At 41.3% G+C, this 144,179-nt stretch overlaps 1 protein-coding gene across 1 annotated transcript; it reads right to left on the bottom strand.

The window, feature by feature from the left end:
• Window positions 1-73,401: 73,401 nt before the first annotated feature.
• Window positions 73,402-128,852, bottom strand: BCAS1 (brain enriched myelin associated protein 1). The gene is given in 14 exon segments (XM_054218872.1): window positions 73,402-74,472; window positions 79,899-80,165; window positions 83,944-84,009; window positions 90,181-90,348; window positions 98,580-98,783; window positions 99,130-99,165; window positions 102,334-102,474; window positions 107,521-107,565; window positions 108,134-108,289; window positions 113,814-114,397; window positions 123,538-123,619; window positions 123,725-123,798; window positions 128,763-128,804; window positions 128,807-128,852. Coding segments are annotated over 14 exon segments (1,986 nt in total). The 3' UTR covers window positions 73,402-74,397.
• Window positions 128,853-144,179: the final 15,327 nt, after the last annotated feature.

The following is a 144,179-nucleotide window of genomic DNA, read 5'->3' as shown; positions in this document are numbered from 1 at the left end:
CACAGGGCTTACTGTATTTATTGGAGTTGTAGTGCTAAAGAGCACAGATGGCACGATAGGAACCCAAGGCAAATGTGAAACCACATTTCCCCTTAACAAATAGGGCAGGATCTGCTGGATAGCCCTGAAGTTTCCATGGGAATTTTATTGGAACTAGATAGGATGATTCATATGAAGAAAAATGTAGTTTTCTCTCTTTCGGTCTATTTCCATGCAGAATAGATCTAGCTTAACACTGGCAAGCAAGAGCATTTGGACCTTGTAATTGCTTATGTTCTGGCTCTATTTTTTCCCCTTATCCACTAGTACAGAAGATAAGAACAATAAACAGAAAATGTACCACAGGGGAGGAATGCTGATTTCATCTTGCCACTTAAGTAATACCAATCTGCTCTAATTTAATGATCAGTGAATAAATGACAACTGGTCGCATCTTTGCAGCACTACAAACCCAAATAAGTTTTGTATTGTATTTTGACTTTGAAATCATGCCCAGTTTCTGTTCAAATTTTTCTAGGAAAATGAACACATTTTTGTATTATTTCCAATCTGCTTAGATTTATTTGTGAAAACATTTTTTAATTCCAAAACGTAAGCACACTGTATTTTACAGTTTTGTGAGTCTGCAAATTGCAAATAATGCAACCCGTTGATAGCATAAAGCCACAAAGGAAAAGACTAAATCCTCTGAAATAAAACTTCAAAATACTATAGTATTCTTTTGCTCTAACAGCAAGCTTCTCCCAGTCTTTCTTCTGACATTGTTCCAGAACCTGCTAAAACTCATAAATCAAAGGCCATAATAGCTCTGAAACTCACTGACACTGGGGTACGTTTTTGTTTGTTTGTTTCTTTTTCTCCTGCTCCTGAGGAAAACATTTCATTGATATTTTTTAACAAATAGGTGAATAACTTATTGGCTGATCTGTTTTGGTTTTTTTCAGTCACAGAATTGGAGCTACTTGTAGCAACACCGTTTCTTCTCATGAGCCAGAATTACAGTTTTGGCCTCTTGGAACACACCTAAAACCTGAGTCTAGTTTATAACAAGCAGATAGCTTAATCAGAAACTTTATGACCTTCTGAATACAATGTGAGATGCATCTACTTGACTAGAAGGATTTTTTTAATTGGTTCTGAATCAGCAAGGATATGCTCAAGTCCATCCAAATTTTCCAACTGTCCCCACTTAGCACAGACCCAAGGATGCTCCAGTTTGTCGTGTGGATGGGCTGCACCTAATCCAGTTTCTAGCACATGGGCCATCCGCCCTTTCCATTCCCTAAAACAGAAACCAACGAAACACAGAGGCAGCCTGAACTTGGGTGGCTGTAGGTGATGTGGACACCCTCGAAGCTGAAAGCATGGAAAGGAAATGATACAGGAGGCGGGGTGGGTGAAGTGGGTGCTCTGACCTCGATCTCTAGGTCAGGCTTCTAGAGAAAGCACTGTCACATCCTTCAGATCCGGAGTTATGAAGGTAAAAATAAGATACAAAATCCCAAGTCATGGCTACATGTCAGATAAAGTTGTATAAAGAGAGGTGATATTGCTCTGATGGCCATATGGTCTATCTATACAAAGCCAAATTTTGCTCTTTAGTATAGCTACTAGTGTCCTACTCCACAAGCAAACCTGCAACAATGAGAGTGTGTTATGGGCTGGCACATATTAGAACTGAGCTCAGAGAGGAGACTGTAGTGGACATATATTTTAGCTAGGCCAAGTAACTAGTAAAGATAAGGTGGCATAAAATTCAGAGAATTTACCAGTCTGCATGTAGGAGCACTATGGACACTTATTTAGGAGGTTTCACATCACACCTCCTAGCTGTAGTGTAGAGAATATTCTTAAGTATAAACATAAATTCATGTTAAACTCTCTGTTTCTTGGCAAAAGATCCATCTGGAGTCAAGTTTTCCTACAATGTTTTGATTTGCTAGTTGAGCGTGATTTACTAAAGTGTTTTGGAAAACTCGCATCAAAAAAATAAGATTTTTGCCAAATGATCATAATCGGCAGCATTTGGTATTTGAAATACAGTTAGCAGTCATTTTGCTAAATCACCAACATTTTATTAAAAATGATGTGGCGGTTAGTGACTTTGGTAAGCCCCGCGCTTCAGGAGCTTTGTGATCACGGGAGACTTTTAGTTTCCCCATATAATATAAAGCAAGTCCTTAGCCCTCATAGCAGGGCAGCTGGAAAATGTGCACCACATAGGCTCAAGGTACGAAAAGACACTAAAAAGATCCCATTTAAAATATCATTTTGCCACATTTCGGCGGGGTCTGACTTATGAATTTTGAATCCTTGCGTTTGCAGTACTGGAACAAAGTCACATAAAACCTTTTCTGTTTGCTGTCTGGGAGCCTCATCCAAAGTCCATTAAAATGCAGAGGAACTGATTTCATTGACTTCTCTAGACTTTGGGGAAGGATTAAAACCCCAAATACACACAAAAGTTTTGGGGCCATGGGAGAAGTCCTGTCCCCATCCTGTCCCCCGCCCTTTGGCTTTGGTGCAGGTTTTTACCTGGTGTGCAATCCTCAACAGGAACGGCTTTTCTGAGCTGGGGTTAAAGTGCACAAATCTCTCTGACACAAATACTAATGTGTGCCAGTTTTAGAAACTTTGAACTTTTTCTCCAAACATTTGTTCCCTAACTCAATCACACACATGTTCTCAGAAAGCAAAAGAGGGGATGCAAGTAGAGCCAGAGGGAATGTGTTCAAAAATTTCAGCAAATATTAACAGAACGTATTTATTTATTTGCAGTTCCTGTCTGTCTCGGGCATTAGCAGCAATAATCAAGAGAAATTTCAAGCACAGCCAGCTCCTGATATCATATCTACTTATCGTAGTGTTTATTTTTTCCCATCCTTTCCACCTTAGATTAATCACTCTAGTATATAGATTTAAGATGGACTTTAAATTCTGCTTTGCCAACAAAGTAACTATTTAAGGGACTTCTGTTACCTGTGCTCCATTTTGTTCTAGTTTGAGTGAAAAGAAACTATGAAAATAAGCAAACTTTTAAAAAACCACCTTGTAGAATAGCAAGAATGGGAAGTTATCTCGGCAGTTCTAGCATGCTGTTTTCATAATTGGATGTTTTGCATACTCCCAGCATTTGAAATATGTTTTTAAGTAGGAAGAGTTTTGCTTTTTTTTTTTAATCTTCCTGCTATGTTTGGTGCATAATCGCCTGCTAAACACAGCTTTATATTGATTGGTCATATTGCTGCTTGCAAACTTATTGTTTAGTCACATCTGTTATTTTTCATATAGGTTGCTAATCCCCCATAATTAACTCATGGGAGATCTGATTTTCTCAGACTTCAGGATTTAACAGAGACTGTTCCCTATCTCGGCAGAGGTGCTCAGCACCGTGCAAGTCTGCGTCCTAAGAAGGGTACGTTGAGTTCAAAGAGGTCTTATTAGTTAAGAAACACTGTAATTGGGTTTATTGGAACTGATCCTAAAATTGTATGTAATCAGATGTGATTAATCTTTTGATATACCCATGTGTGCAATGTCTGAAGACTAATGATAACCTAGTTAATGTTATTACAAATAACAAAGTATCGATCATTTGGAAGAGGCTTCCTTCTCCCCAACCTGTGCAAATTAGCCTTTTTCATATAAAATAGATTAGACTTTTATGGACCCAGAGATGAATAGTGTCACCCAACAGCTGCATCTATGCATAAAAATGGGGGTTTTGTCTAAGGAGGACTTGCTGCGGCTTTGTGAGTAGGATTTGCCACTGCCCTAAAGAATTCCTTCTGGGTTGATCTTCTTGGGAATCATTCTTTCCTCACACTAAAACCCACAAGAGTGTTGGATCTCACAAAGCACAAAACTCAAGAGATGTAAGGGTGCTCAGGAGCCCTTAACTGCCTCCCAGGCCCTTGACGATCACCTTGCAAGGTGCTAAAGTTTTCAAGCAAGACCAAATTGCTGATGATCTCTTTATGGCTAGACCTGATCAGCTACCATGGCATGCCACTATGATGCAAGTCTGTGCTGTGCACAATAAACAATTATAACTAAACAATTATAACTAAAACTTCACACACAATGCAGTAGTAGTCTTTATAGCAATACAGCACCTTACATTGACAGATATTGCCCGTATCTTTGCAAAAGGAATTGGTCAGACTTGCTATATAGAGTCAAGTACTAATATTTAATTGGTATTATTAATGTAGTTAGGTTAAAAATAATGGAGAAGATACTCAGCAGACATAAATATTCATAGCTTCACTGAGTACTAACGAATTATACTTGTTTACACCAGCCCAGGGAATTAAACAGTTCAATGTAATAAAATATTTCCTACAAAACAGCTTGACGTGAGCACCGTACAGCACAGTAGCAACAGGAGGAAAGCGTGTACAGTGAAACCTCCAACAGATTCTAGCGTGACCTCCATCAGGAATAAAGCCAGCCCCTTCCTCCACTGCCAAGAAAGTCTGCTTTTTGGTAAGACTGGTGTTTCAACAAGCTAGCCCAGACATTTTAAGCAGAAAGAAATCTCCTCTCTTTTGGGAATCCTCTTTTCAGCATGGAGGGAGCAAGCGAACTCCCACAGGGCAGTGGACAAGGTCTTGGACAATTACGAGTCAAACAAGAGCCAAAATGATTTTACCCTGAGAATAAGAAGATGATGAAGACAGTAAAGGGAAGAAGAGGAGCCAGGAGGGTCACCTGGGCATACAAGAAATGGCACATACATCTCGTGCCCCAACAATTCCTGTCCCCAGTGCATCTCTGGCATTCGATGCACGCCAGATCTCCAAGACCTACTGTATCTACTATTTTAATCCGCAAACAATCGTCCACGCAAAGGCAGATGAGCAAACGAGCTTTCATCTGGACGCAATACCTGCTTTCATTTTGGAAAATTAGGAAATGATCCAGTATGGTGCAACAGCTGGAGCTGGAACAGGAAGAGAGGACAGTGGCTCGTGTCTCCCAGCGCAATGAGCAAGCAACGCATCGTGGTGACACACACTACTTGCAGATGTAAGACTGCCAGGTATTCAAATGTGGCTTTCTACAGTACTGACTGGTAGATACCAGCCCATTTATTCATGAAAATCTAGATTTTTGCTAAAGACTGTGTTCTTCCTAATGATAGCATGGGTTTACTGTAATGATTAAGGCTCAAGTTTTCTCACATCTGTGAGGAATGCTTAGACATGCAAGTTTAAAAATAAAAATATCTCTCTGGGCAGGATTTTAACATTTTTTGAGGGAGTGTGGGATGATGGGTGGGTGGATTAGATAGTAATCAGTTGAATAAACTCATCTGAGCTTTGAAAGTTAAACTTCAAGCTATACGGGAAGATTTGCATGGTGGGACATAAAAAAGAATTTAATTGTGCCTGGCATGATCTGTTTTTATTAGGGTGTACTAATACAAATGCACTTTTATGCAATCATTTTAAAGAGATATCCAAGTGCTATAAAAACATATAAATAACTTAATAATATGCTTGAAAATTAAACAAGTATAATTGATAGACAGGAAACTAAGGCACAGAAGGCTTCAGTTAAGCAGGACTACACATGAGGAAATGCCACTCTTTTGGGAATTAAGTTAATGAAATTTGTCCTATTGGTTACCGCTGAAGGAGGAGGAAGCATTTCCTTCCCAATATAAATGTCATTACAGAACACAAATACATACTAACAAAACATAATATTTTGATGGGATAAAGCATGTTTCCCTTTGTTACACATTTTGCATATAAGCACGCAGTGCGTTTGTGCATTCAGATGCTTATGCTATATTTAGCAGGCTCTTTTATCATACACTCTTTTCTGCCTCTTTCCACAGAAAGATTCAAAGAAACATCTTTACATAGCATGTAAAGAAGTAACTAATGATATGCTATCGAGGAAGAAGTGTTCTCCTAGAGGAGACAGTTTCCTTTCAGAGACACTAAAACAAAACCTCTATTGAATTCTTGCTCGTAGCTTCACTTCATTGCTTTTTTTTTTTTTTTTACTACGCTTACAATTGCACATGCTGATACGAGATTGTGCAACATGCTTTACTATTTTCACATTAAGCCTGACATTTACGCCTGAAAACTGGGAAGATATAATTTCTAACCCAAGCATTTAGAACACAACTTAGTAGGTCACTTCTTAGGAAGAATTTCTTTGTTTCAAAGAAATTTGGTCTGGCTTTGGAACTCCGCGTCTGCTGCAGTTCATTTCACAACATGCATATGAATTTATTATTGAGGATGCGTCCCTGCCACTGACGCATAATGAGGCTGGGTAAACGTTCTAGCGGAAACAAAATATTCCAGGAATCTTAAACATTCAGTAGAAAGATAGGGTAAAAGAGCTTTTCTAATACCACTGAAAGAGCGTGGTACACTGAGCATTTCCAGTAAAATAAAAAATATGCTTCTGCTAACTGCAAACCATACATTTCCCTCAATAGCACAGCTTTCCTAAGCCCTGTGGAAAACCAGGTAATGTTTTCAGTTTGCCAGATGTGGCAGGTCTTTACTAAATCTTGCATTGCGCTGTTACAAGCCCTTGCTTGTGTTAACTTGTTGTGTTTGAAAGCAAATTTGCAAGCAAGTGGAACGTGTATCCCTATCTGTCAATAATTCCTCATCACACTCAACAAAAAGTCACTGCTTTCCTTTTTCCCCGCCCCCTGAATGTGAAATTGCAGTAAATCAGTCAACAGCACTGTTTAGCATATAAAGCAGAAAACTTCAAAGCAAAGCAGCCTTTTCTCTCCACCTATGAAATTCCAGACCATGCTCCTAAATTCAGGGAAATCTACTCGTCCTTTCTACTTACAATTCAGAAAGCCTTGGTGATGCATATTAAAGGACTGCTGTCAGCTTACATTGTTTAAAAATGGACTGATTAAAAAAACATTTGGGTAAAGCACCCTTTATATACTGTGTGGTGAGAAACACGCTCATCTGGTATCGCTGCTCCCTCACAGCCCACAGAGGACTGAATTGCACCAGCTGACAATCCGTTCTGAATCTTTAATGTATTTTTATTGCTTGACTTTATGAATTCCAATTTTGGTATTTTTTCCTCTTTTGCTAGGACCTTCCTTAAGATTTCCTCAAAGGAAGCATGCCCACATGGGCTCAGTCCCGCTTCTCTTCTTTCCATGTACCTGCCTGTCTATTACCAAATCTTCAACTCTGTAGATTTTGAATAATCCGTAAAATTATTTTTCCTCCAAAGTGCAGGGCAAGGGTTGCCCATGTTCTTACACTATATTATGCTAATCTTTATCTTATATATGATAACATGATATTATGTTAAAGCTCTAAGTCCAAATAAAATTTAAAACCCCCTTACTCAGGTTAAATGATAATTTCCTATCGGTATATTTGATATAGTTACGCTGTATGTTCTCTTCAGCAGTGGCTAGGCAAGACATTCCTACCCCTTTTCCACCCCCTCCCCTCCACCCTTTCCTGCCGTGGCCAGATTTCACCACTCTAATTTATATAGATTAAAATGTCTATAAGATTGTGTTGTAACCCAGATCATACAAATTACCCTTTAAAGTAAATTTCTTCCCTGAAGCAAACATATCATCAAACTATGCCCTGAGAATCCCCCCCAACGTTTCAAACCATCCATCTATATAAGGAGGACCCGGTCCACGCTGAATTAGAAGATGGCTATTTTCTGCAGCCGAAATTAATTTCTTCACATAAAATCAGCATGAGGTCTATGCACTATTCAATAACTGCTGAACCCTGATGATATTAGATTTCTTCACTCTTATTTTAACCAGTTAATTATCAGGAACGATTTCCCTCCTGCTTCGTTGTGTGTTTAAGAGGCGCAGGAAGTAAAAGTATCAAGAATTCCTGCAGTTACACCACAGGCTTCTGCTGGTGAACTGCTTAAATCTGGGCTTTATGTCTACATTACATTAACAAACCTCTCATTTGGATACGTTGCCCTTTCCCAGGATCTCATGTGCAGCTTTCCGTATGCCTGATCCACATTCACCGAAATCAAAAGGAAAACTCCCATTGGCCTCAGCGATTTTGAGGCTGTGCCCTGTGTAGTCTGAGAGATGCTGAAAAAATTGAATAATCATTACACTAGAGACCTAGAAGGAATATACTGCAATACGTCTTCTTTTGACAAAAACATTGTCTTTTATTAAAAATAATAGCCTCAAAATTAGAGGTTTAACAGGGACTGTGCTCTTTTGCTAACATGCCTAATAAACTCAGCATGGTTCAGCCTTCACACGTACTTATTCATAGCAAAGAGTACAATATTAATCACGGTTATCAACGTAAACAATTCCTACCTGCTGCTCACAGGGCTACACACAGAACAGCATCTAAATTGGCCGGACCCTGAAAGCAATAAATAGGAGTTTCAGAAATATTAACAGTCAAGCAACAGAGCTATGTTTGTACCTTTGTTTGTGAAAGTGAGCTTCAGAAAGTGTAAATTATGCTGGGTTTACAAAAGGGGGACATTTAAACCAAATGGTTAAGCTTGCAGTCTGATGTAGCAGTTAGACCAGTCTAACAGACTATTCTTTTTCACGCCAGTTAGCCATTAGGTTGGCTTAAGTGTAACGTTAAATTGCACTTTACTTGCTGCATATTTTAGTCTATGCAACACAATGGGACATCAAGATAGCAGATAACAAGTAGCTGTGGCAGCACCGCTTCAAGCTCAGACCGAACAAGTGCCTGAAGTCCATGTTTCAGAGCTTTACAGTTATCGGTACCTAAATTAGCTAATTTAAGTGAGGGTTAGATATGTCAACACAGCCTGCAATCATGCCTTCAACTGCAATATAGACACAGGCTGTGGGCTGATGTTCAAGGCAGATAGAGCTGTAGCAGTTTCAGAAGTTACTGCCTCCAGCTGTTTGTTACTGCCCCCGGGGGACAAGGCTCCCCCCTCCCAGCAAGGCAGGGGAGAAAGGATGCAGGTACCTCAGCAGCATCAGCGCAAAGTAGGGTGGCTTCCATGAGACATTCTTGCCCCGCAGCCAGAAGGACGTGTGTCCATGCTCAGTCTGTCCAGTTTGAGATAGGGCAGGGCCTTGTTTCAAACTACCCGCTAAGGTGAGCTTAAGCTAAACCACTGAAAAGCTGTGAAAGATTCATATATTTCAGTGGACTAATTTCAGCTGTGGGAGCATATTCTCAAATGACTGCAGCAATATTTGTTAGAAGTTGCCTAGCCACCGCGTTACTACCAATGGAGACCAAGAGAATATCTTGTTTATTGGGATTTGCAGGAATTGTGGAGGCAGCTGTTACACAAAATCCATCAGAGGAGTCCACTTTCAAAATGCACCAGACCAAATAATAAGTCTAAGGGTCCGGAGTCTCATCTCTGATGAAACCAAGCTGTCTAGTGATTCACTTTTTTGTCATTCTGCAAAAGGTTGCTATTGGTACATTGTCTGTGTGGAGGAAGACACAAACTGCTCTGTGACTCATCATGTCTGGAAGGAAAGGTGAGTACAGCTCTTGTGCGTCTGTCTGCGTGTCTGTGACTGCATGTGGAATATAGATTTCAACAATACTTACTGACAAAGACATCTTAACCAAAACGTATTTTAAATCCACTACAGACTGTTGCCTACCAAGTTGTAGCTTTTCATCATAAACCAAAATCTGTTTGTAATCAAGGAGATGCTCTCTATCCATTGATCTTCTTCCTCAGATAATCCTGTATATGCTTTAAAAGAACTCTGAAGTATTTTTTCTTTCACCACGTTAAAAAGGTACATGAAGATTTTATTCTTTATCCCACTGTCTTAAGTTAATGGGGGTTTTATAAGTTATAAATGTTTGCATTGGCAGATGGTGATGTTTTATCCTTCATCATAGGTCCTTAAATAGATTAAGTCAATGTTGTCAAACCCAGGGGAATTAAAGAAAAAGTCAGGCACACAGGAAACCTTATGGCCTGTGACAAATCAATACCTTTCTTAATCTCCATAAACATTGGGATTTCTACTCTAAGAAGCTAATAGTGAGAATTCCTGGTCTCCCTTCTGATTTTGATGCTGAATTACAAAGACAAGGTCTCGATTAAGCCTCATTGTTGTGGTTCCTCATTTTTAGGAGGAAATTGGATATGCAATAGCTCCTGTCCACTAAGCTAACTGGATGCTACCACTCCACGCATATGTCCTAATGCTGACTTGACACATGGGTCCAGCCCCCTGCCTGCTTCTGAGCAATGCCAGCAATCCCAGACAAATCCAAATGGGAGGCGCAAACTTGCCACTCCCCCATCCTGAGAAGGAGCTTTAGCCGCAAAGTCATCAGTTATTCTGCAAGCAGTACCTTCTCCAGTAAATGTTCACCAAACATCATCTGAGTCAGGAATTCTAGCCCGCTCTTCGGTTAGTTCACAAAGTTCCCACGTGCAGTGCAAGTATTTTGTCACCCGTATCTCACCATCTTTTTAGCTGAATTGAGACACATCGACAGTTTGTGCAAGCTTGTGCTTTTTTCTATGTCAATGTCAAACTGAAACATTTACTCTGTGTTGTGGCTAATTGCAGTGGCCAGTATTAACCATTACTATCTGGATTAAATGCAGAAGCCAAATCTGCAGTAATAATTCTTACCACCTGCGATAAACCATTTGCATTACCCAAGCAGGCAGTTTCAGTAGCATCAGTTCCATTTTTCTCGAGCCACAGGGCCACATGCTATTTCTGTTCTTTTAAACGTCAAGAAGGCAGCAGTGCACAAAGCTGTTGCCAAATGAAACGCAGCAAACTTTTCCCCTGAGTGCAAACCAAAGGTAGAAAATGAAAAAAAAAAAAACAGGAGATATATCCAAAATTTATTTTAACTTTTACCAGGTTTGGACTTCTTTCCCCACAAGGTTAGGTGTTCCTGGGATTAAGAAAAGCTGAAAATTGTTGCTCAGTACTTTAAAGAGAGAGTAAACTATGCCTAAGGACTCTAAATCAAAGACAGATTCCTGTTCCCCTCACCTAATCCTTCTCAGGAGCAGGAGAGAAAAATGTGATGGTGGGTGGGCATTAAGGACCAAAACAGAAACATATTTTCCTACTCCGCCACATAAATGCCAAAAACTTTGATTGCGCAGCTCCGTGCTCCCCAAGACCCTCAGTCAAATGCTTCCTCACTCACCACCCAAGAAAGTGCCAACAATTTCAAACTGCTGGAGTCCTATCAGGTTAACCCAGCCCTCTCTAGATACTAAGTACAGGTGAAAAAACAAAACCTTCACTCATCTTAGAAGGAAAGGCTTCTCATCGCAGAAGTCAGTGCTTGCCAGTCATTCAAAACCTTGAACGACAATATCGACTTTGATTTAATAATCAAGAGAAAATAGCTCCAATAAATGGCGCACCCAAAACTGAGATGCAAATTAAAAATAATTCATATTGGTAGGGCTTAAAGACAGTACAGACATCTTTTACAATGTCAAACTCTAACGCAAGTTCTCGTCTAGAGAAACCCGACCCACACGGTTAGCTTCCCACCCACAATCCATCAGGTGTTCAGGCAGCAGCACTGGAACAGGCCCGTGCCCACACTGCAGCCCCTGGTGCGGGGCCACGAGCACCCAAAGGGGAGCTGGATGCCCACAGGTAGGTGCGAGTGCCTCCGCTGTCCTGCTTAAACCCACATGCAGCTACGAATTACAGCCCATAATCTTGGGGAAGCTGGAGCTATAAAATACATGAATTCTCAGTTCAATACATACTCCTGACGCTGGCCATCACCGGTGACACACAAAATCAACCAGCTTATTTCTTAGACTTTTTTCTTTTTTTTCCCCCCTCCTTAAGCGAGGGGACTTTGAAGTAATTTGCTCACGGGCAGTGTGATCTTTAAAGCTTGCTCTGAACTCAGCTCATTCAAGTCCTGTTCCTATGTGAACACTTTAAATACAGCACACGGGTCTTTCTCTCCCCTCCCCAAAGTGACAAACAGTAATGATGGCTTGTGAAATCCAATTTTGCATTTTACTTCAAAGTATTTTATTTCATAAGCTCCTGAAGCTTTTTGTATTGATCCCAGTTAAGGTCATCTATCTGCCAGTTTCTACTAGTCTTTTCCTCGCTGCTGACTGTGGCACGTCTGCCACCGAGGAAAATATGAAACCTGACAAATGGATACAGCCAGAGAACTTCTGAAGCAGTGTATATGTCTTTCTGCATCTTGGCAGAGAAAGACATAAATCCAGGCTTATATAGTTATATATTTTGTGTACATAGAGACAGTTAAAATGTACCTAATATGGACAGGACAAAAATGAATGTACATTTTAATGTGTTTCTCATAAAACAAGTTTATATACATTTTACAGATGACACAGGTTAGACATATGAAAACATAAATAGGTATCAAACAAAAAAAATATCCGTTTGAGTTCAAGCTATCACAATATAAAGTCTTCTTAGATATGCACTCCCCCAAAATCTGCCAGGATATAGAGAAAAAAAAATATCTTTATATAAATTATTACTGTGGTCACAAGAGCTAGTGAAGGACCATACCAAATTGTTCTGACTTCCCAACAAATCAGAATAAAATGCCTTTTGAACTGGATGGCAATCCATTGAATTGGAATTATACATTAGGGCCGCAACTGCCATGTTTGCCAGAGATTCAAACCCTGTAAAGTCACCTTCAGAAACTGGGCATGACCTCCGTTTGCAAGAGCAAAGGGTGCAATAATTTGGGCTGCTTCTTTTGCTTTGTTCTCATCTGTCCCGAGACCTCCAAAGGGAAACGGCAAAGGCAGCAGGACTTCCACCATGCTGATTTGCTGACGTCCTACTGCTGATAGGAAATTAGCTCGTTGTAAAACAGCCGCAGATGGGCCTCCAAGCCAACACTCCGTGCGGCGGGCAGCAGCTCCACCGTGGCTGGTGGGGAGGGGACTGAGTGGCAAAGGTCGATTAAAATCTGATTCTTCCCAAAACCAGGAGCTGAGCTCTGGGGTGCTGGCTCAGATCTCATTCCGGTGACTGTACGGTCACACCATTGCCCATTAGAGCCTTCTCTCTTTCCATTGGGAAGACAGGAAATGAGAAAGACAGGCAGGAAAATTCATGTGCACAAAGGAGCGTATTTCAGCCCTCTCCCATGATGGCTCTTCAGCTTTTTATAACAGTGCTGCCAAGTTGGTTTTACAATGTTTATGCTACCTCAGTTGCCTCATAAATACTGTTGAGCTGGCATAAGCAAGACCAAACCACCACAGTCCAGACCAATGATCTGATTTTCAGTTTGTTTACACACGGTGCATATTACAACCATTGCAACCGCTTGGTGCAAATCACGTTACTGGGTACATTCATGAACCTTCTCTAATGCCGGCAGGAGCTGAGACTATGCAGGGGTTTAGTAGTTGGGGGTCTGAAGGAAGGAAGTTTGTCTTACACCTGAAAGATGAGCCTTGGTCTAATTGCTATATTGTGGCTGAAAAGCCCATAAAGAGGAGATACTGGTAGAAACCTAAGAGAGAAGCCAGGTAATTAGAGAACAAGGTGCAGCAGGTGAAAAAAGCGTTACAGTCTTTGTAAACTGATGATGGGAAGCTCACGTGCAGGAGATAATCGGACAACAGCAAGAAAGATGTTTTAGCTTCTGCCCGAAGATAGACTAAGGCCAAAGAATAATATGAGATTAGATGCTCGCTTTCTATTGGGCAGCATTCTGAGTTCTGCCCTAATACTATAACATCTTCTAGATACCTTGTTTTCAACTCAGCCTCTGTGGGATATGGCAAATGTAAATAAAAGTACCTCAGAAATGAAAGAGTCTCTATTTGTGTAGTATTTGTAGCTGTTTAAAGTACTTTTTATGTCTGTGTTTATTTGATTCCAACTTGACATGCCAATTACTAAGAGTAGCATTTAAATGACTGAAGCATTTGCAAAAGAGACTGCATGCATCTCCATTTCTTTAGGCAAAACAACAGCACAATCATCATAAGTGCTGGAACATCTAAACTTTAATTTCTATCCTAAAATATCCAATTACTTCCTGCTAATTTCTAAGAAGGTTTTCTAAGGAAAAGTCCTTTGCAAAAGGTTCTCAAGTAACAAAAAGCCCCATAGCTCTGTGGAGTATTCTGTTTGCTGCAGCTTGTTACACCAAACACACACTCCCAGACAGGTTATGCAGCTCTAGGGGCTCCCTTATTTAAATAATCTCTGCCCGTAGTTGATATTTCTCTGCTTTTAAAGTGTTGTAATGCTGCATTCTTTCAAGATCACTCAGAGTTGAATCATACACTCTATCGCTTTAGCAAAAGAATAGCCTAATTTAAAAGTGAAAGGTGTTTTTTTGCCATTTCATCCTAGACGAACAACTGAAATGGAAGGATGAGAAGTTCAGAACAGTAAGACAATGTAATGCAAAAAAAAATAATATTTAAGTCCAATTTACTCCCCTTTACAGCATATTTCACAAAGGCAAATAATCTATTGTCTTTCCAAATAAAATGGCCCCGACTGTACATCTCTTGCACAACAGAAAGAATAGCAATCCTGAAATTATTCTATATGTTTCACGTGCCTATCGATTCCTTCAAGTTACAAGAGCTAAACAAAGACAGAGAATCACACTCTGACCCCTTTAAAAACATCAAAGTGCCACACTATCAGCCCTGAATCTTCCTTACAATCCAACCTTTGGCGATTATGTTACAGTGCAACTGATTATTCATAATCTGTCCTGAAACTACAAATTATTTATTGATTTTTCTCTAATATTATCAAGTTCTAAAGAATAATTACTGGTGTAATAGTTAGCCAAGTTGTTATGAGAATTGTAAGCCCTTTTGGTTAATGCATGGCATATGTCTGAGGCATTCAGCTAATTCACATATCTGTCTGCACTATTAATAGAGAAGGTTACATGCCAATTATCCAGGGTTCAATCAGCCTGTTAGGATACAATAGCTGCAGTGTTCACACACTTGATGTGCCACATTCCTCACAGACATTATAAGCAGCTGGTCCAGATAAGACCACTGGGGCTTTAATATTTAGGAATCACTCCTTCGTCCAACCTGGATTGCGATTTTTTTATTGTTACATTAACTGTGGTTCTTTTGTTACCTCTAATCTCTCTTTTTTTTAAAATTATTTTTAGATTCAGCAGTATTGAAGTCAACTGACATTTCCCTCCTGTTAGGACGGAAAACAGACCATTGTAAATGGCTGTAGCAAACCCGTAGACACAATAGATTCGGGAGTTCTCCAAATTCCCCCAAACTAACAGCATTCTTCTGTCGTGAGGAGGCATGTTAATACCTCCCGTAGCACCCAAATCTGGAAAAAGGAGCACGTTGAAAAGACTGTTCCATACTAAATGCTTAATCTCATTTAATTATTTTGCCTGCTTTACTTAAAAACCAAAATAAATTTAAAAAAAAAAAAACACACCCAAAACATTAATTTAGGCTGTTATTTGTCCTGCATTTTTATTTTATTATCATCTTTTGGGGGATAGTAACTTTGGAAGAAGTATTCTTATTTAGTTTAGAGAAAGGTAAGAAACAGCATGCAAACAACCAATTTAGAGTGCCATGTTAGTGAAGCCACTGTGAGCTCGATTGGGGATTTCACCACATGAAAACCAGACATTCATCTGTTCCCATGGAGATATTCCTTCTCCCAGTCAATCAGGAGCTGTTCAGGTCAAACAATAGGCAGTGGTTCCTTTTCTCATCTTACAAATAGATACCCCCTCCCTCCTCCTCTTTCTATTTACGGGTATTCTCGATAACATTTAAACACCTACGAAACAAGCGATTATATTTTCAAATTATTAGGAAAAAGTGTTTGCTGAGATTTTTTTCAAGCTTACCGAAAAATTAATAGGGGCTGGAATGAAATAAAAATTGGGCCATCCTGGACTCTCGCACCCTAACCTTTCGTACACCCTGAACTTTTTTCTGCAATATTTACAATATTTATATAAAGATAAAATGGAGATCATCTTCGCAGGATGTGAGCATCATTTGTTGCCAAGCCACCCTAGAAGAGTGTGAAACAGTCTGAGATAATTGCATGTAACTTTTTAATTGTCAGAACAGAGCTAAAGGAAAGGCAACGCAGAATAACGCTGGGGAAAATGCAAAGTGTGGTTACTTAGAGAGCCATTAGCTATTTCGTAAAAAGAAAGTAGTTGTACAACACAGAACAGAAGATGGAAATGATGTTTTTAACAACGCTGCTCCTACTCAGGTATTTCGGGCAGGCTCAGGGACACCACGTCAGAGCCCGTGGGTGGGATGCTTCATTACAAACTCAGTCAATTTAGAATTACCTTTCTTCCTCGCTGTTGCCCATTCGTTTCCACAAATTCGTGCATTTAAACATATTTTTATATTATTATATGTGTATTCATAAAATTATATACTTTTATATGTTATTACTTAGGAAACTACTGGTGCACTTTTTCTACTCTTAAAAAATTCTTACCTTACGCATGATCAGGTATTAAATTTTCCTCTCTCAAAATGCCTCTGTATCACCAAGCTCTGCAAACGCCCTAACACTTGAGCACGCACAGTCATTCCACCTAAGGGAGAGGGGCTGAAGAAACTGTTCAGCACCCTGCTTCCCCTTACTGACAATTTCAGAACCTGCAGACCATTTTTGGCAGAGCTGCTGAAATTTCTTAATTAATTTCTTGATTAATTCACCACGGTGATGATTAATCCCTTGTTTTTTATGCAAATGGATGACTTGGCAGAGGGGAGAGAGCACCCAAACCAAGGGAAAGGCAAGTAAAATTCCCTAGTTAGTTAACCGTCAGGTAACTAATCAGCACAAACCTGCCAACAGCCCCATCCTGGAGCCCCTGCCCAGCCAGAAGGCAAAACGACAGATCCAAAAAGAGATGTATTGCAATTGGATGGGGAGAAGACTGGGGTTTATAGCACAGAGTGGGAATCAGAATCGTGTCTGATGGTATGGATATGGTATGGCAGGATAGGGGGATGTAAGAGTTGTAACACAAATGCATATGAAACTAAGTTCATTAATTCTCCTCAGGAAAGAAATTCCTTAAAAGAGGGTTTGCACTGAAGCTTGCGCCTGAAAAGCAGTGTCAGAGCTTTGCATGTACACGTGTAAAAGTTAAGTGTCAGATACCGACACCCTGATATCTGGCTCAGTGGCCATGCCTGTGTAATGGCAGTACGAGTACTTAATCACTTAATAAATATTAATGTATGACGGGAACTTCATACATTAAAGATTTTAAAAAAAAAAAAGAAAAAAAGAAACAGCAAAGACACTACACTACTCTCCTCCAAGTTCCTCCTTAAATACCATCTCTACTGGGAGGCACCAGCATCTGTTCAACTGGACTGCAGAAACACGCATCCTAATACTCTCGCTGTCACGTTGCGCTTCCCCTTGTTTTATTCGCTAATTGTCTCCCACACTTCGAGGCTAAACTCCTTAGGAAGGCTGTGTACACAATGCCTGCTTTTATGAGGGATTCATAGTGGGCCTCTTGGTGTTACTGTATTACAAATACTAAACAAAGGTAATCAGCTCCTGCCAAGGGTACGCCGAGACACAATCTAGCCCTTATAAAGTATGGCAGCATTCGCCGACGCAAGCGGGTAGAATTTCAAAGTGGCATTAACCGAACTAGAAACGCATTTACAGCAAAACCATAAAGCATAGTTTTCCAACGTGCTCTCTTAAGAAAATGATAGGAAGGAAATCTCGCAGCACAAGGAGATTTTTGTTCAGATGAAATCTCAAGGAGAAGTTTAAAGAAGAATTCGCGTTCAGCTCACTGAGTAAGAATAGAACAGGAAACTGCAAATGACACCAGTGGTTTGGATTGTACGATTAAGTAACTGCCCTCCTTTTTAATGAAGTCACTCAAGTACAACTAAACAGCACAGCAAAGCAGTAAAGTCAATAGAGTTAAACTCTCTTAGCTTTAAACAAGCCCGGCCAGTTATACAGCTTCTCAGAAAATTGCATTTCCATCCCCACACGGGGAGATTTCATTTCTCTGAACGATCGGGCTAGAACAAAGAAATGTGAGCTCGAAACTCTTCCTCAACCGAGTCTGTAAATAACCGGGGGGGGGACGTGAGGAAGGGGGGGGAATAAATTATAAAGTCAAAGATAGTTAATAAACAAACAAAATTAAATTTCACACTGCAAATGTAACTTGGTATTAAGTACCCTTTGTGGCGTTTAGCAAGAGCCCAGTGAGCACCTATTCTTGCCAGTGGTTTCTCACCTATTGACAATACATTTGCAAGTGACTTACCCCGTGAAACACCCAGCGCTGCTGAAAGGGGGCTGATGGGCTGGCACCTGGCCTTGAAACGCTTTTATCTATTGAATAAGGCTTGACTGAATTAACCGTTTTAAAGAAGAGCTCTCTGTTTTCGCATACTGTAGTTAACCCATTAAAGGAACAATATTATCACTCGCGACCCTGCCTACGGGTTTGGTTTTTTTAATCTCTCCTCCCTGTTTGGAAGAAACGGTCCTGGGCAAACCCGAACTGCTTCCCATAAATGCTGAAGGCTCTGTGTAACATCCTGCATCATCTTATTCAAACCGAATACTTCATACTGAGTAATTCTTGCTCGCATACTCCTCTTGTGCCTTGATGCAAAGCTAAGAAATTAGATCATGACCTTTCGTATCAGCGGCGTGCTAAACAGATACTGCGTCTGGCCTCGCTGTCTGCAACTCTAGGGATGTAAATGAAAACTCAGATAAATATGTGTGTGTAAATATATTCAAAGGTATTTTATTAAATGGTATTTTATGATAAGGCCAACGGTTAAATAACATTATCAAGATGGAAAATGCAGTCGTATTTCCTTTTACGTCTTCCATGGAGTATTTCTAATGCAGTATATTCTCACAGACAGCAGAAACTGTTTAACTTGCTATGGCAAAGCAGGAGGAGCTGACAACCATAAAAAGGAAGTTGCATGTCATATTAAAAATGAGCTAGAACTGTCTGTAGTATTAATAGACAAATAGAAAAAAGGAAAGTAGCAAACAAAGCATTACCTGGAAAAAAAATAAACGTTCTCAAGCCAAAAGCAGAACTTTTGAAGAGCTAGATCCTCAATTTGTGGCCAGACTTAAGAAAAGGCAAAGCAAATCAGTGGCCTAATTGATCCTAGAAGCAAAATGAATGCTCGTTAGGGATTTTATGCTTGCAAAGGAGGGTGGAGGGAAATCAGGCAAGAATAATTAGTAGCAAGAAACCCTTCCCCTCCCAGAAAAACCCTCATCAGGTCCAAGACGGAATTCATAAGAGAAACCCTGCTTCCTCTTAAGTAAATAGGAACATGCCGATTTCTTTCACTAAGATTAAGATCTCAGCCTAGGTGGTGGACTCATTCCTGTAGGTACCAAAGATTTACTGCCCCTAACATAGGGAAAAAACCCTAAAATGACTAGTACGCTCTAAGATGAACTGGTGGAACTCTTAACATTCAACAGAAAAACATATCTTTGATGGAAGGAAACAGGCACTGCCATCAGAGGGACCACGCTGGGGTTTTGCCAGGTGCAGCATCTTAAACTTTTGACCACGTCCCGATCTAAAGTTACAACTGCGCAGGAAATGCCGGCTCCCAGCTTGTCCTGCGCTCAGGGCACCCAGACCCCAAGAGAAATGAGCGACAATGAAGTCAGCAGCCAGCAGAACACACCTACCATTTTAAAATAATATTTGCATTTTTATTTTGCCCCAGCACAGCAGAATAGTAGCACGAGTGTGGGATGCACGCGTTTAGACTGGTGAGGCGGGGGGCTCAACTGCAGAGGTCCAAAACCACAAAGCACCAAGTATTAATTAGTATGAATTAATTCTTGTATGCAAATTTTCAGATTTTTACTGTTCCATTATCTGGAAAATTCTGGGGAAATCCTGAATCCTTTGGCATCAGTAGCAAAACTGTAATTTCCAGAGGACAGAGTGAATATTTATACCAAAGACAGATCCCCACACATACCAGGTTCCGTATTCTAGACTGTATTTCCAGGATGATGAAAATTGGGCTGAATTTAGATATCTTCATCCCTGTGTGATATTCATTCAAACCAGATGCCTCAAATTCCTTACGAATGCTTACAATAACTATTAATCAAGTATTCATATTGTACAGATTGTAATCGAGTGTTCAGATCTGCAGTCTGCTTCAGATATCAAGAAACAGTGATTTTTTTAAACTTCCTTCACCAAAAGGGGATCAAAGAAAAATATGGTAAACAACACGTAGCTCCCATGAGCTATCACACACAATCAGCCTGGAAAATTCCTACAGAAAAGAAAATATTAGTACTAATATCTCATATGACTTGTGCTGCGTAGTACTCAGGAATCCCAGTGATGAATCAGGACCTCATGAGAGTCCTGGCGCAGACTGAAGAGGTCCTGTCCCAGAGGCACCACAGTTTGGAGATTAAAGGGCTCTCAATATCTCAATATTTCTGCTTACTGTGGTGTGTTTTCTATAGGAGCCAGTAAAGAAAATAGTACCTACAAGAGAATTCATACGGCATGTGTTCTTTCCAGTGACACAGTACGCTCCAGACCACAGCTTCTGCAGCGTGGGCTTTTCATTGACCAAGCTGCGATGCTGAGAGTCTTAAGCTGAGTAACGTAAATATACCCAGAATGAACAAACGGGGCTGACACACACCTTATTCACACCCTGATGCATTGTTTGTGCAATCTTTAAACTCGGAAACAATTCAAATAATACTGAGTGTACTGGTGTAAGGAAGATGTAACCATGGACTGCAGACCCTGGGCGAACAACAGACCTGATGACTGTCCTTGGTTTAGATGAATATGTAAACAAAATGGCCATAAAGACCCGAGCTTCTGCGTGCTGCATATTTACCTACGCGTAACTGCTCTGTGGAACAACCAAATCCCAGTGTGTGCAGGAAATAAAGTTGTCTAACAGGATGTTATCAGAAGGAAATAAAATAACTCAGTTTCTTAGCGATACTTACTGCTAGTTGCTATTAATTTTCCTTAATATGCACAACTGAGGCCTCCACGTAAACAGAGTGACCCAACGCAGTCATTGATTTACTTTCAGGGGAAAAGGTAGTAAGTCTATTAGATGGGTAATTAGCAAGTTTAATTGTAAAGCAAGCTGTTTACAGTAAGAATGTGTTCACTCAAAATATAATGAATAATAATAAATTATATCCACCAATTCTTTAAGCTCAGATAATAGCCTAAAGAAACTGAGGATATTACACAGTAACAAAACCCCAACACTGAAAAAGCTCCTCATTTCCTCTCAGGCCTTGGCGCTCTCTTTGGAAATGTGGAAAAACATATTTCTAAGATGAGTATCTTTTGTTACTGCAGCGTGATTTCATGCTTCTAGTGGTACCACAAGCACAAGAGGAGAAAGAAGCAGTGCTAACATGGGCTGGCTTTCATCACTTGCGTGAAAGTAATTCTTGTAATATACTTTTGCATTAAGAAATTAAGATACTTCAGATACGGCATTGATTGGAGTGGTCATATCTGAAGCCCAATTGTAACAAGGGACTTTTTACTCTAATTCTTTTGTTGCCTCATAGTCACTGCTTTTGTACTAAAAACAAAATAAAGATTAGTCTTCTGCTGAATTTTCTCAAGCTGACTCTTCACCCCATGAGTGAGGGTCTGGCAGGTTAACTTCTATTCAGCTGTTTTGGCTTTTTGTTTTCCAATTTGCACAACTGAAACTCAGTCAGTCAATAAGCTGGCACACCGGCCCTGACTCAGCTCTCAAGCACGTCAGTCTGTCTTGGGTGTGACTCCACTCAAGTCAATCCAGTATAAAATTAAAACAAAAGTGAGTGTGAAGGGTACTCTGCGTGCCCACTGCATAACAGCCAGGGTAACATAGCAGTGATCAAGCCCATGCCGGAGGGTCCCCTCCCTGTTTTTCCGGCGGAGTGCAGCGCTCCTCAACCTGCCAGGAGGGTTGCCCGCCTCCCCAGGGTACAGCGCACAGGGGAGAGCCAAGCTCTTAAACCCAGAATATGTCACCCACCGGTAAAACATCATGTGTATGCACCTAAGAGAAACTAGCAGAGAGCAACAAAGCCTGCCGAGTTTAAAAAGAAAATAAATCCACAAAAGGTCAGGGAGAGCGAAAACAGAAATTCGCCAAGTCCTGCCTGCCTGGTGGCAGACACCCTCGTTTTTTTGGTTTCATCTTTAGGCGGCTGTAAAAAACAAGCCCCTTCCCCCCCCCTTCCTGGCGACGCAGGCGTTCGCGGCGTGTTCTGCTGGGACATGAAGACTCTTCCTCATTCACAGGGCCGCAGCGGGACGCCCGGGAGAAGCGGGATCCAATTAAGGTGGGGCCCAGCCTTACCCAGAACATCGGATTCATGGGAGAGGCAATGACACTATCGAGCTCTTGCAAAATAATTAAGGAAACTGGTCTTCATATGAGAGGCCACTCCTGGCTGTTAGAAAAGTGAAAAAAGTGAATTTAACAGCACAAGAAAGTGAAGGTTATTTTAGTCTAGGCATGACAGTGTAAAACTAAGCATTTTAACCTAGACCTGCTTTGGATGGCATAAAAACTAAATAGGATAACAACTTTTCATTAAATTGTTGCCTAAATTGCTGCTGTTTGCTGGTCTGCAGTTGCTCAGGCCCCTGAAAATTTGGCACCAGAAAAACCTCTCAAGAATACAGCTTTCCACTTATAGAAAGGCTATATATGTTCCCCACAGAGAGCTGAACATAAAGCTGAGAGCACAGGCTATATTGTCATTAGATTGTCATCAGTGCTTGCACTGGGAACTGAAACGGGAAGAGTATGCCGATTATTTTTTTTTACTTTTTTATTTAATAAAACCCAGTGAACCATGTGCTTAAACTTAAGCACATGTTTAAAGTGCTTAAGGAAATAGGAATGGCTTAACATATGTCTTTGGAGGGACAGAGTTGATAAGACAGATTACAGTTTTACCACAGAACTGACACAAAAAATAGATTCAAAACCTCTTTTGAACTAAAACCAGCTATAATACAATCTTTGTCTATACCAGAGACTTCTGGCTTCGTAACCAGCGAACTGGATTTTTATTACATAAATTTCCCCCAAAAATGTTAGCTGTGCCTTCATACCATTTTTGTTACCTCTTCTGAAAACAAATCATAAAGTCTTATTTATATGGTTCTGACGTCCTTGGTACAGACCAAGTGGTGACTTTAAACCACTCCAGCTGTATTCATATAACTTCATTGATGACTGTTCATTTTGGAAAACAGGCAGTCAGCTAAGTACAGTTGTGTAATAGTAATTCAGTAAGCCAGAAAAGTCGCCCATGTAGGCAAGCCCACGTGACTTGTAGTCCCGCCATATAATCCTGTAGTGTTGGCAAACAGGGTTTCTGGGGGAAAGGACTTGTCTTTCTCTTTCAGCATTTTACAGCGTCTAGCTCAAAAGCTCCTGATCCATGACTGAACAGATTAATTCATATTAATAATTTCGTTATGAATAACATTATTAATTGGGAAGCTACAGCTAGTCCCAGCACATTCTCTCCATTGCAACCTACCAGTAGCCCTGCAGAGCTCCGTGCTGGCACGCTCCTGAGGGACACAGTACATGTCAATGGGAAAACGCACACAAAAAGGAGGGGACAACAGGGTACCCTAAAAGAAGAATATAAGGAGCACCCACCAATTCAGGCCAAACCTGCCTGTCTCCCCTACTTGTCCTGCCAAAGCAATAGTGGAGCGAGAACTTAAATCAGGTGGGGTTGCCTGGTGCGATGTCCAAGCTCAGCAGGGCATTTTGGGGGTCTTTAAAAGACATCAGGCACAAGCCCAGCTGGACACAGGGCTATTCCCTAGCCCAAATATGCCAAACTGACCCCATGTAAGTAAAGAACGAGATTAAAGCAGTTCGGGAGCAACCACACACGCCATTATCTGGCCAAAGGAGAGCAAGTAACGGCCTCAGGCAAGACGTAAGGAGCCTAGTCCACCAGCTCAGCCGCAGACAGAGCAGCACATCTGTCCATAATCTGAGTTTCTTTCCTTTTCTGCCACCCCTCTCTCTCCCCTACCAACACCCCAAAAGAAGTCAGTATTAAAATTAGAGGTTGTTAGGCAATTTAGCTAAATTTATATCCATACTCAGCACTCTACTGCTTCCTTAAGGGAACGGCTTTCCTATCGGAGGGCTGTTGGTTTACATCTATCATTCTCTTTTCCAGCCTGTACAATGGTAAACACCTGTTCATTTAGCAGCTGATGGAAGACATAATAGCTGTGTAACTGTAAATAGTCAGCAGCTGTAAATGTTGATGCAAATCATACCTAAATGATTGAAAGAGCTGACAGAGCCTATTATGCATCCTGCGAGCAACGCCGCTGCACTCTCATGGCATTTCATTTTTCCTGAGCAGTGACAAGCCTGGTTTTGCTCAAGTTAGGGGATGGAAGTACATTCTTTATTAGATCTAAGAATCTGTAACACCTTACTCCTGTGGTTAAAGTTTTAAAGTGATCTTTTGATAAGAATTACTGCGCTCTGGCTCCCGTCCCAGCTCTGCTGAGGGCTGAGGCTGAAAGATATATTTGAAGTTGCAATGCTAGAAAATTAGTTGCGGGTGGAGGAGAATGGCGAAACTGCCTGTTCTAACTGAAAATGACACTAGTTTCGAAAATATCTATGGTAACACCGTTTAGCAAAATCATTTCAAAAACAGATCAATGCAGGCAGATTACCTCTCCCAGGAGTTTTTTGGCTCAATGCTTACTATGCCGGAACAGGGAACAGCTTTAACTGAGACACAGGCACACGCACACACAGCCCCCCCCCCCCCACCCCCCGCATACTGCTTGTCACAGCTAGTAGGAAGTAGCACGGTTTAACAGATAAATCACTGGAGCAGAGTTCAGGAAGCTTTAGCTGTATCAGTGCTATTAACTCGAGTTGTGTCCCACTCCTCAGGAAAGGGCCCTCGGGTGCTCGTGATGTGGGGACGGAGCAGCACTGCCCGGGCACCCCGTGCTCTCCTGGCTGCTCGACATTTATCCTAGCTATCTGCCTTGTCTCCTGAAGGCAATACTGGCAGGTTTTTGTACAGAGGAATGTTTTCCTGCTGAGGGTCAAACGTGTTTTTCAAGCAGTTCTTCAGCAGTGGCCGCGGCGTTTGTCCGCCCATGCCGGAGCCACTGGAGCTCACCTCGACCAAATCTTCTGCAAAGAGGGGAAGAGCTGATGCAGCATCGCCAAAACACACTGGGGAGTTCACATGGAGATGTGTGCTGTCCTGCTGCTCTTGCTGCTCCCAGTGAAGGGTCTGGTCTGCCACTGGGAATGGTGGTACCACCTTTCCCTGCCCTTCCTTGCTCCTGCTGCAGACCAGGGACCTGATGTGGTTGGGGACAAACACAGACACAGGGAGCGAGGACTTATGCCAGATTAAAGCTCCTGTAAAACCACAGCCTGAAGGCTTATATTTACATTAAAAATGCCACCCAAAAATGTCATAGCCTGATTCAGCATGACTATATTGACAAATATTTCTTCTGAAGACCTGCCCAGGATCTTGTAAACACCTTACAGAAATTAACTAAATTCATTTAAATTCAGAGATACAGATTGAATATGTTTCTGCATCATTCATTGCCCAGATAAAATATTAATGAGCAGGGATTTTATTATTGTATTATATGTTTTTATAAAGTCTAATTTAAAGAAAGAAACCCATAAAATAGGAAATTACATTTTAAAGCACACTTCTTTAGCAATGACTGTTAAAATCTCAAGAATTTTACCTTTTAACCAATGATACAATGTTATCTGTGACAACACAAAGAGCTGTAAAACATAATTACTTGCGAAATATTTCTTGTAAATATTTTTACACTAAATATTGTTTATTTAAATACTGATTAATTAACTTATTGTCATAAAATAATGTCTCATGTTATAAATAACTGTGTTCTCTAACATCTTTAAGCTGCATGTCTTCTTTCTTTCTGGCTCCCTCTTCCTCCTACTCCAGCAGTGTCAAATTGCATTGAAGTCAATTAAGAACTGCTCATTTATTATACACACCTTGTTAAAGCAAGAAGGATAATTGAATGCCAAGACTCCCTTTCCTTCATGTCCATGATTTAAAGTAACACGATAGGTAATAAGGATTTTTGAGATTAGATGGCTTATAAATAGATGTATAGGATTTTTTTTTTTAAAGGCCCCATTGTAAGAAGGCACATTTCTTTGATTTTAACTATTGAAGTGTGCATTAACCTGTGGGGCTGATGTTGCAGGGACAGGGGGATTAAGCCCTTTTTTTGAATTTCTGCAAGTGAAAGGTTTTATTGGAGGAGGAGAACGAGGAGGGTGGCAAAGGCAAAAAGACAGCTGTGGAATGAATGATGAGCAGAGTCCTTTGTGCCACCATTTGGTTTTAACACTAGGATTGCTGTGAAATGGTGGCTGTTGCTAATGCAGTGGCAGCACAAAAATATCCCAGCTGTGATCCCTTCTGGTTAAGCAAGGTGATGTAAAGGGAGAGAGAAAAGGAATCTCGAAAACGCCTTTCTGACAATTATTGCTTTTGACAATTATGAATACAGAATGAAAAATAAACTTCTGTCTCTTATGCATGCACAGCTCCGTCCACCTGTACTGTGTCAACGTTAACAAAAGCACTAAGGGCGAACTATTAAAAAGTGCACTCTGTTGCAACACCCAAACCTGGATTCCATCTAATAACTTTGAGTTATTAAATAACAACATCTAAGAGATTCTGGAGAGGCACCTTGGACCCAGACAGATAGCCAGACTCACGGAAACAAGCGGAGTTGTACTGGCCTGAAAGCAGACGGAAGACCCCAGTAGCCTCATCTATTGCGATGGAGAGCGCTGCAGCGGGGCAGCGGTGGCTTGTCTATGGGTCAAGAAGTCTCCCTTTTATGAAAATCTTCCATTTCTTAAGTGTCTTTTGCCAGAGAAGGAGAAGGGTTTTAAACATCAAATATAGGCACTTCCCCCCAGCCCGCCCCATGTCCCCCGGCCCCCCAGTGCCTGTTTTCATACTGCCTTCTTTTAGACCACTTTTCTGTACAAGCAAAAATCTGAATAGTCACTTTTTTTCCCCCTGAGGAATGTACGTAGAGATGAGATAAAGTAAGGCTCAGACTACTGAAATTTGCACCCATAAATTACAGTTCAGACAAGAAAGCCTTGCCCAAGCCACGCTGAAAAACATCTCCTTAAATGTTCCTTCCTTCGAAGCAAGAGCAGTCTAGTTCATTCAAGGTGACTCATTTAAATACATATTTAAGGCCAAATGTCATTCCACTATTATTTATTAGCTGAACACAAAGTCCCCAAACAGAATTGGAAAGCCACAATCCCAGACTAGAGGAACTTGCAATGCGTTCACTACAGATTTATTTTGCTGTTTCTGAGAGAGAAATTGACTCCGGAGGCTTTAAAATACTCATTCTCAGGTGTAATAATAAATAAATAAATAAATACCGAACCCAAACCAAAACACAACCACCCTCTTGAAGAACAGTTACCGGTTCCACATACCAGCTGCCTGGTAAAGTTAAATATGCTGGATGTTTTCTCAACCAATACGAAGCAATTAGGCTCGATTGTGGTTTAATGATTCTCCAAATGCCTTTTTTTGTTGTGTTCCTTTGTCCTGAGGGTTCTTCCTATCACATCGGACCCAACCGAGGGCGGATGATAAAGTGCACATGTTCGATTGGGAGGTTTGAATAAGAATTCATTCCTAACAGCTTTTTCCCCTCAAGGAAATAATGGTATGAAGTAAATAAATAAACAAGCAAATAATTAAGAAACTGCCTCTGTCCTATTTCCTTGAAGAAACCAGAGCTGCTTATTTTTAATTTTTATTTTTTATTTTGCTGCTTTTCTCCCGGGCCTCTTCCCCCTAGACAGCCCCTCCTGGGCAGAGGGGCAGTTTGGTGTATTAAAGGTTTCAAATGCTGATGTTTAAATGTTTTCAACGAAAATGTTAATTACAATGGACAAGCCTCTAGCACTCTGCTGAAACAGCAGCCTGAACATTGTGTATTTAGCAGATCCTATAAGGTGATGACAGCTCACAAGGAGTTGATAAACGCCATTCCTCAGGAAGATAAATGTAAACCAAACCTCAAACCCCTGGCAATTTATTCACAAATCCAATTATTTCACAATAACATTTTAAATTTTAGGGATTGTGAATTTTAAAAAGCAACAATAGAACTTGGGCTTGGCTTTTATTTATAAGCATTGAGAAAAACATGATATAAAATGCAGAAGTCTAACCAAAAGAAGCTTATCAGGAAGACATTAATATTCTCTACTTATAGGGGTTCTGGCTCCCTGCTGTGATGGCTTCACATGCTCCTTGTAATAACTGGCTCTAAGCAAGTCCAGGACTGCCGAGCGAGTCCCTATCTTTTTCGAAGTAATAATATCTTTAAAAGATTTGAAGGAACAGGTGGATTTTGGAGCTTATCTAGCTAGACGGTTACAGCATGACTACCACGAGCACGCTCACACTAATGTGGGCTCTGAGCTTGGACGGCACCTCCCAACCCAGATGCCCACAGCTGGCTGTAGGATTTGGGCAGCCATGTAGCTTACAGGTGTCAGCCCTTCTTCATCAGATCCTGACAAACACAGGAACCACGAGAGGAGACACTGAGCTTTTTTTAAAGTACAAACTTCATTTAACGATCCCCTGCTACCACAGAACCAGCAGTTGCCCATTCTCTCACTTTCCAGGTTTACAGTCACTGGTGCCAATACGGATCGGACCTTTCTTGCGTGGATCTGCACATCACAGTGTCCCCACGCAAATCTCTGATCCTCAGGAACGTTCAGTGGCGTTGGGGCAATACCTGGAGGATTTAGTTCTAGAAACCATTTTGGCAGCTTGGCACAGGATCATAATTCTGCTGAAAGATGCTTCAGGGGCATTATGCCCTTTTTACAGATAAATTCTAGTATCATGTTATGATATATTTATTTTTTAAAAAATGAGACAACTTATGTTTTAACTAGCAGACTAAAATATGCTTTAGTGGTTTTAACTTTCTGTGGAAACCTCAGACTTTGGTCATGAGAACGCGAGGTGCAATCCTCTGTTAATTTTAGAAAATGACATATGTGGGAGCCATGAAATGGAAGTTGCTGACATGCACACACACACAAAAAAAAAACACAAGAGGAAAAAAAATAAAAAGGACAGTAACCCCTGTTGTTTTCTTTTCGAACATAACTGCATGTAAACACAGCGAGACAAAAGCCCAGTGCCGGCACTGGAAGACGTTTGGTCAGTTGTGCTGTGTAATACTATTGGCACATACAGATCTGCTTGCTTTTTTTTTTTCCTTTCTTTCTTCTCCAGTGGTTCACGCACTAAAGTGCTCATAGTTTTTTGCATACCTGAATTGCGTAAGCTAAATATTTGCTGTGCACATACAATGTGGGTCAGCGCGGGATCAAAAAGTTAAGGGCCTCAATTCAGAGCTCCGCGTTATGAATCCTGAAGTTCAGCTAAGTGGCACTAGTGCTAAACGAGTAATCCTTTGGACTGTATATTTTCAGGAACACCTCCTCTAGCAAAAAAGCCTGCTCCGTAAACAAAATGGCCTGTTTCTTGAGAATGCTGTTCTCAACTATAAGAAGGATAATTGTGTTTTGAGATAAGCAAGGAAACACTTTCGTGCTGGGATATGATAAACTGAAACCGTGAATAAATAAGACATGTAATAGACCCAAGATATACGTAAGTGTGCCTCGAGTCACGACAACATGTTACTCTGTTATAGCTTTCATGAAATCAAAGAAATCGCATCACTAATAAATCTGGCCCACTGGAAGGACACATACTCAACCTGCTTTGTAAACCCTTCCACTGGTACTGAAACGCTGGGATGTTCCACTGGTATATACAATACGCCATCACACAATTGCCTTCTCAAATTTGTCCTGGACTAATTTTTTACAACGGAAAAATCAATGGAGTTACAGCTGTCTGTCAGAGCCCGCTGGGAAAGGACACGCGTGCAGCTGTAAGGGGGTCTGTGCTTTGAACAGGTAGCGCTCGCTGCCATCCCAGACGGGCAGCTCACAGAGCACATAAAAGAAAACCTGCCACAATCCAGGGATGAAGTCCCTGAATACTTTTGCTTCTGCAGTGCCATCCCAACCACCAGCTGTACCTCGGTTAAAATACACTTTTTATTGATTCCCCAAATTGGCAATGATATGTAACGGTGTTTATATGCTTATATAAGTGTAGAAGTCCTCATGCAACCACGACGTGAGGCTCCTACATTGAAAATTTTATCTTAATTGATAAATTTAATTTAATTATTATATCTGATGACCAAGCAGAACCACATCTAAGGCAGAAATTTCTCATTCTGATTTTGAGGAGCGTGTGATGAGAGGATCACTCGCTCTACATAGTTTAAAATTCTTTCATACCAATTGCTGCACTTGTTCAGCTCTAGTGGAGGTTTGAAATAGGTGCCATGCTCATGGATTTGATTCATACAGATTTCAGACATACATTGTGCAAAACCATCTAGAGAGATTTGACACTACTTTTTTCTTTTTTTTTTTTAATCGGCATCTTAATGACTCATTTGGAGTGCTTGCACACAATCTCACACAAAAACCCCTCAAGCGATGACTTACAGTAAAAATGTCTAGGGTATGTGTCAATGACTGTAGAATGGGTAGCATTATAATTTGTTAAAAGCTATTTGGCATCTGGGCAAGATTTCTGACTAAGAAATACTTCCTATTATCTAAAATACTTTGGGTATTTTCACTGGGAAAATTTGAAGCATGTTGTCATCTACTGCATCTGCCTACAGAAGGGAGATTTCGTCATTCCCACTGATGTTACAATTTGTTCAGCTGCTTGCCTGAAAGGTGGGAGTCTTTGTTTAGCAAAAGCTCTACTGAATTTCAGCATTTTTATTCTACGTCAGCTGCTTTGACCACAGGCAGCGGAGGCCAGTTCCTCAAAAGGTGCTGTGCAGAGTTTGTTAACAAAGCAGTTTTATCAAGGAAGTTACTGATGTCCACACGACTGAGGCAGAAACACTGAAGCACAGATTACGTGATTTTCTCAAGATCACAAGTTAATTCGGAGTAGAATAGAGGCTTCCTAACCCCAATTACAAACCCTATGGAGCAGTCCATTTCTAATTAATTTTTAGTTGGTATATGCAGCTTCTATATTATGAACAATGCAGGGTCTCCCAAATTCCAGTTAAATATTTTGTCCCACTCAGGTCACATAACTGCTTTCTAACTATCCACCCTATTTCTTGGTGTAATACAGCACTCAAATTCTCTTCAGTTGTAAGCATCCTATCTTCTGATGGTTGAATTTCTTCCACATATTAGCACTTCAAACTTATGAGACATAGTAAAAATGAACATTTATGTCCTGATTTATATTACATCTACTTTAACTGTAATGTTAGTAAGAATGGCAATAGACAAACAGCAACACGAACATCACAGCTGTAAATAGTATATTACTTTGCACAAAAATATGTTATTTACTATTGTCCAAAACCTCCCACGCATTAAAATATTTAACTGGCCCTACCAAAAACATTTATAGAAAAAGCTTAGTTTCTAACTAAGAATGATATGTTACTTTTGTTTCGTGCAAGTACTGTATCTAATACTGTGGCTGTTTAGATCTTAGGTCATGGAAAGAAGAGAAAAGAAGATATTAACATATCAATGAAACACTCTCCTCGGGAGCCATGGAGTGGGAACAATATTTGCATCTACAGTTTGTTAACAGCACAGGCAAAACTGCTAGTGAAAATTCTTAAATTAGGGTTTAATGTGATGGTCTGTGTTTTCAAAAGAGAAACAAAAAGCCACCACAAAACCCATGTGCTCAGAAGTGGCTTGTTCTGTGTAAATATCACCGTAAATCACCAGTGAAGACCTGAACCCCTTTTGGTTAGGTAGAGAACAAACTCCTGTAACAACAAATGAACTGTCTTGCTGCAGTCTTCTTGGGCTCCCTACTAGGAAAATTACACAGTTAATCAAAAATAGAATTGCTCAAGATGCAGTAGCTTCATTATATTATTTATCTGAAGAAATTACGACTTCATATAGGTACAGGAATCATCATATTGAATAAGATCTCCCTAGATAAGCAACTTCTCCCTAATGTTGGCCAGTCTAATATTTGGGATATTGAAGGATCTTGCAGAAGATGCCATCAATAGCAGATTTGCTTTCTAACCCACATCTGTTAATAGTGTCTTATGCCTTGGAGCTTGAGAAGCTATAATTTCTTTTCTTGCCCTATCTAATGTACCTATGGCTATTTCTGATACGCATCTAACTTTTTTTGGCTTCAATAACATCTTGTGATAATGAGTTCCATGGAATATTTGTGTTGCACTGCAAAAAGTATTTCCTTTAGCCATTTTAAACGTCACTCATCTCTTAGCCACCTTTATTTATGAAGTACTTCTTGCTGAAATAAGATTGAACACAGTATTCCAGATGACATCACACCATTAACATTTTATATTTTATTTTCTATCGCACTCCTTATATGGTCTAATATTTTAAAAAAGAAATTGAAATCCTGACTGAATGCTGAATACAGAGCCCATTAAACTGTCCTCAATAATGCTTAGGTCTTTTTTCACACTTGTAGAGCTCACTGGAAAAAACAGACTTTTTCTTTGGAACCATATGTCAATGGAATTGTTAGTGTATTCACTAACCTTAGTTATATTTAAGGATGTTGTTAGAATGAAATCAAATATCAAGACATATGAGTTTTTCACAAAAGGGAACTCTTTTCTGGAGCACCCCATCGGCTTGCCTCCATTTGCCCAAACATTATCCTCTCCTTGGGACCAAAAAGCAGCAAAAGCTGAAGGGAATTCAGTATTTGTGAAGTTGTGGCCACATATTTAGGAAAATAAGCATGGAATTAGGGGACTGTGCATTGCCAATCATTTTTGAAACCCTTAACTGGGTGATTTTATGTAGTGCCAAGAATTCAGCTAAAATTTTAACTTTTAAACTATGAGTTCAGGGCCCAGTTTTCAAAGTGATGAGCACCCTTAGGTTCTACAAAAGCCACTGTGGACTATAGCACTTCATAAAAATCAGTCCCCATTTTGTTTATTTAATTTATTTTTAAAAGATTTTCTTTGCTTTAGTCCACTAACAACTAATTAAGCTGCCTCCAGATTAAGAGGCTGAGCCAAGAATTACAGGATATACCACATGCTTTCTCAAGGCAAATATTTACAGTTGTTTGTTGGGTTGATGTCTTTGACATCTATCTTCTACACATAGGCCATTAAAAAATGCAACATCACAAAAATCACCACATGACATTATGTGAAAGATTTGCTTTTTGAAAAGCAAGATGTATCCAACGCCAGCTTGCAAATTGTTTTGCAGATGCTATTTCTATAATGCTGGCATGGCTCCTTTTAGCAAGGGGGGGTGGTGGCGGGGGGGAGAGAGAAACATAAAAGACTTAGATCAAAGATTCTTTTTTGGTAGGCAAAGGCTTCTGGCTTCTTTTTCCTAATAGAAAAAGTTTGTGATATCAGAGGAGACCGCACATCAAGCAGGGTTATGCAGCCCAGCTTTAGCATTCTCTTTATTCGTGCTTTGTGCTTGCTGCCGCTCCCTTGTCACTGTGTTGGTGTTTCATGGGGGCCTCTGCGGGATTTAGAGAACACAGGCAGAAAACGCTGTAGAAATAAAGACTTCTAGTAATTTGTTTATCATTCCTGTTAAACTAACCCTATGCCTGACTGTCTTCAATAAGACTAATCCAGTGAAAGGCTCCAATGGCTTCTTGATGCTCTCAGTAATCAGAGTGCCTTTATGCCTAATGGTGGCATGGCAAATGCATCCCTGTGTGGGAGAAAGCAAGCTCCTCAGAGCACTGCCTGTCCTTCCTAAAGTCACAGCCATCTCTGATTTCAACAGAAGTCGATAATGGCTTGCTGCTTTGGAAGAATCAGACAGTTATGCAAACAGGAATTTAAGGTAAACAGACATACGTATGGCATGAGGCTGTGCAAAGCACTCCTCATTGCCTCAGTTCTGCAGCCATTCAGGTTTAGGATAAAGCTCCCGTTTTCTCAGTGGGCAATGCCCAGCGTCCACATGTCTGACTGAGGCGGTGACCAAATGCTTTCCCGGCAGGTTGCAGCCACGCAGCGCGACAGATCAGGCAGTTCCCAGTGTCCCTGCGCTGACTCCCGCCGTGGGGCTGCAGCCTGGCTGAGGGCAGGCGGCTCCACTCACACCGAGCGTGGGTAACACGGCGGTATGTGCCTCCTCCAGCCAGCTCGGCAAATGGAGTTTGTCAAGTTACTAAATATATTAAAGTATAGACTTCAAAAGCCTCTGATCAGAAGATGGTGACAATGAAGAACACCATGCAAACAAATAATCTAACACTGTAGACCTGTTTAAGACCTGGAAGAAGTGTAGAGAAGATTTTTCTCTCCCTCACCCCCATGGTTTTCAGGAAAAGGTCTTTGAAATTCTTTATCTGAGCACTTATATTTTTATTACAGGAAATTAAGAGGCTGAATGATGTGTGATTCAACTGTAGATCCATGGACATGAAATGAAGCCATAATAAAACATTTTAATATGAAATCAAAACCATAAGCTTGACTCTCTCCTACTTCTGACCTCTGCTCTATGCAGGGGCAAGTACATAGCGGGAGCCAACAATTGCTCCTTCGCTGTATTTCACCAATAAGTCTTCAGACAGGTTATGTGCTGCTTTAAATTATAATACTGTCCATGGAGTTTCTGAGAGCAGATCTCCCTTGCATAACAGGAGGCAGCCCAGGGATGCCTGGCCAGTGTATGCCCATGGCAAGGTAGGATACTAGTGTGCTTCTCCACCAGCACATACCGCATTCTCCACCAGCACATTCTGCGTGGCTGCTCATACGCCTGGCTGGGCTTGAAACTCAAGCCTGCGAGTCCCAGTCCATTAATTTACTTCGCTGCCTCCTCCTACCACAGTAAGATGAGACACTGAGAGGGTCTAAGATACAGATTTTGGTCTTTGCTTCAGAAGGATAAAGTCAAGAAATGAGATTAAGCACGAGAAAGTTGCTTCAAAGATTTTTTTTTTGCTTTGAATATTGCTACTTAGGAAGAACAAATACAGACACTTGGTGTCATGCTGCTGCTTAGCTGAGCTGGCAAAGAAAAACACGTGAGAGCTGTAAGCATTAGTCCAAAAAACCCAAGCTAATGCTCTAATCAAGTGCAGCTAAAATCTGTAATGCCCAATAAAAGACAATCAGCGTAACTGGAAGAGTGCCAAACAACCAAACAATACAAATTTAGTTTTCCAGGGAGTGCCTCTCACATTAAACTAAAAAAATCAACAAAGACTTCGGTCTGCCATTACAGCTAAACCAGTCCAATGGCTCACCCCGCTGCAAGCTCCCTTCCCCTCCGCCATGCCAGCTTCTCTGACCGCAGAGATCTGGTTCGGGGAGCTAAACCAGACAAATACTAACAATTTTTTTTCTGACACTCAAGCTCCATGAAATGACAAACAAGTGTCAGTGCCAACACAAGGGAAGTGGCAAGAACACATCTGTGCACAGGTGAGGAAATCCTTATCATTAGACTGGGTACACTTTGACGTTACTGGTAAGGCAAAGAGGACAGCCGACGCATCCTGCCTGAACTCCATCTGGGAACCTGAACTAGGACACAGCATGTGTGCAACAGCACAACAAATTTACACTAACTGCTTTGAATTTATAATTGAACTGCAGTTGTAAATCTGAATAACTCATGGTAGAAACAAAACCTCCTGTCTAGACTTCCAGAACTGTTCTCCCATGGGTCATTTCCTTCCAGCAACCAAATACAGTGTTTCTCTTGGTCTTTGGAAGTCTGAACAAGCCACTCCAAGAGTTCTCTGGCAAATAAATCAGGTGTACATCTGTAAACTGGGTCCCACTTATCCATTAATTAAGACTGTAACAGAAACACAGGAGAACTCACGTGACGGCAGGAGGTTAGACCAGATGGTGTTCTCAGGTCCTTTCCTATCTGAATTATCCTACAGCCCTACGATCCTGTGAGAGTGATTTCCCCCCACCACCACCACCTTTGTTCACAACAGCTACTTTGGATAGAAACTATTCACCCGTGATCCTGGAGAAAACAGCTTTTCCACCCTCCTCAGGCAAGTTAATGAGGTGCACAGTGGTCAGCCTGGGGGAAAAAAAAAAGTGAAGATTTTCTTCAGATACTTTTACCAGGCATGGCTAGCTAAATGGGACACCTTGCTCCTGCTCCTCACTCTTCATAGGGCATCCCTCACTCTGCCTTTCATATCAAATTTCTGCTCAGAGATCTGCTCCATATTCATGTACCAGATCTTTCAGGCAGGCTCTTCGTTATTTCTTCATTAAAATAGAAATAAGAAGGGTAAACAGGGGTACCAGTGGTAAGCCAGTATTATGCCACCTATATCGAAGAGTCAGAAAGTAATAGTTCAGAACACCCAGGATAAAAGCCACTGTCTGGCACTCTAAAATGAAATAGTCACCTGGGCACATTATACCAGAAATGTAAATACAGGTGATGCAATGACACAGAGTGAGACAATGATGCCTTACGCAAAAGCCTGTACTTCAGCTCATGTGGTATCTACAGAAAGTGCACATTACCAACACTCCGCGCCTGGGTTACTCAGAGCAGCAACAGCACTAGACTTGTCAAAGGCAGGCTGGATGCTCACCCTGCGCGGGAGGGATGGCAGGGTGTGAGAAAGCAACGTGACAGATTGGTTAGCACTGAAAAGTGATACCCAAAGAGGGCAGAAACAAGACATGGAGAAGTGAAGTGATACAGAAACAGAGACAAGGAAATAGAGGGGGAAAAAACCAAACCCAAAGGTTGTTTTTCTGTTACTCAAATCTGAAGCGAAGGATTTGTTCTTGTTCTATGTGGTCTTTGCCTTCTTTTACGCTCCTGCCATCACATATGCTGTCCAGAACACTCAAATTTGTGGTCAGAAGCTGAGAGGATGCAAAGGACAGGAGGACAGGGACTGTTGCTTTTGGCGCAGCACCTGGAACAGTGTGTTTCTGGTTTGCGACTGACAATTAAAAAAAAAAAAGATAAGACACATCTAGTGAAACAGCTGGTAATACAACATCTTTGTCACTACTTCTGAATCAATTCATCCACCTGTAGTGTTTGGCTTTCCATTTACATTTAAAAGGATGTGAAATATACGGTAACAAAACAGTATTAGAACAAATAAGCCCAAGGAGACAACTAAAAGAGGAAGTGAAAGGCTTAAAAAATAAAAATAAGAATGCGACACAGCATTTGACTCTGACAATATTTGCTGATATGTTCAAATTGAAATGTCATATGGAAATGGTGCAATTTTTGCCTTCGATAGGAGTGAACGTGTCTGTCAAATGCTTTCCTCTTATCCTCAGTAGTCCACATATGAATGAAACCAAGGACTTCTAAGGTAGGTAACCTGTTGTCAGCCTTCCAGGCATAACGCCATGAAGCCAAGGCTTTTCCATGCTATGGGATCTTCCTCAATTCCCGGACATCCCATGTTCACTAGATCAGATCACCTGTGCATCCAGCTTGCATGGATCAATCACTACAGGACTCTTACTTCATATTGGAGCATCTACAAGCTGTCAAGTGTTTATAGCTTCAACCAGACTTTGTGCAATGTGAGCAGATTGCCAGGTATTAGAGTGAGTTGATTTATTCTGCAGTTCAACTCTTCAAAGTCTGGGGAATGCTTCTCAATTCATCATCAAAACATCTTCTCAATTCATTCTGCGTATTTGAAGCCTCAGCCCAAGTTACTGAGGTTATCAGAAGCCCATCGACCTTGTCTAAGCAACTCTGAATCAATGAGTAAAACTCAAGAACAGAACTATGAGGATTATGACAGTTGAAATATAGAACTTGTCTTTCCTTAATTTTCATGGATACACGCAAGATACATGGCATTATTATTAAAAAGTATATCCTAAGAAGGCAGCTGAAAAGAGTCTTTCTCCTGCTTGCCAATTTTGTTTAGAAATGTGTCCTGCTTTGCGGCTCCTAAAGCTGAAGACTTTCTGATAGGAAGAGGCTTAATGAAGTAACAGTATCACAATAGCCAAGAAGACCAAAGCGCAAGAGTCAAGAAGGGAAGGGATTTTTACCTAAATAGCATACAACAAATGGTGTTTTGTTAAACACTTTTTAAAAGTTATCAACTTATATGTTAGTGAAGGGACATTCTGGCAATGTCCAAACTCTTTTGCTGCTTCAAGTAATGCAAAAAATTACAATAAACATTTTCACACTTCCTCAGAGAGCACAAGAGCTTTGTTGCTGTTAAAAAACCCAAAAGACAACAAAACAAAAAAACCCACAGAAGTTATTTGCAATATTTTTCTATATTATTACCTGTATTATTCTACTTATATATTATTATATATAATATGCTATTCTAGATCATATACTATATAATTATATTTAATATTTTAAAGTGCCTAGTTCTTCTCAAAATAAACAAAAACTAAAGCTCAACAACCCCCCTTTTGCCACCTGCCACTGTGTAGGCCTTTATAATCAGAAAGAATAATTTAAAAAGCCATAAAAATCCTTTGCTGATCTTTTCAGAGTCTCTTCAGTTATACTGTATAATTCTCCTGAACAAATCTCTTATATTACACACCATCTTTATTTAGGAAGCCTTTCTAAGGTTATTTCTATGAGAAAGAAACGAGGAAATGACAATATTTGCTGTTGTTTCAGTACTGGATTGGTTTTTTTCTTCTTCTCATGTGGTCATCCGTAGACGACTGGAATGTACAGGAGCAATCCAATACTCAGAAAAATAAAGTTCAAAAATAATTTTATCACAGACCCCAGAAAAATGCAAGCCTGGTAATTTTTCCTAATTCCTTCTGCCAAGAAATAGAAATGCTTTCTGGTTCATTGAGCAAATTGGTGGGTCTGAATTCCAGAAATTCAGATATCCTCACAAAGGCAGCATTATGACCACACAGGTTACGTGTTCAGAATTCTGGCCGGGTGCCACTTTGTTAATAAATATAAGTGTTGAATTCAGCTGGATTTAAAGATTGTGTTCTTTGCTTGAGCAAGTCTGGAAGTGCCAGAGTTGTAAAATCATCGTTTTAGCTTGTGCTTTGAAACTCGGAGACACCATCGCAGATAAAAACTGTCTCTGATCCTGCAAAGAGAATCAGATGGGCAGGTCTCACACTGAGCCCAGCTGACTTCAGTGACCTATAACGGTGGTTTGCTGCATAGAACTATAAAAAGATTGCACAACCTGTAACAAATTAAACACTCAGATAAACTACAAAACATATTTAATCTGGATTTTAATTTTTTTACTTCTAATTTTAGAAATAGAAGACAAAGCAGCAAAAAACTCGGTTATAGATCAGAGCTAAAATTGTTTCTTTTTGGGTTCTCTGTGCTCTGCTTCATTAAAAAGAATTTAATTTTCATCAATAAAATTAATGATACTCCATCATCAACAACAATCAACTAGAACTTCAATAAAACCCTCCTAACATTTTTTTTAGAATATTTTTTTTAGCTAAAGTACAGTTGATTGATTGCTTTAAAAAAGATCTTCTGTGTCTTAACGACGCAGGATAACATTTATATTTTATATTATACAATGGCAGTTATCAGAGCTGAACAGCTGAACAATTCCAGGCAGATGATCTATTTTCCTGTCTGCTCCAGTTCGTCAAAAAATCCGAATTACTCAAAATACATTTGTTATTCAAAATTAGTCAGTAAGTACTATTTGCAATTAGTGGTTAATAACTAGACAGATTTTTTTTTCCCTGTGTGCAGAATTGCCAGACCCATTTTACAGATTAAAACCTGAGGCACAGAAAGGCGTCTAACCCTGCCCAAAACCAGCGGCAAATACCATCTTCCTGTTGAAGCACTGGACCACACCAGAGAACGCTCAGATTCGCTGCAGGTAACTGCCCGTGCACATCGACTTAAGGAGAGCCATACTTGGATTTTATGCATGCAGGTACACATACAGAATTACATACCTATGCCAACTCTCAAGTTTTATCAATACCAGTTTCTACATATGCAAGGCTGTTAACAGCTCGAGCTTTGTTTTTAATTTGTTGGTTTTAAACAAATGTAAGTGCCAAGGAACTGCCATCCTAGAGGCAATTCCTCCCTCATTGTACATCTTAATTCTTCTAATTGCTTTATACTCCTTTTCATTCTTCCTAAAAATTTGAAACTGCACTGGTATTAGCAAGAAAGAGAAATTTTTGCCCCTCCTCCCCCCGTTTCTGGTACAGCTATAGACTCAGACTCCAGTGAAAGCCATTTCATGAGAAAAACAATTATTTGATTTGAAATGACTCAAATAAGGATTCTGTTCTGAATGGCTTCAGGGAAAACTGTTCATAAAATCCTCTTGTTATTAACAAAGATAGTTTATTATTGGCATACTGTAATAAATACATCTGGCCTGTCGCTGTCTGCAAGAGAGATATGTGGCTCTCCCATCAGCTGCTGAATGCTCCGGCCTCTGGATTAAAACACGTTCAACACAACATAGCTCCCTGCAGGAAGCTGAACCGAATCTTTACAACCTGTAGTAGGACGATGCAGACAGGCACCTAATGAGAAATTTAGAAAATTCTTACTTTTTCTTATCCTTGAAATGCTTAAGTATTAGAAGGGAGAGATACTGAGCGTCTCCTAGAAGAACGTGGGAAAACTCCTGTGCTGAATGGGCCCCGGCAGTAAGGATGCTAGTTTAATTTTTTTTTTTTTTTTTTTTGCTTTAAAAGTGACTGTAAACTTAGCAGTGCCCAGATTCCTAGGACACGGGGACTGGTTTATGCACCGACAGCATCCCAGACGCGGGCAGCGGGTGTCAGAATAAAAAGAAAGGTTTCTTCCTCTGCTGGAACTGAGTTTAGAGCAGGGGCGAAAGAACAGTTCAAATTCTGTGTTACAGGGACAGCTCAAGCCATTATTAACATCTGAGAGGTTCCTCACAGCCACTGAAGGATTTAATTGCAGCAGCCTAATGAAACTCTGCCATGCCCCCTTGCTTCTTCCTCGGGTCGGGACACATGGGGCTGGGGGAGGGGACGAGAGGAAGGGAAAAGGAGGAAAACAAAAAGATCAGAAGTACATTGCTTATCTGAAGGCTTTGCTAGGTGCTTTTCATTACATTGGGGTAGCTAATCTGGTCAAAACAATCCAAAACATCTAGTGAAAGAGATCACTGTTTGCACAATGAAACCTCGCAAGACATTTGCTATTCTTTCAGACACCACCCACATACGCGTTTGAAGATTTCCACACTTTTTCCCCAGTTAAGCACATTTAAAGTCACAGATCCTCCAGCTGTACCTCATCATTTACATCGCTACATGAAATCAACACTTCCTTTGTAAATGAAAGTGCATGTAAATACACATATGCAGGTACTTACACACAAAACGAAATACAACGTTTGCAGAAGTGCATGCATGCATTTACAGAGCTGTGTGTTTTACTTCTGTATTTGTATAGCTCAGAAAAAGGAACAGCGTAGCTTTAACATGGTCATGCTTATGACTTAATTCAAATACTTGGAAGATGTCTATGTTACAACATCTCATTGGAGACATGTTGTACTGTACAGTCTAAGAAGAGTGGGGAAGCGTTTTTAGCCATAAAAATGTCACTCATGAGAGCTGTCTCACTGAAATGTTTTGTGCTCCTCGGGTGAGGATCAGTCACAAATAATAACCGGTTTGATACTTAATCAACGTCAAGATGCTGATGGAAGTTAGTGTTTGTCCACATCTGGGATCTAATGGATCTATTTTGACATCAAAAATACATAGTGAAACTTCTCTCACTCTAAGCTAGAACAAAAAGCTTTTAATTGCTTTACAGATGACTTGAGGGTGTATACCACATCAGTAGGCAGGAAAAAAAAGCACCTGTAATGACAGCTCAGTGTCTATTTTTGTTCCAAGATACACTTGAATCTACAGGACAAAGTTCTCAGATCTTGCTTTTTCCTTCCAAATTCACCTTCTACTGCTCGGTCTTTGCAGAAGGCAGTAGGAGCTGAAAGGGGAATCAGATATTCCACACAGCCTGGATGGAAGAATTTTGCTGTGGTATGCCTTTAGATAGAGCTTTTATGGTTAACCTTCAAAAATCTCTCACTTTCTCCCCACTTCTTATCCTTAATAACATTTTCAGTATGAGCACCTCTGTAGTTAATTGCTGTAGTCAAAACAGAACCACGAGGACCTTAACACAGCCTCAAAAGAATGGTTCCTCCTCCTCTTACCTCATCATCTAAGTAGTAAAATGTTCAAATGTTCAAATAGTCAAAGATCATTTTCAGGGATGTAAAAATGTTCTGAGGTAAAAATAACTTTTGCCTTCTCTTGACTTTAGAAGGATCAGATCAATTGGATTCAATTCCCTGTGAGAAAAAAAAGGTTTTGCAACGATTACACACATTGCAGAGCTAAATGTCTTTCTCCAAAGTACTTCCTTATCATCAGACCAGCCTTCTAGCTGCAGTCTGCTTGCCTGACAATTCGTTATGCCTGAGAATTTGTTATATTTACTTTTTGGTCTTTTCTTCCACTTTTTCGATGAAGTGTAGCCCACTAAACCCAGATAAAAGGAATGAAGTTATTTAACTTTTGAGAGATTTACCAAATACAATGAGAGATTAACCTACCAAATATTCAGCCCCTTAGCCAGCTGAGCACTCTGCTTATGGCTTCAGCTGTGCTGCTATTTTTTATTCAGGAAGTGTAGATTTTTAAAGTTTGGCAGATAGTAATACAGAGACTCAGGTAATTTTTTTTTACCCAATGATACGAAGGATGTGGTTTTGTTACTAACAGGTACCTTGTTTGGGGTATTAAGATAATGGAAGTTCATCACCCCAGACAAATTGTGACTGCACCCCATCCAATCTGACCTCAAGTTTGAGTTACTGAATAAGGAGACATGCATTGATAACAACCCTCCCTAATCCCACAATAAATCAAACTCACCCCCCCAAACTGTTAGAAGAAATTGAACTTCTATATACATCGATTTAGAGGAGGAAACAAAAAAAATGTATGAGAAAGAGAGGTTTCAATGGTGCTATCTGCATGCAAATAAAAGGCCAGTTCAAACTTTAATCACATTTAGCTTTTCTTTCTTCTAGCAATTGTTAGTTACTTTTAACTATCATGTTTCCAAAAAGGATGCACAAGGAGGGATACCAAGAAGTAAATTTACTCGAAGAGATAGGGAACATTACACATTGACTCCCTATTCTGCAAGGCCAGTCTCTCACCAGAAGATTAGCTACTTCTGCAGAAATAGTAGATTTCAAACTATTATAGAGAAATACAAAAACATCGGCACGTGTGTTAATCACAGCAACCGAGTAACTGGGCTGAATAAATACCAATCAAAGCCACTCCTAGATTTTGCAGGCACGCCTATGAAAGATCTTCTATACAGTCAGTACTTTTCTAGTTATTTAAGTGTGTTTAGTGCCTTGCTAGAGCGGGTGTGGTAAACATCGTAATCTCGCAGGATAACCTGGTCACCTTGCTAAAGACACTTTCTCTCCAACCTGCAATGTTCACTTTTCCTGATTAAAATGGGTAAAAAATAATTTATGTTGGTGGTTACAGATTAAATAGTTTGGTATACTTCAAAAGACTGTTTACCTGTGATTTAAAACCAGTATCTTTTGATCAAAGAGATAAGCTGTCTCCATGCTGTCTGGTGATCACTACTTTCCTAAGGCCTTTTCCCCCTTTAGCTAACTTCTTTTAGGTTTACTGGAGTATGAAAGGATGCAAGTTTCAAATTTGTCCATGTAAGTTTACATACAATTTTGCTAGGGTCTATCATACTGCATCGGAGATAATGTTTCAGCAATTCAGGATTTAACAGCTGCTGCCAAGAATTGCAATTGGATAATCTCGCGGCTGCTGTTACTTTGAAGTTGCCAAATCACAATAAAACCCACAGCTTCTTGCGAATGCTGCATTTGGGATTATTACCGGTTAACTGGAAGATCTTTTGAAAATATTGATAAGAAAACACTGAAATGCGTTGGTATTTTTCTGCTAAATTCAGCTGGGAACCTGCAGCGAAACGAATCAAAACTTTATTCTTCTTAATGACAGCGTGGAGTAGAGAGGAAGAGATGAGAATTTGACCTGACTTCCTTTGGTGCTTGTTTATATCATTGGAGCAGAAAGAATCTCAGTGCTTGGCAGCCCACTTCCTGAAGGCAGAAAAAAAATAACCTACATTTACTGCAAATTGTATTGAGATCGTGAATCTCTGATATCACAAGGCGTTGGTCTGGTCAACTGTTAAGAGATAGATGTGAAACTTCCCCTTTTCAGTTACAAATTCCAGCATAGGAGACGAGAAAACAACTATTCTCCTTGCCACCAGAATGTGTTAAGTACTAAGGGAAGGAATCCTGGGATGACATTTTTCCTCCTTGCAAGAAATACCCACGTTATTTTTTCCTGATAGCAACAAACAAATTGTTAAATATAAAAAGCCGTAAGTGAGCTACTCAGAGGGCATCAACACTGATAAATATTTACTTGAAAATATCATGAGTTGAAACTTAATTGAAATGCTAAAGCTTTGTTTGCTTCCTCTGCTTCAGCACAGCTGAAACAACAAAACCAGTCAGACAACTTTTTTTTTTTTTTTTGGTCAGGTATGTGCTGAATTACTGACAAAAAGCTTTGGGGTTCTTAGAAGAGCTGCAACACCCAAGGGATTTCTCCCAGCTCCAGACAGAGTGACTTCATTTCACTATCTTGGGTGCTCTTTTTGTGATTGCCTTTCACCGGATTGGACTGAATGTGTAACTATTTTGTGGGCAGACACAGAATTTAGCGTGAAAATACTACTGAACACCCTTTTCCAAAACATTAAAAGGTTTACAAATGAGAGTTTAAGGTTTCTACATAAGCAGTTTGTGAGTATAAAGGGACTGGGTTTTGTTTTTGCTGCAAACCTCCCCCTTCACATAAATGAGGACTGCAGAGATAAAAACTGTGTTCTTTACACTCCACTCCCTATTTTGTTTGTTTTCTGGATAAAATGAAATTTCTGAAATTCCATGGTGGGTTGTAACGTTTTGTAGAATACTTATGTTTAGTAGCTTCATTTTTTTAAAAAACTCCTTTTTTTTTTTTAAAGCTTTTTAAAGAGATACCTAGAGTAGCTGTAATTACACAAGGGCAGACTTCCATAAAGTACTTTCACACCTCTTCTGCGTAAGTGTGTTAATGTCAAATAAGTGCTACTCCCTCTATTTTACAGATGGAAAACTTGGACACAAATCCTCAAAAATTACCTAGGCATTTATCTCTTCATCTCCTTCCCAGGCTGTGCTGTGAGTGGTTAGACAAGGCTCCGCTGAGCTCCCCCGGGCAGATCCCATGGTTGGGCACTTTGTCCTCCTGGCCTTGCCTGAGGGGTAAGGGGGTTCCGGCTGGAAACAGAGCTTGGTGGGCACAGATGGAAGGCGAGGTTTCAGTGTGCGAAGAAGAAAGGGCAATACCTTAGAGTATCCTGAATACAATCAGAGTACTTTTTCTTCCTGCTGATTCTTCACATTGCCATTGTTTACCTGCGTTACCCGAATTCAAACCAGCAACAGCCAGTATTCGCTATAATACCATTCTTCTTTCACTCTGGGGTAAATGTAGACTTAGTTTCTGCTGCTCCAATGCTTAAGAGACTCAGCTATCTTAGCCTAAAGTACTCCAAACTGGAGAAAGCTTATAGGTCAAGATTCAGGAAAATGAAATCTAAATAAATTAACAATTCCCAGTATTCCCTTGCAATCCGATCTTCCAACTGAGATGAGGGGGAGCAGATGTCTCACCTACTGAGATGCTTGAAAAAACCCAGAGCTGACCCAGCTCCACAGTGTGAGAAAAATACATCACACTCTGAGTGTATTGTATATTCTTATGTTTTTAAGTTTTCCTTTTAGCTCTGCAATACTAGAAACATACATAAACAACACACAGACGCAAAAAACCAAACCAGGAAACAAAAAAGATGTCTCAGGCCCAGCAGTCTTGCTTGAAATTAAATACAAAGACCTTCATTGGTACAAAAGTCGTGAAAACCATGACAGCTTGAAAGATAGCAATCGCAATCGTTTGCGACAGCAATGTGGGGCACAGGGTGGGGAGGAGGACAGCACAACAGAGGTTGTTTTGGCTTCTATAGCACTTACAGTAGGTGAGAAAATTAAGAAATTGGAGAAATAGAACATTTTTTAAAATAAAATTATATCTGAACAGCACACAAACTAAATGGAATGAAGCGCATGCTGTCTTCAATACTTTTTCAGAAAATACTTTTTCAGAAATTTTTTTTGTGTAAGACTTTTCCAGTACAGGTATCTCACCCCCCTTTTCAGAAGGAAAGAGGAAAAAACCACAAATTATTACTCTGTGTGTCTGATAGTACGTAAAGGTTTTCTTCTGTCTCATACAGAAAATGTGGTGATGCATACCAGGATGTGGGTGATTCAAAGGTTAGTGTTAATATTATGCAAAAAAACACATGTAAGAGATGGGGAAATAAAATCTACAGAAAAGACGTATACAAAATTTCTGGAACCCTCATTAGAAATTCTCACCCACACAAAACCAGACAAATATTCATGTCTTCACCTATTTTTCAATAAGCTTTTTTTTTCTGTAAAGAGCTTTTTGAATGGCTGACAGCGTAATAGCCACCATCATCAGAGTGTGTCTCTGACTGCTGTTCCATGAGTTCTCAGGTACGGGTTTTCAATTAAGGACAGTACAGGCATTCAGAGCTTCGCAAGGCCATACTCAGTACAGGACAAGACAGACCAGTAGACTCTCACCCTACAATATGAAATCACAAATCGAGATCATTTAGGGACAAATGCAGCATCTTATTCCACATTTATTGCCACCAACTGCAATAAAGTAACTTAGCAAAATGATAAATGGCAGGGATAAAGGGCTTCTGTTGTGAATCATATCAATGCCTAAGTGTTAGGCGATGTCTAAAGAAAATGACAGCCACAAGAGCTGGGTAGCCAAAGGGCAGCAGAGGTGTGCAGAGGCAGGGAACATGTCATCTGTCTTGTAGACGAAATTTTTGGTATATTAAGAACACCTAATATCCAAAAATTTCTCTTTAATTCTCCATATGAGGCTTCCTCTTAGGGTACGCACACTTCATTCTGGAGATTTATTATCTTCTGTATTTAAAAGTGAAACTACAAGATTATTACTCGTTTTGTGGCAGTTTTTCAAGAACTAAACAGGTTGTGCCAGGGCACACCAGAAACTCAAGAGCAAATTTAGAGAGCTCTGAGTTTCTAAAGTTACATTCATAGGAGACTGTGATACATTTAGAAAGTGGAATAAGTGCCTTGCCATTTTGGGGAATGGCTCTAGAAACCTACTGGCATTTTGATATGCAGAAACTAGTTTGTTCTCTGTCTTGAAGCACTCAGGATTTCTGAAATGGTAGTATAACAGTGGAAATTATAGCTCTGTGATGTACTTTTGGCCAAAGCAAAATTAAAACCCAAACTATTTATTGGTGAGGGTTTTCCCCATCCACCCAATACACTGGGAAGATTGTGGTGATATTATATAGCATGCTGGAAGATTCTCCACCTGCAAGTAAAAAAGCTAAAGGTAATGAGAATCACCAATGTAAACACTAGACTGCAGAGGAAGATAGTCCATCTTGATAAGAAAAAGCAAATCAAAAAGCACAATTTCAAAGAGCTAAACTGTGCAATCTCAAGAAAAACCAGCATGTTGTAACACTCTCGGAACACTGGCCCCAAAACTAGGAATTCTGTACTGTGTACCTATGTCTTTCTCCTAACCATCTTCTCTTTTAAAGAAGTATTTCATTTGCCATTCTTAGCAGAGTAAGAGCCAACCTGTGAAGAGTTCCTGCATATCAGTCCCCAAGCTAAATACCACTAACAGCCTTCCACACCCTGCAGCACAGGGGTGAACGTCACTCCCAGTGCTGGGCTAATCAAACAGTGTGGCGCAACTGGAGGCTGCACAGAAGTGGTGGAGCTCCTTCATGATACATAATTTGTTATCAGGGTCTCATGTGCTTATGAAGACATAGCTAACAGGATGAGGATGGCGGTTAGAGCATCAACGCTTTATTTTTTATAATTTGGGAATGTCAGTTGTACCTTCTTTTCCCATGGTGGGATTCCATTATTAATATTTACAAGCAATTCTCTAGTAAGCAGGTAAGGGCTCCTAATCAGAATCAAATTACTGTACTCTTGATGATACTTCATGAGATGAGCACTTTATTAGGAAACAAAAGCTTCCAGAGAGACTATTTAATTATAAGTACATCGGTTTCTTTAATAGTCTAATGGTAATTGCTACTGAGACAATTATTTTTCTTGCCCAATGATTTTTCCCCCCCTAGTGAGAATTGTTGTACTCAATGCTTAGAGCATAATATAATTATTCAGACTTCATTAATAGACGATATTGCTTTTCCTTTCATTAAACCAGATTTGTGCGTCTGTTTGAATAAGGATATATAAGTCATCAACCATGCAGTGCATTGTTCCTTCCTTAGGAGTTAAAAAAAATTAAAACCTGTGTGAACCTGGCACTTACTTACAGTTAAAAAAGAAATTAAAAACTACGTGAACCTGGCACTTACTGTTCAATGAACTGAAGAAACCTGACTCCTAGTTACAGTTTACTGTTCATGGTAGCATGAGCAAGTCTCTGTCTCTCAGCACATCTGCTCCGCTTCAGTTTCCCACATGTCAGACAAGGACAATTCTTCCCCAGTTTTGTAGGAAGCTTTGGAAATTTAGAGACAAATGATAGTAAATGACTTACACTCTTTTCAAACTTCTGTCAGGCAGTATCGAGGACAACGAGCAGTGATAAGACATAACAATATGGCCAGACTGATGGGACTAGCCCAGTGGTTCTATAGTCCCATCTGCCTTTTGGTACCAGAAGGAGAAGAGCTGTGGCAGTGACCATCATTTTGGAGTGCCTTTTGTCAACAGCATTCCTTTCTACCACAAAATTTCCTTATAAAGTCTTTCCCAGTTGGATAAGCCCCTGTTACAAACACAGCGGTTAGGCTCCTGCGTTGGATTTAGGTGGATGGAAGTAATTAATAGTCAAACTTTTCTCCCTTGGCACACCCACTCCACTGTCAGCCACACTCACATCGGGTGATACTAAGAAGCAAGGACTAGGTAAAGCGGTGTTCAGAAAGGCAATGGGCAAATCAAGAAATCACTCTCATGGATAATATCAGCACAGCGTGCCTCTCACTGGGGCAGAAACAGAAAGAAACACCAGGTATATAGGTAATTTAAGGGACCTGCTTCACCTTGAAATATCAAAACAGCCTTCTCCCCTTGTTTGAGCTCTCCTTATGGCACTGCAGATGAGCATTAACTCCACTATATGATTAAAGACAGCATGCACCAATTTTCCTAAAACCTTGTAATTCCTAAAAGAAATGTATCAATTCTGAAGTCCTTTGATTCAATTTGGCCTGTTTGCCCCATAAAGCCCTAGTCTTACTACAAGTCGAGTTAAGCAATCAGAGCAGTGGGAAAAGCAGTTCTGCTGCCGAGCAAGCAGACTAAGGCAAGTACTTTTACTAAATGTTCAATGTGGTGCCAGTAATTACTGCCAGTAATGAGGGAAAACAAGCTAACACATCCATCTGCAGTTGTATCATAGTACCGCAGCACATAATACTGTTTGAGTTTCCTTTCTGTATGGTTTTGCATGCTAGGTGCTGATAAAGATCTTTTCCTCTAGTTTCATGTTTGCATGGTATTCTTGTGTAATGGCCAAACCTGTTTGGTTACAGATTCCTCTGTCTGTCCTGATTAATGTCCTCCTCTTTGGACCCCATGAAGGAATCTGGGAAGCTTTTGGTGCTTTTTTGGCCATTTGTTGCATTATCTGGGCTGTCATTCTCTATTTCAGCTGTGGATTGCTCAAACCCCAGCGGTCTGCTCTGTGCATTGCTTGAGGTGTTACTTAGCTTCTCTTCTCCAAAGCAACTTTTCTTTGAATCAGTACTGAAACCAACTTTAGGAGTAATCACTGTGACGAAAGTATAATGTAGATATCCTAACGTCTCTTCAGTCAAGGATTTCAAGTCCTGTATCTGCAGGGAACCACGAAAAGCACAGCTGTTACAAACTCCATATGATTCTGGCCTGGTGAATTCCCTATCATCCCGTACTAGTGAACAAGGAATCCTGGATGCTTGTCAGTTTTTTAAATGAAGAGACAACATCTAGTACGCGGTACCGACAGCAATGAAAAGAGCACAATGTGCAGGCATTCCAGTCCCAGTGTGAGGCAAGGCAGTGGTAGCAAAGTCTCTCCCCTGGGGGACAAACTAACTACCAGAGTGGTCAGATATTCATTAATTCCTATCAACCTTAAAAAAATAAGCTCAGTGCAAAATGAGTTACACCTGTCCCGTGGAGTACTATTACTTTAGCCTGAAGAACCTGGCTGGATGGGAACACGAGGCACGAAAAGGTGAATTGAATAAAGTTACTTTGATGTGACATCCCCATAGAGACTGTTGCTACAGCAACAAGACCTTTAGTTTCTCAAGTCACTTAAAACTAAATACTACTAGTAAAAAGAGACTTTGCTTCCCAAGCCAAAAAAGAAAATTTGCCCGAGAAGAACTCCGGATGAGTGTTGTTGTACTAGCTCATAACACATCCAGCAGGTGTACAGCATTGCAGTACTGTAATCACAACTTTTTTCCTGATCTTTATTCTGAGGTATTTCATCATCCTTTGAATTGAGGGCATATATTACCCCACTCCCCCCCCCCCAAAAAAAAAACAAACAAGAGGAAAAGAAAACAACGCATTTGGCTACAATGTACTGTTTTGAATGGCTAATAGAGAAATGGGGGAGGGTACGTGTGTGAAAAATGAAAAGTGTATTTATTACTGATGCTCGCTATTAAATTTGACAGATAGCATTTGCCTCCAACCTTTCAAGCCAGAAGTGGAACAGATGTTCATGAAAAGCCAGTTAATTTCCTGCCATTTGTGAACTGATTAGAAACTGAAACATTAGCACACTGACACTTCTTTATTTTTAATCTTGCTCATGTTTTGAAAGGAAAAGAAAAGAACCACCAGGAGCTAAGGTCTGGTTTTCAGATAGGAATGGCTGCACATTTTTGTTTCCTCTTTTAACCCAAACCCTCTCTGTTAAGGAAACAGAAAAGAGCAAAACTGACGCCACACAGCCAGTAGCAACTTGGTGTGGCAAACCGTCGCCTTCTGCATAGCTGCTGCAGCGCTGCCAGCACGGGGAGTGGATGAGGAAGAGCGTAGCTGCTGCTTTCTCACACACCTACCTATTGTCCCAGCTGCTCGGTAAACGAACAAAGGCTCTAGAGCTGTTGTCAGACACTGCTAGTAAACAGGCAGTTACTTGTACAGGTCATTGTCAAAAACTAAGTGTTCTGCCCTGTAATGAGGAACAAGGAATGAGGAACATTTCCAGTTTTGGTTTTCAGAAGTGTTGTTACTGAGCTGCATTCATAAGAGGCCAAAAAGCCTCTGCTTTAATAGTTCCCAGAACAGAAATTCAGGCGCAAATACAAACGTGGTATAAGCAGGCTCAGTTCCATTCAAAACTGAATGGTGTCTCCAGATCTAATTCAAGGACAACTCACTTTTGTTATAAATATTTATGTACTATTATTAATCCCAGTGGGAGAACTTTGGGCATGCATTATCAGTTATTTATATACTCCCTGCCCCAAGAAAGCTGAGGCTTTTACTCTCTTGGGTCAGATGTAGCAAGTTACTCAAAAGTAATGCCGGTCAGAAACTTTCTGACAAAGCGAGGTTTTGTTGGATAATCACAATTTGCTAAGCCTGAACCATGTTATTTAAAACGTCCTGGGGTTTGATGAACAGCCACCGAGGCTGGGGCATGGTCCAGCCCAGCCAAGCCGGGCCAGGGCAGCTGCTGGCCCAGCCTGGCTTCCCCGGCGCTTTCACCGCTGTTCTTGTCAGTTCCCGGGGTGGGCTGCGGAGTCGGGGGGGCCGGATTGCAGCACATTCGGAAAACTTCATCGCCCCTGTACCCTGAGCAAGTTCAGAAGGAACAAGCAAACAAACAAAAAAAAAAAAGAGGAAAGAAATCCCTGCAAACTGGAAACCCTGCTTTTCAAGCCAGCCGTTCTCAAGAGTGATTAAAAAACCCCAAAAAACAACAAAACAAGATCCCTGTATTTGAAACCAAGATTTAAAGAGAAGAATCAGTCAGGAAAGATTCCCCCCCTGGTCAGCACACCGGTCAATATTATATATCCTTTGTCTGTGTTGTGCATACATCCACAACTGGAAAAGAACATGCTTTCAAGCACATAACGTATACTTTGCTTATCTTGGCTTATCTACAGCCTGAGCAGCGCCACTGTGATCAAACAGAAGAATCAGCGAGCAGTAGGTTGTGTCTGAGTGTGTGCATGCACGTGTGTGCGCGCACATGTGTGTGCGTGAAGTCAGAGTACAAAAATCACAGAAATGCAAAGCTGGCAAACAGCGAGAGCTGCTGGAAATGCTTCACATTGAAAGACAAAAGCTGATGTGTTCCCTACAAAAAACTTTCTTGGCTCTGCAATTATTTCACCCAAGGTGCGCCTTTCTGTGTGCATCTGGAAAGGTATGCAATTGCTTTTCTGACTGAGTTTCATGTTTTAGTAACAGGTGGTTGGACTAATCCTCAGAAAATAGCATGCAACACACGAAGCTGAACTCATTTTGAATACTGCTTTTACCGTACTGAATCAGCACACACCCAGCTTAAAGGTTATGAAACCTCTTGAGTGAAACTATCCAAGTTACTTACCTCTCCCCTAATATATGAACACTGAGGATGTTACACAAATATTCTCAGCTGTGCTTTATCCTAAACCTTTAGGCCACACCTTCAGTTGGAATAAATCAGAGGAACTAAACTGATACCAGCAGGACAGTGCATATGCTTAAAATTAAAGCGAATTGCTTGCAAAATGCAGAGTTTTCATCACCTCACAGAATTTAGCCCGATTTCCAAAGATTTGCCAAAAAGTGTACTGTTCCCCTTTAAATTCCTTTCCTTACTCCACTTTCAAGTTTTCTTTACTTTTTAATTCCTTTCTTCTTCCTACTTCTACTACCACTCCTCTGCTTCCTCCCTCTACTGGGGGAGGGGAAAGGGAAGAATAAGTGCTTTGTTGTTACTCCCCTCCCCCAGCTTGTAAAGTTTTCTTCTCATATCCCACTGGAAAATAGCATTTCCCCAACCATTTGAAAAAAAAATACTGCCATTTTTAATTGACAATTAGATGTTTGAAAAAGAGAAGAAAAAAATATAATAGAAAGGCTTTGTGGGGAGGAAGAATGCATCACTTTTTGTGCGTGTGTGTTGGCCACGTGATGTGTAACTCTGCGGAGTGGGACTCTGCATGACGGTGTCTCTATTCGTGATCGTATCACTCCCACCAGTGAGCGTCCAGCAAACCGAACTAATTGAAAAGTGAGAGAAGCCACTCCCTCCGGCTACTGCAGCTCCATCTTCCTCAATGACTCGCTTTTGAGGCCTTTTTAGGGTTTTACTTCTTTCTTCTCTATTCTGCAGGAATTTCCTATTCCCAGCTATTTCGGTCCCTTCCCTGCCCTTCCACTTTATAAAGTGATCAGCTGTTAAACAATTCCCACTGACAGGAAGTACCATTACTGCACTCGAACGCTTAATGTTCCAGACAGGGAGGAAATGCAGGGCAGCCTGCACCAGCCTCCTGCCTGCTCAAAGACCGTCCTAATATCAGTTTATAATTCCGAGCAGTCTCTTCAGTATTATCTGCTTACTCCTCTTTCAGCCTTAACTACGCTCCAAAAGCCAATTTTTGAAATTGTTTGAAAGGGGCAATTTATTGTCTCACAGAAGGTCAACGGCATAATGAATAATTTCACATAAATCATAAATGTGCTAAATTAAATCAACATAGAAGGCCCTGGGAAAAAATAACATAAGTCACCAACTAATTTTAGAATCATACAAACCTAACCACTGAAAGGAGCTCTGAACTGACAGGGAGGGGATTGTTAAAAAAAAAAAAAGAGCAAACAAGCAAAAAAAAAACCACCAAAAAACCTCATACTTAATTTGCACAATTGTTGTAATCTTTACAGAGAGCCTTCGATCTAAAAAAGCCCTTAATCCTTTCAATTAAAAAAAGTTTATTACATTGCCGAGTATATTTTAATATTTCTGTATAAACTCACTTTGATTTTAAAAAATTCCCCCTTCTTCCCCCCCTCAATGTCCATCTGTTTATAGGATTCTATTGCTAACACAGGGAACAGAAAAATAACTAGGCTTCTGGGTAAATTAATTTATTTAAATAAAAAAAAAAAGGAAAAAGAAAAGAAAAAAGCCAACAACAGCAATGTTGAATGCATGTAATTTGGTAAAATTATGACTAAGGGAGGATATGATAACAGTCTAAAATATCTGACGTGTGTAAACATTAAAGACTGACACGAAATAGTGTGGGCTGAAATGAAATTAGACTGAGTAGCAATGCAGTCTCCTAGACTATGGAATATTTTGCTAACAGGAGTGGTGTTTGAATCACTTAAAACTAGACTGGACAAGGAACCGGAGAACATACTACATGGTTAGAGACACAGCTACATCAAAGAGTGATTTTCAGTCTATGAGTCACCGTGACAGCTGTGCCCCGCTGGGAAAATGCAGATCACAAAGCTCAGGATGGAGCACATGAGAGCCAGAGACAAAGCTTGCTCTGTCGAGGGGAGCTGGCTCCACAGCCGTCTTCAGCCAAGAGATCAGGCAAATCCAGAGTCTGAGCATCTTTAGGACACACTGCAAAACTGTCTCCCTTAAAAAGTCTCTCCACTAGGAGACAAGCACAATATTGATAGTCCCTTCTACTCTGAAAGTGCAACCAACTGACTAAAATGAAGTAAAGAAAAAAGAAAAAAAAAACCCCAAACACACCACCACCCCAACATCTCTACAAAGAAAGATCTTATCCCAGAAGAACTTTGATCCTGAAATGCAGAAATGACCAACGCTCTATGAAGTCCACTACAGACTCTCCTTCTGTGCAGTGGTGCCTACATACTGACCTCTGAATAAAACTCCTTAATCCAAAAAAGGGTTATTCCAGCAAGTTAAATACATATTTTCTAACAGCTTATTTTCTCATATAAATAACCTCACAGGTCCAGAGGACAGAAGAATCCTGAAATGACAGGGAAACAGACCATTTGCCCAAACATCTTTCATTTTTTATTTTGAAATAGCAATTTAAAAAATTGCATGTACAGTCTGCCCAGTAGAAACTGCTGTTTAAAATCAGGGTATTGAATGAAGATAAACTGAGGCATATACTGATTTACACTCAGAGTCTACATATATGTCACAAAATTGAAGTTTGCTAGCATTGTTTTATTATATTTATGTTGTATAAATCCAACCTAGTCATCAAAGCCTCACGTAATCAGTTAAGTTTGCTGTGATGATTTGCGATGTTTATATATTTCAGGTAACTCTCTCTGTTTAAATGACCAAAATGAAAGCAACTGTTCCAAACAAGCTCCACAAACCTAAAAGCTGTAACAACAGAAATTCCCTTTCTTCATCCAAAATAACTGCAGCTGGAAATTACCCGTGACCAATTTCATAATGATGATATTCACTTTCATATGAAAGCAAATGGGAATTTGGAAACAGACAGTGGTCGTTCTGATTGTCTCACTGAGACAGAGCTACGCCCGGTGCCCTTCCAGGAGAGCCCACCCTGCTCCAACAGTATGAACACGGCCACTTAACAGGCATGAATTTGTGCAAACAGTAGTTCTCATGTACCAGCAAATTCACCTAAAAATTAGAAATATTTATTTCATACACTGTAGTTTTAAGTGGCAGTATTCTGTTCTAATTATAACAAAATTAATTTAGCCCCTCCTCCCTGCACAGATATACCTAAAACCAGAAAATAAAACTACAGTTCGGCAGAAAGTTTGACTTGACTTTGGGTTGAGAGATACTGAATACTGAATTTATTCCAAATGTTAAAAAGTCTCACATTTTTAGAATTGAAAATTGTATATTTTCCTTTTTAGAGTAGACAGAACTGTAGTCTAAACCATAATATAAATAGTCAAAACCAAATACCCTGTTTTCTCCTAAAATTAGTTGAAATGTAACTTTGTAAAACCTGAACCAGTTTTAACCTGAACAGAATACACTGATGTGATTTCTTAAAGCATCCTAACTCCAAGAGTCCTGCATATAATCAGCTTTTGATTTCCTGTGGGTGAATTATCCAATTTGCGGATTCAATGAGACTCCGCCACCTCCAGGAACACCCCTTGCTGCACAGTAAGTGACAGAGTACGTGCTGCGCTGCCTGGCGAATTTGGTAACACATAGGTTTTTGAAATGGAAACTTAATATATATTATTCTTATAACTTGACATGCTTTATGTACGTGTCTGCTCCCTACTCATTCAGCCCCCTTAATTTTCAAAGGTAACTGTAAGTGAACTACAATCAGCAAGTACAATTTTGTTAAATGACTGCAAGTTTGCTGACAGACATCGCTTGAACATTTGCTTTTTTTCCCCAACTATCTTCTTACTAAAAGTACCTTTATAAAAAATGTCTTTTATTAGCAGACACAGAATTAGGTTAGTGACCTTCGTTTTTTGTGTGATCTTATCTTGTGGTCTTTCATTTTCATTTAAACCAGCGTTAAACGATTTGGTTGAGATTATTGAAAGAATTGTTATGTAGGCTACAGGAAACAAATGTGGGATTGTTTTAAATCTCTTCCTCGACCATCATTCATTTGTACTACTTTCTTTCTTTTTTGGTTCAATTACTAATAGACAATAATGCCAGGGCCGTAACAGCATGCCCACCGCAACCGAAAGGTACTATTTTGGTATGCTCTGACAGACCTTTGCCTTTGCAAAGACCTGTGGCCTTTGCGCAAACAATTTCATGTCTAGTTTAAATTATATTTGTACATGCAGTTAGTGCCAGTGTGGCAACACATAGTCACTTGGGCATGTAGGTGCACACTCTTCATATGGAATCCTCAAACTGCCTTTCTACAGGGAGATGAAGAAAGTGGCCCATGTTGATATATCAAATGAACAAGTGTCTGGCTTCGCAGTTTTGATGTAGCTTTTAAACCAAAAATGCAGAGCTTTGTGCACCTTTGTTCTCCAGAACCCTGTGGAAAAGCAGCCCCATCGTGAGCACTGATGCAAAACGCATATTGGATTGAACAGTCAGAAGGAAAAGTGTTCTTGGGACAATTCTCAAAAAGCTGGTAGTTTATTTGCATAATAGATCAGATAATTTGCAAGACTTGCCATCTCTTATTTCTGTCATCAAACAGGAAACAGAAATAACAGAATGTGACTTGTGGCCAGTCATGTGACAAAAAACTGAACAACATGAACCTCCTCCTGGACTGTCTACAGCAAAATCACAGGACACGGTTTGTTTGCGCAAACTATTCGATGAATCATTGTGAACACATAGATGATTTAGGTGATTAAATCAGGTGATTTAAACCAAAAAAGGGTTAAATTAGATTATTCGTGATGACTGTGATCAAATCTGTAAGTGGTTTATTTTATCTCCACAAAATACTACTTTTTATCTAAACAGATTACTGAATGCCTAAGTTTAAGGCATTCAAGTATCTCATGATAAAGTGAGCAACACTGAGCGATATTTTGAGTGAAGAAGAAAAAAGTTTTGAGGCTCTTGCAGTTCAGATTTGCCTAGCTTGTTTTATTCAGCCTAGTCTGCTCATTCCAAACCCAAACTTGACTCTCACTGCCATTATAAATGTCGCTTGCCCTACTCCAGTTACTGTGAGCCTTTTTTTTCTTTTTGAAGCACACTAATATTCAAACGTCTTCTGTGTGGAAACAAAATCAGCAGTTTCTCTTTCTATAACTATCTCTGACATAGATAGCACCAACGGCTTCTCACACAAACAGGCAGGAGCTTTCGGATAGGTTATCAGTCACTGCCCACAGGCTGGGTATAGATCCCCCAATCTTCCTGGATGTATCAGGTTCCAGAATTAGGGTTCCTGGCTACCATTGTCACTCGGTAGGTTTTGAAGAAGGAACTGCTGTTTCTGCTTCCAGGAATAAATCATTCTGCAAAATATTGATTGCTTGGTTCCAATAAACCACTTTGTACCTTGCGAACTATATTCTCAGCTGTACCTGGTAGATCATTCTTCTTTCGATACTCTCTTTCTCCCTCTCTCTCTCTCTCTCTCTCCAGAGTTTTATCAACAAGCCTAAAATAAGTGATTTCTCAGAGCACAGACATGCTCTTTCTAAGAACACAGATATCTCTTCAGAAAATCTGCACCAAGATGTTCAAAAAGCATTGCTGCACGTGGGAAGTTGCATTCCACAAGCCTCTCACGACACTGCCTCTGTTATGCATGCCAATAAAACCAGGGCACAGGCCCTCGGAGGTAAGCGCTGCATTTATTTGGCCTTTAAGCTTTGATAGCGTATTAGCTGCTGTGTGATCTTTATTAGAAGCAAGGAAACACGATGTAGTTTGTCAGGCAGTGGCAGATGTGAAGTGGTGTGTGGGGTTTTTTTTATTTTGTTTTTTATGCCTGGCAAATTCTGACAGCCCTGCAAACGTTTGACCCAATACTGTGTATCAGTGTACAATTTGCATTTTTTTGGGTGCTTTTTATTTCAAGCTTTCATTTGCTATAGTGGGATTACGGTCAGAAAAGTATTCTCTGAAAATATGCCCTTTCTCACTATGTTTCTTACTGTCTGATTAACCACAACTTTTGCTGTATCTGCTTGTACTACGCAGGTACATGAACACTGAGAGGGAAACATATAAACCAGATTTATGCTGGTTGCCCAGCTTCACCCTGCTGGCACTCCCCGTTTTATATAATAAATCAATACCTCCCTGTGGAGGAAAAGCTGGAAGTAGCTTATCACTGAATCTTAAACCACAGGCAGGTCTCTGTTCCCACTCGTTGCTGCCATCTTTGAATTTGATGGCAAGCTGCTTTTTATGGCTGCCTTTGGCTCACTTTGCCTGAAATCAATGAACTTGAACACAAAAGCGAGAAGGTTTCTGCAGACCTGTCTCTTTTTGCCCGTGGTGGGCTTAGGACCGATCCCATAAGTAACTTGGCCCCCAGACCTCGCAGGGGGGAGCAACTCTTCAGGCTCAGCGAGGTGAAGGTGTGCATCCGTGGCCCCTGCACATGGGTACACATCATCCTGCAGCAGAAGCCTGCATCCATCCTGGGCACTGCTCTATGCTCCCCAAGCACGTCGAAAGCTCGGAGCTCCAGCCTGTGCCACCTCTGCTCTTCCAAGAGGACGACTGACTTATAGGAATGGCACTACGGATAAAATCTGCTTGACAGAAATGCAACAGGAACACCTAAGCAGGTTATCCCGCCCTTCCTTAGGCAAAACTATAGGGAAATGTAATACTCTTTACTAGGCCAACTGACAAATTATTTTTCTCCTTCTCCTTCCAGACTGTGTTAAAAAATATAAATAAAAATCTTTCTGTGTCTGGTAACTAGACCTTTGTCCATCATAGGATTCAAATGCACGGAGAGGTAGAAATATATACCAAACTTTCCAGGGATGAAAACACAGCAGTTGTAAGCACAAGGACCTCAAATTAAATTTAGGGTTTTTTTCCTGTTTTGTAAGTATCTGCTGACTTCCAATAACCTCTCTGGTAACCTGCGAGTTGTGATTAAAGGGTAAACTGCTAATTGCTTCATCCAACAAACAAAACCATCTTATCACCAAAGATATGACCAAATGATCCATCTTATCACCAAAGAAATCTCAGTGCAGTGATGTGCCTGTCAGAACCAACTAAAGAACCTGAACACTTCCCTCATTTACACAAAAATTTGATCTGGATCCATGACTCATATCTGCCTGAACCAGAATGCTGACACCAAATACCAGGAACTTCAGACAGCATGTTGAGTAGCAACCATCCTTTATCTTTAGAGAGAGAGTTCAGAATACACTTTTTCCATTATTAAACTGAAATATGTATTAGTCAGTTTTAGAAGAGTTTCACCATTTTCAGTCTCAGGAAATACCATAGTTCCTAAGAGCTGCAGCCACAAACTAGAACCCCATTGTGTGAACTATTGTACAAAAAGACCAAGATACTTTACAAAGACAATGCCTTCTCCGATTTATAATGAAAGTAGGAAATTAAAAATGTTCGTTTATGCTGAAAGGACATAACTGATAACGCAAACTCTATACAGGTCCTGCTGAGTGTGCTTTTTAACCCCGATGAATTTGCACTAGAAATAATACCGGAAATGCTGGCAACTGATTCCCAGCTTCAGCTTAGGGCAGGGACCGTGAATACTTTGGACTGGTGCAGACTGCAGGATAAGAATGCTTCCTTTTAAAAGCGACTGATTCTGCGGCGGCTATTCTGCTGAGGTTACACAGATGACAAGTTAAGGATCCCGGTTGTCCCAGTGTACGCAAGGCTTTCTCATTAATAACTCAGCTGTCTGTCCAAGCTCAGCCTATTGTGACAGGTATGACTGCACTCCTGTTTTACTTATGCAGTTACGATTGCATACAGAATTTAATTAATTATATACGTAACTAGGCAATTATGTGTCTCACTAAGCAGTTATACAGTTATCTGACTTATATGTGAACTGAAAGCACACAATGGACTGTACAACTGTATATACACTTATGACAGATGTAAATCACAAATCAGTTGTCTTTGCTTAACTGTGTGCAGTTGCCAGCCATCAACCCTATTTATATTTTGTACCAGCAACCCTATAAATATTTTGTACCAGACACGCTTGAGTTAATTCTATTAGGTAACAGCTTTCCCAATTGGATGGCAGTGCTAGGAGGGAAAGGTTTACGGTAAGAGATTTCATAGGTCTCAAGCAGAAAATTGAAAGTTGCTTTCTGAGAAGGGTATGGTGAGAGTAAACAGTGTAGTTTTTCTTTAAGTCAGTGTGGTAAAGTACACAGGTAAGCATGTTTCCTCCCAAACAGCCATCTGTCCCAGCACAGGCTTTGTCCCTCTCTCGTCATTAGCATTGTTTTTATTTCATTCTTAATATGAACAAGGCAGTAAGAGAAGAACAATAACACATCCACAAAAGCACAAAAAGTGACTTCCGTGTTATGGTGTCGACCAAATCTCTCTTTTTGTTTCTTCTGCATTTGAAAGACAAAGAGAGAATGGAGTGAGGAATATGTCTTTTCATATACATAAGGCACTTACTCCCATTTATCCTCTCTCTTTTTAATTTAAAAGCACTTCTGTGGCGCTTGCTTAACATTCATGTCACACCGCACATAGATACATTTTTAGGCTTTTTTTTTTTCTGTCCTAAGTACATTAGCTTTTGCAAGGCAGCCGATGAAGAAGCCAGAGCTCTCTCATTTCCCTTTTGTCATCACCCCTCTCCCCTTCACTGACGCTCCTTCACTTTTGCCCACCCCACTCCCACATCACCTTTTAATCAGCGGGATCCCAGGAAAGGTACCAAATGAAACCCCATCTGCAGTGATGCCCTGCACAGTGCTGAGCAGGAGCTCTCCTCAGCCAAATACTAGGAATTAAACCATACAGCGGCATTGCTTTATTCTTTGTGAAGGAGGGTATGATTAATAGGAAACCTGAACAGAGAATACTGGGCACAACATCCAGTTTGAGCTGTAAACCCTGGAAAAAAAAAAAATAATAAATCGGCGTAAACAGAGGAAGAAGCAGGGAGGTTTGGAGGTGTGCAGTGTTGTCCTGTGCTCAGCACTAAGCTATAGTTAGGATAAGCCACCATTTCGCTGAGGCTGCAGAAGCGTTATTTACCCAGAGCACCGCTGTGAAGAAATTGCTCTGAAAACATTTTGGAGGACCCTTTCATTAGCCTCCCTCCATGATCACAAAGATCCTCCTAAAGAAAACAGATGACTCGGAGTTCACCAAAATGGTGTCCCCCAGCGCCTTCCCCTGCAGTGACATCCCCACCCCTGGCACACCAGCACCTACAGGCACCTCTCTCCTCTCCCTGATCTCTGTGTAAAATTCGATCGTGTAGGTTTGGGGTTTTGGTTTGTTTGGGTTTTGGTTTTTTTGTCTCCAGGTTTCTATGAATGGGACGACAGGGAAAAAAAAAAAAAAACAAAACACAACACAAAAAAAACACAAACAGGCACCAAACACAAACTTGCAAGTGCAACTGCTTGAATAGTTTTAGCGACCGAAACGTCCGAGAAACTAAGTCCAAGTGCCCTCTACTGGCATCGGAGAGAAAGATGTGGGTGGGGAGAGGAGGGGGTGGCAGAGAGAGGAGGGAAGTGATATTAAGCAATAGCAAAAGGAAACTGTGTCAATAAAGTGGGTACGGCCTGAAAACTATAATCACATAGCAGAGCTATTAAATTGTTGGCAGGCTGGGTCGTTAGTGTAACGTACGGTACATGCCAAGAAGCATATTCCTGCTATGAAAGCAGAAACAAGCCAGGATGTCAAAAAAACTTCTGTTTTGGGGGTGGGGAAGGGGGAGATAACGAAACCCTTTTTAACGTAATGTCTGTACTTCTGATACGGAAGATCACTTTTTTTTAAAAAAAAAAAAAAAGCTTTTAAATTTCACATTGGAAAAAATTAGCGAGGGAGATAAGGAGGAAAACTTTTCATTATTTAGTACTTAAAGTCTTTATTTTAAAGCTGAGAAAAGCAGTTGTGCAACAATGACATTACCACATGAAACTGGTCCTGGAAGAAATTATATCATGTGTGCTTATGGGAACTTAATCCATGAGGTCCCAGGAATGCCAGGATTAGTGTGTGTGCGTGCACGCACACACACTGACAAAACAGTTCATGGAAAAATCTGTTTCAGACAGTCATTTTTGGACAGAGCGACTCATTCTTGCCCTGTTAGAAAAGCAGTGTGTACAATTTTATTGGTACCACTGTACTGACATTTAGTGAATTTGTGAGATCACGAAGTACTGTGTAATACACAATTGTAGGGCATACAGATTTTACTGAGTTCAGTAATCCGCAGGATCTTATCAACTGCCTCAATAAAAGTTAAAACAAACCTAACATTATGATAGACAAACAGATTAACTGCAGCAGCACAGCAGGACTATGGAAGGAAAAAAAAAAAAAAAAAGAGAGTTTAACAGAAATTCAAGCAGCAAACCTTGATAAACTGGTGGTTAAAAATGTATGTAATTCTGGGAAAGTACTTTTCAATTCCTGTAAGAACAGCAGTGAGTTTTTTCAGATTTACTGAAGAGACCATGTCAAGAATCGTCACACAGCATTCACAAGACACAAAGGCACTGGGGAAGTGAAGCCCAGAACAGGAGAGCTGGACGGAGATGGGATTCAGCTGCTGCATGAGGAAGCAACTTGGGGAAGTGACAATTTTGTCTGTTTTTCTGCCAGGAAGGCAGGGGAGGAGACTGCTCTGTACAGTCTGAATAGAACTCGATGGGATTGCGATTACTCACTGGAAGATTAATGTGACGATTGCAAGTCTGTGTACAGTGTCCTTTTCTCCCTGCTATGTCCAGAATCAGTTTCAGGAATGTCATATGCTAAGTAATTCAGTAAGTAGCTGCAATATTTATCATACTGAGAGAGGACGAGCGCCACTCAAGATCTGCAGCATTGCATCTCTTCTGCACTCTGTGATTCTACTTAAGTCAGTTCAGGTAATCCTGATGTATAACCATTTAATTACAGTAAAAACAAGTCAATTTTTGACATTTAAATTATCCTAGCACATGTTGAAACATGCCAGAAATAGTGATAAGACCTTGTGTGAAGCCAGGTTCATGCATTATACTTTTTCTTAAAAGACGTGTATTATACATTTGTTTGACTGGAACTTGAGGTGAGGATCACATTGAGTTCCCAGTAACCACCAGATCAACCACACAGTATCAGCCTAAAAAAAGCTTAAAACCATAGTCATCTTTCTAACATAAAAATAAATAAACACAAAAATTCTCCTGCTAGCCAGTTAGCTTAGGATCTCTTTCTGTATAAAACACATGTTGATATTTGATTACTCCCTTTAATAGCGTCCATCTGTGGAAAGGGCTGCAGTGCTAATACACATGCATGAAAGCAGTAATCTTATTTTCAATACCAAGGATTGTTTTATCTGCTTCATCTTTAATATTTCACTGCTGAGAACAGGTTGTACCTATGGTTCTGCAGCAGCTTGTTTGCAGTCCATTTCATTGGAACACCTCCCTTTTCGCACCTTCCCTTTTCCACCTGAGCTGATTCTTTATACAGTGCAGCAACATTAGCTTTTATATAGTGTTCATCATCTAGCCCAAGCCTAAACCTCCTCGTGGGCCGGATATTAAATCATAAACAGCTCAGGACTAGTTCTGATAATGAAAGTTAAATATCCCACCAAATGCAACAGAGGGGTAGGGAAAAAAAAAAAAAAAGAAAAAGTCTGTCTTGGCTAAGTGTGGACATATCTCAGTTGAACAGCAACCACACGTGAATCAGGGCTATGGTGAGGCTGGAAACATTGTCCCCTGGAGAGTTACCAACCCCATCTTGTGGAGAAATGTCTCAGAGATAACATACACTGGGAAAAGTGAAATTAAACACATATATTTAGCTATCTTTTTACATGTTCCTTGTGTACTATTCTGGGAAGAGCCTGGCTTGTCCCTGCATGGTTCAGGGTCTTCCACTTGGCATGGAAGCCCTAGGTTCTGCAAGCTCCCACAAGCAGCAGAGGATAAACGAGCCCCACAGCCCCATTTTGGCCCCTTTGCAAGAGGTGGTGTATAAGGCCTCCAGCTGTCTCACATTGCACTTCCAAGGAGGCTATGAGGAAAACAGCCATCCACAGGGAAAGGCCCTAAGAGTGACCTATGTGGCTGCCACTGCACCACAAACTCCCCTCCTCTGCATATTTCAGTGCTTTCTCTATTTCTGGCTTTAATGTAAGGAAGCCCAACTACATCTATGAAGTACAAATAAGTGTAGGAATAATAATACATTACCTTACTGGAGGGGTCTATTTTGAAGGTAGACATTGCATTAACTTACAAAACCTGATCTTTCCAGCCAGAGAAGAATTTTTTTTTCCTCTACAGACAGCTAACAGCAAGGTCCAAATTCAGATTAACAACTGGAATAAAGATCTCACTTTAAATATCTGAGATGTTTGTTGGTGATAACTGGATTACTCACACTAGTTTTAATTCTCATCTCGGATTGCAAATTGATGTCTTTCAGAAGTACTTCAGTACTTCATGTTCTTTTGTTGGTAGGGCAGAGATCAACTAAATGTATTAAGAGGAAGTCAGATATAAAAAAGTACTTAGATAAATGCAATCAATGCATAGAGCCTGACTGATTTTTGATCCTGAAAACATAAAAAATACTCCTCAGAAACAGATAGTAAGTTGTTCCCAAACTTAAAAATCCATTCACAAACTAACATCATATTTTTCAGCTTTTATAGGAACTAACACTACAGTCTCATGAAGAATGAAAGTGGGGGACTAAATTCAAAATAAATGAGAAAGTGTAAAGCACGCTAATAATGTCAATTTGGGGTGACCTTTACAATATCTCACTGCCAAAGAATCAGCATTTATAAAAGGTTAAGTTCTTTGAGAAGTTACAAGCTGAATACTCTAAAATTGAAGCATACATAATCATTAGTTGCTTAGAAAATTCTTGGCAAATGTGTGTACATAAGAACAAAGATACGTCTGTGAACAAAAAGCTTAAGGAACACTTTCTGCAAAACCCTAAATACTATTTCCATCCTAGAATATAGGCATTTACAAGTAATTCTGCCAGTAACCAGTAGTAATTTTAGTACAATGTTTGTTTCCAAGTAGTTGAAAGCACCTACTCTTGTGTAATGGACTAGGAATAGTAACTACCATCTTTACCCCGTCTATAGCAGTTACTTTTTTTTTTTTGTCCTTGAAGCTAGAAAAATGAGGCACAGACTTGATGGGAAGAGAGTAAATTTTTCTAAATTCTTCCACTTGCAGCATACGGTTTAGTTTCAGTTTTCTGCAAGCTAGAACAATATGCTTTACAGGAGACAAGATGACAAATGCTTAATTTTGGGTTCAGTTAAAACAAACAACTTTCTCTAAAAGCACATGCTTTGTTTCAAAGTGACGTTTGTTAAAAGCCTCAGTATCCATGTTATATTACATCACTGCAGGTCAGCTATCATGACTGACACAGTGAGCCGGGACAATGAAAGAAGGCAGATTTGCCTTAACCCTCGTCACACCACATCTCTTGTACACTCTGAACACATCACAGACTTCAGGTTCCTTTTGCACTGTTTCCAAACCTCTTTGCAACAATCAAGATAGACTACAAACTTAAGATATGCAGATATTTTTGCTTGTTGAGAAAGGAAAAAATCAAACCAAACAAAACTGCCCAAGGTTAACCCAATAAAAATAGACTAAAGAAGTATTTTCTATAGAGCACACATCAAGAAACAGTATTTCATGCTGTCTGGCACAGGCAGGCTTTCTGATGCTGACCTGCCAAAATCCACCATCCGTCGTTCTCTCACATCAAGACACTCAATACAAGCCCTGCTTGGGTCTCTCAGGGAGGTTTTAAAGTGACATATCCCCTGCTTACAAAACACCAGCACGCTTTACAGGGAAAGGCAACTTTAAAAAGTAAGCTTGTTATTTCTGTGATGAATATTCCTGTGTACTTCTGGGCTTCAGTAAATTTACATTTTAGCATTGCCATTCACCTTTAAATAAATATTGATGGAGGTCAAACTTGTTTACGTTTTCAGGGTTGAAGTTAGGTGGCAAAGTCCACATTTAGGCTTCTAACAAAAAGACGGGAGAGTACATCGCTTTACTAGGTTACAGGTGTGCAATGCTTCTGAAAGGTCCGTTTTTAAGGAGGGCTTGAGCTAAGGCATTGCCACAGCAATTCCAGACAAGTCACAGCACAAACTCCAGAGAATACTAAACCCAGAAAATTTTATCAAGGACTGATGCCTCCTTGGGAGGCCATAAATGGACTCCACATAGTCCAGACTGAAAAGACAACAAAACAATTCCACACTGGCCCACCTGCCTGAGAGATGGTTCAGTAACGCACAGCTCCTACCTGCTTCTGTCCAAACCTGGCCTTCCTTCTAGCAGCTAATGTGCTAGCTTTATCTTCCTTCCCAATCCCTTTCAAAGGAGCTTAAACCTTCTCAGCAACCCATATATGAAAACCAACTGGGCTGACTCACCCCACTGCAGCAATTAACCCTTGCTAGGTCTCTGTGAGACCTGCAGACCCCACCACAACAGCAGATCAATGGAGACAAACACCTTGTTTTTACTTGGCAGTTTTACTGGCGGGATTGTGTGGAGGCGAGAGGGTGGGAGAAGAGAGCCAAAAATGATTTTCAAGTATAGTCACAACATCGATAAAATCCTTAGCATGGATTTAGTCACACTGGAATTAAATTTGTGTAGATCATGTCTCCGGCAGGGGTGCTCTGCTAGCACAGTTGCTAGCACAGTTGCTAGTGCAGTTGCAAGCACTTAGCTGCAATCACCAAAATGCTTCTAGTGTGCACTGTTAGTGGGTCCTCTGGCTACAGGGAATTGTTTCTATAACATCTAAGACCAGGTTCTGCTCCATGATTGGGGATTTCAGTATAGATACAGCCATTTTGTGTCAATAAATAGGTGCTAATAAAGTTATCTAGCCTTGATTGCTGAATTTGGTGAAGGATGCCTGCTAATTTGTGCTGCAGACATTGAAGATGTTAGTCTCCACCTACTTGCTCTCCTACTCTTCTGGCAGCTGAGCCAGAGAACACCTTTCAGTCATCTCAGGTCGCACCCAGGGATTTTAGTTTACAGAGGTAAATACCCAAGGCTGTGAAATACTTTAGCTGAAGAGCTAGCGCAGGTTTACTTCTACAAGTCTCCTATAGTACTTTCAGTGATAATAACCAGGCTTTAGGAACTCACCAGGTACCTATTTATCTAGATGTTTATATGAACCTGATCTCCTCAGTAAGGAAGCATGATGTGCATTCATACATAACATGGTATCACCTCCAGAGTGGTGGCAACAAGCACTTATGTTCATATATTTACTAGAAATAGTGTAAACTATGCAGAGATTGGAATTTATGGTCTCCTATACAGAGGCTGAATGAGAAGGCTTTGAGAAGGAACAGATCCAGGATCAGAAGCAGGCAGCGGGACATCTGCAAGCTAAACTCTTGCTGTTCCTACAAGCCTCCCATTGTAGCAGCAATTACAGTGCTGCCCACTGCCCTGTTAACCCCCGCTCCCTCCCAGCCCACACAGGTGGAGGCTGAAGCCAGCTGCTGGCAAAATCCCATGCTTTCTTCCAAACCCGCTCTTTGTACCCTTGAAGGGAGATGCTCCCTGAACGCAGTACTCTATGACAACCTGCCTGCAGAGGAATCGTGACAGCAGTGTTTTGATTTGGGCCTTCTAAAGTGGATGAGTGATAGGAAGAGTTTCAGTTCTACCAGACAGACATATGTTCTTATTTCTATCAGTCTTTTGCTTATCAGGGGTTATATAATCTATTTGTGTAGGAACAGGGCATTTGATAATTATATGCTTTTCCACTACTGTGAATCAGTGGCTAAAAATAAGAAAACGAAAAAAAATAAAAAAACATTGCTTCAGAGGCAAGGCCAATTTTAAAAGCACATTTTTCGCAAGCAATTCTTTTCCTCAACTTATGACAGCCACTGCCGTGCTCAAAAGCTGCAAAGAGAAAGCTTCCTGTGATGACAGTGTCTTAACATACTGGGTTACTTCAGTTTCATTTACTCAAGTAATACAATTTCAGTTTATACCAGCAAAGAATCTCTTTCTCCAATTGACTGGAAACTGCTTACAGAAAAAAAAAAAAGTGAAAACTGCAATTTAATCCACACTTCCCTTATGTTTTCCCAACAACTCTAGTGAAGTAATCACAAACATCCTTAAAATTTCTGAAGTACTGCAAAAAAGATGAGTCTGCAAAATTCTAATCGTGTTTTAAATGTCCTTAAGATTGTGTCCATGGTCTGGACACATAACATAACCCATGCATTGCGATAATCATAAAGGACCTTACTCCTACTCAGTGTAAAGGTAGGTGAAGGGGTAGTGTCGAATGCCGCATCACCTGCTTACAGTGGGATGTGATAAAGAAGGAATTTGGACTTTGTACCTTTCCGGTTTAAAGTCAAATCACTAATGCTTCCTGTGCAGGAGGCTGTTTTCCTATGCAGTTTAGTAGGTGACAAATTTAATAGGAAATGATAAGTAAAAGCAAAGAGTGTTGATAAGGGTTTTATTCTTCTTCAAGGCTTTTGATAATTTGTTTTGAGAAAATAATATAATCTTTAAGGAATTTATACGCATCTTCAGCCTCCGTCAAGGCTGCTGCAGAATTTCCTGTTTTTGTGTTCTCAGAACTGCTAAACTGCTGAAGTTGCCAGTAAAGACCTGGGTGTGTTATCCAGAAGAGGTGGAGCCTATAGCAAATCCAGATTCTCCACTGATATTCTGAGTATACTGAAGTTAGAGCTATTCCATCTCTAACCTCACAAATAGGGTCAGTTACCACAGCCACAACTCATCTGTGCACTAGCCCTTTCTGTTTATCTTCCGTCGTTCTATCTTTTCTATGTAAAAACCATGGATTTTGTTGCATAAGTCGCCTCAAAGTCAGCTGTAAACATTTACATACAGAAAGGTACTAAGGTAGTCTTAAAACACATTCTAAGCCCTGTGTGCAGAGTGAGCAATGTGAAACACACAAACCCTGGAAGCAGCTTTGTTACTCCCCTAGCTGTCAGAACCAGGTCTCAGTGTGAGCAGACCGACCCCATATCTCCTAAAGCGAAGAATCTAGTACTTACAAGGGGCAAGATCCTAATCAGATTCCCGACTGGAAAGCTGCTCCGGTTTAACACCAGGCTAGGCATAGATACAGGCCTGGCATAGTCAACAGGGAGAAAGTCTGTACTTCTAGGTACTCTCAGAGGTGTTTATCACTCTGCAAACCTCCCTAGGAATGCAAATACAGCGTGATTGATGGATGCGCACAATTCAACAGAACAAATGCTTTCAGTACACAAGTGGCTCAACAAGAACCTCTGAAGATCCTATTATGCAGGAGCAGGACTGTAATTATATTTTCAGGCATATATTCTGCAGACCTGCAGAAACTCCTCGGCAGTCCTCCGGCTTTGATGGAGGAGGCTGAGGGGACCTGAAAGCATGAGGTGTGGAGCCTGCCCACACAAACAGCTGGCACCGCTCTGGCACCAGGCTTTAAAGTACGCTTCAATCCCCACAGGTCACATGCAGTGAAGTCTCTGTCTTTCTATGACCCACCAGGCGATCCATTACAGTTCATAGCCATTTTGTGGCTGCCAACAACCCCTGTCCCAGCACTCCTGCCAGAGAAAAGCCAGGCGGGGTCATGGCAGCCACCACAAACCCACTGACCCCAAGCACAGGCATGGGCCAGGCCCAGCCCTCAGCACTGCCTCAGTTTCCCTCCATTCCCTCAAATGTGGGGGGAAGTGTGACAACTGCCAGTCCCCCTCTCCACTCTGGGGACAGGCGACTTCGGGCCAGGTGGTCAGCTGGATGTGGAAATAGGCCTGGCCATGGAGACGGGCCTGGTCGTGAAGATGGACCTGGCCATGGAGACAGGCCTGGTCACGGAGACGGGCCTGGCTGTGGAGATGGGACTGGTCATGGAGATGGGCCTGGCCAGGCCTCGCTGAGCCACCCTGGCCGTGGCCTCCAATGGAGCCCTGTCAGAGACACCCCCTCAGAGACAGGCACAAAACAACCAGTGGACAGGGCAGGCCAAAAACCCACCAGGCTTTTGGGGTTTTTCTCAGGCAAGGATCTGTAGGCACTGCTTAAACCAAATAAATAATAGCTGCTAAAGTGCAATTACCTGTTTTGTGTGCGCTGGTAATTAGCTGCTGGTTACGCGCAGAATTAATGAGCAGACTGTTTAATGGCGGAAATCACATTGTTCTGCTTGGTCTGTGCGTTGTAAGAGTCGTCGCAGGGCAGTTTTGTCAGGAGCTATCTATAAAAACCTTCTTGAAATGCAGTGGCGTTAAACATCTGGACAGCTTCCAGAGAAGAACAATTGAGCTCAGATATCCTTTCACGGGAGATAATTTGCTTCCAGGTTACAAAAACCTGCGGCACCCACCCTGCTGCGGAGTTGCCCTGTGCTGCGATGGCAAGTGTGGCTTACCCAGGGCTAGTCCCAGGAGACAGTGGGACACATGTGGCAGAGCCCCAAACCCCCCCCGGGAGCGCACGCTTCTACGGGTAAACATCTGTCCGTTGGAGGGAAGAATTTCTTACACAAAAAGTAGCAATTTTAATCCATTCCCTGGGATTTTTATATTTACGAGGTTACATTAGCTTCTTAAAATTCTTTCAAAATGCCTACATGAAAAACACCTTAAGATCCTTGAAGCAGCCTGATCTGGTTCAGTTCCTCTCAAAAGATCCTATGCATAAAACCAAAGCTCGTTTGTTGACAACAGAGTCTAAATGCAATGTATTGCTTTGGCTGCTCTTTTCCTTTGTCTTGGATTGCAGTCTCTTCCAAAGCTTTGATTTCCAAATGACTTGTTAAGCTTTACCGGGCCTGAACATAAAAGCTGTACTTTTATGTTTCTTATATGGCATGTGGAATGCGGAAGCTCAACTTAACTGTGGATGCATCTCCTAAGACCTTTCTTCCTCTTGGGGCTCCATGTGTTGCTGCTTTATGAGAAGCCTGCCTCGCTTCTTCAAAGCTTGTGTTGTTCCTGTTATCAGAGAGGAATCAAACGAAACAGGGAGTTTCTACGTGGGAGGCAGTGCCAACACTAACCGTTATTTCATCTGCAATAATAGCTCAGTGGCATAAGGGGCATCCACAGCCAAACTTACTGTTTTTCTTGTTTTTCTGCCAAGAGGATTTCCTGATTCCTGAAATTAGCCCCATTGCCAAGTGATATGGTCAAATCACGTGGTCAGCAGTCCTAATTGCCCCGGGATTACAGAATTCAATCAATGCAGACTTGCTCCTAAAGTGTGGACTAAGGAAGAGTTGTTCTCTTCCATGGAAGGCCTGATGTACCCATAATATAATATTAATATCTACACTGTCTATAATATAATAATATATATACAGTGTATGATATAATGAATTAGCCAGAGCATATTTTTATTTGAAAATTGTTTAAATAGTATCCTAATGCAGAGGCAAGTACAGTGGTATGAAGTCAGCAAATAGCATGATAGCTTATTCCTCTTTCCTGATAACACTATCATACCAGCATGTAACCATGGTGGTTGTCTCACTGTACGGAGCTTTACATGCATTGATTTAATTAAAGCTGGATAGTCTTGTAGGATAAACAAAGCCTAAGACTTTGTTTCTGGAGCAAAGCTGGATATAACCAGCCCAATTCTTCTCTCATTCTATCATAAATGGGGACGCACAGAAGTCACCGGTCCTACACAGATGCAGAAGTAGGTTGTTACAGATCAGGTTTGAAATCAGTAAGCAGTGACTCTTGGTTGATATGACTTTATATGTCATCAAAGGCCCATTGTGCTAGGGAGCAGAACAGAAAGTACTATCATAACTAAAGGACCTTTTGTCTGCTCTCTGCGCATAGAACCATCGGCAAGTTTTGGCTGCCCACTGCAAGTCCACAGGTTTGCAGAGGCCAGTGCAAAAATACCACCTACCTACAATGGCTTATATGGAGAAAAAAGGCTCTTTTACCTCTGTTGTCTGTGACTAGTTAGAAATGTAATTCTGCAGATTTTACAGAATTCTCACTTAATTTCCGGTTGTAATCTTTACTCAAATGAAGAATGACAGCTATTAACTTCACAGCCAGTGCTTTTATGTGTTGATTTGTGCCTTAATGTCACATCAATCATCAGAAAACAGGTATGTAAATAACAAACTTTGTTTTAAGATTAAAGCAGCAAATGATTTTTTTGAAAGGATAAGTATTCATTTAATCTAATTTTAAGGAGGTCAAAACATACAGTACTGAATCATTCAGACGCTAGTGTGGATTAAAACATCAGGCCCACGCTTCCCTGTCCAGGTTAGCCCAAGGTTGAATAAACCACAGAAATCTTAATTTTCTGGAAAATTTATTAACTACAGTTATTACAGGAGTCTTGTGAAAGAGGGAGGTGCCTGGATTTTGGGTTTTATTAGGATTAATTACAAGTATGGATATAAACAAATATCTGATGAAACAACTAAGTTTCCTATCATCTGAAAAACATTAATAACAGGATTGTAGGTACAGCCTTGGAGTTAGAAGTACGGCAGGGACGCGGGTGCCCCCTTGTGTTCCTATTAGAACCTTAAATAGTTTTTAATTTGTTATCCCACCTCATCAAGACAAGAGAGAAATTGTCTCAATCATGTAAAGAAAGCCTTTGCATTTTAGCGTTTTAATTTACATTAATAACCAATACGAAGCATAACTTTATAACCACTGATTCTATTATACTGCAGACTTTTTGCTAATTTCAGCTCTATTGAAAACCACAAAAGGTGACTTGGTTGTTTTTACATTTAAGTATAACATTTATCAAAGGAGATTTTTTTTTTTTCCTGGCTGCTTTAAAGCTCTCTAAAGCTGAGGATTTGTTGCTCATGCCTTGCTGCACAAACTGCATTCCTTTGTCACATGCATTTTTTTCTGCCATTTATTTAATTCACTGCCACTTTCTTACCTGACATACTCTACCCTCTATAGACTTAAAATCATCCACGTGACCTTTCTTTAAATATACTACACATTGCTCGATGATCCTTACAGTTGCTTTCTGACATCTAATGAACAAACCCTGTAAATGATATACCTTAAATGATACACCAGTGTTTGCTTTAGCCTCAGGCATTTGATGACAGCCATGTAAAGGAAAATAATGAGTCATCCCTACTGCAAGGGAGGTTAGAGAGCTGCTGGTCCTCCAGCAGCCACCTGTGGTCATTACTTGGATTTCCCAGCAGGTAGGATAGACACTGGATCTGTTTGCACTTCCGCATCAGACATCCTTTTGGAGCCCTGTAAAATAAGATACAGAAATTTATAAAAATTTTCAAATATTTCAGAACGGTTAAGGCTAGGATTATGTGCTAGCGTTTTGCTAGCAGATATTCTCCACTCATTTCACCTCTCTGCTTTTCTTAATTTGCCTTTTATTTAATATGCATAAGTATACAAGCACCATCTGCATCATGACAACCCCAGAAAGCTACTGCCTGCAACTTTGCCTGAGTGTGTCGGTTATTTTAATATTATTTTCCCAGTCAGCATGGAAAGCAATTGTTTTTAGAAAGTGGACTAACGTCCCAGAGGCATGTTGCTGTGTACTTGCAGTATTGTAGTTCTGGCATAACTTTCTCTAAAATTTCCCTGGCCTAAACGGTTCACTGAAACCATGCTAAGAGTCCTTCAAGCATGATTAATAGTGTATTATGGCCAGCCTTGGTCTGCTCTAAGTTAAAAGAACATTAAATACTTTCATGCATGACAGGTATTTGACAATGTTAGAGTGATAAAGCTTTTTTACACTACAAATATAATTCTGGTTTTGGAACCATTTCAAGACACTAATCCAGCTTAGATGAAGGAAATGCATAGATCTAGCTATACCAACTAAATTTTTGACCAGTAATTGATAAAAACTTGTCTTTAATTTAGGATGCCTTGACCTAATTTTACTGGCCTTGAAGCCATCGAAACTTCAGAACGCGACAGCAAAATGGATCCACAAACACTGTTTCAGAGGTCACTGTTAACATTGCATAGGATGCCAATGCTGTTTGTAGCCAGATGCTTAAACCATTACATGCTAAACAGAAAAACAGCATGACAAAGCTAAAGGTGACGGCTATGTGCTTTCCCTACAACAGGAACCGTGCAAAATCATATGCGAATTGTCCTTTCACACAGTATGCTTCACACTGGAAACCTGACTCATCACTTCGGGTCACCATAGGGCTATTCTGTGTCAGACCGGGAGAGTGAAAGATCTCAACTTCCTCATCCCTTTCAGGGAAGTAGAAACAGTGGGGTTTTTTTTATACTGATTAGACTCTACCTCATTGATATTCTTTTAACTTGTCACCTTTGAAAATCTAAGTATAAGAAAGAGCAGCCAAAAATCACAATGGACTAAAAGAATCCCCTGTCTTAAACTAACAGTAATCTTGTGCAGCTCAGCTGGCTGCAATGGGTTTGCTTCTCCTGACATTTGAGTTTGGAAGATGTTCTAGAACAGAATAAAATTTTTTGGCCACTTATATGCAGCAGCAAACGGAAGACACATAAAAAAAAAAGTAATAGTTTCTAACATCCATCAAACAATACCAAACGAGCTGGTCATTCCAAATTTATCCAGCAACCCTAAAAACCTACACATCAGTTAAAAGATTTCTCACGTTACAAGAGCAATGGAGTCTGTCACCTGTAGCTGTTCCTGTCTGATGCCTGAAGATATCAAGCCATTTCTAGACTCATCTAGGAAACAAGATGATACTATTCCACTGATACTATTTGTCATTCTTCCTATAAATGTGTGGAGGGAGGAGTAGAGGAGTGGGAGCTCATTGGAGATAATCTCCGTTTTGACTCATTTAGCACATTTGCAGGAGTTATTTGCTTATACTACAGCCTCCCTGCTGCACCCATTTTCAAGGTGGTTCCTGATTAAAGCAGGAAGCTTTGAGGGAGACTGGCAGATGATTCTTGTTAAACTGGAATTTCCAAGCCCAGTGTGAAAGAAATAACTTTGTTCCTGCCCTTTTAACAGAAAAATTCCAGCTCTGCCCTCAGAATCAGAAGCACAGGTACCACCAGCTCATGTCTTGCTCTCGGTTACTTTGCATAACCCCTTTCAGTGCAGTGGAAGTTGCCTGCATTTGTGAAAATTAAGCTGAAGCTATTATTTTGGGCAGAGTGCTTTGAAGTGCACACACAGGAACGTCACAGTATTGGAGTATATTTTTTTTTCCAGCTTGTGCTCAGGAGAAGTTTGTGTCAGTATACCAGATACTCTAATCAGAATAGGTCAGAATAGTTTCCACATGCTCAGCACTTCCAGGTTCTGACAACTTAAGTATGAGTTATTCCAGCTCAGAAAACAATGTAATTAATCTTCCCCCCCCCCTTTTTCTTTCTAATCTAATCTTTCTAAGACTCACTAAATACCTTTGCATTTTATATAGCTTATAAATTAATCTCTTTTACCATAGGAACAACCACCGGACCTTATCGTCTGTGCTAAAACCATGCAGCCAGGCCATAACACTGTTTGCTTGCGTAAGTGGCTCCATTTATATCGAAATTTTCAGCGTTTGTTAGCCCAACTGGGAGCAGATGCTTGAACTGAAGTGTTCTCATCAGCTGCATTCCTGCACTATGACATCCTCTTGCTCCGTGCCCTTTCCCAGCGGAATCGACAGATTCAGGAGAGAGTGATGTTAAAATAGCTGCTATTGAAATAGCTCACCAGAATTTAGGAGGAGCTTGGTGGGCACAGATTATGTGAGCAAGTAAGGCCTGCTGCTTTCCCTGGTAAATATCTCCTGCTTCCATTTTATCGGCATAAAGCTTAGTATTTCTGCGGAGCTGTTACCAGATATTTGAGCTGTTATCTTGAAATGGAAATTCTGGCATTGGTTTATGTGTGATCTAATACTTTAACATTAACGATTAGACCTTCCTGGGATTTAGCATGATCACCTAGGAGATGTGTAGATTATTTTTTAGAAGCACTGCAGAACTAGGTTTCTCAGGTGTGGGTAATCTCAGGGATATTCAAAAAGACGCAGTCATTTTCTGTGAGATATTTTGCATACACAGATCTCATTGTTGTGGTTGGTTTTTATTTTTTTCTCCCAGTTCAAAAGCATAATAAATTGACTAAATCAGCTATACTGTTATCAAAAACAGCTTTTTTTTTTTTTTTTTTTTTTTTTAAGTGGCATCTTCTATTAATGGGAGAGGGAAGCCGTAGGAATGCTATTGGCCTCTGTAACTGCAACAGAAGATAAGGGACTATACAGCCAACCTGTCTGGCATGCTACTCGAGCAAGCAACAATATCTCACAGAATATCTCTACTTCCTCTACATTAATTCTGCATTTTTTTCCACAAATAGTCTCTTTACCTCTTCATAACAAAAAGCTTTTTCTTGCCCTTTGAGTCAGTGACACCTTTCCTGCCTCTCTCTGTGTCTTTCATGAACTCACACTTGAAAGCATGTTTCCTTGCTAGCTTGTACTTCTTCATATCGCCCTTTCTGGAATAATTCTATATTTGTGTCTATTGTTAAAATCTATGAAAGGTTTGGGGATACAGCTTAGATGAATGACACCATACAAAATAAAGTGCAATTGTCAACAGACAAACCCTTTCACACACAGTGGCTACAGTGAGAATTTTGACAAAGGAGGGCTGTCAGTGCTTAATTTCAACAAATCTCCAGACCAGAGAAACAAATCTCAATTATCTCCAGAAATACTAGAGGTAGTTAACGTTTGCCCCATTTCTAGATAACCTACGCCAGAAAAACGTGGCTGTCTTCCTCCCGTCCAGTTGTCATAAGAGATCTGTTACTGTCATTTAAGTGGTTTAAGTAACACAACTCCTGATTTCACTACTAGGGAGAGGTTGCCAATACCCAGAGCAGGATACGACACCTACACACCGTGCTTTTGAGCATGGATCAGATGTCACACACCTGCACCTATGCTGTGTACAATGGAAATTTCATACAGAATTTGGAGGCAAAGGGGGTGCAGAAAGAAGAGTGCACATGAGCATACATGTGTTTGGTAACTTTGATTAGCTAGTATAATTCACAGCTACTTATAAAACAATACCCTGGCATTTTCACATTGCGCTAAGCAGAAAGATTTCTCCTCTTGACTTCCCTGGGAGCCAAGATGAGTGCAAGCCAACGCAAGTTGGTAGTTACTCCAGGTGAGCTCCAGGGCTTCTTTGCCCCATTGAAACTACAGGAAAATCCCACTGATTCACGGCAGACCAGGATTTTACCCCAGAACAATGGGGTGAAACAGAAAGCAGAAGTGGCTTAACTGTTGCTAATCTTTATTGCAGAAAGTTATTTTTCTTTTTTTCTTAATTCCCCTTCTAATATGTAATAATTTTGGTAATGCAAATCGCTCTGTGTAGGATACATAGTAATTCTGTGAAATGCGTGCAAATTAAACACTTCTTATGATGTGGAAAAACATCTGCCTCTGAGTGAGTCATACTGGTCTGCATGGCAGCCTAACTGGATAACACCGTGTCCTAACAGGGCTAATTTTCAAATCTGCATTACCATTTCAATCTATATTGCTTGATTTTTCTTCTTTCAGACCTGGTGATGGCCTAGTTCTTTTTCCTTCCTGACAGCCTTAGAAGTAGGGTAGGGAGGAAGGAAGAAAAGCTGTATGTCTCTCAGGGGAGCCAGATTCACTAGGAATCGCTGCAGGTAACAGTCAGATCTGTTTAGGTTCTTCGCCTCACTTGAAATTTGTGATGAAGCTCAGTTTACATGCAAGGTTTCCAAAAGATGCTTAAAAATGTCCCCATAGCTCTGTGGCTTCATTACTGTTGAGGCACTTGGAGGAAAGAGCAAACTGCATCCTTCCAATTGATTTATAAAAAGCAATGGAAATCTGCCCTCTTTCCGAGGCTTGAGAGGCAGTCCCTGGTCTAACCTGTGCTTTCATTTGCCCCTGAATATGGACAAGGGGGGGAAAAAAGTTTCCATCTATTTAACGCTCTGAGGAACCACTAGTTTCATCATCAGTAACATCAACTCAGAATTTTAGTATGCTGAATTCTTTCATTTCTACATTTCAGGTTTCAGTGAAGGAGGCATAGCAAATTTAGGGTAAGATTTAACAAAAAAAAAAAAGGGGGCAGGAAAAAAAAATCACATGCATTTTTTTGTGTGCTTTAACTAGTCTAGAACTGATTGCTAACACGAGGCACTTATCTTGTGACCCCTATGCTGGTTCCCACCCACCCAGCGGTCTACCTTGATTTTTCCCTTACAGGGATGTCCCGGCTGCTCTGAAGCAGGAGCTGAACCACCGTCATGGCGTTACTCTGGTAAACTGGCACCGCCTCCACTTTTCCTTCGTAAACACACCGTAATTTGTAGGTGGTTCAGTACCTGCTACAGAAACAGTTGAGTCATCCCAGTAGCCAAGGCATGAACCTCTAAAACAGGGGTGTGGGAACAATTATATCTCTCCCACAGTGAATCGTACGCGCCTCTGAATCAGTACCCCGAGGCCCGAGTTTTCTCGCCTTTGCCCAAAAACTTGCTGTCACTTGGCCTTAGTCCTGCAAGCTGCTTGTGAAATTGCACTCCATCGGAGCACAAACCTCGCATGGTTAACAGCTTGCAGGCTGGATGCTTAAATCAGCTGAAAATCGACTAAAAAGATAAGATCAACTTAACGTACAAGGCCCTTAAAAAACCCTCCGAGTGACTGCCTCTTCTCTGTCTTCTTGAAGGAGGGTTCCTTGGAAGCGTCTCCTCCGTTCTGGATGGAGTCGGTCTCGGCCGCTTGCTGCTCCCTGGAGTCTGGCTGCTCCCTGGTTTCCTGTTTGCTGCCTTTCTGCTTGCTCAGCTCCACGGAAGACTTCTTGTCTTTTGAACTCTCTTTGCTCTTTTGGCCCACAGGTTCACTTTCAGCTGGGGCAACTGGCCTCTCTGTGGAGTTTAACGTCTAAAGCAGTTTCAAACAATGGTTATTTTTAGCGTGAAATGTAAACATTTTGGAAGGCGATCCATAAATATATTAAAAAACGAAAGGCCACCTGGCAGGGAGAAATCCTGCCGTCCAACACGTTTTCATTTACAGCGTCCGGGACAAACTCCTGCAGCCCTGACTTAGGGAAGGGCTCCCAGGGAGCTGATAGAATTACTTACATGAGCAAAGACTGCAAAATCAAACCATCCCTGCACAGACTTGCTTTATTTATGTATATGTCTATGCTGAAGCTCTTTTAGGAGGCAGAGATCATACATAGAAAGAGGCAGAGAACCACAACCATGCACTACCAACTGAGACTGCCCCAGCTTTTGCTGTGAAAGCCCCCAAAGAGTGCAAGGGAAAGATTTGGGAGAGAAAAGAAGTAAAAAACACCACAAAGTAAAGCATAAAAACAACTCCACTATAAAACTGCGACATTTCACCAAAAAAAAACCAACATAGGGATTAGCTCCGGAAGGCCACAGCAGCATAGAAAATTTCATGTACAAGTGCAAAAGAAGAGATAGCAAATATTCCACAGACAAACACAATGAGAGAGCACCTATTTGTAGTAAAAGATAGGATTCTGAAACTCAGAGAAGTACAGGGTATCTTTGAAGCTCACAGGAGAAAAATCAGATCTGGCAAAGAAAGGATAAGACAATGAAACTGTCACTGTTTGCTGAGTAGCAAATGACTAGATATGTTTTTGCTACGAAATCTGTTTGCAAAAGGGATTTTCTTTTTTTTAATGCAAAAAATCCTATCGCCTTATCTATTAACATAATTATTAAAATAGCACACAAATTTGCCATGTTGAAAAGCTGGAAATCTTACATCTGCCCCCAGGGCGCAGCCTAGAGCTTAATGCTGTGTAATTTTTCCAACTTTGGGGATTTTAGCATTAGCCTTGAAATTTTTGGTGTTCCTCTAAAGGCCTAGGGTTATACAGTTACATGACAACCTTAGCTTTCATTAAAAACAAATATATTTTCAGACATCGTGATTTCGGAGAAAGACCTGAAAGCAGAAACTCTAGAAAAACAGAATGCAAATACCCCTTTCTCATCTGTTTAAAAAAAAACCCTAAAGCCACTCTAATTTTGGGGAAACCAGAATGAGAGGGAGTAGCAATATTACCACTGGCCTTTTTCACTTGATTCACCTTTCTTCCACACCTTATCTTAAAAAAAAACCATATTTAAATTATAGAACCTGCAACCATTCAATACATTCAGTCTTGACCAGTTAGCTTAAGTCCTCAACAAAATATGTGCTTATATTAACTATTTCCTCTTCCAAAGGAGAGGCATACATAGGTATATATTCGCTTATGCTTGCATTTGCCTGCTTTTAGACTTAAAAAATGGAGTAGTGAAGCTAGTTTTTGCTCTAGTGCTGCAGGAGATAAGACAGCACACGGAACCTGGAGATGGAGGTGATGAGTAGCCCCGTACAGCACAGGCAGGCACCATCTGAGTGGCAATAGTTTATTAAAGCCAATTCAATAACGCCAGAGTACAGAACTGTCGCCTGGGGCTGCTCAGACACCACGCGCTACCTGCACCTCGTTCTCCTGGCCTGGGGAGACAGACCCGCTTGGCTGCGCGCGGAGTGCCCAAGTGACGCAGGAGCTCTCCCGCCCAGCACAAGGACCAACAGAACTTCACGAACCCAAGTTTAATTCTGTCTCTCTTTCTGACTCACTTTAGCCATCAGACGGGAAGCTCTCAGTTGCTGAACCCATCGGTTAGTTTGACAAGATCCTTCTTACTCTTATTTGCCTCAGCTCACTTTTGAAATGATTGCGCGTTCAATCCAAAAATAACCACAGCACCCAAATACAGCTATGAGGCTGGATGCGCCTGAGTTCAAAGGTGCCAGAACGACTTCTAACCTTCATTAACACTCTGTGAAATCTGTGGGTTTATTCTGCGGGTGTAAAATTAGAGTCGAGTCTTCCTCACCACACGTGTTCGATCGTGGAGGTGCCTGATAGTTACAGTATTGCAGCCAAACCCAAACTGGACGCAACAGGACTATTTCTGTGAGCAGGTTTGGGCCTTTGATGTTAGTCAAACAAAACACTTTAAAAAAAAATAATATTCATAATACATTTTCCAGGCAAAATAAGAAAAAAAAAAATTCCAATCAGATAATCTCTTTGAGGTGTTTCATATTAACCTTGAAAGGCAGGAAATTGGCATATTTTATATTGATGGGAGCAGCTCAGGAAATACAAAGTGAAGCCTATGAATAATGAAACATGTTAATGTTTCTTATTCTAAAGGGTGATCTGCACCTGACAGATTGCTTTTACTCTCTCAACATTAACAGTGCCACTGGAAAAAAAAAAAAAAAGAAAAAGATTAACAGGATAGTATTTTCCCCCATCATGTTACAGAGACCTTAATCCAAGGCTGCTTTTTAAGCAGACCCTTACATTTCCACAGATTTTGGATCAGTGTTGTAATGCATTTCTGTAGCAGACAGAATGGCAGTGATGAAAAGCGAAGAAGAATCACAGCATTCCAGAGATGCATTTGCATAATTTAAGGAGATCGTTTCACAGAAATTCTAAAAAAGGAAAAAGTCAACAGCAGATACAGTCTTTCTTGAGCTCTTCTGTGAATAAACTGTGCTATTTTACACCAGTGCAAGTGAGAGAAGAAGGAAGACTAATAAATTGATTTGAGAAAAATGGACGGAAAATGGCTGCTAATTAAAATAATAAAATAATAAAAAGTAAATCCAGGACTGTAACTTTTAGTCACTTACCCAGATCATTTCACAAAGCTGTTGTATGAAATAAGGAATAAATGTCACAAGTCAAGACCTTCTATATTTGGGATGCTTTTAGAGAAATAATTCATAAAGATTAACCTTAGTATCACAGGACATCATAAAAACAGGAAGAGCGAGAAAATAATTTTACTATTAATTAAAAAGGGAAGTAATAAAAGGAAATCCTGAAAGGTCAGCTTTCAATACAACTTCAGTTTTGCTCTCAGGAGCAAAGGAAACCCTATGTCTATAGACAGAACTTGTGTTTTATTTCTCATTACTGAATGTAATTATTCTGGATATCTTGACTTGCAACAGATGAGGGTTTGACTCTCAGAAAAGGTAACAGTATTTGTATTTCTAATGAAAACGTGATTTTTCTGAAGCATTTTTAAAGCCATAAAGAATATAATGTAAAGGTCACATCCAAATTTTTGTTTTAACTTTTATGAACATAGAATAAAAGAAACAAGAACAGAATAAGATAAAATATTTTCACGGCTTTTGTTAAATTGCAGTGAAGAGTTTTCATTCTCACTTTCATTTCTCTTCTATAGAGTTTCCACCTAAATGACCTTTTCCTCAGGAGACAAGTAAATCAACAAAGTAGAAATTATTCTAGCTGTATGTATTTAGTTTCACTGCCTAAACCAAGGTATGGGCAGAAAGTAAAATAATAGCAAGAGAGATGGGAATAAAATTGAACAGAAACCCACTAATTATTTTAAGAAAAGGAACACACCCGGAAAAAAAATTTTTTAAAAATCTAATAGTCACCCTTTAAGATCTTGTTTAATAGTATGAATAGGTAAAATAAATAGATAAGTAAAGAAAGATGTAAATCTATGAAGCTCAGTGAGCATGTAGCGCTTTTATTTCAGTGATTTTTACGTTTCAAAATCTGGAGTTGTATGGAAGTAGGTGACAGCAACCCATCACCAAAAGACGAAAAAATCCAGGCACTTACTTGGTGACTGGGGCTTGGGCCATTTACCACTTCTGAACTGGTTGTCCCTCCATCACCCTTGACTGACTAAAATAACAAAGGATTATAGGACTTCTATAACTGCGTTTCTGTTTGAGGCATTAATTCAATATGAAAACACACATGAATCAAAAAATGCAAGGTTTGATTTAAGGGTACTCTTTACAACACTAAAACAACGCCAGACATTTCAGAAACTCTACAAACATTTTTGAAATACCCACATTTCCAAGGTAGATTTTTGCTAGTTCTTTTCTATGCGAAGTGATTGTCTCTTGGAAGTTAATTTTCCCATTAAGGCCTGAGAAACGTGAATGAGGTCTCAGTGGACCAGAGATCACATCAGCCAGTAAAGAAGACCGTGCTATCAGCCCGGCCACTCTAGTTTTCTAGGAAAGAGCTTTTGCTTGCTTTTCAGAGGCAGATCTGTCTTAGAAGATCTAGTGGGACTTCCTTTCTATTTAACGATCATACTAAGTGCGTATCCCGTGAATAATTAAAAGCCACTCAGCTTTACGGATACATTTTTATATTTTATCATCAGCATCCATTTTTCACAATTTTTGCTTTCCAGTTTTTGCTTTTTCTCTATCTACATCTAAGTAATGGCCCTTCTTGGTGCCCACTCTTCCCAGCCCGGACACCCAGAGCAGACCCTGACACTGGCAGGTCATTCAGAACAAACCTTGATGCTGAAATATGTTTTTAAGGTACAAACCTCTGTTTCTGTCTAGATTTAAAATGAGAAAAGCCTGTTCGACGAAAGTAGCTCAGTGAGTAAATATTACAAGATTTGTGACAATTAGGTTAAGGCTTAGTTACAATTAGTAATATAAAAGAAACAAAAGTACATTTTTAATTAAAAAGTGTGTTAGACGGTTCAATGCAATATTCTCCTGAGTACCATATAAGCCACAGAGCTTAGCAGTAAAGCATAAAATAAACTCCAGAATTTCAAAGTGCCCAAATTTAAATGTCATTTTTCATTGCATAAGTTCAATGAAAACAATGAAAGGATGTGACTTTTGTTCTAAAGATAGATCAGGCGGATTTGTGGTTTTCTGCAGCTTGTAGGTTTGTTACTTGAAGCCCAACAGTATCAGCTTGATCCCGTGTACGGCATTATCGCAAGGACCTATTTCAGTCTCTGATTTTCCTATAAAACCACAGAAAATCAATATGTAGCAGCAGCATGACAGAAAACTAAACCACTCCATGACAATTCATTACTTGTCACAAATTGTGGGGGGGGGGGGGGAAAAATCTTTCTAGAACACACTGCTGCTCAGTCTCTTGCATGTTTATGCTCGTGACTCTTTATCTGTGTGAGAGGTTGCAGAAACGGCGGGGAGGAAGCACAGTGTGGTCTGTCTCAACATTGCAGGATAGAAACTCAGTCCAGAGTGTATGAAGATGTATTGTGATAAGATCTAGTTTGCTTTTCTATTTCAATAAGTCTTTAAATGCCTTCATTAAAAAAAAAAAAAGTTTATGCTATAACAGCAACCACTTCGGTACCTTTTTTTTCCTTAAAAAAACCCAAACAACCCAGAAAAAAAGAAAAAAACATGCCTTAGCCAGCCTTTAGTAATCCATCTTTTTTTTTTTTTAACCAGCGCATAAATAACACAGTAAAGACCTTGAGGTCTTTGCCTAGACAAAGTTCCCTCTTGCCTTCAGTGCAATGCATAGGTGATGATCGCAAGGCTTTCTCTCCACTCACGGCTGACCAACTCGCCTTTGGTCATTTAGGATTGCTGCTGCTGAAAGCTTCCTGCGGCAATAAGGCTGGATCAGCGTATCTTTAAATGGAGGAAGGTGGGGACAAGCAATAGGCTTGCTACATTTTCATGAATAACGAAGGAAAATTAAGGTGAAACAACATAAAATAGTTAGTTTTCTTGATTCCGAGTGCTATTTATTATGTGAAATTTTATTTATGTTGGGAAGTAGGCCAGCACAGACACTGCAGACGATTTGGAAATAATCTTTTTTGTTATTCCAGAAAGATATATTCTCCTTGGGAGAGTAATCTTCATTAATCCAGAAATCGGACTTTTTATTTGCAGAGACCATACTCAGTGTTACCTTAGACCAACTGTGCCGCCAGTCAGCTTCCCAGCTGAGGACAAAGGCTACAGCCTCAGTTTACAGTCTGCTCATTCTGATTAAAAAATGCCATTTTACACCCTTCTTATCTCCAGAAAATATCTCAAAAGAGACATTTGGAAAGGATTTATCTTACACAGTTTTGTACCTGTTTATATTCTATGGAGAAAAGCAGGAACTTTCAGGGCTCACATCATCTGACATGTGCTAGATCCTACAGGGCTCTCAGACCTGCTCACCTCTACTCAGTGCCTTTAAAGGGGACCTGGGGTGACTAGGTCAGGTCTAGCCATTTCTGTAAAGACATCTGCACTGGGCCTGATCTATCTTACCCTGTAAATAAGACGACAGCTATTTGATTTTGATTAATGAGGCACGAATGACTGTCAACTGGCAGCCCAAGATTTCACCTTTGTGTAGGTGTAGCCTAGCTAGATAATGGAACAGTGGTATTTCTTCATCTCTTACTGACTATCACAGGGCTTTAAACTAATACTTTATATCTTTCTATAATTTCCCAATAGCTTTTATAGCATTAGTTAACCCTTTCCCGTTTTAACCACAGCAATGACTTTTGTGACCTTTGCAATTACAATTAATCGCAAACAAGAAGGGACATCTGTACCGAGCAAGTCAGCAGGCAGTCTTCGAGATACACGCCGCCTTTTCCAGATGAATTACTCCTAGCTCTTGCAGCGACTATCCTTGTGTCAACAGTGTTAACTATAGCGCTATAGATCTAAATGTCTACTTGCCATCAGCCTGTGCTTTTGCTCTCTGAGCAGAATATGTCAAAACTGAGGCACACGTACAATAACTGTCTTGCCTCTCTGAGGCTCAGGATAGACTGAAGTAGAATTGAGCTTAATTTCTGAGTCCCACTCTTGACTCCTAAGAAGAAGATAAGCTACCTTTTCTTACTTAGGCACCTGGGTGGTTAACCTGTGAAACGTAACTGTGGATGAGATCAGAACACCTTGGGATCATCTTCTGCAGGCAGAAGAGAACCCAGTAGAAAATCATATTAATGTTCAAATTGAAAGTCAGTCTCTTTCAGCAGCCAGAGCAATAATCCATCTATTGCCAGAATGGAGACTAAACAATAAAGTGTATCAGTAAACAGAAGCCTGGGTTTTATCGGGGAAGTCCTGCCACACTCCTTCCCACTGACAAGCATGGTTTGTTTCAGAGATCGTAAGTCCCTGTGCTTGTTGAGATCCTATCTTACAGGACTTCATGGCCCGCTCCATCTGCAGCAAGGCAGGAGTGCTCTGAGAGGACCCGCTGGATGAGTCGGTGACCCACACCACGTGGATGGCACGGTTTGTACAGGCTCTGATGCCACTTGAAGGCATTTGCCACACCCCTGGGAGCCTCCTACCCTGGTGTCACCTGTGGGAGGTGGAACACCACAAGGTACATTTAGGGACTGGCTGGGGTTTGTCCAGATTTGCGAGTGAAAGAGGTTGAACAGATGCCACCACGTGAAGACATCATTTTATCCCCAGTGCTTCAGTTGAGCAGTGCCAAGGACTGAGTTCCTCACACAGGCACAAAGCACGAGGCGGGGCTCCGATGTCAGGCCCTTTGCTGTGCTCCTCAAGCGTTACATTCACGCTGTAGCCAGAGCTGCAGCGTAAACTCTCACATGTCTGAGTTAGTTTTAAATTAACTAGCATTAGTATGAACAGGAGACTAACGACATTAGCAGGAGGACTGGGGAGGCCGCAAATGGCCGGCCCCCAAAACATGCAAATTACTCTGCTCTGAGCTCCACGGTGACAGACTTATGCTGCTACCAGGACGTGAGCGAGCTATTGCAAAGCTGGCTCGGGAATTCCTCCACTTTAGCACTGTTATGGTAGGGTAGCCAGACCTCAAGAGAAAACTGCAGTGGAAATGGACCTTTTCTGAGTGGAAATTATACCTTCCAGTAGCCAGGCTGCCAGTACAGCTATTCTGAGCCGAGAGCGCCCTACTAGACGTCTCTATGATATTCATCTCAGAGCTCTTGGCCCCACAGCCCCAGAGCTTTTCCCTTGTGAGAAAACCAAGCCTGTGTTTGGAGTTTTAAACATTTCATGCATTCTCAGCACTCACCACTAGTTCAAAAGCTTCGCAGAAGCTAGTTGTTTAGCAGCGGCTTAAAATCCTTCTGCCTGCCTTAGGAATCAGAAATACTGATTGGCACGAAGCTGTAGGGCAAATACATAGCTCCGACTTTGTGCAACAGCACAGCGGTGATCCCGCAATCCAAAAGTTATTCAGAGGAAACAGCCTAGGACACACTTCAAGGACAACAAATATATTAAGATAACCCAGGATCTGTTTGGAAACTGATAGCCAAAAGCAGAGCAGATGAATACGAAAGGTTTCAAAAAGCTGCAAAACTAGTTACACAGTTAATATGATTCTGTTTCCCATGTGAGTAGCTGTTTGCCTACACACCAGGTCCATCTTTCTAGGTCAAAATCTGGATTGGAGCAGCGATATATCTACCGCTTTTAACACAGCTCTGTTTTCTTCCATGGTGATTAAGATAGGTGTGGAACAGCTTTATTTTTTAATTGCTATTTTTTTTTTTTTTCGTATTGTGACATGATTTGAAGTCGTGGTTGCCACAGACACCAGCGTTTGATATGCATTGCTCCTGAGTCACCTTCTGCATGCCTAGCACGTGCCATGGTGACAAATGTCTGTGCAGGATGACCACAAATCTCAGATTGAGGAATATGGTTAAGATTTTTCCAAAATAATTATTTTTTTTTAAATCTTATGTGGAATTAAAGGCATGTTAGGTGCATAATTCTTGGCTGTCATTAACAATTTTAGATGGGTCCTCAAATACACCAGAGCGCCTATGTAGTAAAGTAGCTCTCAAGAACAAAAAGTAAAATCACCCATCGTGGGTTGGGCTGAGGCTAACAAACAACTGAAAATAAAAGAAACACCAATCTTTTGGAAATAAAAAATAGATCAGGATTTGTGTTGTTGCATGTATCGTCTACAGTCTGACTCACAAATTTTAACCTTTAACAATGCAGCTGTTCACAGCTGTATGTACCAGCATGTACCTGTGAGCTGACAGTTCGGACAACGTGGACTATTTGTTACATCGTATTAAAAGAATCTACGTTTTTCACATTTTAATATATAAGCTACTCTGACGCTCACACCACGCAGCTGCCTGAAAATAAACCAGCATTGATTAAGAATAGAAATCTTCCACACACATTTGTAAACCTTGCCAAAATAGATCAATTGCCATATCAATCCTCAAGGCCTACTACAGTTTGAATCAGAGAAGGGTTAGTTCTAGGCTTGGATTATTTTCTTTGGTGACCACTTTTCTAGGCTCTTTCGAGGAATACTCTCTGGCTGTTGTTTGTACACAAATCCACCAGGATACGTCTCCATACCTAGAACCACAAGGTGATACGAGCCATATTATCACCTCAGTCTTCCTCTGGGAAGGAAGATTAGGTTCTACTTTGTGCCTTTTTTTTTTTTTCCACCTACTGTATAACATCTTTGAAGGAGCAATTGTATCCTTTTACGTGCCAGTTTAGCTAACCTGCATAAGCTGCCAAAAAAAAGTTTCACTACTTAAAAATACAACTCCCTGGAGCAAGCGCGGGGTTTAGGAGCAATGCGGCGCAGGGACATTGGATGCTGCCGTGGCCAATAGTACCTGGTCCCCTCTAGGAGCATCTCCCAGTGGAAGCGCTTTGGGAAGCTGACGGCTTCCTCGGTGGCAGTCAGGAACGCTGGCTCCGGCCCCCTGGAATGCCCCGTGCCACCTCGGCGGGGGAGAAAGGGCCGAGGCAGAGCGCAGGGAGCCGGAGCGGCGCGGCCGGGCAGCCCCGGGGCCGTTCCCGGCGGAGCCGCCAGAGGGAGATGCAGGACGCGAAACGCGGGGGGAGCGGCGGCTCCGGCCGGGGGGCGAGGGGACAAGGGACAAGGTCACGCACATGCACACGCCCCTGGAAGGGGGCACAGCTTCAGCATAGCTCCACTCCCGCACTCTTACAGACATTTGTTTGAAAAGGTTTTCCAAGAATTACCACCCCCGCATCACTCGCAGCTCTTGAAATCGAGCGGCTCACTCACCAGTTTAAAAAACTTCCTCAGGTTTGCTTTGGGGGTTTTGCTTTCTTCTCTTCTAGGTTTCACTTCCGCGGCTTCTGGGCTCTTGCTCTCATCTTTGTCAGGAGCCACAGCTTCTAAAGACGCGTCCGCTTTTTCATTGCTTACGATCTCTGCTTCTTCTGATGCGTTCTGCAGTTATTTGGGGCAAACAGAAAGAAAATGGAAAAAAACTAAACATTCAGACATCATTGATTGTGAGGTGTTGGGTTTTTTTTAGAGAGGTTACAATCAAAGTGCTTCAGCAGCACAGTAAGTTGGTACATCACGAACAAACGTGGCATGCAAGCACGCTCAGCGCCACTGTCCAGATTTCTTCAGGAATGTGGTTATCCCAATTAAAAAAAGTATATAAGCTGGTGAGATTTTAAGCACTTGTTTAAACTGAAGAAATAGCCTTTCCTGAATTGCAGTACCAGTTCCCAAACACAATAATTTATCTTTGATTATGATTTCAAAAGAAAACTTAAACAAAACTACTGACGCAGTAGTACATGCCGTGAGTAGGTGACACTCACGTAAAATCAGTAAAAATGAGAACGATCATACCCAGCAGTTTGCACACAAAAGAAAGAATAGGATTAAATAATTAAAACACACCATGGGCTTTATTAATTGTTAAAACTCTGTTTAACACTCTTCTTAGTGAAATAGGGAAGTGCAACGTCCCAGCCACAGCGTTCTCAGGCTGGTCACACAGCGCTGGCTCCTCTTCCCAGTCGCAAAGATATAAATGACTTGTTGAAGTACAAGGTGGTTAAGTAGCTCATCTATTACTTCACCTAATCCCACAGGTCACAGTCACCCTCTTTGATAGTGTTGACCCCTGTTTGAGTTCAAGAAAGGCTGCTGGGTACGTAGCAACGTTGCCTTTATAGAAGGATTTTGGGTCCCACTGAGCTTTTGTGAATTGCTGGAAAGTTCCCTCTGTTATAATAGTACTTCGACCAGAGGCATGCAGTTTGCAAATTCCTCTAAAATGTGGATCCCCGTAAGATTTATTGATTAATTTCCTACATGCCCGCAGCCTTCTCAAGGTTGTCCTGGGAATGCTCAATGTGTTAATGGGAACAACAAAAACCGCAGAGCAGAATGGATGAAGAGGCCCGTTGCTGCTGTAGGAGGTGGAGGCCCAGCCGGGCAGGAGCCTGAACGCGCTTTGCCCTACCTGACTCTTCTGCCCAGGTAAATAACACTCTTTGCTCTCAAGAACCACTAATTAATTCCCATCCCACTGTAACTGTATAAAGTATCTTTCTTTCTGCCACGAAGAGAAGCTATTATGCTAATAACTAGGTAATTTGACCCGAAGCAAGCCCTTTATCATTTCGCAGCCTGTTGCAGAAAGGTGCACGACATTATAAAAGCAGGATAAGTTACACCCTCAGCCTCCAATACAGCATCAAATGGCAGCAGTTACCCTAGGTACTGGCATTTCAACACGTGCTGCTGCTTAAAAATACAGCATAAGCACAGCTGAAACGTATACTATGGTTACTATAGGAAGGAACTGCTGTAAATAAACCTCAGTTATTTATATTTCACATTTTTTACATGTACGTACAGGAACTTACATGCAATGTATACTTACAGTTATTTTGACCAAATTAATTTTAGTCATGTGAACATGAGGACAATTTAAAAGGCAGCACCAAAGATTCGCCCTAGCCCCGCGTCCTGACTCAGGGTGGCAATAAATGGCTGCCTCCTCCAGCAGCAGCTTCTCGTGCTACTGCCCTCAGATGTTTTTCCAGTTCTTTTCAACTCAGTGACTCCCGTGTAATATCTTTAGTTTAACAGCCCTTGATGGATATTTTCCCTACAGAAATTCCTGACATCCAGCAGCCTCCTGTGGCAAGGAATTCCATAGCCAATGTGTGCTTTTTTTTCTTTTTTTTTTTTGAAAAGTCTTTTATTTTCGTTTGCCACCAAATAATTTCATTTGATACTCTCTACTGCTTTTATTTTGAGCAACAACTGATCTTTCCCATTCACCTCTTACGTTACAGTAGTCATTCTGTATGCTGCTGTTATCTTCCTTTCTGAGCCAAAAAAAACCCACAAACCCTAATTTATGTGGTTCTTCATACAGAAGCCATTCAATATATTTATGCATTTTTCTCTCAGTATTAAACCTTTTAGTTCTATCATATTCTTTTTGAGTTGGGGGGACCCCACATGCAAGACGGGGTCTCGCCATGGACTTCTGTGGCAGCAAGAGAGATTTTGCTTTGTTCTTTACTCCTCTTCTGTGGAAGAAATGAACATTTTGGGGGTGGGGGAGAAGAATGATGAGGGAATAAATATTCCTTGGCCCTGCTGCCCGAGACGACTGCAGCACAGCCCGCTTCCCCATGGAATTGTAGATTTAATTTATATTTATGAACATTTTTGAGATAATCAATCTATAATAATTTTAATCTATATTTCTGCCTATTCACACATACATATAATCAATTCACCATCTCTTTGCTTGAGGGAAATGATTCATTGCATGAGCTGAAACAGTGGCTCAATAAAGCAGGAACCTGGCTTCTGGGAGCTCATCATTCAAAGATTAGGGTTTGGGATCATATTACTGCTACGCTGTTCCAGCTGCAACCCGAATGAGTTTTGTCTCTCAAGCTACGTCTGTGCAATGGCGTTAGTGTCACTGCTGATAACAAATGCATCCTGGGGCGAAATAGTAAACTCTGAAAAGCACTGCCTATTTAAATAAAGAAAAGAGCTAAATGATAGTCAACGATTCAGAGAGATTGATTTGTTTAAAGTAATGCATGACTTTTTGTACATTTCTTCATGGGTTCCATAGGATGCCTTAAGAAAGTTTAAATCCTCTTTCAGTATATCTAATTTTTACCTTTTTTTTTTAAATAAACTTAGCTATCCAATGTACCAATGCAGTTACTTAAATTTGGTACTCTATTAGGCATATCAAAGTTGTTGCAGACGTTACAGGTTATCTTGTTTGAGATCTTAGCCTTGCTATTAAAAACTTTATGATAATTTTCTTGTAATTATCTCCAGGAATCATTCTTCTGTACCCATCTTCCTCCGCAAGACTGAATTAACCGATGCTGAAGATTTTCTTTTACAATTTTGTGATCTCAAAGATATCTCTGGAGGCCTAGTCCAACCTCCTGCTCAAAGCAGGGGTCGCATCAGGTTCCTGAGGATTTGTCAAGTTGAGCTTTCAGTATCTTCAAGGCTGCACATTCCACAATTTCCATGCAATCAGATCAGAGTATTCAGATATGCTGGGACAAAAGGAGACTCTAGAGACATCACAAAATCATCTCAAATAAGACTGACCGAGGTGGAAGTTTCTTGGAGACTGATGACACATGGCCATGGTATATTGTGTACTTCAGAGATGCAGATAGCACCTGTGTATGGTCTTTCAGTAGAGGGGAAAACCCCTTCCAGCTAAGAAGGTTTTCTAACATACTTTTAAGAACATTTTTTAAATTTTGTTTCTGTTTCCCTTGGGAAAATGGAAGAAAATTTTCCATTTGTGCATTCAAGGGAATCACCAAGGTGTTTCTGGCAGGAATTAAAAGTATAATAGGAAGAATCTGACGAAGATAAAGTCAATAAACTTTGAATGATGTTACAATAACCTAAACTGCTCTCTGGAGCGATGGGCTCAGTTTCTTTACTTCACCTGGGAGAAAACACAAAAACTATATCAAGTTTTGTGACTAGTTTTGGGAGGAAACTGCAGTTTGTATATAATAATAATAGTTTGCAAACAGCCTAGCTCTATCAGCTTTATGAGTCTTCAATGTATGAGTATTCTCATAAATGTAAATTGTCACCTTATACACCTATAAATTGCATCATCTGAGATTGCTGGATTCATGGGTCCAAATTCTGCCTCCAGTTTCCTTAGACACAAATTGTATTAAATTTAACCTAAGTCAGCAGCTATTGCTGTTATGGGCCGTGGAGACAGAATTGGTATTGGGTTATTTTCATTTTCTTTTTTTAAAGGCACTCTGCCAAGCTCAGGAAACATTTCAAGATACATTTGTTTGAAGAAGTAAGATGAGCGACATCCTTTGTTCTTCCTATTACAGAACTACCTTTGTTTTCTTTTTCAAAATAATGTTTTATTTTATAACACACAACCAGTGAAAGTAGAGTATTTTCCTAGGCTCTCTATTTCATTATGTTTGGGAAGCATCCTTCCATCTCTTAAATGACAGTGTCTCTAATTTTCTTCTAGTAATAAGCTTACTTTGAACAGTTATGATAGAAAGTTTGTCTCTACCCTTTGAGTCCTCTTTCTGGATCTTACAAACTCTCCTGTAGTTTTGGTGAACTATTACTGCACCATTTTCTTATCTAGGTTCCCGTCCATACAAATTGTTGCCTTATAAGGGTGTAACTTATTTTGTGACCTGGGTAATTTTGATGAGGGTTTTCCTTTTGCCTGCTGCATCTTTCTTCAAAATGCAGGTAAACACTATACCCTGCTTTGATCTTGTGCTGGAGTCTGAGCTGGCATCGCCACTGCATTTCATTAGACCCAAGGAACAGTTCTGCTGCTTTTCCTGGGTCATACCTTCTTTATAAAGCAGCTTTTCTTTTTTTCCTTAACAATGCAGATGAGAGATGACCTTTTGCTCAAGAAATTTCCACTTAAAAGAGCAGTCATGCTTGAGATCTGTTCCTGCCGCTCGCAGACTCAGGGCAGGAAGCAGAGAGGGTTAGAGAGGCTCTAACCCACCTTCCTGCCCTCCTTTGCCAGCGCAAAGACGACAGAGATTGCTGCAGTTACGGGAGCTCCGCTTTAACCATCAATCTGCCCTCAGACCTCCACCCTGAAGGTCCCCGTGACCTGCAGCTGCTGCCTGAAGGTGCCACTCAGCCGACCTTGAGCCATAAAAGCTCGGACTATTAACCAGTTAGCATGAACCACTGCCAGCTTATGGTTAAAACCACACGGATCTGTACACAGCCCAGAAGCGTGGTTCTGACTCACAAGTTGTATTGGATTTCTTTGCTGGGTTGAGGAGGTTAAGGCCCCTCCCCGCTGCCAGGATGGCAGCTGGGCCAGCAGTCAGGCGGCGCCCCAAAGCCCATTGCCTATTGTCCTCCTCACCCCCTCAGCCAGGGGGAATGAATTCTCTTTCAAGTTTCTTCATCCATTTACCCAGAAAAAAATGGCCAGAAACTCCTTCCCTCCTGCCTGATAGGTGGTATGTACCAGGATGGGAACGGCTCGCCTGCTCCCATCCTGGAATATACGGGAACTTGATAAGTCCTAGGCAATTTTGACATTTGTCTTGCACACTCCACCCAAATATTTATCTTTGCTTTCCTATGGGAGAGTAGGGTTGCAGGCTCAGCAATAAAAGGTGTTATTCTGCTTCACTTAATAGCTAACCAGTTTCCTGTTGCATTACCAGTGCGTAAATACCCCTCAGTAAAAAGGGCATGCTTTTTCTGCGTTTGTATAGCAACACAGTTGCAACAGCTTACAATTCTATTTTTTTTTTTTTTTAAAATATACACACTTTTAAAGATAATTCACAGAACAGTCTAAATAATACTCCCTCAATCACTTTCCTCCATCATTTACTGGCACGCTTTGATCAGATATAAATGAAGCGTCGTGTTTCTCTGCCCTCATCAGATAATCTACAAGGTCTCGAAAACCAGGTTTCCAACACAAATATGTGAAATTACTAACTGTAATTTTTCTATTAATATTCCTTAGTATTTGAAAAAAAGCTAGTATGACAAACATTTCAGTAACAGTTATGAAAATTCTTGTGCAGACTGATCAGGAAACGGGGCAAATACAGTCGCAGTGGTTTCCATCTGAGGAGATGAATAAAGATTTTATTTCTTTTTCTTTTGTATATTTATTCGTCTGTAGTCAGAGCAGCAGCATTAACTGCAACATGTTGACAGGCACTTCATTAGCTTTACTTTGAAGTGAAAACTCATCAGAAGATAGACATTTGAGAGAATATCTGGAAAGAGAGAAGTTGGACTTGAATCCTGGATCTATCGACTGTTGTGGTTGCTATTTATTAGGTCAGAAGGAAAAGCTACACATGACTGAATTATACACCTATTTGGAACAGTTGCTAGCTTTGGTTCTCTATCCTAGCAAAAGGGCAGTACATTAAGGGTGCCCGAAAAAGAGAAAATCATTGAGGAAAAAAAAATACGACAGAATCCTCGAACCAAGCAGAGTTTGAGGCTAACCTGTAGTCTAAGGACTTTTTTTTCTTTTACCACGTCTATCTTTTTTTTTTCCCAGCTTCAAGCTGACTGGGTCACCAAGGTCTTTCATCAAAGGAAATATAACATTATTCTCTGTCAAGAAAACCCAGTAAAGCAACATCACCCTTTTATAAGTAAGGATTCAATGCTCAAGCAAGCAGGTTTGGTTTTTTTTTTTTTTAAATCCTTAGGACCAATTTCAGTTTCTACAGCAGAAATCTTGCAAAAACATTTGGTCTCAGGACGATTCCAGACCCAAGAATTTCTAACTAAGCAGAAGTGGCCTCATTTTCCAAAGTTAAAAGTCAGATTTCGTGTACTATTATATTTTGGTGCATTTGAGCACATGATTTGACTAACCCTTAATATTTTTGGTAGCAAACGTAACCTACTTAAAGTTGTAGCGAGTTCTCTGCACTTTCCATTTGCTGATATAAGTAGCTTTATTTTAATTATGATATAAGATAAATTAAACCCAACATTATGAACAAACAGAAGTGAAAGACAGAATTTTGCTACAAGGTTTATACCCTTGAGATGCTGGAGATCCCAGAACTTCATGTGAAGATTGGTCTAAGGTTAAAAAGACACCATGTAGTTACCTAGACCTAGTTTCGCTTCGCTATAAGATGAGATAACGGGGAGCTGGTGTTCACTGTGAGCACAACCTACGTTATACAGAGCAGTAAAATATCTACAACTACATTGTTTTGGGTTAATCTTTCAAAATAAGGTTTTTAAGTCTTACCAAAACCTTATCAGATTCATATATTTTCTGAAACCAACCGTCACCACCAATCGCTCCTCCCCTGGAGTGATTTTTCGCTATTTTTCTGCAAGAAAACTTGCCCTTCTTACATGCTTTTTCTTTCTTTCTTCAATACGCAAAAGGCCTTGTTAGTTCATTATGAAAATACTGAACTTCAGACCAGATTTATTACTCAGTTTTACACTGAAACTGCATACAACCATCTGTGTGGAGGCCTCTTCTTTTTTCTGACTTCATCCCGATGTTCAGCACAGATCCTGCTTCTCATCTCTGTTTTCATATAAGCCAGACTACTCAGAGAGAGGAGGAGGCTTCCATAGCAATAACAACTATATAAAAACCCTCCCTCTCCCTCTTCTTCACAACTTTCCTCTCATTCCAAGTACCTGATTCACCCAGTTCCAGAGGAAATTAAGTCCCAAGTAACAAATGTTTCAAGCTTAGATTGTTTTCAAGCATGTTTACTCTGTAAATATCTAAAAACCTTTGGTTTTTTTTTAATGTAAGTAGCGTATCCAGGCTGTATCTCCAGTATCACTGCCTAGCAGGGAAAAATACAGCTAAAGGAGCTGCAGGGCTGGCCACTCGGTCAGCATCTGTGCGCTTGGAAGCATTTCATTCCTGGGATTTGAGCTTGAACAGAAGCCCAGGAAAGCAGTTATTCAACATACAGTGATTCAGTAAAGTTTAATACAACTCTTCTCTTAAATTAAATGAGAAAAGAATAAGCCTTCAGCTTATAAAGCACTGAGGATTGTGGAAACAGGAACCATATTTTCAAAGTTGGTCCTATTTTTAGTTAAGATTGTTATTTAACCTGAGGAAAAATGTGTCTTCCCAAGCAATCAATCTCCAAATCTAAAGACTGCTCCACTCTGGTATGAAAGCTTTTCTATTGGAAAAGAGACCAGATTCCAGGTTTTCAGACATTTGGAACTAAATCAGTTCTCATAAAAGCGAAACGTGTTTTTATAGCTGTATCTCGATTAATGATACAATTTGGTAAAGAAAACTATAATCTCCGCAGGACTTTTAACAAGTACCTTGAATTGACAGAGTAATACCCCTTCTTCCATAATATCATTCAAAAATAGTACAGACAGGTTTAAAAGACTACAGTTTTATGAGATCCTTATGCAGGAGTCTAACTGCCATGTGCATGTGTGACTGCCCAGAGCTCAAGTATGCATCGGGAACTGCATAGAGCATTTATGTCCCTCGTGCATTTGGCACGTGGGACACGCTCAGCTCCGCAGGCCTGACTGCTCTACTGCGGCTCTGTGCTTGGCAACACCTCCAGACGCTGCGTGAAGGTGGAGCTGGGGGATGGACCAGCTCCCAAACCCAGACATACCTTTTTCCAAAAGAGCTTGCTCAGTGGTATAGGAGTGGATGCCGATTTCTCCTTCGTCACCTCTTTGGGGGCTTCGGTGGCCGCTGCCTGCTGTTGGGCTGCAGGCTCGGGGGCTTTTGTATTCTGCTTGGCTGTCTGCGGCTCTTGAGAGGAAGGGACATTTTTGTCTGATTTTACAGAGGTAACAGGCTGCTGTTCAGTGCTCTAGGAAGAAACATGAACACAGAGGCTACTGGAAATGTGTGAAGGACGAGATGCTTGCAGCAGGTTCAGGATTCACCTGGTAGGAGAGGTAAGCGCGTGGTGGGCCACCATTGCACAGGACACAGCGAGCAACAAGGCGCAGCTCACGAGCTGCATCGCCCCGTCCTTCCAAATGAAGTAATGTCTTGAACAGAGGAAGCAAATTACATAGCAACCCACCCTTCGCAACAGAGGTGATTAATTGATTAAGAAATTAAAACAGTGTCTTTGAGACTGGAAATGACAGCAAGAATAATTACCCTTTGACTGCATTATTCACACAGATAACTTGACTCATCCTACTCACTTTGGTATTAGTCGTCTGTTGGGTCTCTTTCGCAGCCTGGAGGGAAACAAAACACAAAGACAAGTCTGTCTCTGGCAATGTCAGCGCTCACAGTTACACAGTTCAGGAATTGTCTGTGTCACAAATTATTTTATTTTTAGTGAATGTTTGTGAAGGCCCTGGCTCCTGCAACCATGGAAACTGATCCCTGGCAGAGGCACGGCCGCCTGAAGGGGCTGCCAGCTCCCATCCTTCTACCTGCGGCAGCGCTGCAGCCTTCTGTTGAATTGCTTAGTGCTCACGCTGCTGTGCTTGCAACCCTCAAATTGTTCTTTAAAAATATCTGGATTTACATATAAATGCCCAGTTTCTTCAGGTAAGACTTTACACAGGGTTTTAAAATATTAGCAGAGGGGTTTTTTGTGTGGTTTTTTTTTTTTTTTTTAACCAAGCTGGGTCTGCATGTGCAACTTTCAGCGCGCACATACAAGCCAGAGCTGGGTCTTTTCCACGGGGGAACTGCATATGAGTCAGGGACACGCTAACATCGCCTTCAAAGCGGGAGGCTTTGCTTTCTGGGATACAAGACTGCCTGGAAGCGAAGGGCACAGAACAGCCCTGGCTTTACAACTTGGAAACAGGAGTTGCAGCTCTACAAAGAGGAGCTCTGCAGGTGCCGAGGTTGGTTTACTCCATCCACTCGCTTTCGTGCATTAGGTTGGATTTACTGTTTTGTGAAAAATCATTCAAGTGATGGGTCTCCTGGTTTCATCAAAATACACGAAGGCAGGAGGGATCCAGTTTGCTAAACTCCTTTCCAGCCAGCGATATATACCAGTACCTGTTGACCCCAGTGCCCAGCATAGCTTACGCTGAAGATGAGTGTCTGAGCTGTACAAAAAGAGGAGCAGCAAGGCACAAACTCAAATAAACAGGAGCCCAGCACCGCCGGGTTTCGGCAGCCTGCCACACGCTTCCCAGGTTTCTTGAATGAATAGGTGAGAAGTGTTTTGCAGGAGCCAAGAACTTTTTTTTGTGGTTAGCTCTAATGAACAAGATCCAGAGAAAGTGGTAAAAAGTAATGTAATGCCACGCGCTGGCTTCAGTACTAATGCTGAAAATAAGTTATTAACCCTTCCCAGTCAAAACTTGATAAATAAGTACAGTTATACTGCAGAACTGGCATGCAATGCAAGGCAAATATCTGTGGATGGGAATAAAAGAACTGAAATGCCACCCAAACTCAGTCTTTGAGGTCAAATGGCCCTCAGCTTATGTTATGGATTTCTATTAGGATGCGTATTGCTGTTTAAAAACAACATTCACAAGTTGCTTTAAAGTTAGTATTTATGTAAACACAGGATACCGAAAAACAATGTTAAACTAATAGTAAATCTTTTCTTAACTAAGATACTGAGAAATGCATTTTGGAATACTTGCAGAGACAGAACTTTTAGAGAGAGTGATGTGCTTAAAATTAAATATGACTACTATATTAAAATGATCATTTCAAATAGAGGAATTCATTACCTGTTCATCTAGTTGACACATCGTGCTAAGGCATTTCAAACGAAGGGAGAGAGACAGAACTACTTTTTCTTTTTTTAAACTACAGGCGATAACTTCAGGGCTTGCCTGTCACATCACTGCTCCAAATTGAATTTCCACTTTCAATCAGCCTTACAAGCAAACCATTGGCACTATTTTAATCTATCTCTCTTGTTCTTAATATGCTATCAATGATACCCCACTTACTGCTTCTGTGTTTCGTATGTGGAAAGCAAGCTGTGAAAATAAACTTAGAAACATGAAAAAAACAATTTATGAAGTGATGGCATTTTATAAGAGATATTTGATTGGTGTAAAAATGTAGTGCTGTTGCATTCCTTCAAGATAACTGCTTTCATTCCAGACCAAAAGTCTTTAAAATTCTGTCAAATAGCCTAATGAAAACAAATCTTCTCTCCCAACAGGTCATTGCAAGATTTTGGACTACTGGAGAAGAGACCTTAAAACGTGCTAGCCAGGTCTTTATTTTACCAGGAAGTCCTAATTCATTATGAACAAGTAATTAATATTTTAATTATATTAAATATCAAAACTATTACCCATCAGTTTAGCATATACAAGGTGAGATCTTAACTTTAAGCTTTTGGCAAGAACTGCAGACTTAAAAGCATGGGGAAGATTATTATTCCTTCAGTAATATGCAGATGACATTTTTATCTTAAAAATGAGACGGTGGAAAGAACATTTTGTTTCAAAAATATCTTAAAGAACTCCCTTTGCCTTGTGTCCTTGATTATAAAGCCCCCTACTCACCAGAAATTCCACGTGGGTGTTTTGAGTGAGCATTAAATATTAATTACTTTCCTCCCCCAGTGGAAGGGTCTCTGCATTCTTTGGGCTAAAAAGCTACAATTCTCTGCTTCCCTGCCCCAGAACATCATGGCAGATTATCTTCTTCAGAGAATGCAGAAATGCCCAAATCTGGAACTTGAGACTAAAGCTGATGAAAAGTTCTCAGTGGTGTTTTTTTTTTTTTTTTTTTTTTTTTAAGGTAAAAGCTAATGTCCTCTAAAACAAGCATTTGTGTGAAAAGCGTGCATCTTGAACAACTTTAAAGTATCCTTGAAAACCCAAACTTTTTCCATCCAAACTAAACTTAGAATTCAATCAACAATTACTTGCCTTGTTTGCAGTGAAAAGTAACTATTTCTGAAGGAAATTCCATGGTCCAACCTTCTCTGTGCCGTATCAGATGCCCCAGTTGAGCAAATCACCAGTTTAACCACGTGACAGTGCACGTTAAGGCAATGTGGAGCATAAAGCCTTAACTGTAGCTGGACTGAGCTCTTAAACCTGTCCTACAATTCCAGTCACTGTTCGTATCTGCATAATTCATTGTTTGTCAGTACCTTTTGTTGTATTTTGAGTGGCCAGGGAAGTTTAGTCAGCGTTAGTAAGTAACTGGGGAGCTCGTAGTGGGGAAGGTTAGAGGAATTGTTTCAGAATCCTGAATTCACAGATGGTATAACGAGAGAAACATTGCAGATGAAGATTGTTTTCATAACATGTGGCACAGAAATGCTCACACCAGTAGTTTTCGGAGCACTGCACATCTGGCCAGATGCTGATTTCAGTTACCAATTAAATAACTTTGCCTGTGACAGGAGCCATCTGTTACTGCTCAGGGTTCTGCTCTCACTAGCGTTTCATACAGACCTTATGCCTAAAGAGTTTGCTAAATGTACTGTGTCCTAGCTTGGGACTCTCTGCCTTCTTTTTCTTGGCTCCTTTAGTTTGGGATTCTGCCGCTGTCTTCGGAGCAGGCTGCCCACCATGGCCTTTTTCCGCTTTCGATCCCTTTTGTACAACAGCATTTGAAGTTGAATATTTATTGCAAAGTTCTTATTTAGTTCACGAAAAACATTCAAACACTCATACATGTAGTATTAAAACCAAACATTTCTTTTTTGCTCTGGACAATAAGTTATGTTTCCCTCCAATTGCTCAGTTCTCCTCAGACTTTCTTTCACACGAGTAGTGCAATGACTGTAAAAGCTGGGGCAATCCAGTTGCTCAATTAAACCACAATTTGCCCCCCATATTCTTCATTAAATTGAAACCCAAATCCCACAAAGGCTGAGGCTTCTGTATTTAAATTCAGGAGTAGTCAACTAAATTTGGGACTTGTAAGTTTAAAATAGGCAGATATATAAATCTTTGAAAATACCTTCATCTTTTTTATTGTGGTATTACAGGGACTTTAAGATGTTTTGCATAACGCATTATTACTTAATGGCAGTATGAATATTCATGATACATGCTACATACTTTCATTTGCATGAATATTATTTGCAAACTTGAAATATTGGATCAGAAAAATAGTAGGGATAGACTGATACTAAAAATGATTAATTAGAAGGTGCTGCTTCTTTTAAATTCCATTCTGAGTATTTGCAGGAGGCACTTGTTTTGGGCATCATAGCCCACTGATGTTAGAGACTGGACATCTAAAAAACTAGGCAGCACGTTGAAAATCCACTACAAAGTACTATAAAATATAAAAACACTAACAGATGTCTATATGGGAAAAAAACAGTATCAGGCTATTTTTAAAGAGGAGTAGCAGGCTCCCTGCAGCTCAGTGCAGACAGAATTACCCTGCGTAGGGTAGAGGTGAGCCTATCCAAATATAGAACTTTTCTACAAGTCTTGGAAAAGCTTGACTAACAGTTGCTAAAATGTTCCATTTACCTTTTCACAGCATTGGAAAAATAGATCTTCTAAAATCATAATTGAAGTACCTCCTCAAAACGTGTCTCTCCAAGTCACTATTGCTGTCCCTCCCCCTCAGGCCACCCAGTCTTCAACACAACCCTCTGCAGTTATCAGTGGAGGAAAGAAGGTTAAGCTTTCATGTTATGAACAGTAGATTTTTTTTCCTTCCTTCCTTGCTCTTTTCGTCTTTTCAATAATAAAAAGGAAGGGCACAAAACCACAGGTTTCCAGGGTTTCTTTACTGAGCTACAAACATACAAACAAGTTAACACAAGAGTCTGTTCTAGGGCAAGAGCGGTTTACGTATGCCCACAATATATGGCTAATCGCAAATAATTTGGGGGAGCGTTCTTCACTCTTCACTGCCTCACAGTGTCAGATTTTAAAGCAGTAAGATGCCTTTGGCTACCTACTACAAAGGAGGATGCTGTATTTCTTTTACTTACTGGACTTCATTCTGATCTCCCATAGGCAATTTGGTTCCCAATTTAATTAAGAATCAGGCAGATATATGGTGAAGAAATACAATTTTTTTTGAAGTTGTGTTCCAATAAAAAAATGACTCAAGTGTTCACCCTCTGGGTAATTAGCTTGTCCTTTTACAAGCTTTGGTCTGATTTCTTTTACTCTTGAACAAGGCAAAAATAAAAGCTTCCATCTTAGTAAAAAGCTTCAAAATGAGTTGACAAAAATTTCTAGGAACTGCAGAAACATGAAGAGACCCAAACTCCAAAGAAACAATCAGCCTACAGTATTTATAATGTGAAGCATGAAGCACTGAGGTTGCCCACAACTAATAGGTGAGGAGGAAAGGTCTGGAATACAGAATGTAACAGGTACGACCATATTAAGTCAAGATCTTGGTCTCAGGATCATAGAACGATAGGGTTGGAAGGGACCTCTGGAGATCATCCAGTCCAACCCCCTGCCAGAGCAGGGTCACCCAGAGCAGGTGGCACAGGAACGCGTCCAGGCAGGTTTGGAATGTCTCCAGAGACAGAGACTCCACCACCTCTCTGGGCAGCCTGTGCCAGGGCTCTGCCACCCTCAGAGTAAAGAGGTTCCTCCTCATGTTTAGGTGGAACTTCCTATGCTCAAGTTTGTGCCCGTTACCTCTTGTCCTGTCCCCAGGCACCACTGAAAAGAGCCTGGCCCCATCCTCCTGACACCCACCATTTAAGTATTTATAAGTGTTGATAAGGTCCCCCCTCAGCCGGTTTTTTTCCAGGCTGAAGAGACCCAAATCCCTCAGCCTTTCTTCCTAAGAGAGGTGTTCCAGTCCGCTCATCATCTTGGTAGCCCTTTGCTGCACCCTCTCCAGCAGTTCCCCATCCCTCTTGAACCGGGGAGCCCAGAACTGGACACAGCGCTCCAGGTACAGCCTCACCAGGGCAGAGTAGAGGGGGAGGATGACCTCCCCCGACCTGCTGGCCACACTCTTCCTGATGCACTCCATTTCACTCAGTGCGATTACATGCTTCCCACAAAGGGCTTTGTACTATGAAAAGGCTGTGGCCAGCCAAAACCTGGCCATTTTTCCTTGTACTCTGTACCATTCCCAGTATTTCCAAACGTACAGTGATTTGGGAACAAGTCAGGATCTGCTGTAGATGGGTGAAACGGATCAGATCTGCCCAGGACTACTTAAGTGCTGTGTTGATTAGTATAAACTTGCAAAGGATCAATGAACCCAAGGAAGTATGACTAACTCCCATTCAACTCTGGTGTTTACATGGATGAAGTGACAATCATTAAGGGTGTGCCCAGGCTGCAGAACGCATACATGTCTTCAGCCAGCTGATCAACGCCAGAGGCATCGCTGATGACAGCATATCACTGCAAAAACCCTGAGTTCAGCTTTGCTGATGCTGCACACGTCTGCGTTTCAGCAGGAGGGATCACGCCGCTCTGCTTTGCTGCGCGAAGCTGAGGTGGGCTGGAGACGTTTCTGTGATTTATGAGAAAGCTTGGCTGTCCTCTTCGCCATGGGAGAGCACTGTGGAGGGGCACTGGGAACATCCCAGCCCTTGTGCGATAAAACCTGGCTCCTCCCTGCAAAGGGGCTGCGTGAGCAGCCAAAATGGAAGTGGGACCAGGAGCCAAAGACACAGGGGTCCCTGTGCCAGCCGAACCACGTCACAGCCCCACAGCACTCCGGAGGGGCTCCGACTGCACCAAGGGGAGAGCCTCAATTAAGAACACATCCTTATATTAATATAGAAATAATTTCTCAGAGGAAAAAATGGCAATTATTTAATTTTATATATAGATATCTGTGAAATCTTCAGCTTTTCTATATAGCAATTGTCAAGTTAACCTCTTCAACATATTTTTCCTTTAAGATAGCGAGAATACTCTATCAGGAAAACACTAGTGAAGATAAAGGAATTCTTCGTAAAAAAACAGCTCCCATTTAACCTCTATATAATGAGTTTGCACATCCTGCTAGTCATCTGGATTTGTTTACCCTCGCAGGTGTGATAGCAAACCAAACCCAAACAGCATATTTGTTTCCAAATTACAGCACACCTGCACCCACAGTCACCTGCTATAGAAGCACATGGGTGTGTTTGATAAAGCCAGGTATGCGAACAGGACTGAACAACTGGATTTTTCACAAGTTGTTGAAAGAGCTACAAGTCTCCCTGGAACAGTGCAATTTGATAACTACCTTTTCTGGATATCTTAGAAGACCTCAGTCCCAGAGTTACTGAGCTATAATCAGGGAATAATGTGTATCCCCCATGCACTCATCAAGCTTTCTGGAAAGACTGACTTCATTTTAGTACCAGGCTATATAAAAATCAAATTGGACAAAAGGGATAAAAAAATAGGATGAAAACAAAAATGTTGATGCCAACAGTGATTTTGGCTACCTAACAGTTGCATGGAAAGACCATTTCCTTTTTTAGGGTTTTATTCTTTATGCATTAATTAAATTTTATCACAGGCATTGCAAGAAAAGCTTTAGTTATTTTAGTCATAACAATGTCTAAGGACGTTTAATCTGGTAGTTCCCAGTTTTTCAGACAATGATATGCCTGTAGTCCACCGAGACACCAGAAGACAGAAGGCAGCTTGATACAAGTCATCTCAGTTGTGCTTCTGCTGAAACTATTTTAAGTTTTGGCACTAACTTAACAGGACAAGAAGGGAAAGGAGAGGCCTATGAATACCTACATTTTTCCATTTTAAAAGATTATGTTTTCAACTTCAAATTTTTATAGTTTATATTTTCCCCCCAGTGTTTTTTTTTTTGTCCTTAAAGTTTGACAAATACATTGGATCAATTTGATATTCTCAATATCTCTGATAACAAATAAAAGATAAAATAGTGAAGCTTCTCTGAATCCACATATAAAGGACCATCACTGCTCATGGATGCTAGAAAGTTTCCTCTTGCCAGCAGAAGCCGAGAACAAATGGTTTGTTAAAAGGAAAGCAAGGGGCCACATCTGCCTGGTACACGGAGGAGCATGTAACCCCCTGCAGGGGTGCTTCAGCCAGGAGCGTCTCGGAGAGGAAGTGCTGGGATCTCTCCCTGGTTTTTGATTTCAGCAGGAAGCTCATCCTTGCCCGTCCTCCTGCACCCCAAGGGGGGAACCAGCAGTAGCTGTGGGTGCCCCACAGGGCAGGAGGGTGGGAGCAGGCTCCTGCCCACCGAGCTTCCACAAGCAGGGGGACCTCACGTGTCCTCCCCCAGCAGGGCACGGCAGCTCCAGCAGGTGTGCAGGGAGATAAGGGAGGCACACATATACACTACTGGAAAGAAGAACCAGAAGCTTTGTACAGCTCTACAAGCAAATGCTGTTTTCTGTGGATTCGAGAGGATTTTACTGCGGGGACCTGTGCTTTTTATATCAAGGACAAGCCAAGAGGAACAACCAAAAGCATTGTCAGGTTATCATCAACCTTACAGAAAACGCTGCAGTTCAGATCTTGATTGTAACATATGATATGAAGAATTGCATTGTTTATAATCATCTTTCTTTCAGATTTACTGAGGGGACAAATATTTTAAATTACTTCAAATGATACAATCAATTGGGGAAAAAGCAACACAACAAAGAGGAAATACCCATGTCAAAAACATCTAGTGATCAGTGACAGAATGAGGAATCTGCCTACCTTGTCTTCAGAATCACTTTTGGCTTCAGCTTTGCTCGGGGAGACCTTAAATATATTTGAGAAAAAAACCCCAGTCACACCCAACTCAGTCTTTCAAAAAATCTGAAAGCTCATCTGTTTGAAACTAGCAGTTTTTTCTAGCACAAAGGTGAAGAAGTACAAATACTGCTTTTCCTCCCCATGTGGGAAAGTTTATAAGTGTTTCTTGATAGCAACTTGAAGTCAACAGCTAAAATGAACAACATCTGGACAAAAGATACATTATTCAGGCTTATGCACCCAATTAGTCCATAAAAATGAACTTTTAGAGATTTATACAAAAAGTTTCTATCAGAAAATATTTAAGACAGCTAAATATCTCCAGGTCTACAAATACCTGTGCAGAAGAGGAAGTTTCCAGAGTAGGTCATCATCATTTGATCATGACCGTGCTGTACCTACATATCTCTATCACTCTCAAGACATCCTCCAAGGCACCTGCTTGGCTTCATTACTTCTCAGCGCACACGACAGCAAACATGTTACATTTAGTTCCCCTGAAAATCCCCACAGGAGATTTTTATAAGCAATCTAAAGCATAGCCTAGAGATGAAAAGGAAAGGCGAAAGCTTACCAATGTTTTAAGGAAGCTCATGACGGAGTTGTCTACTGCAGCAGCTGGTTGGGGTTTGTCTTGTTTTACCTCTGCCTTTTCAGGTTGCTCAGCAGTGAGACCGTTGACACCTGCCGAGTCCTGCCGTAGGTCTTCTCGGTTGCAGGCATCTATCTCCTAAAAAAAGAGGGCAGAGTTTCCTCACTCCTAGCTTGCTTAATTTCCAGTGGAATGCCGAAGTAACATTTGTGACTTGCATTATGTTGTTCTGAGAATCACAACCCTAATTCCAACCATACTTCTCCAGCCTACATATTCAGAACAATCGAGCATTTATACATCTCTTTCCCCTCTTTTCTAATATATTCAGCATTTGCCATTGGTTGGAGGAACATTGTTCTCGGCTACCAAGTATAACAAACACAAGTAAAGTTGCACACAGCATCCCAAACAACACTGCATTTCTCTTTTCAAGGCTGAACTTGTGAATAGGAACAAACGCTGAGATTTTGGCCTTTGATGGCTCAGTGTCTGATCGTACCATACAAAGATTGCTTCCGATACTCTGTATTCTGCAATTCCAGAAATAATTTTTATCTAGCAAACACAAACATGATACAGATTAAAAGAATGGAAAAAGCCACAACCCAAAGTAATTCTCCTGAGCCAGATGGAGCTGCCTCCTCTTTTCCTGGAATTACAGTTCCCAGAGCCCAAAAACAGTTTTCCAGTGCTCAACCACTCACAAGTATGTAATAGACTCAGTTTCTGTTTAAACATCTAACCAAGGGTCTGTTTTTTAAAAACATCTCCTCAGACCAGTTTTGGAGAGCTTGGCACCCCTTTACGCTGAATTTACCAGCCATTCTGGCCACTTTCGCCTTGATCCTGCACAGGTAAAGCCAACACAGACGTTGTGCATGAGAGAGGAGCTTGAGAGAAGTCCCCATGTCCCGTTCAGCATTTCCTTTTTTAATACTTCAACAGCACTACGTCTGGCTAGTGATATCCAGGTCTGTTACCAGTAATCCTCCTCCCTTTTGTCTGTCTGTCTACATTGTAAGTGCAGGGCTGGATCTGTCAATTATTATTAAAGTAAATTGTGACTAGCGTGATGGTGGCCTCGACTTCGGTAGGAGATTTGGGACAGTGTTGAATGGGCGATCATGGCAGCGCCACGTTTCTTTAGCAGAAGTTATCATCCCCAACTATTTAGACAGCCTTAAACACCCGGTCACTTAGGAGACAGTGGCTAGAGAAGCAGCAGTTAAGATACTGGATGCCCAGGTCACTCCAGAGGAAAAAAAAAAAAAGGACAAAAGATAAAATGGATGAGCCTGTCTAGGTGTCTCCAGTAAAAAGCATCTTTGAATCACTGCTCTCAGACTGCCTGGAGGTCTAAGTGACACCAAGGATATTTTCCTGACAAGCCAATTAGACGTACTTGTTCAGTGCTGGTTTTACCAGGAAAATTTTAAATTGTACTCTTGAGAGCTTTTCCCTGTAGCAGGATATTTGAAAACAATATTTGTACAGGATTTGCAGAGGACATACATTTCTGTAGGTCACTAATGGAAGGAGCAGACTAAAGATGCACAAGCGAGTTAAATCTTCAGAGGGCTAATTCAACATCAGGGAAGATGAGCACAGAGTGGCCAGTCTCTGTGCAGCATTTAAGGAGTTAAAATATGCAAGGTTTTACTTGCAAGAACAGACTTCTGTCTAATTCTCCACCCACTGTTTTCCAAGTTTACCCAGGAAGAAACACAGCACAGTAGTTCAGAGTGCTTCAACAGGCTATTTAGAAGTTTTTTTACAAGGCTCTAACACACCACTTTGTCCAGCTGCCAGTTACAGGCCAGAGTGGCTCCAAGAACAATATGTCCCATGCGGAACATGCGTGGCCACACCAGCTTCAGCAGCCCTGCTTCCAGGGATGCCATCTAAAGACCTCTGGTCATATGAAAAATGCTGGCTCTATTTCAGATATTAACAGGGCAACAAAGAGACCAAAGCAGCAGGAGGCAGAAGATACATTGCTAAACAAAACTGGCTTCATTACCGAAGTACTTGATGCTATCAAACTCTTCACTACTTGATGTTATCAAACAAAAATAAGCAAACTTTATTTTACACACACAAGCCCAAGCTCTGGTGTTGGGCTGTCCTCTGTTTAAGAGGAAGAGATCTTTTTGCTAAGCTTGCGTGAACACGGCCGTTACCAGCAGCAGATACCACCTGGGACAGCTGGAGAGGTGACAGGCACCACCACTGTGAGCGCTAGCTCTTCCAGGGTACGTCCCTGCTAAAGCCCAGTAGATGTGCAAGCTGCTGCAGACCATGCAGAGCTTGAGGCGCAACGCCACCCAAAAATCCCAGAACTCTGACTTGCAGAGCACGAATGGGCCCCATAACAAACCACTACCGCACGAGGGACCCTACGCCAGGATTCCCAAGCCAAGGCTGCCATTAGCCACCGAGATACAACTCGGATCCAGACTTTGATAGATGCTGTGATCCCACCTTGCGCTTTCATGGGAATACTGCTGCAGGAAAGAGCAGAGACTCAGACCATCAGTATATAAATCAGGGAGAGAGAATGTGGAGTCCTACAATACCACATTTTCAGAGCCCTAGTCAAATAACCACAAAAACTTCTGTAGCAGCTCACTGCATAACATACTGCCCAAAGCTCTGGAGGCAAATAGTGAAAGAAAACCCTCTAGAAATAACAGAAGAAAGTCAGGATTAGAAGTTAACAGATAGTACGTACGTTCAATTCATTTCTTCGAGGAGCCAAATTTGGGGGGTAATAAACACCTTAAATACTTATACTGTAGTTTCAGTTCAGTCATTAGAAAAACATATCAAAAGAATGTATTCCTGCCAGCACTTTTGTTTCTATGAATCATGGCTCAGTGAAACATTTCAGGCATATAATTTATCTTTTCTTTGGCTTACATAGTAAATGCTTCATGAATTCATGAATTCTGTCCTTGTTTTAATTATGCTGTGTTCTGAATGTAGTTTTGTAGACCACAAAAATAAAGAGTGGTTCACCAAACACAGAATGTTTGTGCAGCTCTTTAGCTACAACTGTGGAGCCTCTCTCTTACTTACCAGCAACGCTGTTTGTTTTGTGTTGGCACTCAATTCAGGGAAACTTTGCTTTGCTTTTAGCTTTTACAGATACTACAAGTCATAATCCACCAAAAAAAAAGAAAAAAGAAACTGTTGGCAGCAATATCTGGATTTTTAGTATGATTATTTGGTAACAGTTTTAGTTACTACAGTAACAGCAATTAAATTAGACTTGGTCATTCTCCCATCCTACATGAGAACTAGCAACCTCAGAGGGAACAGAAGGCAACTGTGCTGCAAGGCAGAGACACAGCCTTTGTTTTAGAAATTGAGTTAAAGCAAGTTTGGCAACATATCAGAAATGTTTAGTTGACACATTTTTCCGGGGGAAGGTCCTTAAGTCCTCTCTGCCCCCAGCATATACTCCTTTTCATATTTGAAGAATCAAAGACAAAAAATTACAGTCCAGAAATTCAAGGGTGAGGTTAAAATTTCACTCTCCCCTGTGGTACAGTTCTGCCACTCATTTACACTGAGCAACTTGAACCTCAATTTTGTGAGCCCTCCAAGACTCTCCGTGGTACAGCTTTAAGCACACGTGTAAGAGATGTACAGGCACTTCTGTGACACAGGACACCTGTCCTCAAGCAGGTCCCCAGGCACCAAAAAGCTGTTGTGTGGTCTGGGATCCTGCAAACACTTACACACATACCAAACGTAACCTGCAGCTGAGGAGTGCCTGGGATTTCCAGGTTATTCCCATTAGTGGGGTTCAGGATGTGGATGGGTAAAAGATGAAGAGTGGAACAGAGTTCAAAATTAATAAGAAAGCTAAGCATTATTGATATAAAAAAAAGCTTGATCTGAATGAACGGTACTTCTAGTATCTATTTGAACTGGCAGAATAAGATTTAGATTATCTTGTCCCATCCCCTTGTAGTTGCTCATTACAAACACTTCCTTACTTGAGCTTTCCCAGTATGACTGTTTGCTACCAGCGAATGTTTAACTCTGACTTCTGGTTAAAGCTACTTCAGATTGTTATTTCATTAGAGCTTCACACTACTACTGCAACAGCACGAACTGTGACCTCTGTACTTTACAACCACAGCAAAATGGGAAATTATGAATTTTGGACTCGATTGTAAAAGTAACAATTCTTGTGAGCCACAGGAAAAACTTATTCTTTGTGTGGATTAGTGAAAAATATCTGCAGGAATTCAAGTGCTGAAAAGCTTCAGTCTTATAAGCTACAAATAGAAGTGCCAGTATACGCTGACAGATTATTCATTCTGAATTATTCACCCTGTTCTGTTTATGTAGCAAACACCTTGATATTCTGCTAGGTTGAGATTACAGATTCTTGAGATGTGCATATGTAGCTGTCTGAAATATCAGTGACGGGTGCTGCTCTTGAAGGGCAACGGTCAAAAATGCAACTGTTTAGTCTTAACAAAGGAATCCTCAGGAAAATATTACCATTCATAAGTTTATACAAGAAATGTGATCTTCAAACATAAGGGACATAAGATAGAGAAGACAAGGTAGAACAACAGACATTGAAGAGATTTTTGGAGACGACCCACAACGTTGTCAGTGCAAGCAGTGAGCACCTTGTGAATGATGTTCAACACCATTCAAAGAATGGGATCACACGACAGTCTAATTTGTAAGCCTGAACTAGGCCAGTAAAAACAGTTACTATTAAAATGGCATTTACAAATAGGTTCTGATGAGGGGGCCATGCAGCTAGTTTGTCCCTCCTGTTCCAGCCTTGGACAGGATTTGAGCTAGACCACCAGGTAGTGCGTACTGGCACCGCACCGGTGAAACCAGTAAGAGTTATGCCACGTATTCCCAGACAGGGGGATGGACTTTTTCAGTAGTTAATTACCTGAAAATTATTCCTATAGTCTATTTGTTGGTATCAAACTTTGTAGGAAGTGTAAAATCTAAGCTCACATCTGTTTTCATCTCCTTTCTTTGGTTAGTGTGCTCTCTCAGATAAGTTACTTAATTTCTTTATCACGTTCTCATCCTGTAAAGTCAATTCTACGGGGCTAACATTGCCTTGAAAAAAAAAATCACAGTAGCTAAGAGCACAAAAATTGGTACTGTGTAATATTCCTTATTCTGGTATGCAGGGTATGCAACAAGCTATTGCTCAGGAAGAGTGACTATTTCAAGAATGGCACAAAATATGCTAAAGAACTTCTTAAAAACCATCCAGCACCAAACTCCAAGCTCCTAAAGCAAAGCATAAGATAGGATTTCACTTTCAGGTGTGTTTACTTTCATTTGTAGCTGGCTGCTGTTTGTCAGCCTGGCATTTGGAGCATGAACACAGCTATCTTGCCCAAATCTTTCGGAGAATTTCGAATGAATTTAATCTCGAGGGCAGCTGCCAGCATGTAGTCACGAGGCAGGCATCCGAGCTGTTGCCACTCCGCCACAGGTCCTTCTCCCATACCTCCATTCAGCCACCCCTGCGGGGGGGGTTACCTGCAATCATTTCAAGATTCATTCACACAGCCATCACAACATCAAGTTGTCCTGCGCTATTAATATTCCTAAGAGGTTTCATTAAGAGCGAAATGGATATTCCTACTCAAGCACTTGCCTTCCCCTGCGGGACAGCGTTGGACGCGCTCTGTAATCCAGCAGCCTCTTTCGCTGTGACGCGCCCGTCGGGAAGGTCTGAAGTCTGCCTTTCCTCCTGGGTATCAATTTGCGTTTTACTCCTTTCCTTTCCCTTCTCCAGTTTGAAGATCCTGTCAAAGAAGGTTACTTGCTTTGGCTTTGAGGCGGCCGCATCCTCTCCCTCAGGTGTCACCGATGCTGCGAGATCGATGTCGTGAAGCGAGGCTGCCAGCGGGGCCCGGGTCAGGTTTTTATGTGCTCCTTCCTCCCGCGCAGCTGCTGCGGGAACCTCCGCGCTCTCACTCGCTGCTTTGTTCGCTCCGGGCGCCTCCGAGCTGACATCAAGTTTTGCCGATCCAACTGATGAATCTGTAGCTGGATCTTCAGTACGCCCTGGTACAGACCATGAGAATGTGAAGACAGAGCGGGCTTTAGCAGATGGCTGCTCTCTCCTGGCAGCGCTCCCGAGGCTCTGCCCGCCCGCATCGGCAACGGGGCTCGGCTCCATTGTCTTCGGGGAAGAAACGGCCACATTATCCCGTGCAACACTTGCCTTTACATCCACTACAAAAAGAAGCATAAAACAGTGATTATCCAGCACAGCAAAGAAGTTATACTGGTTGTACAATTAATCATGGTGACCTCGCTCTTTAATAAACTGACTCTGAAACGTGGTGCCTCAGGGAGGACCACACAGAGTGCAGCTTGGTTAGAGACCCTGTTGTCTTCCTGAGCTAAATACAAGCTGCCACTCATCCATCAGACCTGCACATCTGATTTTCTTTCCTGTCGTTCCTCATTGAAGGCAGCGCAAATTTTATGTTCTCCACAGCTGCCAGAGTCAGGCAGCGGCCCAGGTTTTTGACTGCTTCGCCCAGTGGACATGTCAAGGGTATCTTACCTTCCCATTAAAAGTAAAGAAGCAATACACAACAACAAAAAAAAAATCAATAAAACTTGAGACAAAGTTATATATTAATATATTATGCTTTTGTCTCAGAGCTAAATGGGAAAGAAAATGGAAACTGCGAGGCCTGATTTCGTTTCCTGACTTGCCAAACTCCCCACAGGGCTTTGCAGTCATAACTTATTTCATTCATTTTTCCAACGCTGTTCCTGGCCTTGCCGCCTACTCTCCATGGTGCAGTTTCTGCTTGCACTCCTCCTCTATTGTCTGCAGGTTACCTTAAGCCCGGCTTGAATACTTATAAATCACAGCTGAGCCAGGCTCCTTATCCTTGTGTTTCCAACTCTTTTTACCCAGAAACAATATGGCTCTTAATCACATTTCCCCCCGCCTCAAAATTCTCACAAATAATTCCCCCGTGTGCACACACACGGCCACCACACTTTAGATGTGAAAAAATCTTTCCTCTTAAAAGTATGTTTTATGATTTTGTATTATGGTGGCACTTTGATAGTACAGCTGAGGTGAAAATCCCTAATACTCTATATGCAGAGAGGAGGAGAAGGCTCCTGCTTTACAGAAGACAAGAGAAAAAAAAAATCTTTCTTGTATGTATTTTGTGGATGGGAGACTGAATCACAGATGATGTGGTGTGAAACCCCAGTAAACAAGAGGAGGCTTGTCGAGAGGTAAACCGTACAGCTCCCCCTCAGCTTGAGCTTCTCTTCCCTACTTTGGCTAGAATATATATCCGATTTCCCTGTCAATCACCACCACAGATTTCAAGGATGAATTTAGATCTACTTAATTATAACTGTGAAAAACTGACAGTCTCAAAGTGACTTGCTAAATTAGAATCTTTAGATTGTCAGTTTCAGTGTAAAATTGAAATTATTTCAAATGATAATTGTAATAGTCTAGTCAATATTATGCCCTTCACATCTCACTTTAACAGAAACAAAACCCCAGATACCAACACAACCTGACTAAAAAGCCTGTCTTCCACAGCACAGATCTCCAGTGTTATGTTTCATCTTTTAAATTCCTTTTTAAGACGAGGAAAGCAGAACGTTTTTAGAGCACAGCTTTCAAAATCCCCCCTTAGCTTTGCACAGCAAAATTACCCCAGCTTTCCATTATTTACCCCGATCTTTTCCACTCCTGCAAGGATTTTGCGTAACAGCACAGAAGCCTCAGCAGGCACTGTGCAACGCGGGGCCGTATCCATCCGACACTGTCCTCCCGTGGCAGTGCCCAGGGACCCTGGTCACACCCAGCCCGGACACCCCCATCCCCATGGCCTTCACTCAGGGACCAAGAGTCCCCGCTAGACCCTCGTTTCACAGTTCAGGGTTAGTCCTGACTAACAGGAGCTTCCATAAACCCAAGAGACGAGAAGTGCCGGAGCGTGCCGGCGTGAATCTCAAGTGATTTTACTGGACTATTTGCCAGCAGTGGAGGCAACAGCTGGCAAAGCAAGGGCTGTGGTGGCAGATTCACAACTGCAGCCAGCATTTCACCAGCTGCTGGGGACCTGGCTCCTAACGTCTCTGCTTCTAACATTTTTAATCTGACATTTGCTTTCGTATCGCGTTTTGGGCATATGGAAGCATGCAGAGGCGCCAGAGTGCCTCAGTTCTGTCCAGGTAGAGAGATTTTCACTTTTGTGGGCATCCTAATAGAGAAAATTTCTTCCCCTGGATTGTCTCTGTTACTATTCAGTTAAGAAAATAACACCCTGGAAAGAATCTTTTGCCAGTAATATTCTGCAGTATTCCATGAGCACCTATTTCACAACATATCAACATGCAAAGAAAAGGCACAAATAACTAACTACTCAGCCACTTAATTCAGCTATTCAGTCAGGGTTATAGCTTCCTAAGCCGCCTGTAGTACTATATGAAAGAGAACTGAAGCACTTCTAATTATAGTTGGAAACTTGGGAAGGAAGCAAAAAGCAAACACTTCCTCGGCTAAAGAAAGCAGAAACAACATCCATTGGAAAATAATAGTAATAGATGCTGAACTTCTGCTTTATAACACAGATAAAAAAACCCGAAACACAAGAAAACTGTCTTTAGTATAAAAATAGGAATAAAAGCTCATCATTAAGAAAACCAACCAAACCAAAAGTAGCTCATGAACCTATCGAGCTCCTTTTATCTCTAATTATCATGGAAGGAATGAAAGACCTGGAAAATATCACCGGCATGAGCTCTGCAGCCTGTCTTTTGTGTCAAAACCGTGCAAACTGTTTGGGGGAAAGTCTGCTCAGACAGCAGGCAGAGCAGATCCCACCACCAGAGAGGGGACGCTGCTGCGGTGGGCTCAGCAGAAGAGTTTGACTCATGCCGTATTCACAGCAAACCGGGGGGAGAAAGGCTTTGAAATTGCAGTATTTGCTTGAAAAGTGCACGGTGTTTTTGTTTTTAAAGAGACACAGCAGTGCTGTTCTTTCCAAGATTATTCCACAATCCAGAGGCAGAATTAGGAATAGAAGCAAAACCTCCCAAGTTCTAGGCCAGGCCTGCAAGTAGATCAAAGCTGCTTGCTCTGAATGAGATGAATAACCACTCTGAAACCAAGATCAATATAGATTTTACAGCACTGCTCTGAGATTGCATTTCATACTACTACGCAGCATTTTTCCTTTCAAGTATTTAACAAAAGACAGTCACACTACAGAAGATGCGTCCTTCCTTTCCCTTCACTTCATCAGGCTACGTTACAGAGGCAATACTGTAGCTGCACAAAGTCCCTCTTCTGCAAGAACATACTCAAAATAAGGATTTTTTCTGAAGTTTGCTAAATTATACTGACATTTTTTCCTTGACTTCTAAAAAAACTGTACATAGAAGAGTAATGGTTAGTGCAATGTTATGTCAATACCATTTCCCTGCTCAGAAGTAATTGCTGACAGACTCTCTCCCCCTTCCTTCCACATCCTTGACTTCAGCATTTCCAGCACTTCCACAGGCTGAGGATGAAGAGCAGCACTGTGTTTGCTGACACAGAATGGGATCAATTCTGCCGAATTAGCACTGAATTTTAAAAAGCAAATGCTTCAATAGACAGTGACAGAAAAATAAAATATTATAATGGACAAAGCCTTAAGGTGAGCACAGGCTTTAAGTTGACCACACGCGCTGCAAAGGTGACCATAGGAATGGAATTATTTCTGGACCGCATGCACCCAGAAGCCCACGGGCAGGCAGCAGAGCTCAGAAAGCATCGGTGTGGAGTGCCTGCAGCAAAGCACCTATTTCGTGGGTGTTTGGGACCAAGACCCAGCACTCGACCAGAGGGAATGGCAGACCCGGGCAGGAATCCTGAGGATGCGACTGACATGAAAGGAAGTTCAGAGCTGCCAGCCTGACAAGCGAAAAGGCTGCCCAAGCTTTTGTCAGCTCATTTGCTTTTGCTAATCAGTGGGACTATAACCAGAGCTCAGCCTGGTGCATGTAACAGATGGCAGCCAAACTCCTTCAAGTGGGACCAAAAGCAAGCCTGTCCAGCTTGCCGTCCCCCCTCCTCCACCATAACCTGATTGTCTCTGAAGCTTAGTTTGCTCTTTTTATTCCTGGCAGCAGCCTAAGCCACACACTATGCAGGCATCTATTTTTGATGCTCAGTTTACCCAACTGAGATCCTTCAGATGCTTTAAAATGTGCTCCTTTTCCTTAGCCTTTGATTGCTAGTCTGGTTTCAGCAGTTATATGTGCCCTCCTGGCTAATGCTTACATGTAGGGAGCATATAAAATAAGGTCCTGTGGTGTCCTACATTGGCAACTTTTCACCTCCCGCCATTTATCCTACTGACTCTTCCGTAGTGCCAGTAATTTTTAGCTGTTGAATGAGGAACAACTGGAACTGGCAAGGTCTTCAGCATAGACATCTCCTCCTGTAGGCCCCTAGCGTATGAACATGCCATAAAATAAATGGTAGGAGAAAATGTTTTCTGATGTTGTTGCTTTTGACAATGGAAAAAAAAATCAGTTTTTCTTTTTGAAACTGAACTGAGCAAACCATTAACTACAAATATGGTTTTAGTATCTTTGACTATTTTGAATACAAGCCAGTTACAAACAGATATTTGCTTAGCGATGCAATTATAGTACCATAGCATTATCTGGTTCCCTGGAGTTCAGATAATCATGGAGACAATAGATTTTAATGGCCATGAAGGAACCATTAAGTGCTACAAGGCAACATTTGGCACTCAGAAGTCCGTCAGCGTAGGCCAGCACAGAGGTTTATAATCGCCCTGAATGAATTACTGCAGCGAATACTAGGCTTAACAATCTAAATACCTAGAAACAAAGAGTGAATTTCCTAATTGACACTGCTGATGTATTTTTATAGAAATTGCATAAGTTAATTTTCCCTTCCATTATTTAGAACTGGGTTGGTATCATCATGCTACAGTAGATGTAGAATTCTCAGATCTTCAAGTACACCTTGTGTTTTTGTGGGAGACCCCCAAAAACTGTCGTGACAAGACTAAATGAATGAGTTTTCAGAAGCATTAGAGAATTCCAAAATAAGACATTTTCACCCTTTCTTAAAAAAGAAAAAACACACTAATATTGTTTTGCACTCTTGCTTGACTATTCCATGCAAATGAAGGTGACAGTACGTTTATGCTCTAAGAATAATTTTGTTTCACTAAGTTAACTAGCATTGTTGTTTACCTAACAGATTTACTGAAATTAAAGGAAACAGGGGAAAAGAAGCTACCAGAAAGAATAGTAATGATAATTCTTTAAAAAACACCAACTAAAATGAACTGTGTTTCACACCTTACAGGCACACAGAGTTATTGCAATACACCCATTTCTGTTAGATACGGGCTAGAAGCAGAATTTGCTGAATCGGATTTATCTCGTGGAACAAAGGAGTTGCATCTTAACTGAACTTTTCTTCCTTGTGTAATCTTTCTTTTTATGAGCAGGTCATTGTTTTAATCTGCATGTAATCACCACCCAAATGCAAACAAAATTTTCCCCATTTTGTCCTCCCGATACATTTCTGCTCTATGTAGGGCAAATCTCAGAGGCCTTTAGTTCTAGCCTTCTTCCCTTTACCGTTGTTCACCCAGTACCTTTATTACTTAAAGCTCAAAAATGCCAACACAAAACATTAGGAAAAGTCAGGATCAAATTTGCTAGCCTTTTGCTTGCAAAGCAACATGTCATGAAGTGGCAGTAAGGGCCCCACTATTATTTAAATGGCATTAGAGGAGAAGGAGGATGCTAACACCCTTGGCAGCATCTGCAGCCCTGATAATCAATAGGAGCAGGAAAGGCAAGTCATGGAAAGAATCCCGAAGTCCACACATCTGTCAGCCTGTTTGAGCAGAAGCAGCAAATGTAGAGAACCGGTCCCCAATCTGCTCACCCAGATGTGAAGCAGATGGTGACAGGGCTCTTCCAAATCACATTACTTCCTCCGGTCATATTAACTTAACTCTGGATTCTTTTTTTCATTATATTAGCAGATATAGATTTCATAGACTCGTTTATCAACTACACCATTTAATGCACAGCACATGGTCAGATCACGGGCAATCACAGAAATGCAAACTAACAAGACAAAGACCACAAACATACATCTAACACTATTAATAAAATCCTCTAACTTCACTTGCCTTTTTTGCAGTTCTTTTGTCTTCTCTAGAAGCGCTCATTTTATGACCATAAAATAGATTACAGTACTATTTCTTGCATTATTTCATTTTAGAAATACTATCAACTACATTTTCTATAGGAATAACTTCTATCTACAAACAGCACTTGCACTTTTATTTCAACAAGACCTTGTTTACATTACAGAGATACCACTGAAATCTCCCTGGTTTAAGTAGTTAATGATTTTAACTGGTTTTTAAACATGAATAAAGTTAAAATACAAGTAATACCAACACAGGACAGTCCAATTTTTCAGCTTGCTACTTAAACTGATTTAGTAATCACATTAATTAGGTAATCCTTTTAAGTAACACAATGCCATATGCTTCATTTTATATATTAAGAGTAAAACGTACACTTGTTTTTCAGGTCTTCAGACAGTGCAAATCATCTGGCTTTTATTTACTCCCCAGAACTCTGCTGCTTTACACCAGCAGAAACACAGCTACAGGCTTTTATTTTCTAGTAGGCAAATGTTTAAACTGACTTATTATAGCGAGATGGCGTTAGGAAATTAGCCGTGGAACAGAGATTCTGGACTGTAATCAGTACCATCTGCATATTGCCATACCAGTCTCTGATTATTTTTGTCTAAGCTTAGATTTTTCAGCTGGATGTCATGGGCTGAGAGGGTTCTCTTAACACCAAACAATAAAATAATATTTTTTTTTTTCATTAAAGAGATTGGAGAGAACTGTTGTTTTTTGTTGTATTCTAGAAACAGAAAGAAATCCAATGCAAGGAAAATACTGGTAAAATTAACAAGTCTGAGCGTGCAGAGATGAGAACTGAAGCAAGGCTGCTCCGTGCGAGTGCTGCCTGACTGCAGCTCACGAAGGCTCCAAAGCCGACAAGAGGTGGAAGGAGAAACAAACACAGCGCTGAAAGGTGAGGAGGGAGACACATGCCTGTGGATGAGAGCAACTGCCCGTGAATATGTGGAGATAACTTTTCAAAACTACGTGGAGACAAGTTTTTAACGCTCAGGCCACGTAGCTCACAGCAGATTTTCAAGAGGTCAACGCTGGAGGTGGGGCTCAGCTGCTGACAGGCACCTTTGCACAGGGAGCCCAGGGTCCAGGCTGCCACAGGTGTGATCACTTGAAAACCCAGTTGCTGTCCTGCTATGAACACCACCCAAATAGGTCTGAAATGGGATGCACTTATTGAATAGTGATTTACCCACAGCCCCACCAGCTATTCGACTTCTACACCAACAGTTTATACATAACAGGGGCATATCGATTTTATTTCATTGGTGTACAGAGAAACAAGTTGTGGTCCCTCCCCAACACACTCTTGTTGCCCTGGCCGTCATTGAGTAATATCTAATACATCCTATAACAGTCACAGGAGAGAAGTGTTCAGGGTTACAACATCAGCCTTGTGACACAGTTTGAATAATTCTGGTAAATAGGACCAACCTCTTGGTAATAATGTTGTCATCCATGCCGCATTCCCAGCTGTCATTTATCAACCTCTGTAAATTACTGTGCTATACCCTAAATTCTCTAGAATTCAAACACAGGCAGTTGGCGCAGTTACATTTTGTTTACAAAGATCTTGCTGCATATTAGACATACTCTGCTACCTCTAGCCTACTACCTCTAAAAGGAGAGCAAAGTATGTTTCTAGATATATGAAAGGTACCACGAAGCCCCAGCTCAGGGTCAGAAGTTGCATTTCACTGCAAAACCTTAGGTCCAGAGGCAATTATGCTGTAACACCACTACTTCAGATATAACACCCGCCACCTCACAGTACTTTTCCCAGCCAATCACTTTTTCCAAGTGACAAACAGGATAGAAAACTTATCCCTACACGTATTTCATTGTTAACAAGTAATTGCTTGGCATCTTTGAAGTCAAAGCAACACATCTCCTAAAGAACACAGGACCAGGAATCGGAGAACAAGACGGAAATGTTTAGATGAACAAAAAGGCGCCCACATTTCTGTCATATCATTTGTTGAAATTGCTACTGAAAGGGTCCGAAATGTTGTTTCAAAGAAATGCAGAGGTGGTTTCTAATACTTTACAGTCTTTTAGATGAGAACATGTAGCTAGAACCTGTATTTTATTTTATTTCATTTTTTGTAACCAGTTTGCAAAGAATTTTGCAAAATTTTCTTTTAATTATATTAAACTACTCAAAACACCCCCAGAAGACTGAGTGCATGCAGGATGTTTCAAAAGTATGTGTTTTGTTGCAGTCTCTAAAAGAAGTCGCCCCCAAACAGTTTCCTACTCCCTTCTTTTTCTCTTTGTCACCTTAATACAATGTCAGTTGGGGCTTTAAATAATTTACACTAGTACATTTCTTTTGGGTTTGCACGATTCTATCACCTTTTCCTACAGTAGTTTCTAGCCTGCATAAATTTACTTTTTTCAATTAACTCAGTCCCCCTTTTTTTTTTAAATAGCCTCCTGCATATCCCCCCAGACTATCAGTTTCCACATCACCTGGTACCTCCCTGCTAGCAGCAGGGATGCCGTGACATCATTTAAAGACAACTCGCTCTCCCTTCCACCACATGAACTGCTCTCTTGTTCCCCTCTGCCAAACACCACTCGACTGTGTCCCTCCCACACACAAAACCTCACCAACAGGCCACTGACCCTCACACTGGTGCTGTTGCTGCCCTTTCAAGAGCCCCAGTTTGTGCTCCTTGCGTCAGGGACTCCTCCAAGGCTCGGTCAAGGCACTACCTCCACCAGAGCCCAAGCAGAGGTAGTTTATCACCGGACACCCTGAGGTTTGTGGAGCAACCCGAATGGGACCAACGCCAAACCTCTCCTGCCCTGTAATACTTCACGCTAACCAACAATCTTCAGTCTATGAAGCCACTTTTCGTGGACCAGATACAGAACCAAGTCCTTAGAACAAACAGCTTCCCAAGGACTTTGGAAACATTTTCCTATTTTACTCTTTGTTATCTTTAGACTTTCAAGCTTCTGAAAAAACACACATACTGATTCAGAAGTAGGAGCTGGAACATGCTTTTACTTTGAGACCATGCACCAATATTTATCGTTGCTCCAGCATAAACCTCTCTCTGCCTGTCTGGTGGCAAAAGAAGCACAAATATGCCCCCCTTTCCCAGTACTTACCTTCGCCATTCATTACAGGAGAGCGAGTCTCAACAAACGCAACAGAACCATTTTTAATATTGTCAGGAGATTCAGACAGAGCCTGAAATAGCAAAGAATACAGTTCTTAGGACTGGGCACATCATGGGATTTGAAAATTGCAATATGCAGTAACCAGGGAGGATGATAGTGGGCAGCTCTTTCTTACCTGATAGCTCTTTACTGTGCAGGTATTGTCTTCTTCAGCTTCCTCTGGGATGCTCATTGTGTTCCCCATGGTGCCTGCAAGGTGGAGAAAAAAAACCCCAAACCACCTTTTCTTTCTCATTTATATGAATTTCCTGCCTAACTCAAATTAAGAGACAGCCAATGGTGACAGGCTTTAACAGGATGTTTAAATTCCTAATAAGCCCCACCTGCTTTCCCAAGGGCACCTGCCCCACTCAGCAGTCTGCACCAACCAGTCTCACCCAAACCCAACTATGTGCAGGGGCTCACAGCTGCTCGCTAAAAGTGGTACAAACTAAGAAGCTTTTCTTGTTTGTTGGGGAAAACTGGAAGCAATCGCGCCTGCATCATTCGTTAGGACTCGGTAGATTGTAACGTGGACTTAGCAGCAGAATAAAGTGAGGAAGACTAAAATATATGAATAAATTACAGCAGTGTGGTGGAGTTTTATATTTTTCTTTAGCTTTCATATAAAAAAAAGAAAAGAAAAGAGAACAGAGAGAGCACGTCAAGACATCGTGCACCTAAACTCTGAAAATTAGGCCCTGTGTGTCCTACAGTTCTGTATAACAAATCCTCTGGGGAAAACTCTCGCCTGTGGCTGTGGAGGTATTTGCCCTGCTCTAGACGGCTTCGCCAGGCGACTACAGCTCACAGCAGTAGCTGAGCTGCGTTTCCTTGGCCAGTTCCAGCGCTGCCGAGGCCGTGGCTGCAGCAAGTCGGAGGCACCACGAAGCTGCCAGCGCAGGACTCCTCTGTGGTCCTGGGCGTGTTTTTGGAGCATCTTGTGTTGCCGCAGATGCAGCACCACTGAGACCTAAGCCAGTCAGTTTAAAATGGCTTTTTTATGTTCGTATCTACCGGAGTCACAGCTCTGACTACAACCCAGGCATAATCCTAGCTGTTAGTTACTAGCTAGTCCATTAGATAATTCAATACTTAGTGAAACTGTTCTGATTTCTTTAAACTTTGTTTCAGGAGAAATGCGTTTGATTCAAGGCCAGGTTGGACGGGGCTCTGAGCAGCCTGGTCTAGTGGGAGGTGTCCCTGCCCATGGCAGGGGGTTGGAACTAGATAGTCTTTAATGTCCCTTCCAACCCGAACCATTCTATGATTCTATGATTCAATTTTAGCCTCTTTCCTATGTAGAAGCACACATAAACCTGTTACGTTTTTGGTTTTGGTTTTTTATTTTTCTTTTCCTTTTCCCTAAATTTAAAACACATTTATGTACCTTCTAAGCTTGCTGTGCTTTAGGACTGTAAATTCTTTGGGGCCAAACACATTCCCTGCAACATGGTTGAAACTTTGCAAAGCAGACTGGAGTCAAGAGGAAGGTTCCTATTGACTTTGGCTCAGGATATAGATGTATACATACTGTTAAAGCTACACAAATAAACAATAAGGAGAAGCTATTCTGAGCCACACCTTGAAAGAGGAAAGAGAGGAAGGCAGGGGGCTGGAGCTGGCTCCAGCCTCAGTGCTCATCCCGTTGGATGTCCTGCCCAGCCACCATGGGTACCAAGGGCACTTCTGTTTTATTATTGCTCTGGTTTGTGCCTGTATGAATCAGGGCAAGCTGCAGAGGTATGGATGAGAGCAACTTCTTTCGTGTTTTAGTTAAACAGCCCTTGGCTGTTGGAGAAAAGAAGGAAAATAGTAGTTTTGCTAAATCATGTTCATTAGAATTTGAGTGCGAGAACTGGGGGCAGCTCTCCGTCCAGCCCACAGCCCCAAGCGTCGGCTTCCAGTTACTCTTTACAGAGCTCAAGCCGGTTGTTTCCTAACCCCAATCTACAAACCTTTGCTTTACAGGGATGGTCCAGGTCTGGCTTCTATTTTATGCTGCATGCTAACTGACGTGAAATCCAAGCTGGGCCCCTCTCCAGAGATGGTTATTGTTCTCTGCTAAGTGCCTGGTGCTGCTCCGGACACTGAACGGCCCCCACTGATGCTGAAACATGAACTGCAGCCCTGCGCTGCCGAGAATCGCTGCATAAGTAGTGGCTGCAGGACTGAGCCTTGGTTGCAGAGTGCAGAGTTATTTTACAGGGATTTTATCTTCTCAGCTGATATTTCCACTATAAATCAGAACTTCTGATTTATGGTGGAAAACAGCCAACGTTTCCCCGTGGATGTACAATGGCCTCTTGTCCTTGCTATGTAATTCTGTTTCCTAGCAACTTTAAGCATTATCCTATCGGAAGAGAAGAAAACAAGATTCAAATCCTACTGCTTAGTCTCGATGGTAAATTTAGTATCTGGTCGAATCTGGAGGATTTACTTTTGTTTTCCATCACAAGGCCGCCTGGTTTATGCCAGGAGACAACTTAAGCAGTGGATGGAATATTTGCAGATTACATGCTTCCTTTTTCACATGTGCTGTAAAATCTGTACATATTTGTGGGGAGTGGGAGAACTAAATTCCTTTTTATTTATTTTATTTTATTTTGACAATGATTTGTAGCTTGATTCTCAGTCACTCCAGTTTCCTGTTGATGCAGCTCTGCTCACGTCAGGTAAGTTATCTTTAGCGGATACAGAGCAGAGATCACAGGCTCTGATCTCTGGCATATTTTGCTCTAGGAGAGATTACGCACTCTACAATCGAGTTAATAATTCTCACTGAAATAAAACACACATAGTGGTCATATGGCATTTTAAAATATTTTCACTCATCAGAACCCTCTCTGTCATAGAAAGCTGGACAAGATTTGGAGGCTATTTTTGCTAAAAATGGGAGAAACCTGCTACATAACCCTTTTGGGAATATGATCCCAAAACACCACATGCGTATATGATGTGTCTTCAGACCTTTTCCCTCCATGCAACAGTAACTGATTATTGCTTTACACTGATTTTTGCATTGTACGTGCAGTATGAGAACTACACATTTGACATGCTCTGGGGCCAAAGTGGCTACTGAAGAAAGGTGACAAGTCTGTGGCCATTCCTCTGGGTGCAGAGCTCAGTCAATGGTGCAGCATCACAGCCCTGGCCCAGATCCTTTATTAAAATTAGGAAGATACAGATGTATGTAAGCTGCTGTCCTATTTTACAGAAAAAAATGAAAGGTCACTGCCACCTATAGACAAAACTGAGTATCAGCAGAAGTGATAATATATACACATACAAAATGGTATTGAATTTGCAGAGTTTCAAGTTTCCAAGCAAGTAATGTCACAGCTATTCGCTTCTGCCATCGCATCTAGAAATTGCTGCTGCAGAGACTATTGCATGTTATCGCACCCATCTGCGGCTCTAGATTTACATAAATGAGCTCTGCTCCAGCTCTGTCATTCACATTAAACGGTTATGTCTTCCCCAAGGTGCTCAGGACTCCAGTTTGTACTAACAAATCAATTTTTCTCTTATTAGAAAAACTTTCTCTTGAAGCTAAAGTTATTAAATGTGGAGCAAAGAAGGTTTTAGGGAAAATAAGGGGGTCCCACTGGGCTCTTGTTTGGTGCCTTTTTTCACCAATCTGTTTATGAAGACCAGCATTTTCAACATGGGCTGCCAAAACCTAAGCACCAAGCCCCATTTTGGCACCCAGCTGAAATCCTTACACAAGCAAAAGGATTTTCCAAAGGTGCTGAGGACTCCCAGGGTGCAGGGATTTGCCTGAGACCGGCGAATCTTGGGGAGCTTTCAGGTTCTGGCCACACGCTTGTTCCTGGTGGGCAGACTCAGGCCTTGTCAACCACTGAGGACCTCCGTCCAGCTGGGAGCCCTACACTATCTCTTGGGATGCTGGCTTCGTCTCTCCATAGGGTGGTTTTGCTCTGTTTTGGTTATTAATCCTGGGTTTTTATTAGTGGTACAATCGCCAGGCAGGACCTAGTTGGGTCCTTTGTTCTACCTGTGAAAAAGCACGAAGCTGGTCTCTGTAGTAAGCTGTGAGTATGGAGCAAAGCCCCAGCAGACCTGAGAGGTGCTGTTGGCAAGGTGTCTATTTTATGAGAGGAGATTTCACAACATTTACAGAGACAAGACAATTTTGGGGGACTGGGAGTGGAAAAGAGATGACCCTGATGCAAGACTTTTTTCAAAATGGGAAGAAAACCCTTAGAAGTTGAGAGGAACAGGAGTAAGCTCATTCTCAACCCTAGGGTACCTTTCTACATACAGATTTTTTGATTAAGTTTCAAGGATATTATCCTCGAGGGGGGCTCGTTCAGACCAGCTGGAATGCAGCCCGACTGGTTTAAAAAGGAACATGAACTACCAGCCTCCAGATCAGACAAAGCTCTCAAACAGTTCCTTTCCCAAATTATGCTTCACTGCTTCTGTTGTAATGTAGAAAGTAATCCAAAAGAAAATTGCATTTTTCAGATTTTTTTTTAACTTTATATGAAGCGTAATGTGCCCCAAGCATGAGCTTGGGGGTGAAATTCTGGTAAAATAGGTGAAATTCTCCTTTTTTTCTCAATCTCAAAAATCGTTGTTTTGGTCCTGGCAGAATGGTAAAAGCTTTGAACACTATGAGAGAAAATTACAATAAAATCTGTGATCTACTGTGTACTCTGGCTAAAGCCAGATAAGCCCAACCTTTCTAATGTATTGACCAACTGAGAATATTACAATTGCCTGCATTGCACCTCTATTAATAAAAAAAGTACACAATTAATTTCTCACTAAAACTTGCCATATGTTGTACTTAAATGTCAGTAAAAATAATCAACTTCACTTAGTTCTCTTTGCGTCTCATTTCATTACAGATATGTTCACTCCGCAGGTGTTGGGGGAAGACTTAAATAAACTTGCGTGTGTTCCAGATGCAGAGGAAGGACCGAGCACGCATTAATGCATGCAAAAAGCATCCTGCATTGTGGCCGCGGGGCAAGGACTGGATCCTAAGCCCTTTAGTACATCCCTGCCCTTTATCCTGCCTCTCGGAAAACAGGTGGACATGGGGACATGTCAGTGTCCGGCCAGAAAGGCAGAGCTCCTGCTCTGATTCATGGGGAGCCAAGGAAGGACTCGTAATAGCATAGGGTTTTAGAAAGTCTCCTTACCTTCCTTCAGTGAAGCTCTCAATTGCTCTCCTGACGAAAAAGGTAACTCAGACACGTGTTGGGTATGATGAAACCAGGGGACAAACGCATCTGAGCATTGTCAGTGGCTAAGGAGGAGAAATGGACACACAATAGACAGTAGTGAAGGGACGGGAGAAGGAAGGATTGAGATGACTCACCCAGGGCAAACAAGAAACACCCAAGAACAATTTGAATAGCAACCTGGCAGCTGGCCGTGCATCCAGGACATGCAGAACTACAGTCCTTAAGGCTCTAGGGGCAGTTTTTAATACAATTCTTTCAGCCACTCGGCATTGTAGTCAAATGGGAAAAGCAAAATAATTCAAACATTCACACCCTGGGCTTTCAGGGAGGGAACAGTTCAACAATGCCACGAAGGTGAACAGTCCCAACCTGACCGGTAGAAACTGATCTTTCTATTCTTCTGCCGTTTTGCAGAAAAAGCCAGTGCACCCAAAGGGAAAATTTATATTAGGTACTTTAGAACCCAAACAAAATAAGCCAAGCACTTGTAGGAGCTCCCAAGATCATTTGGCACGAGAGCACACGCAAGACTGAGCTCAAGCGTGGGACAGAAGTGGCAGCAGAGGAAGAGCAAAAGCAAAACCCAAGAAAAGCCAAACCAGCAGCAGGAGTTACCTGGGGGAGGGCGTCCGGGGCACCCAGCGCCCTGGGAGCCAGAGCTGGTGGGGGTGAGGTGCTGCTCGCCCAGCCCCGATGGCTCTGTCCCTGCCCCTGCCCCTGTCCCTGCCTCCCGTAATCGGCCCAGGGAGTGCTCACAAACACCGGGCGCAAACACACGGAGGGGTGGAGTAGTCCACCTTCCCAGCCCTTCTCAACATATTTTCTCTTCTTCGGCGTCCTGGCCACCCAAACCTGTTCAAATGCATACTCGACTTTATGGCTTTGGGGCAGTCCAACAGGAATGCTCTGATGCTGGAAATTGCGGCGTTGTACTGACCACCTAAAACCCCCTTCCAAACACCGATTATTCCCAGAACGGCAGAAAAAAGTAAAGTACGTTTAATGACATAACTGTTTGCTGGAGTCAAAGTGGATCTTAATATCCTTCCATAATGTGCTAACTGACTAACTGTTTATATTTTAAACCTTTTGTCACAATTTACTGCTCCCTGACATGAGTCACTAAACCCACGCTCAGACTGGGGGTGTCTGGAGCAGCGAAAGGCTTTTTGTTCTGAGTTTTCACACCACCTCAGCCAATAAAACTTGGTTTCAGCAACTGGGATTCCCACAGGCTGTCGTAATACCAATAAAAGAAATACTTATTTTATAGTTGAAGAAAGCGATAGCAAAGAGTTGTGAAAGGCTCACACAGGGCGACACCATCAACCGGTTTGGGGACTGGCTGGATGCTGCTGTACGGCTCCGAGGGAGACCACGCTCTTCCCTGGCACAGCGGGGAGGCGACAGCAACAATGTTGTTAACACTGTCACCACGTGAAGATACTAAAAGCACATTGTCAACTTCTCCTTAATTATTAACGCAATATCCCGAAGCCAGGGGTTCCCAGAAGTTCTCTTTAGGCTTCCTTTCATCCAAGCCTGCTGTACATACATCACTTGACTGTCAGCTTCAAGCGTTCAAATATATTAATCAGCTTGTTTCAAGTAGTGCGTTGGCTGCACAGTGTGTGTCTCAAGATTCAAATAAACTGGAATACCGTTGCAATCCCCGCAATCTTTTTCCCTATTGACTTGCTTACATCATCTGGATGTCACTTTTATTTCTGTGTCGCTTTATGGTTTTGAATATAATTCTGTTATTAGCCATGAAAAAGAAAGAGATTTGTAACAAGGGTAGTGTGCTGGTGGTGAATGGTGTCAGATGCTTCAGAGGAAGATGAAGAAACTATTAGCATGAAAACAGAGCTTCTGATTACATCCACCAGCTCAGCAGTGCATGGGAGGATGAGTGGGCATTCTGATTCCCTCTGGTCTTCAAGCATTGGGTCAAGCATCCTTATAATTTTTCCCTTAATTTATCACCTTAGATATTGCAAATCCTTGCCTACAAGCTCGGATGATACCCGACAAGTTCAGTCTCATAATCCTGTCCAGAGAGAGAATTTGATTTTGGGAATGGTCTCTGGGTGGCACATGGCAACAAAATACCAACCTGGCTGTGAAAGCAGTCACCCATTCAGTGACTCTGGACTAGTCTTCATTCACATTTTTTTTTTTTGGTCTTTCTCCTCGGGTTTAAGTATTATCATGAAGTAATTTTGAAATGGAAGATGTAAATATTTAATTCCAGAAACACTTCAATTCTTTAAGAAGATGTCATTAAGATTCAGTGTATGTTTGCACCGTTTTTTTGCTTTCCATGGATCTATTTGCTCCTAAAAAGTAATCAAATTCAGCCTTACAATCTTAGTGTGCATCGTGAAAGAAATAATTTGGATTATCATATACTTCACCTTATGGCATGTGCTGTGAATATAAGAATAAAAATACTCTTTTCCTCAAAAAAGGCTATTCTTAGAATTGAGCCCAAACAGATGGTAGTATTGCTGAAGGACGTTTGTACGCTTTCCTTTATTTTCCACAGAATTGTGTTTGCCATTATTCATCCAGGCATTTTTTCCCCTTCATGACTTGAACTGGACAGGAATAACTTAGATACTTTTAAAACAAAAGGTTACTGCCTAGTTTTGGGCATTTAACATGAGTGCTTAAGTGAGGGGACAAACCTGCTTTGGATGCCGCATGGGCTGTGCTGTGAATCTGCCTTAACCTGGACAAACCAGGAGGTTGTTGTGACCCCCATCTGAAGTGCTTTTCTCTCTCAAGTCCGATCCCTGAATTCTGGCAACAGTTGGATACCTGGAAGCAGGCAATGTGAATACTCTCAGTGTCTTTCCAGAGGATCAAGGCTATTCGTGGTGAGATCAAAGCCGTTTCTCCTTCCCCTCCTCCTCGTAGCTCATCCTTCTCTGACCTGGTTTGGCAGCACTTACAACAACAGAAATAACTGCAGCAAATATCAGAGGAAATATCTTTCTGCTGTGACTCCTCCAACATCAGTGCAATTATACTGAGAGCTAATTCGATGTGCAGTCACTGAGATGATCTTTTGATTACACTGGTTTAACCTTATTAAATTAGAGAGATCAGAGCGAGGTTTATACCAATTTAATTTTTCCCAGTTATGTGATCCTAACGGACAATTATCCGTCCATTCTTCGAGGCATATTTCAGCTCTGGCTTTATTATTCTTTGACATCCCATGTTTTCATCAAGGACAGACCAGAGGTGCACACAGGGGGTTTTGTTTGCCTCGTGCCTGGGAATTATTTAGCTGGGTAGCGGTGGAGGGAGCATGATGGGCGCAGAGGAGAATCCTCTCCAAAGCAGAGGAAACCGTGTGCTTCTTTCATAATTTTCCAGTGATCAAAATGCTATTTTTTTCTATCCAAAATCTATAATGAAACTGTCACCAAATAAATCTTTCTCCCCTGCAGGAAATACTCAGCTTGTGCATCTGACAGCTGCATAAAACTTCCTGTTAATTAATGGCACAGAGCTCCCAACAATTAGACATCATTAGCCAGTTTCTTTTATTAGTGTCCAGAATGAGAGCCAACACCATTCAAGTATTGACAATTGAAGAGCGGATTAATATTGGTCTGTATTTGCATCTCCTTTTGCTATGTGTAGCCTTGAAAGGGGCTGATGTGTCAATTTAAGGTGGGGACTTGTGTCTGGCTGTTACGGTCAAGGTTTATTTAGCAGAGCAGGAGGGATGAGCAGCCATACAACCTTAGCAGCACTGGAGAGAGCTGGGAGAAGGAGCCTGCAGGAGAACAGCTGAGGCAAAAAAAAGTTAGGCATAACTCCAGTCAAATTCTGACAGTTTCAGACAAAATACAAATGAAACTTTGACTCAGCCTTTCCCATTTCAGTCCCAAGAGGATGGATGAAGTGAGTCATGGACTTCCTCCTTCTTTCAGATGAGGGAGGAGCAGCCTGACATTTGTATTGCTTAATTTACCCCGGATCCCAAGTGGGGAGAGCCGTGTGAGACACATAAACTCCAGAGCTGGGCCGGCCCCCGGCAGGATGCGCCTGCCCTCGGCCTCCGGACAGGCTTGGACCGACTGCCCCAGGGGTGACACACCGGCCCCCAAGCTCTGCAGGGTTTGCCCTGCACCCCTGTCTGAGTAACAGCCAAAAACAGGGACGAGTTGTGCAATAAAAGATGCTTTGGTTGCGGTGAAAAATTCCAAGTTCATTGAGTTCACATTCATTCCTGTGCAAGAAGACAGTGGAAAGGGTAAATTGGGTAAGTTTCTGCCTTCTTTGGTCAGAGAAACAAGCTGAGGTACAAGGCATCCAGCAGGGCTGCAAGACTGAAATAGGTGATTTGGTTCCAGCCAGCCCTGGAAGGAAGCAGACATCAAAGTAAATGGAGTTGGTGACGCAGAGTCATTTCTCATGGAAACTTAATACATCCATCAGGAGCTACGTAACCGTCTCCCTTTCCACCATTCTGTGGTTTCAGCTCAACCTGAATATCCAAACCACATTTCATACCATCTGAATATCCCGGTGGAAATTTTCCTCAGTGAAAATGTTTGCCAAATGCATCCTTTAATACCACATCTCGGGGAAGGCTGTCCCGGCAGGGAGAGCTTTTGCACACTGGCACAGTCATTTCAGAAGAGAAGGGGAGACTCTGCCCCATCCAACACTTCCCTGCAGGTGGGAAACGACACCGCAACTCTTAGTTTTCAGGTGTAACCTTGCATTTCTAGGAAACTTTGAATGAGACCTCTGAGGTTCAGATTTAGCAGATCAATGTAAGTTACAGCAATAACCCACTGTAGAGTAGGTTTCCAGAAACTCAGAGGCGGTGTAATGACTGACGATGTCACAGACCTGGGCCTTCAACAATTGATGTACCTCAAAATAAGATGCTGGCATTCCTGTACGCTTGATCCCTGGAGTGAAATCCAGTGACAGATGGGGGCTCAAAAGATGGTGCGGAGGTAGAGTCAGACACATCACACCAGCAACGCAAACATCCCCATCTTTTGGAGAGGAGGTGCTGGTTTGAACGGGACACAAGAAAAGCACATCTAAACTCACATGCCTCCAAAACTGAAACGCCTGACTTAGAGTTACAGGGAAAACTGTTTCTGCTTAACTTTTAAGCTTTATTGGATCTGGCTCTCTTATAGTTAGCGATTCCTAGTGGTTACCGGAGAATTATGTTTTCAGCAAGTAGGTTTTCCCCACTGTCTCTTATGGAGCCCATATTAATTGTTGAATCTGTCTTGTATTTAGCCAAAGCGGTCTGAATGGGTAATGAAAAGGAGAGAATAATTGCTTCAGTGCGGGGAGCTCCAGGGAAGCAGAATCATCAGTAATTACTACCATGCTCCCCGTACGGCTCAGCGGGGACGGCCAGCGAGGCTGCACCCGGGTTGCTGGGGTCTCGCTCTGAAATAACCCCCCCCAAAACCCTATGGAATCCCTCCGGATTCACGCTAATGGGAAAGCAGAATTTGGCTCACGCGCTTCGGCTGAAACACCACGCTGAACGAGAAACATTCGCTCGTGCTGCGTACCAGAAAAAGCCTGAACATGATTTTTCAAACTATGTATTGCAACCTCTAGTTTCTCCAGACATTGACTGTGGTTCACAGTGTTCATGTAGGAAGAGAAGTGGTGATCTGTTATTGTCTCTCCTTCCCCCATCACAAAAAAACAGGTTCCTGCCGTCACTATTTTTTTAAAGAGGGAGAATTACAAAATATATACCAGCTATTTCTTCATGTGGGAGCCTCTAGAACAGATAAAACGTTACTGTGTCAGGATTGAAACAGAGAGTTATTGTGCACATAGTGCCTTAGTGGGTGGGACAGGCATTTGAACCACAATTATTCTCCTGTATGAGCATTTTATGTTTCCATCAAATATGCACTGATGATAACAATACTATGTTAAATATTTCACTTCATTAATACAGCTTCTGCAAAGGCTGGGTCATGGCTTTCACCAGCTGTCACGGCTTTGAAGCCCGCTGGCTGTACTTTCCCCCCATCAGTCTTCCACAATTCCCCTTCCCAAGCCTGAAATAGAAAACATGAGGAGCCTGGCTTACTAAAAAGAAAAAGTAGGGGAAAAGCTTATTGTAGGCCGTGTGTTTCATTCTTTACTTTAGTGAGAAGCTGGCCCGGTCACAATCAGCATGAACCTGCAGGAGCATTAGCAGTAAGAAAAGTAATTGTCTTTAAGAGGGTGCTTGATCCCTGTGGATGATGTCTATGATGCTTTTTTGTCCTGAGGAGGAGCCAGGACTGTACCAGCAGACGACGGGATGGGCTGAGCTGGGGACAAGTGCTGGCTTTCAGGCAGAGGGCAAGCCCCCGTGGTCAGGTTTTGGCTCGGCAAATGCCTGGTGCCGACTGCCATGGAGGTGAAGCGGCGTCGGCAGTCCTGCCTTTCCCTCATGGTGCTGATTTTAAACTTTTATTTCACCACCAGCTGCCCTCATGGCTTTGGGCTGAGGAAAATGTCCAAATTTTCTTTTCTTTTCTTTGGACTTCTCCATAGAAAACAATATCGACTGTCCTCATAGGCACCGTGTTCTGATGCTCCTTGCTCCCAGGGCACGATCTGGGAAAACTCTCTACAACTCCAGTTGTGAATTCCTGCAGCTGCCGCGGTATGCAGAGGTAATACTCCTCTTCAGCGCAGGAGAGGTCCCTTAGGTCACTGCAGGATTAGGACAGCTGGAGCCAATTTTTCTTCCTGGAAAAATATCATTTGCTGAACTTCTGTCAAGTGAAAACATAAGCATGGAGAGACCTTATTTTAGTACACTGAAGGCATAAAAGCTTTGAACTATGCAAGGAAACATAAATTTCAGTGAATGGCTGTGAAGTATAAGAATATTATATAATTTTCTTGCTACCGCTGGAGATGAGCTTTCACTGACATATCAGATATGACCCCTGGCAGCTCCTGCACTGCCCCTTTCCCCTTCTGAAATCATCATCTCACCACCTCAGTTTAACTCTGTGACCTCCACGTGTTACTCAGCAAGTTCGTGATTGTTACGAGTTAAGGCTTTATTTCAGGAAAAGTCCCAGCTTTAGCAGAACAGGCCTGTCCTTCAGCACAGCTCCACGGAAGCCAGTGACATTACACCAGCAGATTAGCTCAGCAAATAACGAACATGGCACGAGTCGGCTGGGAGAAACAAAGCAGGAATTTCAGGCCGCACGGGAGGACTTCTTGTAAATCCCCCTGGTTCAGGAAACCGGTTGTTTCGTGTACAAAATAATATGGCACGCATCTTGGGATGTCACAGTTTTATTGATTCAATAGTGCTTGTGTTTGAATGCATTTGATTGGTTTGTTGGTTTTTTTTTAATTAATTATCAACATGAAAAAATTGTCAATACATAAAAAAAGAGACAAAGAGAAGTTATCAAATATTCAGAATTCATACTGCAATTCAAGAGATCTACAGTGTAACAGTAACTCATTATCAGCAAAACCAGGAATACTCAAATCTAGTAATATCATACATTTTTGAAGGGGATAATATTACCAGATAGTAACTTCATAACTAAATGTAATATTTGAAACTGTAAATTCTCAAAAGCAAAAGTGAGAGCTTTGCATAAGAAAGCTAGCAGCTGGACAAATTCCTCTCATCCTCAGTTCTGACATGGCCGTTCAGCTCTAACCTCCCAGTGTGATTCCTCCCACAGGTGATCGGTGCCATATGAAAGCTCTCTGATATCAATTTTGCAGTGAGGAGCAATGTTTCTGGGCACAAATGAAACTGAGTTGATTTCCATTTGTCACATCTGAATTCAAAACTACTTAAAAAAAATAATTTAGAAGATTTCTAGGCCTGATGCAGCTTGGAACAATTACTTCTGGATTCAAAATCATATATCGATTTTTGAGCTTCAAATTAAGAAGATTCACCTAATTTAAGTGGCGCGCTCCAGGAGTGACAGGTTTCTATCTGACACACTGTGCCATTCGATGACCAGGGGATGACCTGACCTGTCCTCCATGACCAAGGCCTGGGATTTATACTCTCCATGTAACCTTCAACTTTGTCCTTCATTTTACCCACTTGTGAAACGGAATGACAACTTTACCTCCAACCACATGCTCAGCATCAGTTTGCAGAGGCATGGGAAACACTAAGATATTACTGCAAAGGGTCTCCCAAGTGCCCAAAGAGAAGCCAAATCTCAAGTCTTTACTCTTGGGCTTCAAGAAAAAGACATACAGACTCTTGAAGAAACACAAAAAATTTTGTTCTTTCCCCATTTCAAAGATGCATCCCCAAACACTGGTATTTGCTTTCTCTTCAATACCTAGTTAAATTATCTTCTTTCACAAATTAACCTGAAATCTCTAGGATGCATTTTTTTAAGGTGAGAACTTAATACCAAGTCTTTTCTTCCCTATCCTTCAGGACTGATTGTAATGACATTCTCCTATGTGTTGCCCCACTGCAGTCCTCACAACACCCAAAATTCAGTTCTCGGACGAGGTTTGGAGGGCAGCGGTGGTGTTCTGACTGCCAGTTAACAAGCCCAGCAGGTATTCCTCCAAGGGCAAACAGTGGGGTTTCCTTCCTGCCCTCTCTGCTAGGCATCAGAGGATTTGTTTCAGATGCTGTGTTAATTTGTCAACATGTTCTAGAGTATATTAGCAATTGAATTAGAGGTGCCGATAGCACTGTGGCAGAGGTTTTTCTAATGAAGAACAGGTGACTGTGTGGTATTTTGAAAATTCACCTTTTGCAGTGAGGCTCTTTGGCACTAGCTCATTAGACAGATGCATGACCAAAATAACGTTCTATTTGATTTTGTGGTCTTGTAAAGTCATAAAAGTTAAGATTCTCTCCCATTATACTTCTCTAGCCAATATCGTCCAGATTCCTAGTGCTTTGGTATAGTATCACAAAGTCATACATGCCTCTAAAATATCAACATTGAGGAAATGCCACAAAACGATCCAGGTGATAGCTGAATGAGTAACGCTCACAAAAGTAAACACATTATAGATCAGATAAACAAAGCCCAGAAGCAAATGTGGGTTGGGTGAAAGCACCTATCGGTCTTGTTAGTACAGAGTGATTGCACTTTGCTTTTGGGAAGGGGGCCAAAGGGAATGCCTTCTGGGTGGAAAAGCATGTCTCCTGGCTAGCTACAGTACTGGCTTGGGTTGAGACTACGCAGTGAATGCCTCCATGGGTTTAATCCTCTGGTGGGGAGGTGAAATATCAGCAGCACAAATCTAGGCACAGCTCATTGAAAGAAATGCAAGTTAGCCCTCCCCTGGCAATAAACACTGACCGATACCTGGAAATGGTGGGAATGTCTTGGCCAGCAACTCCACGTACAATGAATCAGTCTCTGTGAGCTCAGGACGGGGACATCTTCCTACCTTCCCGTGAACCCTGATGTGTGCACTGTGCTGTGTCCCCGCGCAGACCAGAGACCCTTCGGTGGCTCCCAGGTAGCCCCAATGTGTGTGTTCCTTTCACACCAAGGGAATGGGGAGTGTGTGCCTGGATGTGGCGCTGGGAGCCAGCATGCTCTTGCAGGAGACCCAAAACCTTTCCAAAAGATTCCTGGAATATTCCCATTTTACAGTAAAAAATAGGCAGTCCAGCTTTAAAATATTCAATTAAGAAGATTTCCTTACATAGCTTAGAAATATGAAATACAGAGTGCAAACTCTTGACTCATCTACCATTTTTTTTCTCCCAACCTTTGTAGGATTAGCTTAAGAGCAAGAGGTGTGTCAGAGATTGTTTTGTTGACACCTTTCTCTTATCACTTCTAACAAAGACTTAAGACTTCTTTCAATATTTCTTTTTTGGCCAAGCTCCAGTTCATTTCAAGTATTTTTGGGCCTTTCTCTTTTTTGCCCATTTGGACATGATGCAGTCTGATATACATTTAAAAGCCTTGTATGGACTTACGCTATAAGTCAAATGATGAATTTGTTATTCTCTGCTACTTGTGCCTTTTCATATTGATTGTATCCTGCTTTTCTTCTTCCCCTTAGGTCTCTACTTTGAAGCATTTTTTTTTTTTCATAGTTAGTTCTGTTTTGTTTTTTTTTTTTCCTAATGTGAACTATTCTTTATCCTCTAAACTGCTTCTTCATAGGCTTTCTACAGCAGTGCAATGAGTGGTGGCTGCTCCCCACATCAATTTTTTCCTGCTAATGCAATAAAATGAAAGTTTACCTTGAACAAGCTGAGTCATTCTCAGGTGAGTCAGGGCTAATGAGAAATCACATGAATTAAAGAAAACTAATGCTGGGGCCAGGCTTTCTATAGCTCTATTGTGACAAACAGGAAAAAACGGTCTTTGTGCACCAAGGCGCTCTGGTTTTTGCCTTCTGGGTATTTACAAGCTCAGGCAGCCCTCTGAAAGAGCCAACATTTCACCTGGGATTTCTGCTGAGAAATAGACAAGAAGAAATTAATTCTTCACTAACTAATATTTCTTCCACTACAGAGACTTAAGCATCTTCCTGCTAGTAAGCTTCTCCAGCTGGTAGTAAGAATATTTACTTATGGGAGTTGATAAATTTTGGCACCTCTTTTCACAACTGTAAGAGGCCCGTTGCCTGCTTTGCACCTTTTATTCCTCTCTGCTCAATTCTTCTGTTGCCTTTAGTCCCACATTAAAGTTGAACAGGGTAGGAAACAACGTGGGCTGGTATTTGTGTGACACAAAGCACAGGGGAATGCAAGTCCTGAACTGTAGCTCGATGGTGCTACAACATTAAAAATTGTAACTTCTCCTAGCAGCATTTTTTAAAGAGACATTGGACTTTTTTATTATTATTACAAAGATTCAGAGGACAGATCAGGCTGTTGCTGCTACTGATGTAATTCATTCATGTATACGAGCTAATTTACCCTCTAGATTTTATTTGAATATTATCATCAAATTATCGAATTACCCCACACTACTTTTGTAGTGGTGTGGTTTGTTGTTGGTGGTTTTGCTTTTTTTTAAATTATGAATTAGGAAGATGATGGCAGCTATAATGCGCGAGACAAAGACAAAACATGTAAAACTCCACAACTTCCATACTGCAACAATTCTGAAATGTAAAACCAGGGATGAATTCACCCTGCTGGAAATGTTTTCCCCATTCTGACAGGAAAAGCGGAGAGATGGAGCCCAGGGATGCTGCCTCCTGCACCGGCAGGTCCGGGCCCCAGCAGCCCGACGGCAGATGGCAGCCTTAAATCGCGTTCGACGAGGAATCTTGCACCGAGCTCAGCATTTTAGACCAAAAGAGGCAGCAATGAAGCAGTCCCTGGGATTTGAAAGGCGACATCCACTAGAGAGGTTTTAGAGTCTGGCATCTGCTTTGGAGCTGAACCTCACCGCTGCGGAACCGCCCCAACCTTCCTGAGCAGGTGAAACCAGACCTGGGTGCTGATCCTTTGGGTTGCAAACGCTCATTTCTGAGTAGTTCAACCTACTCAGCACCATTGCGAGTGGTCAGAGATGTTCCGGGTGAGACAGAATGCCTTCAGGTAGCAGAGTTTTCCATTTGGGGTATTAGACTAAGAGATGGGAACCCCTTTGTCTTTTTCTGCATAGTTCTGTCATGCGTTCAATAGGTGATCTGGGATACATTTCTGGACTCTTAGCAATGAGCACTGCACTTCAGTGAGTGAAACAGTTACTCAGGAATGACTCAAAATGAAAGTACTTCTCAAAAAATTGAAAAAGAAATCCTCAAATGAGCTAGGTCTTCCGGAAAATTTTATTTGATCAGAAACTATGCATTACATAACCCACTCTAACTAATTTAAAAAAAAACAGATGTCAAGAATTTACAAAATGAAAGCAAAACTTCTACCTTTATTGGAATACTTTTCCCTACTTTTTTTTTCTTGCCAAAATTGTTCACAGGATTTAAGTAGTTTCATCCACATCTAAGAACAATTTCCCTCCCACTGTATTTGCCAACATAAGACTTACCTACTGAAAATAATTTGCTTTAATTCTTATTTAACATAGGATGATTTTGGCTAGATGCTCACGCTCGATACACTTTTGCCTGTGTTTTACCTGAATCACTTTGTATTCATCTATTTTCCAATGGGCTGAGCCCACACGTTGCAGTGCAAGACCCAAATGTTTGAGCCCAACAAAAGGTCGTTCTCTATGACCCCTGCTGTGATGGCAGATACATAACTCTTGCACCGGTTCGTACTTATGGAGACAATGCCCTAAATCAATGGGAGCCTGTTGTCTGGCAATGTTGTTATTAAGTGCCGCTACTGCTAATTCTGCAAATGGATTTGGGAAGCTACGTGCCTCGCTAATTACAAGTGAATGATGTAGGCAGCTGGAAGGAGTACGGTCTCTGAATTACAAATGAGGATTCTCGGAGGCCGAACTCTCGCTCGAGTCGCATGCTTGCATTTCTCAGTTGCTCCGAAAGCTGGGGAGAGCTGCAGGCAGATGATTGACAGGAAGGAGCTCTTCAGAGGAGCACGTTCAGCAGCGTAAGGAAGAGAGATTTGTGAAGGGCAATGTTGAGGAAGTGATACCTGGGGAAAGAATGGAAAATTGGCAATCAGCATTTCTCATTGATGTTATCTGCTGCAACAATGACTCACAGGGGAGTGCCTGGAACGCTGCGTCTGATTTGCATTTCACTTTCCCCATCAGTCTGATTAATAAGGTCAGTTACACATGTCATGAGGTGAGCCATCACAACTATCATTTCTTATGGACTTGGGTTTTTTTGGATTTAATCATTAGAGCAATACTTCAGATATACACAGCTGTGACATCGTTTGCCTCCTTTATATCCCTGATAAGCTGTAGAGTTTATCAGTTTTTCTCCTGCCACACCTGTCTCCTTCACGACTTCACACCTCACGCTTTTAGGCTTGGCATTTCCTTTTTTCAAATGCTGGTGTGCTGGTGAACACAGTGACCGTTACAAATGGCAAATATGAAGCTAAGATTTCAGAAACCTTCAAAGGATACTGGCTGCCACATGAAAAAAACGAACCCAGGATAACAATCGTTACTGCTGATGTGCTTTTGAAATAGTGTTAAATAAAACATTTTAGGATTTACGACCATCTCTTACTAGAGATCGAGAGACCCTTAATAAGGAACAACCTGTTTGGTACCTAGCGAAAACCATCTTTCTCCTGCCTTGCTTCGAAGGCCTTGGATCACTCCTGGGGACAGCAGGATCATTGTCTGACCAAAGGTCTCACCTGGAACAGTAATTCCAATGGTTCCATGGTCTGATTGTTCAATAATTTAGATGGCATCTAGGTAAGTACAGTGAAGAAGAACATTCCTAGCAACAAGCCATTTTCTTTCCTATTATTTCCACCAAATTAGAGTATTGTATCCACCAAAAACTTCCATTGTTCCAGCAAGCTTCAATTTTGTCCATTATTTGGTATTTTTTTCCAATACAGATTCAAGTTCCTGGAGGATATTACAGTGGTTACAATCTGAGCATGTGGACTTCTGGTCTTCTCAACTCATCCTGCAGTATGACTTTGGAAGTTTGCTCTTCCAAACCTGTTTGGTCTGGTTTGTAGCTGTTTTGTAGCTGTCCACCATCTTTATCTTTGAATAATTGTTTTGCAGTCAGTTTATGAGTTCTGGATGAGAAAGAATTCAATGCCTCAAGTGAAATCCTGTTAAAACCAATGAATTTTTTCCAAGGCAGTACAATTTGCACAATTTCCCCAACAGAAATCACCTTTCAGCCATATACTGTTCTTGACACCAAGCTAAAGGCCATCTGAAATGTCAAACCCAGGATTACTGGAAACAGGTTTGGACTGTCTGGGAGTTGGGCAGAGGTCACCTTACCGTGGGATTTCACCTCATTTGGCAACTGGTATAGGGTAGTCTGAAACTGAGTTTGCCTAATCTGCCCTCAATCCTGAGTGTCAGCAAGGGGCTGAGGTTCAGGACATGCTTTACGCAACTGTTTCTGACATCTGTGTCCTGCAACTTCCATTGACAGAAAAGAAGCCATCCCCTGCCTTGCCTTTTCCTCACGGACAGCAAGTGTCACAAGGTAATCAACCTCATTGTTAATTTTCTGATCATTTCTGTGACTCAAAATGGGGTACTCTCATGCCATTCACGGCTACTTCCAGCCTCTTCCTCCCTCCTGCAAAGGAATTTTCTACCTGTTCACTTTTGCCTTCAACCAAGGACAAACTTGTCTGATTAACTGCACATGTATGTGCATGTTTGCACAACTCAAACTGGAAGTGGCGTTTCTACTATTTAATTGCCAATCCCTGAAAAAGACTAATCTTTTTAAGCACTCTGGTTTTAATTCATGTTGCTACAATGAACACTGTTTCCCTTGTGTTATTAAAATAGACAGGCTGTGGTGACTGTGGTGACTGAATGGAGAGCTTGGCTGCAAAAGAGCTGTTCTTGTCATGAGATACTCATGGCCAGGTCTGTTTTTAGGATCTGTAGTAAAACCGTAAATCACAGCTGTGAAAATAACATGTAGGTATCATCAGGTCAAGGACATACACATACATCCCTAAAAAAAAATTAGGTACTCCCCACAGCATGTTACCATTTTAATTGCCTTTTAAAAATAGAAATACAACCAAAATCCAGGAGAAGATAAGATTTTTCTTTGACGCTTGGCTAATTAAGAGTAACTTAAGCATTTCTTTAACTGACTATCAAATTTCTCTCTTTAGTATAGGCTGGACAGGACATGAATGCGCCAGCCGTTATGATCAACTCCTTGGGCAGCCAAACTATTTCCTATTCTAGCTTTATTCTTTTGTTCTCATTTTGAACAAAAAGTCCAATTTAGGCATGAGAAACTTTCTGAAGATGCATCTACCTCCCCTTCTTGTCCAGCCACAGCCCCACTATGTGTAAGCCATGACATGAGTCAGGTTGTCTCTCAAGCCACAAGACTGGCTATGTTTGGTCTCAACTAGTCTCATTCTAAAGTTGGCTTTTTCAGATCAAGTTTTTGTGTTGTTAAATTTGTTCCCTGGGGTCATAGAGTCCATGCTGACATTTTCAGGTGGGGTTAATGATTTAGTGTGACTCATATGCCAGTGCTAACTCACTCAGGTCTCACAACAAATCCAACTGATGACTCAGGAAGCCTTTTTATCATTGTATGGAGATGATGTGTGCTTACGGTGCCCAAGATTTCTAAAAGAGAGAGAAGTAATATATATTTGGCAGGTTTTTTGTTCCTACTATCTCTTTTCGACTTTGTGAAGTGATTAGATAGCCCTTATCAGAAACAGACCACATCTCCCAGAAAACAACAGGTTGTGGCCTCCCTGCTGCTGATAGTGAGTTGGGTTTAAAGAGG

Source organism: Rissa tridactyla, chromosome 12 (genome assembly GCF_028500815.1).
Source record: "Rissa tridactyla isolate bRisTri1 chromosome 12, bRisTri1.patW.cur.20221130, whole genome shotgun sequence".
Classification (NCBI taxonomy): Eukaryota; Metazoa; Chordata; class Aves; order Charadriiformes; family Laridae; genus Rissa; species Rissa tridactyla.
Note: the sequence above shows the minus strand (reverse complement) of the source record. Positions and strands in the feature narration are given on the sequence as shown.